General features: G+C 42.7%; 4 protein-coding genes across 11 annotated transcripts; 2 read left to right on the forward strand and 2 right to left on the reverse strand.

The window, feature by feature from the left end:
• The first annotated feature begins 3665 nt into the window (after positions 1-3665).
• Positions 3666-8631, forward strand: LOC140906020 (C-C chemokine receptor type 9-like). Its single transcript, XM_073329516.1, has 3 exons — positions 3666-3728; positions 6360-6420; positions 7127-8631. The coding sequence occupies exons 2-3, from the start codon at positions 6403-6405 to the stop codon at positions 8336-8338; spliced, it is 1230 nt and encodes a 409-aa protein (XP_073185617.1). The 5' UTR covers positions 3666-3728; positions 6360-6402; the 3' UTR covers positions 8339-8631.
• A 5562-nt stretch (positions 8632-14193) lies between these two features.
• On the reverse strand, positions 14194-99049 carry FYCO1 (FYVE and coiled-coil domain autophagy adaptor 1). Of its 7 annotated transcripts, none has more exons than XM_073333169.1 (19): positions 98991-99049; positions 90623-90777; positions 86048-86152; positions 77048-77154; positions 74108-74233; positions 70651-70757; positions 69086-69229; positions 67754-67847; positions 63728-66358; positions 61651-61743; positions 60738-60856; positions 58190-58357; positions 54849-54998; positions 53981-54186; positions 53227-53371; positions 24572-24667; positions 22414-22624; positions 19826-19935; positions 14194-18671 (listed from the first exon to the last, which is right to left on the reverse strand). In XM_073333169.1, exons 3-19 carry the CDS (start codon positions 86103-86105, stop codon positions 18596-18598), a joined length of 4641 nt encoding a protein of 1546 aa, XP_073189270.1. In that variant the 5' UTR covers positions 86106-86152; positions 90623-90777; positions 98991-99049; the 3' UTR covers positions 14194-18595. The 7 variants fall into 7 exon arrangements, with proteins under 7 accessions (XP_073189270.1, XP_073189272.1, XP_073189267.1 ...); XM_073333171.1 differs by having other exon boundaries at positions 53227-53317; positions 86048-86233; XM_073333166.1 differs by having other exon boundaries at positions 86048-86233.
• Positions 39084-45904, forward strand: CXCR6 (C-X-C motif chemokine receptor 6). Of its 2 annotated transcripts, none has more exons than XM_073333174.1 (3): positions 39084-39202; positions 42364-42430; positions 44391-45904. In XM_073333174.1, the coding sequence occupies exon 3, from the start codon at positions 44414-44416 to the stop codon at positions 45443-45445; it is 1032 nt and encodes a 343-aa protein (XP_073189275.1). In that variant the 5' UTR covers positions 39084-39202; positions 42364-42430; positions 44391-44413; the 3' UTR covers positions 45446-45904. The 2 variants fall into 2 exon arrangements, with proteins under 2 accessions (XP_073189275.1, XP_073189276.1); XM_073333175.1 differs by lacking the exon at positions 39084-39202 and adding an exon at positions 39314-39365.
• A 6872-nt stretch (positions 99050-105921) lies between the features above and the next one.
• XCR1 (X-C motif chemokine receptor 1) lies at positions 105922-106965 on the reverse strand. Its single transcript, XM_073329517.1, has one exon. The coding sequence runs from the start codon at positions 106963-106965 to the stop codon at positions 105922-105924; it is 1044 nt and encodes a 347-aa protein (XP_073185618.1).
• Between the last annotated feature and the right edge of the window lie 37214 nt (positions 106966-144179).

Raw genomic sequence — 144179 nt, forward strand, 5'->3', positions numbered from 1 at the left:
ACAGGAGAACCAAGACTGAGCACAACAACAAAGCGGACAAGGTCTCCAAGATATTTAGATATTTAGTGGAAGACATGGCATTTGCCAGCAGACAGGTAAATCTATACTGATACCAGCTTCACTTGTCTTGATGTTCCTGCACCACAGCTCTCATCTCCCTACTACGCACATGGTCATGAAAACATTCTAATGTCCAGTTACTTAGCGAATGTTTTTACTGTGCTTTGAAGATGTAGGATAAAAACCTGTGTGAGCAAGAAGTCAGCTTTTCCCCATGACTAAAGACTCTGAGATAGAAAGTCTGCTCTGTGGGGGTGGGGTGGTAGTGGGGGGAGGGAGGGAGAAGATTTGGTGACAACAACCTCCCCACTTCAGGGGGCCAGCACAGCCTCAGAAGTGGTTGCCACTGACCAGAGAGTTGGTGAGACCAGGGCAGTTGGGGAATACACAGATTCAGTACATCTCCTCAGCTGCCTTTGTGTGTGGGTTTCCTGTGGAGCTGTGGGCAGATTTCAAAGCGGCCCTCCTACCTGATAGAGGGAACTGAAATTGATACTGGATCTGGACTGCAAAGTGTTCTATAAATGTGTCATTATTCTGACAATATCACTCAAAATGCTGGTCCATGACAGAATATTTTTACAAGAAGTATCTTCATGATAAAACAGCAAATCTTCTGCACCTATTGGAAATAGTGAGTGAACCAGGAACCAGAATGTATTGAACATCAAATTATCATAGACTCAACCCTCCCACGCCCATATGCTTCTCTCCATTACACACTACTGTGAGTGGAGTGGAAGACCTCAGAGTTTGTGCAAAAAGTGGTGCATACAAGGGAAGTATAGCCTCTGCATCAATCACATATCAGAGTAGCTGTGAAATACCGGGTTGGGGGCTGTAGAGAGGCAGAGGAAAAGGAGTCTGAAAGCAGCCTGTCTGCACCATGTTCCCCACTTAAAGTCATGGAACACACATGGACAGCTCCCATGTAAGTTAATGCTATTCTAAGCTGTATTTACTTTGCCTACATACTCCATTGCCTGCATCAGAGGTGTTACAGGAGCCAACAGTAACGTGCCAAATGAGCCAGTTATGCTGCCATTTGTATGGAAAAGTCCTGTAGATTTTAATATGTAAGAAACAAACAGGGTTCGATAGAAATTCCTGAAAAAACCTAAAAAAATGTAATAGAGCATGATCTCTCTTTATGGTTTTCTGAACCATCCTACAGAACTGTACAGCAAGGATTTCATTCTCTAACACATTCCTTAGAGCAGTTCCAAACAGCTAGAGAAAAGTTCATTTTCTATGAACTTCTATAGAACTTTACGATAAGGGGGATGGGGGGGTTAAGGCTTGCAGCAGTGCAGAGGGAGCAGCTAAGTGCAACAAACCCCACCTCAGGTCATCAGCAGGGTTTGAATGTGTCACCTTCACCAGTGCACAGACATCTACCACTTTAAAGAAGCAACCCCATTAGCGGGAAGCGGTAGTAGGCTTTTATCTTCACGATGGATTAAACACTAGAGGGGCAACATTGTCAGGAACTCAGGTGGCTCCTTGCACGGTCGCCTAGCAACCCAATGAACTTGGCTGGGCCCAATGAACCCTCACTGAGTGACTGTGCTCCCTGATTGGACAGAAGAGCCAACAGATCTCTATTAAAGTCTGGTAGCAACAGCAGCACAGTGTCTGCTCAGTGCGTTCCATGCCTGCAGCCGTGTAAGACCTGCTTCCTGTACTTCCTGTCGGTCTCTGCTCCTGCCCTACTCCCTGCCTTCCTCAGAACTCCTGATTCCTGGCTCCAAGCACTGGCTAGTCTCTTGACTATGACACCCGATCTGCCCTTTGGTTCTATTCTGGATCCCGACTCCTGTCTCTGACCATTGGCTTGTCTTTTGACCACACCGCAGGTTCTGCGCTCTGATTCTGCTCTGACCACTAGGCAAGACTCCTGTTCTGACCACTATCTTGCAATGCCTGCATCTCGGTGTGTAACAGTTTGAGCAGCCCAGCAAAAGGCAGGAGTGGCCTTCGCCCCATAGCATGGAGCTCCCCTACAGAAGGGCAACAGCAGGAGCCTGATCCACCTTTTTGGACATTGTTGGGGAACTGCGGGCTCAGGTCGCAGAATTCAGTGAGCAGAATGCAGCCCTCCAGGCCCAGTAGAAGACCAGGCATTGTCTTCTGTCCCTGCAATTCTCACATCCACTTTCTGCATGACTAAGCTGCTTCTACTGGACAAAGTTCAACATCTATTATGCCAAGTTTCATAGGTTCCTTAACCAATGTCATCTCCAGTTCATGTTACAGCCACATTTGTACCCCACGGATCAGTCCTGAGTAGGACTAGTACTAATCTGCTCACCACAGAGGCTCTGATGTGGGCATCCCACTCCTGGAAGGGTCCAGGCCTCACTTTGAACACTTGGACTGCTTTGTACAGACAATGGCAGGTGTCTTTGATAGCCCTAATTGAGAACGTACTGCAGAAGCTGCTCTCCATGCTCTCTGGCAGGAGCCCGGTTCTGTCGCCAAATATGCAGTGGGATGTTGATGTCTGGCTGCAGATCCCCACTGGAATGGGGCTGCCCAGGAACACCACTTCAGGCAGGGCCTCAACAACTCTATCAAAGATGAATTAGCACCGGTGGAACCTCCGCTTAGCTGGGAGCCTTAATTGGTCTCTGTATTAGGACTGATGATTAGCTAACAAAGCGAGGCCAAGAAAAATGACACCCACAGGGAAGAATTGTTCTGTCTCCTGGGGCCCCAGTTGTCCTGCCAGATGCTGAACCAATGCAGTCGACCTGCCTAGCCCCACCTCTCTGCCGATGAGAAGAATCGTGGTTGGGCATTGGGGCTGTGTTGGTACTGAGGGGTGGCCCAGGCCCATTGCAGCCAAAGACCAGCCCACCTCCGCGTCAGGAAACGCCTGAGCCAAGCCCCAGTAAGGGGGCGAGGGTTGGGTCTGTGCTCCACTCCTCCCCTCAGCAAATCACACTGCTGCCTATCCACCAGAATTTGGCAACCCCTAGCACACATGTCACGTGGGCTGGAAGAAAGCAGACATTGTAACAGCTTGGACTAGCCTCCCTGCCTGGCCTTTACTCTGTACAGCAGAGCCCCTGTGGAAGGACAAAACAGGTCCTCCCACAGCGGGTGCAGGATGTGCTCCCATGCACTCCAAGCCAGATGAACTGGCCAGTGTAGAGAGGTCAGGACTATGGCTGCAACTCATTTGTTCTCACCCTTCCCTCAGGCTCTGTTATTCTCACCATTGCCTGTGGAGGGGGCAGCCATGGCACTGGGCGTTTCTGGTTTGTCCTGCATTAGCTGCTGTATGAGCAGACAGATGCTAACAGGCAGAAAAACATTCAGGCATCAGGGATCCAACTACTTACCCCAAAGAGCGGGGAGGGGAAAGACTAAGAACAGCCTTTGTGCAGCATGAAGAAAACATCAGGGAGTGGCTTACTGAAACTCCAGGTGAGGAGAGGGGTTGGTTTGCCTCATTTATGCGGCTGCAACCGACTGAAGCCACAGATAAAAAAAGGCAGCCGCAGATTCACCCAACCCAGAGTCCTGGAGCCATACGCCCTCCTAGACCTGCACTGAATGACAAACACTTTCCAGGAGTTGCTAAAGTCCTAGGAGCACACGGTTACCTCTGGTCACCAGTGCAGTGACTGACAGACTGACTGAATAAGGAGCTACAGCCACTGGTAAGTGCCCAGTTCTCTCCCATCCTCTCCCTGGCATGAGGGTTAAGATTTTTCTGATTATTTTCCACATGCTGCTGCAGTGGAGATGAGTCTCTGTCACATACCACCTCTCTTGGCAAGCAGTACATTCAATTTTTAACTCACCCTTTTGTAACGACTTTTTGCTTGAAAATATTTACTGTTAAAAGCAATTGCTGGGGTGCCCAAGGCTGCTGCAGTCAGGCCAGCCAAGCTACCCCTGTGCATCCCAAAAGCATTTACAGTAACATTTTGGAAATCGAAACTAAGAGCTGTCTCAGGGTTTGCTGTAGGAAAATGAGTCAGTATCTTCAACATCTAAAATATCTCTGAACATTTAAAATTAAGCTACGTTAAATAACAATAACTTTCCCCCCACCCCATTTGAGAGCAACGCTGTGGCTAACATGTTACATACACCAAAGGAAGGATTTTTTTGGCACACCTTTTTTCCTCCTCAGTTACGCCAGCATAAATCCAGATAACTCCATCTGCTCTGGTGGAATTATCTGAATTTACAATTAACTGATGAATCTCAGAACTGTAAAATAGCACCCCATTCACATGTACTATTTTTATATGACACTCTCTGGCGTTAATATGTATGCCTTAGCATTTCAGTCTAGTATGACTAATTTATGATTTCTGTGGAGATGGGGACTTTCAATCTGCCTCCTCTTACTACTGTAAAATTCCCATCTTCATTGTGACATTAATATAGTTTTAGGTATTTAATTTCCTTCTTTGTTTTTTTAAAAAGAGGAAATCTGACTCTATGGATGTGAGCCTCAACTAAGCATGGGGTCACAAATTCAACTAAATGCACCACAGCATAGATAGAATCATAAAAAGTAATCTACTGAAGGTATTTCAATGCATAGAACTCCAGGGAGCTACATAATTCTGCATGCCTCTGTTGCTCTATATGATTAAAATTACTACAGCATATATTTTCATTACTTTAAATGTTGTTATTTTTTAATCTATTTTTTCACCTAATCTTGTCAAAGCTCATATCCTGTAGTGATATACATGCAAAGACTCCATTTTGCAAACCTTACTTGGAAGTTACAAATATTCACATAAGTAGCCTCCCAGGATGACAAAAGGTGGCCAGATCAGTTCCAAAGTTAGTACTTTTATAACAAAATTATTTTGAGTTGGGTGAAAAAAAGTATCCAAATAATGCATGAAAGAAGTGTTGTTTTTTGACCCTTGGCTAGTAACAAAAAGGCCTAGAAGATTTTCTTCAAACCTTCACTTTTGGGCTGAGGGCAAGAGTAAAAGATTTTAGACCTAAGGATAACACACACACACTGAATGAGATTGTCATCTCAATAAAAATTAATAGCATAGCTAGTGATAATACAGTGCGGGATTGGATGATAGATTAACACCCACCAGTAATAAGATCAGGAGAGATTTTATGAGTCAGCACAGATGAGAAACAGAGAATTTTTTCTTTAGTTTCATGGGAAACTAGAACTTGAACGTTGGTCACTTCCCCCTGGAAAAAGCACTATTTAATGTAACTTTGTTGTTGTGGTCATCGGTTTTACAAGTTAGTTCCGGCTACACATTGAAACCTGTTTGTAGTGTGACCTATTTTCAAAGATGCGGGAACAAGTGACACTCTGAATGTCCTGAGTGATTTTCACTGAACTCCAGACATTTAGTTGTAGAGATCCAGTGAGTGTATGGTCACCATCTGAGTTGGCTAATAGTATTTAAGGGGAAAACCCTAGGTCTTCTCAGTGTTTGGGATTCACTCATTGACGCATAGCTGCACTGGTGCAATTGTCAACTGTAGACAAGGAAAGCCATGATTTGCACTACCTTAGTTTATTCCTGCTTGAATGTAGGATAGTTAATTGGTGCAAATCACAGGTTTCCTTGAGCCCATTCCTGTCCACCCTTGGATTTTACATGGTTTACATGGTTCCTGGCCATCAATGACTAAAATTGAAACTAATCCCAAGCAGAGATCATGGCCTATAGAAAAAGACATTTCCAAGAAGGAACGAAAAGGGTTAGATAATCAGTCATTACAGAAAATGGAGGTGTTTTTAAACTAGAGGCTGTTAAGGAAGACAGGTGGATTTCCTTGCTAGTTGTGACACTTAATTTGAGACAATTGTTTTTCACTCTCAGGAGCTTTTGGAAAGTTATGTTAGTTTTATTTAACAGTTTTTAAAGAAAAAAGTGTGAACCCAGGGACTGTACAGCTTCTTAAAAATGAAACAGAAGTAATCCTAGCCATTAAAAATGTTTAACCTGAACAGAGCACTTGAAAAACTGCAGCCAGTATGCTGTTAAAAGCAAATGTAAATGACGTAGCATATTTAGAGAGGTTTGTTTTTGGAAAACTTGCGTTATGAAAATGAAGCTGCAAATATAACTGAAAACTGCAGGGTCAAATCCTGCTCATCTTACTCACCCACCGAGACCCCTGGATTTCAAAGGGACAACTCATGTGAGGAAGGAGAGTAGGATCTGGCCTGCAGGCTCATTTGAGAAGGCTTTCTGTGAATATGCCTTGGTTTTACACTCATCTCAGTCCTGTCTCAAGGTCTGTATTTTACATGTCACTTACCCACCTTATTCCCTCTCAAGTTCATAGTGTTGTTTTCAAGACTGAATAAAGATCTGACTGCAGATGGCATTTACGAGCATGGTGAGTATAAATCTACTACTGCCGAATAATCTCTCTCTCTTCCCCCCTTTCAGTTTGTGACCGAGGCTATACCATCATTCCCTAAGGCACTGCAACACATTCCCCTGAACATATTCTAGAACTGTGTTGTCCTCTCCAAGCTAGCAATGAACATCTGTTCAGTCATGGATGCTCCTGTCCTACCAAACAACTTGGCTCACGCAAACTTATAGTATGGTTCAGCCAAAAGATGCTGGACATGAATTTGCCTGCTCAGCTGAGGATATAACTGTACTTTGCTCCCCTGTTGGATCTTCCAGCTGAGGATCTTAAAGCACTTTACCCTGAAACACCTTTGCGAGCTAAGTATTATTGTCTGTAGTTTATAGCTGGGGAGCCAGATCCTCAGCTGATGTAAATGGGCAGCTATGTTAATTTCCTCCCGCTGTGTGGTTCTCGCCTAGGGAATGAAAAGCAGAGAACTTTATTGATTTGCCTAAATTCACACAAGAAGAGCATAGATTGTACCTGTGCACTATCTGCACTCAAATGTATTTGGGTTATTGGGCATTACGCTGATCGACAGTCAACGGAGGGTTTGAAATTTCCAATTTCTGGTGGTGGAAAATTTGCCCAGGTTATTGCAAAAATAATTCAAAATTCCACCTTCATTGTTTCTTATTCAATGATTTTGTCAGCATGTAATTAATCTGATGTTCCCCTGCAGACCACCGAGAACTACTTGGCTAACCTGGATTATTTTACGGGTTCTAGTTCTGTGTTGCCGCAATACAACAACCCATTTAATCACACAGACGTCATTTGTGAAAAAGGTCATGCCCAGCAGTTTGCTCAAACTTTCCTGCCAGCATTTTTCTGGATTGTCTTCTCCATTGGCACCATGGGTAATGCCTTAGTCATCCTCGTCTACTGGAAATACAGACACAGAAAGAGCATCACTGACAGATACCTGCTGCACCTGGCCATTGCTGATCTGCTCCTCCTTCTCACTCTCCCTTTCTGGGCAAAAGCAGCTTCAGATGGCTGGATCTTTAAGAATTTCATGTGTAAAATTGTCAATAGCATGTACAAGATCAACTTCTACAGCTGTATGTTGTTTCTGACATGCATTAGTTTTGACAGGTACATTACAATTGTGCAGGCCATGAAAGCTAAGAACTCTAAGCGAAAAAGGCTTCTGCGCAGTAAACTAGTTTGCTTTGGTGTTTGGCTGACTGCAATAAGCTTATGCATCCCAGAAATAGTATACAGTGAATCTAAGCAAGTTAGTGATACAACTACTTGCAAGATGGTATACCCTACCACAGTTACCCGAACCATCAAAGTTACTATCCTAGCTTTGAAAATCACAGTAGGATTCCTCCTTCCTCTCTTTGTCATGGTTACTTGTTATGCTTTTATAATTCATACCCTTCTTCAAGCGAAAAGATCCCCAAAGCACAAATCATTAAAGATCATCATCATGATTATCATAGCTTTCCTCCTCTCCCAGTTGCCCTACAACAGCATTTTGCTGGTCAAAACCATTGACACCTACACCATGGTCATATATGACTGCAAAACCTCTGACAACATTGACCTTGGATTCCAGATAACTCAGAGCATCGCCTTCCTTCACAGCTGCCTGAACCCCTTCCTCTATGTGTTTGCTGGGGAGAGATTCCGTAAAGTCCTCTTTAAAATTCTGGAGGATGCAATTCACCGCACTGGTAAGAGCCGAGAACAGAGCTCTTTCATATATGATAGCCAAGAAGGGAGCTCAAAATGGTCTGGATTGCTGGGGCCATCAAAAATCAGGAGCTCTCTCATTTTGAGTATGCACCAATATTCCTCACTCACACCCAACTTTTGCCAAGCTACTTTCGAAGTTAATGGGAGTCTGGCTAGAGGAAGAAGTACTGAATTCAGTGCTCTGTAAGTGATCCTTACCCTGTGAAAGAAAAAGAAAGATCCTGCTCAACAAAGTGAATTAGGATCTTCATCAGGGGCTTGATCCAATGATCCTTCAAAGTATTGAGCAGTCTCAACTTCTGCTGAAGTCAGCAGGAGATGAGGGTGCTCCGCACCTTCCCCTGGAGTGCTGAACACCTTCAAAGATCGAGCCCTACACTTCTGGCTGAAAGTGAAACCATTAAAAAGAGCCAGAGAAATAGTATAATGCTATCTGGAAGCAGAACTGTCAAAGGATAGGGGATTTTAAAAACAAATCTTGTTACAACTGTAAATATGCAACCCAGCTGTGGCAATGAACAATCTGAAGCAGCAAGGGATTTAAGGGAATGATCACCTGTGGTCATGGAGCTCAGTTACTGTAGCCATGGACATAGCTAAGACTTGGTGGCTGCTTCACACTGCCCCATTCCGATCCATGCCAACTGACTAAAGCCAGGGGAGGAGTCAGGCCAGTACTGTTTTCAATGGGAGTTGCAGGTGCTCAGTACCTGTCAGGATCAGGCCTTAATTGGTTGATGTTTGTATAATGCTTCATAAATGAAAAATGCTACAGATTGTTACGGTCATGTCACTGACAGCTTTTCAAAGTCCCTTTTCTGTAACAGGTGAAAGTAGGGTTGCCAAGTTTCTACTTGCACAAAACCAAACAACCTTGCCCTGCTCCCTGCCCCGCCCCTTCTCTGAGGCCCTGCCCACCGCTCACTCCATCCCCTTCCCCTCCCTCTGTCGCTTGCTCTCCCCACCCTCACTCACTCATTTTTACCGGGCTGGCTCAGGGGCGGTTGTGAGGGCTCTGTCTGGGAGTACAGACTCTATGGTGGGCTGGGTGGTGAGGAGTTTAGGGTGTAGGATGGGGCTCCGGGCTGCGGCTGTGGGGTTTGGAGGATGGGAGGGGGATCAGGGCTGGGGCATGGTCATGGGAGGGGGTCAGGAGTGCCGGCACCGGGCGGGGCTTACTTTAGATGATTCCTGGAAGCAGCAGCATGTCCCCACTCCGGCTCCTAAATGGAGGCGTGGCCAGGTAGCTCTGCACACAGCCCTATCTGCAGGCGCCACCCCTGCAGCTCCCATTGGCTGCGGTTCCCAGCCAATGGGAGCTGCGGAGCCGGCGCTTGGGATGGGGCAGTGTGTAGAGCCCCCTGGCTGGCCCTATGCCTAGGTGCTTCATGGGGGACGTGCCGCTGCTTCCAGGTGCTGCAGGGAGCCACAGCAGGCCAGGAACCAGCCTTAGCCCTGCTGCACCACTGACTGGACATATAATGGCCTGATCAGCGGTGCTGACTGGAGCCGCCAGGGCCCCTTTTTGACTGGGTGTTCCGGGCAAAAACTGGACACCTGGCAACCTGAGGTGAAAGCTGTTTTTAGTGAGAGTTGCAACATTTCTCAGGATCAGCCCCAGAATCACCTAGGGTAAATTTCTGCACTCAGTGACATCATTTTAAATTCAGAGCAACTCTGGCTCCTTCACTAGAGTTACTCCAGATTTACACCAGTGTGAATGAGAACTGAATTTGACTCCCCTGATGCTTTTTTATTCAATCTCTGATTTGTAAGTGTAACCTCAGTGAAGGCAGATTTAATTTTGTTCTGCTTCCAAAGCTGCTACATTGCTAGAATAGTGGACATATGATGGTTTCTTGCTGGTGGAACTGAGTTGATTTAGATTCTTTTTTGGTAGGTCTTTGATTTTAGGGTGAAACTATGTGCACTGTTTGTACCATAATGCTTTGATGTTAGACACTTGCACTATATATACACATAAATAAACATTGTATCGTACAGCACAATTTTTAGAGGCTCATATTTGTAATTTTCTAGCAATATGGGATTTGCCTTTTACCATCTGGTAAAACTGGACGTAACGAACAAACGGATGCCTGAATGAACCACGGTGAGCATAATAAACTGGTTCAGAAAGTGTATCCAGCCTGAGGCCTGTAAGGCAGAGAGAGGGAAGGAGTGGAACCTAAGGTGCGGGAACAGTTTAGAGAGACTGGAGATGGGCCAGTCACACACGTTATGCAATTATAATGTCCTGCGCATCTATAGCATCTGCTGCTCAGGGGTGTCAAAAGCATCTCACAGGCATGAATGAATTTAGCCTCTCAATATTCCAAGTGCACAGGGAGACTGTGGCAGAGTCAGAAACGGAATCCAGCTCAGGGTCTCCTGTCTCGCTTTTTGGTGCCATAAACACCATCCTTCTGGCTGACAAGATCTGGGCATAAGTGGTGCACAGCTTTGCTGTCTGCTCTCTTCTGCTCCCTAACATGCACTGGACTGTATGTCTCTTGGTGGCCATTTTCATTTCGGTAAGCACTCATGGAAGGAGCTCTTTCAGTGTTATCATGGCTCCAGGACGAGTGCAACAGGCACACAGGGCATTGGAATTAAGGACCATGTTCCCAGCTAGCCTCCATTCTGAGCACAATTTTCACACTGACCCATCGGCACGTACAAAGCCTAAATCGTTGTGCACAAAGAAGGCAGCTAGACACACAATGACCTGACTGGCACATGTGTGGGCAAACGGACATACACAGGCAGTTTTGAGATTGCAAGTTTCAAGAATGCTGAGGAAAACATGGTACAAAAAAGGAAAGATAACTCTTTAAAGTAAATGGTAAGGAAAAGTCCCAAAGAAAGAGCTAAGATAGGGCTTATGCAAAGAAGACTTTGGTGACAAAGCCCCAAATTGCAAGTAGAAGCAACAAAACTGCTGTTTATTGAAATGATGTAGGATTTATTAACCTATTGAGAGTTTGGCCTTACAAGGCGTGGAGCATTCCTAGGACATTCTGAGTGCCCTCAGCTATCACAGGCTACAGTTGATTGTGCTCAGCACCATGCAGGAGTGCTCAGCGCTTTGCAGGATGGCGCTTCAACACAACGCGAAACAGCATGAAAAGAACATGATAGACTGATTACTTTTAGTACACGAGAGAGCAAAGCATGTTATGGAAAATAAATCCTGAGTTCGTGTCTGTTTGAGAGATGCTCGCTGCACTGGGGCATAGAATAAAACCAATGGACACATTTATGAACCCCACAGCTCTTTGTGAGGCTTTGTATATTAAAGTTGTTCTATACAATATAATTATCCTGGTAAAAAAAACCCTAGATAATTAGAGTATTTTAAACGCGCACAAACATTTAGAACAGGTGTTACTTAGAGCCCCTTTGGAGCCTCACTTATCTCAAGGCAGGGACGGAAATGAGCCATAAACATAGCATTGTTTTTCTGCTAATTAAATTCTAGTTAAAGTTTTACTTCCCCTGCAAGCTGCCTTCTTAATCCTTAGCCCTGAACAGTAAATGAGCAAACCTTAGGCACTGACTTGATGTCCAGGACAAATGGCCTTCTCTGACACGAGTTCCAGCTCCAGCCAGCAGCTCCTAGGACTCACCTTGTGAGCACAGTGCTGCTTTCACTGTCTTTTTAGCGCAGCTGTGAGAACCACAGTGAGTTCAGGCTTTGGCTAAAGCAGTGGAATCTTCACGTATGATAGACAGTGCACCCGCTTCTCCAACAGCAAGAAAACCACATTAGCATCTGCCAATCGAAAAATCTACACCAGCAGAGCAAACTATGTAGATAATTACCCATGAGGCACTGATTAATTCTTCACCACTGTTCTTCACATATCCCCCAGTGTGGGGAAAAAGTGAAAGACTGCACTTCAAAATACCCCCACCTGGTTGCATGTCACTTTCAGTATTACTTTTTCATCAGCCCTTTGAAGTCTCTAGTCTCCTTTATAGAAATAATGGCTTCTTTTCTGTGTGGTATCTGGTGAACCATGTGCCTGGGGGTTAATTGACACATGAAGCTTTTGAGTGTTCTGAAACCTAATCTGTATTTTCTCATACAGAAAGGTTGCGACCTGGTCATGCTACTTTGCCTATGAGTCATTTCTTGGATCTCCTTGTATTGTCATCGGAAGGTTTTTAAAGCAACGACAGTCTAATGTGTTATACAGAAATAGAACAATTAGATTGCAGGCTATGGGACCTTGGCATAATTTGGACAGAAAGGCTTAGAAAAACTGCCCCATTTGGAACCTGTCCAGCACATTGTATAATAACTGTGCCGTATCTCCAGGTCTTAGTCAGCCCAAATTCTTAATTGATTTCACTGGGACTTTTGCCTGAATAAAGACTGGTAAGAACTATGAGCTAGTTTTTGCTCTGTTACAGCAAAAGAAAGCTGATGTAACTTTGCTGGATTTGCACTAGTGTAACAGAGCAGGACATAACTCTGAGTAGGCTTTTGTGCACAGAATTTTGAGGAGACAATAGGAAAGAGAGAGAATAATTTAAAAAACCTGTAGGCTCTGAGCTACTTAAAAATTGGTGTTACAGAAAGAAACATTTCCACTGATGGGCCAAATGCAGCACCATTTACAGGGGGCCCAATGAGTTGAGTGCACACGAAGGCAGAATTTGGCCAATATCGTATACGCTTGGTGGTGTAGTTTCAGCTCTCTGCATCATGACTGTTTGCTTCTCCCACGGGCTTCACCCTGCACCCCCATCCTGTGTAGTTTTAGCACGTGCTCAATTCACAAGGTCTTACACAGCACAGACAAAAATTAAACAAATACGTGACCTAATTTGGCACAGACTCACCTGTCACAGCCAGGTTTGCTGGCTCACTCACCTGTTACACCAGTCTGACAAGACTCCTTTGAGGAAGTGGGAAAATCTCTGAGGAGCGCCCCAGTTGTGTTTCATCCCATGTATGATTCTTCAGTGATGCATTGCTATCTGTGGTGATGTTGTTCCTTCTCACGCACTCACCCCCCACCCCCATGTTCCATAGTGATCCCCTCCATTATTTCATTGTGGGATAAAGCCAAAATTTTCAAATGTGGGTGCTTAAAGTTAGGTTCCTACTTCCATATATGGGCACCTACACGTGTGGCCTGATTTTCAAAAGCATCTGTGGAAGCTCCTGGGTGCTCAGCGATTTTGAAAATCAAGTCACTTAATATCAGTGCTTAAACATGCATTTCAGGGTACAGCTACACAGCCACCAGCAGTGAGCCTCTAAGCCTGGGTCGACAGTCTTGGGCTCACCCTACAAATAGCTGTGTAGCAGCACTTTGAAGTTGTGGCCTTCAGAATCGAGCTTCAGACCAAACTGCCATGTTTACATAGCTATTATTAGCAGGGTGGCATAAGCCTTGTAAGCCCAAGTCTGTCAACCCGGGCTCGGAGACTCCTTTCCACAGACTTACCCTAAGAGGCTAACTTTAGGCACCCATGTTTCAAAATTTTGGCCAATATCAATTTTCTCTTACTTCTGACCGTCAAACACAAAAGATAAATTAAAAAAATTGGGTTAGAATACTTAAATCAATGGAGAAATACCAGAGAGGAACTTGGCCCAATGGGCCAAATTCTGACCTTGATTACATCTATGTGTTTTCCATTGACTCAGTTTGTCCAGGTGTCGATGAATGCTGATTATGGCCCATGGGGCATTAAGTCTTCTCATTGATCTAGCAAAGAACAGACATTCCCCCCTCCTCCTCCCAATAACAATTTGCTCACTAGAAATTTGACTTCTGGGTCCTTACTGTATATAATCTGAATTCAATGCAACTCATTATGGGTTAAATTCACCTCTGTGCAAAGAACCAGAACAAAGTCTATGCATCATGTAAGCATTTGCAGAGGTGTGAATTTCACCCGATTACTTTATTGGCATGATACAAGGCAAGCCTCAAGATTTCTCTTAATTTTTTTCTTGCTTAAAACCTGATTGTGCAGTATTTCAATTTCTCATTTTCAAGAAAAAACCAAGGATGCTCACTCTAAATGATACAGAATTTTATTTATTCAATTCCTGAGTAAAAATAAAAAGCATCAAGAAATATTCCAGTACAAAGCCGTCTACATCCCCATAAATGTACAGACATTCAAAAAAGCTTTATTCCTCTGTGAAAGTTAAGTTGAACTTGGTGCAAATCCATTGTGCAATTCTTTGGCAGTTATGCCCAAAAGATATTTCTGAAGAAATTATAGTAAATTTAATTGAGCATTATTAAAACTATAGTGCAAGTTCAATTTTAAAACAAAACCAAGTCAAGTCATGTATTGCAGCTTTACAACTTCATCATTTTACAAAGCTGTAAACTCTTTTTATGCAATACATGTCAGTAAGTTTTCATGAACCAATTTTCAGTAACACTTATAGAAGTGTAAAGGAACACTGTCAAGCAATGAAAAAAACAAAAAGACAAAAAACAATTAAATTCTACCCTACGCAGGGTAAACTCTGATGGGAGAGAATCATTAGCCACATCCTCTGACTCCCAGCAAACACACCTGACTGCACATCACTGTTACCGCTACCTAAATATGTGTAAATCCTTGAGCCCAGTAATGGGCATTGTGTTGTTGGGTAACTGGCTTCTGCTGTGCTATAATGTGTACCCTCTGTGTAACAAAAGTACCACTCACTTTTAATTTAATTTCATTACAGATTAAAATGTGTCTTTTGTCTTATTTCCATGGCTGCTGATGGTCAGTTCTTAAAAGACCAATTTCAGCAAAGCACATGAGCGTGTGCTTCAGTTTAAGTTCACGAGCCATCCCAATAACTTGAAAGTTAAGCATGTCCGTAAGTTGAATTGCGGCTTATGACACTTGAATGATGGCTGTTCTTGTAACATCCTTCTGGACTATTTGTTTGCTGTATTGTCCATTCGGGGCTGCTTTGCCTCCATTTATTAATGTTCAAATGGAAAACCAGGTAGGTTAACAGGTTGTCACACAGCACCTTGGCTTGATATGTAGAAACACTCCAGTCTATTGGATTGCATGGATGGATTCCTGTTCAGTTTAAACCACACCATAATCATTAATTAAGAATATTTCATCCAACATTAACAGTATAAATCTCCTGTTTCTAAATACATTATTTGTAAATCCCTCTCATTCGCTTAAAAATAGCCTTTTTTTTTTTGCCTCTGAAACGCTCCAGAGATCAAAGGGGCTACAAAGCCAGCCAACTGGAGCAGCTGGGGATTGCCCAGGTGGCTGTTGTGTAGCTGCCATCCCCTCTTAGCCACATCTCCATTTGATGTGCGGGGTGTGGCCAGAGCACAGGGCATACTCAGCTGCTCCCCAGTCAGCATAACAGCCCACTAGGGTGAAGTTCTGGGATATTGCCTTTTTTCAATTTTTTTCAACTGGAAAACACTTTAAAAAAAAAAAGCAACCCCTCCCCCCCTGCATTTCTGATGTCGTACAACTGCTACATGTCTTACCTCGTTTATGTCTCAGCTTTATTGATAACATAACTCACCAACCTCAGCACAGCTCTGATAATAAACGTGTGCTTTTGATGCTGGATGCTGTTCTTCAGTGTTGCCAGCACTTACAGTTTTTAGTGTTTTTCACTAAGCCCCAGCTGCTGGAGTCATGGGGTTGCAGGAGAATCTCAGTGTTCTTTTTTCAATAAGTAACTTTCTACCCTGATGCTTGCAGAGAAAAGTGTGAAAATGTGATGCAAATGCACCCTAAAGACTCAAAAGCAAAAAAGGTAAAATAAAAAGCCCAACATTTATTATTTAAAAAATCTCACAATCGGCTTATAAATCTCTACATTTTGGGGTGGCGGGGCAAATTCATGTTTTTGAATATTTGAGGTTGCACTACTGTTTTTTGCAGAAGCAAAGCTACTCTGGGTCCTACATGAACAGCGTATTTTTTTTAAAAAAAATCTTTGCAACAGAGTGATAGATTTTTAAAAAAGAGACAGAGAAAAAATAAATCCAGAGGCCACCCTCTCTCAGATTATTCAGAACATATTATAAATCACAGTTTGGCCTAACACTTGACAGTGTCCCTTTAACTTATGTTTGGCATTTTAAGAAAAATATCTTAGTGAAATTAGTATTCTAGCTAAACAGTAGCAAGATGCTTTTAAAATCACACCTAAAAGTTTAAGGAAAATTGCAGTGGACTTCAGTTAAATATCCATTATATTGCATAGTGTATGGTACATAGTATTCCACTTTTAAACATTAAATAAACTCTCATTGCCTAAATAAGAATAAAACATAACCAAAGCACTAAAATAATATGCTGGTAAATAATGAAACTGCCAGTGCATAATTTGTTTATTGCTTATGTGCTACTCACTTTAATCTCAATTCCATGTTGATTAGAATCTTTTTAATTTAATCGTATTTTCAGCAGTATAGAGCTCAGTTGTGAGGATCTCTGACCTCTCTGTTCCTAACAAGAAAAGGACCCTGCATCTTCCCACGACACTTTACAAGTAGTACTAATATAATAAGAAAGACTAACTGGATTGTCAACTAAATGGCATGTCTTGAGAGGAGTCAGGGTCCTGGCAGGTTAACATAGGGCCCAATCCAAAGCCTGTTGAAATCAATTAAAATTAAAATTTATTTCAGTGGGCTTTGGATTGGGGCCATAGCGAGGGCATTTATGGTCTAGAAATACCCTGTATAGACCAATTAAAAAGCGCATCACCCGTAAACAACATCCATCCCCTTTCATTGCCGTTTACAATAGCAATAATGACCTCAGCAATAGGGATTGGCGGCCTTCAGCTGTACCTTGGGCCCTGGATTCCCACTGTTTTCTGTTCCCACCCCCAGGTTTCTTTTCTCTCTTTTAACTCCTCACAGGGCCCCCTACATCAGCTGCTATTCCCATCAGGGAGCTGTCAAATTCCTGGCAGGCTCTGCTGGGCTTCCATCAATTGCTGCATTGAAATCTGTCATGGTCTCACACTCCCAGGCTATTTGGGTGAGGGATATCCAGTCCATTCTGAGATTTGTCTCACTCATGAGGAGATCTGGTTGGAAAATGTCCACCCCCACAAATAAATTCAACTTTCTGTTTATAACCTAAGAACTTTTCAATTGACACACCAAAATCTTTTGTTTTTCCAGTTTTTGTAAAAAAATCAAACAAACTCAAAACCACAAATAACCCCTTAAATTTTAAATCTATGCAGCTTTTTATTTAAAATAAAAAAACCCAATTTTCCACCAAAACCAATTTTGACTGAAAACTTTTAACCAGCCTGGCCCACAAGTGCATAAGATTTTAATAAAGGAGCCACCTTGGGCCCAGCAGAGAAAGGAAGGGCAAAGGAAAGTGACCTGACTGCGTTGGTACCAGGAGAGAGAAGGATAGGAGCATAGGGGAGAAGGACGAGGACCTCAGTAGGTTTGGATATGCATCCAGTTTTGGGTGGACTTATCCAGACTGGATCAAACCTAATGACGCGACCTTCCACTCAGTCTATAGAAAGGAATCATTCTTGTCATTTGTATCCTTCGAGTTTTTATTTTTGTGTGATCGCTGTGGTTTAAAAGAGCCAACTCAGAAAAAAGGAACATGGCCCTTTCCCTTTCTTTAGTGTCACACATTAGAACTGCTGGATTTTTCTGCCAGTTATACACCAGATTGTGACATGGTAAGTTGCTTTGAGAGAAACCTAACTCTGCAAGAGCTCCCATTGATTTCAGTGGGTCTACTTACAGAGAAGGGCGGTCAAGTGTGGAAGAAATAATCCTTCATTTTACAACTGTTGCAGCTTTTTTTTTTCTTTTTTTGTAATGGACATTAAATGTCAGAGTGTTTTTTAAAACCCTGTTAGACATTTTAAACCAAAACTGAATATCTAAAAAGTATTATTTGTTGCTTACAAGTCTGAAAAAAGGTAAGAACAACCCTTTAATGATACCTATCTGTAACGTCTAGCGTATTGCATAGTTGCATTTTTTATAGTTTTTTATCATTTTGAGCTGGTCAGAAAATGTTTTTTCCCCAACTGAAAATTTCAATTTTTTATTTTTATTTTTATCAAAAATTTCCAAGAAAAAAATATAAGCTTTTCAACAAAATAATATTTTCCAGTTTTCAACCAACTAATTTTTCTTTACAAAAATGTCAAAAACTAAATTTTCGTTGAAAAAAATGTTGAAGAATTTTTTTTTGACCAATTCTACCTAACAACATGGCTTTTGAGCAATCTCTACACAGTACTGAACCATTAGTGTTCCTGTGAAGGGTTTCTTTCTTTTGTGTAAACACATTGTAAGTGCTTTGTTTTGTGACTATTGCATAGCTTAAGGAGGTGTAAAAACAATGATATTTTTAGTGCTTACATACATATAAATAATAGTGTTTCTTAAAAATATAATTTAAAAAGGACACCATATATTCAAGGCTATGGAAAATCACTTCCATCGTAGATCACAGGGTGTTCAACAGTGAAGTGATAAAATACTTTTTTTGAGATAAACCTGTACAAAACAAACAGAAGATCATGTTAGTCTAACTCAAGTAAAACTAAGATCATAATAGGTGGTCAAACCCTGCAGTCCCTACTCAGGCAAAACATCTATTGGACTTCAAGAAGTTTTGTGTGAGTTAGGATTGGATGCAGGATTGGATGCAGTAGGAGGATTAACTACAAGAAGACAATCCTGACTCTGAACTGGTTGTAAATAATCATGTAGTAAGTTTCTGTTGTTTACTGTCTCAGAGATCAAGAGCATCAAAGGATGGAACAATGTTACAGAATCACAGGAAACTATCTTTAATAAAATCTGAAACTCAGGCCACTGAACCAATTTTTAACCTCTTTTTTTTTTACTAGCCAGTCTATTAAAGTCTACAAGTAGAAAATAGAATAGAATATCAGGGTTGGAAGGGACCTCAGGAGGTCATCTAGTCCAACCCCCTGCTCAAAGCAGGACCAATCCCCAACTAAATCATCCCAACCACGGCTTTGTCAAGCCTGACCTTAAAAACCTCAAAGGAAGGAGATTCCATCACCTCCCTAGGTAACCCATACCAGTGCTTCACCACCCTCCCAGTGAAAATGTTTTTCCTAATATCCAACCTAAACCTCCCCCACTGCAACTTGAGACCATTACTCCTTGTTCTGTCATCAGCTACCACTGAGAACAGTCTAGATCCATCGTCTTTGGAACCCCCTTTCAGATAGTTGAAAGCAGCTATGAAATCCCCCCTTATTCTTCTCTTCTGCAGACTAAACAATCCCAGTTCCCTCAGCCTCTCCTCATAAGTCATGTGTTCCAGTCCCCTAATCATTTTTGTTGCCCTTTCCAATTTTTCTACATCCTTCTTGTAGTTTCGGGCCCAAAACTGGACACAGTACTCCAGATGAGGCCTCACCAATGTCGAATAGAGGGGAACGATCACATCCCTCGATCTGCTGGCAATGCCCCTACTTATACAGCCCAAAATGCCGTTAGCCTTCTTGGCAACAAGGGCACATTGTTGACTCATATCCAGCTTCTCATCCACTGTAACCCCTAGATCCTTTTCTGCAGAACTGCTGCCTAGCCATTTGGTCCCTAGTTTGTAGCAGTGCATGGGATTCATGATGAAACACTGCTTATTTCAATCTCTACACTCAGACTCTACCTACCTAGAGAAGGTGTTGTCAAATATCAGTATGTAGATACCACAGTTTCTCGCTTTCACCTGCCCTCTGATAGTTTCCTTATGAGAGTTGCAGCGGGTCATAGGAATAAGTACCTGGAATTGAAAAATCAAAACAGAACTTTGTTTCAAAGCTCTACCTTTACTCTAGGTTTAGAAGAGATATTTAGACTTATACCTTCCTGGGGGCAACAAGAGGGCCTCCTTGTGTGTATGTATTTCTCTTGGTTTGCATTATCTATTCTTGCGAGTGAATGTCAGGTCATATTTAAACTGTCTCCCTGTGACAACCTTCTTCTGACATCTACATGTGGAGTAGATCTACAATGCACACCAGTGATGGTGGTGGTGTGTAAGGAACGTGTAGCTACACACTGTGGTGAAAAGCAGGCTGTGTCCATGCTGAAGTGTACATACAGCCGTGAAAGGATCTGGCAGCTGGGGAGGCAGCGGGACATTTCACTGCTAAAAATAGCCATGTAGACAGGGGAGGGTAGAGAGCCGGGTAGGGTATACACCCTAACGTTCTGTCATGTCCGTACTCTACTCACCTAAGTAGTTCATCAAAATCTATACTACTATTTATACCTGGGCTAGGGGGCATGCAGTGTATACATACCCTTGGTTATAAGCTTTCATTGAATATTTAATATGTATAAAAACACTTCAAAGATACATAAGTGCTACTCATTAATATTTCTATAATTAAAAACAAAACTTATAAAAAGAACAGTCAAGCCACATAAACAGCTGTGGCCTGATTCTTCTCTCCCATACAACAGGTTTACACCAGTATAGTCCCTTGACTTCCACACTCCCAATCTGCACTGGTCAGAGAGGAGAAACAGGCCCATGACATCTGTGGAAAGGGGTGAGACATTTGTTCCCACGAACAAAGCCACAGCTATGCCTGATCTGACCTGAACTGACCTCCCTCTACTCAGTTCAAAGCTCTCATGTGTGGACTTGTGAAACCAACACTGCGGGGGGGAGGGGGTACTAAATTAGTTCCAATGGTGAATAGTTTAATTTGGCCTTTTAAATTACTGCACGTTTAATGCAGCACCAACTGAATGTTTTATTCGTATTTTATCCAAAAAATGCCCATTGTTTTTGCTCAGTGAAACATACTGCATTAAAAAAACAAAGCCACAAATCCCCCATCAAAATATATTTGAAATGGAAGGTTTTCCTAAGAAAAGTTTGCGTTTCTGAGTCTTTTGCTGGCAGTTGCCATGCTATTGAAAAGGGAGAACATTTCTGTAGGTGATACTATGGGAAGCCTAATATCTCAAACTGTACTGTCGTGCTTCAATCAATCATCAGGAGAACTTTAACTTTCCAAGCAGGAAACTGCTGAGATATTCCATTTATCCCTCTCACCGTGTAATGGAAAATGGACTTGTACCGATAACTGATTTGAAAAAATTCTGGTAACTTGGTGAGAGAGCATTTCACGTACAAGCAAAATGGATTGTTTCAACCTGTAGATTTCTTACTTCACAGTTGGTGGGATTAACATCCGGTAACAAGCTTTATGGGCCCATTCAGAAACGCACTTAAGGACACGTTTAACTTCAGTGGACCTTCGATGACATTAAGCATGTGCTTCAGTATTAAGCTGAACGGGGCCTACATTTTTTCCACTGCTGACGTATCCTTATCCCCAGCTATGTATTAAACAAGAAGAATGATCCAAATAAACTTAAGAGAAAAACAAGCTTCACTGGCTGGCTCAGAGAACGGTAATACACTGCTGCTGCAGTGCTGTATGTAAAGACATGGTCTTAATCAGTGTTAGCTGGTCATGGGAAACCTTAGGTCTCCCCAGTAACAAGGGTTAAAACTACAACTGCTTTGTTTTCACTACAATTTTAACACAGCTTAGTTAACATAAGTTAGCTTAACAAGGGTTAACACTTTTTTCCTATAAAAGACACACGCAGTGTGAATCAGGAATGTAGTGTGGGGCTTTCTGCACTGATCCTGCAAAAGGTTGAGCACTTTGGGTCGTATCCAGCAAAGCACTGAAGCACGCGCTTAATTTTAAATCTGTGAGTAGCCCCATTGACTACTTCATCTTTCAACGGATGGCCTGTGTTTAAGAGCCCTGCCGGATTGAGCCTTATGCTATTTACAAATAATATTTATCTTTTGCATTAGATGTAAGGAAAAAAACTAAACACTACACAGATTTTGCAGGTTGGAGCTGAAGGAGCTGATTGTTTAGCTTAGTGACAGTGATTTAACTTTAAATACAAACACCAGAAGCTAAAGTGCCAGTCAGTGCAATGTCACCCTATTTCCCCAGGCAACGTTAAATAATTAAAGGTGTACTTCTTCCCACCGGAACAGTGCAATGGACTTTGGACAAGGAACATGTCTCCTGACGAGACATTTTGACAGTTTCATATTTGTTACTACAGCGATGCAACTTCCAGTGACATTTGTTGAGGCCATGGTAAGTAAGCTTGCTGGTTCCTCCAGACAAACTCATTCACCTCATGTGGTGAAATGCAATTCCTGAGGTAGCTCAGTGAGGAAAAAAATCCCATCCTGAAATAACTGCCTTACTTTGCACTGATCCAGTGTTGCTTCTTCTGACTCTTGGTAGACAACGCTGAATGCTATGCTCTTTGGGTCTGATGAAAACACCCAGCTGATTGTAAGGCCAGTCTCTGTCACAGTGATAGGGATGGTGCTGTAGGTGCTGGACTTAACGAACAGCTCCCTGTTGTCTTCCCCAAAATTTAAAATCTCTTCAACTGTAAGGGGTAATTTTATCCTGAAAGACAAACATAACCATTGGAGAGGATCAAGTTAGATTGTGAAGACATCTGAACAGTGGACGCAGATATTTTATTTTCCTTTGCCAGACCTACTTCCTGCAGACTCCGCAGTGACTTTGGGGGAATGTCTAGAAGATGCAGCTATGGATGAAAGCAAGGACCAGATTATCACAGTCTAGTGCTTTCTATTGCTGCTGGCATTCAGCGACTTCACTCATTCATTTATTTCAGTGTAGTTAAAAAGAAGTAATATTGAGTGTGATACAGATACTTAACTTCAGTGTCACTTAACACTGTCGTTTCTCTTGATCAGTGAGTATATGACTTCATGTTTGTAATGGAGATGTCATGAAAAAGACTGCTGCCCTCTGCTGTCTCCTTTATATGTAAGCCAACGTCACTTACCATACTAACATCACTCATACTGAGAAATGGATGTTTAGGGAGATTTACAGAGCAAGTGAACATGAGCAGCTGTTCTACTAAATGTCACAGTGTGCTCTGTCCTGGGGCTTTTGGGATAATTAACCCTGACGCTCACATTGTCAGTGGACAAGCAAACTACATAAGTATCAACTTTTGGAACCTAAGATTAAAACTGAATTCTCTTTAGGACCTTGGGAAGTTCAGCCCTTTAACATTTTGTCAGACTGCCTCTCTATAGTGATATATTTCACATCTATGTAATTAGATCCTCAGCTCATGGTCTTCAATGAAGCTTCACCAATTAACTGGCTGAGGAGGATCAAGTCCCCAGTATCTCCATTGGAGTTGGTCTGATATATCATTATTTAGAATCAAGAGAAATCATCTAAGCAAAGAACTAACTGTGATCTCTGGTATTATGATACACTGTAATAAATTCATTGTCCGCCATCAAAAATCAGCACTTGCCAGCAGCTATCACACAATTCCCATAGTTATTTCCAACTCTAAGTATGGGGATCACTGTGGTATCTCAGCCATCCGTTGGCAAATGCTGAGTTTTAATGATAACTGCTGTTCCTAGGCCAATGAGAAATGTTTAGCTTTATTCATGTTAGTTCTTACCTAAGGTGAAACAACTACAGTACTAAACTCAGACGACCCTCAATTTTAAGTAGCTGGTAACATTTCTTACCCCCACCCCTCAATCTGTTGTTTGGGTGTGTATTTTGTTACAGCTGCTATTGCTTGGGCTCTCAGAAAGACCACAACAAAATCCCAGCACAGACCAAATCACCTTATTGTAGTCAAAGTATAAACCTTTCTCACAGCTGAGCCAAATTTTCAAAAAGGGGCATCTACGGGTGGGGATAAGAACGATGGGTTTTGTGCATATCAATTTTAATAGCTGCTGTGCAAGTGACACACTCTATCGCCCCTGCATGTAAATGTTAGCACTCGAGTTGTGTGTGTGCAGGGGGTTGTGGGCACACAAGTGCTGGCTGGGTTGGGGCTTTTTTGAAGATTTACTCCTATTGTGGCATATACATACCCACCAGGACAGAAGCCATGGACAGCAGTAGCTATGCCAGAATCATTTTGGGTAGAGGTAGCTGATGGGAAATAAGCTCCTCCCGCAAAGGCCCACCAAACACGGACGATTAATTGAGCATTGAGCAATATCTTCCTCCAGGTATTGAAGTGCTAAAAGCCTCTCTCCAATTTCTGTTTACAGGGTCTCAGTCCCCCCTGAACTCTAGCAATAGTGGGAGGGAAGATTTTTCTGGCCCAATCGGATGGGCAGGCAGGAGGGCAAGCTGATTCTCTCCTTATCACCCTCATACCCACTATTTAACCAAGGTATATCCCCATGATGCTGTTCTTAGGGCCAAGTCCTGCCCTCACATGCATACGGTCTGCTCCCACTGAGGTCAGTGAGAGTCGACCAAGATGATATCCAAGATGCCGATTTGGCAGTTTTTCTTTAAACCGGGCGGTAATGAAGCTGTTCTGCTTACATCAGTTCTCCTGACTTCAGCAAACATATCTCAGAGTCTTGGGCCACTTGCAATTCTTCTGAGTCATCCAAGGTCGAAGAATTATACGTGCTGTTTCTGTGGCAAGACGGAAAAAACCTGTTATTAAAATATTCTCTGAAACAGCACAACACGGAGACAAGTAATTACCGTAGTACTCCTTCCACCCTTGCCTCCTGCAGTAGGCTCTTTTCATTTACTGTGGGCCAAAATTGATTATCTTTACTACTTTAACACAGCACCATCTAGAGGCCTTGATCAAGACTGCAGCCCCAGTGTACATACATCAGTAAAGGATAGTTCCTGCCCCAAAGACTAAATAGAGAAGATAGCAATGATTCCTTTCTCCTACCCTTTGCCTAGCTCCATTTTTAAGGATGGGAAACAGAGGCACTGACAGATTGAAGTGACTTGCCAGGAAGTCTGGACAGGCCAGGAATCAAGCTCAAACCTTGTCCCAAAACTATCCCTTACTTCCAAGGCCTGCTTCCCCACAGTAAGAGTGAGAAAATCCACAGTGAGGGGTAAAGTGATGAACTATATTGAATAGGCAAGATTCTTCTCTCACTTATGATAATATGAACCAAAATATGATCTTACTGAAATCAATCAAGTTTCAGTTGGGTGACAGTAGAATCCAGTCCATTGTCTGCATACCCCTAAACAAAACTGAGCACAACAACAAAGCGGACAAGGTCTCCAAGATACTTAGATATTTAGTGGAAGACACAGCATTTATCAGTATAGACATTAGGGTGACCAGGTGTCCAGTTTTTGCCCAGAACACCTGGTTGAAAAGGACCCTGCTGACTCCGGTCAGCACTGCTAACCTGGCTGTTAAAAGTTCAGTCGGCGGTGCTGCGGGTCTCAGGCAGGCTAGTCTCTACCTGTCCTGGCACTGCACTGTGCCCCAGAAGCGGGCAGCAGGTCCGGCTGCTGGGGGCGGAGGGGGGGATGTGGGGCTCTGTGAGCTGCTCCTGCCCCAAGCACCAGCTCCACACTCCCATTGGCTGGTTCCTGGCCAATGGGAGCTGGGGGGGCGGTGCCTGTGGGCGAGAGCACTGTGCAGAACCTCCTGTCCCCGCCCCCCCCCCAGCCTAGAACCTGGACCGAGGCTTGGATTCTACTGTCACCCAACTGCAAGGGCTGGTACAAGAAGCAGGTCTTACACAGCTGCAGGCATGGAATGCACTGAGCAAACACTGTGCTGCTGTTGCTACCAGGCTTAAATAGGGATCTGGTGGCTCTTCTGTCCAATCAGGGAGCACAGTCACTCACTGAGAGTTCATTGGGCCCAGCCAAGCTCATTGGGTTGCTAGGCGACCATGCAAGGAGCCGAGTTCCTGACAGTGTTGCCCCTCTACGGCACCGCCCCCAGGACCTGGACCCCTTGCTCTAACCAGTGCCTGTCCCTGCTCCTGCCCTAGTCCCTGCTTCCTCAGAACTCCTGATTCCTGGATCTGATCACTGCCTTGTCCCCTGTCCACACCTCTGGTTCTGCTTTCTGATTCTGCTCCAATAACTAGGCCAGACTCCTGTTCCGACCACTAGGTCATACCATCTGCACCCCAGTGTGTTACAAACAACATGAATTATACAAGCAAGTTACATAAACTCAAAATGTCTTGTCAGGTGTAGAATTATGATTCATGTTTTCCTGTAGTTCTTTGGCCTACTGCTGCCCCCTCCAAAGCTGTGCCTAAGTAAATTAGAGAAGGAAAAGATCTATTAGGCTGGCTAGTCCAGCTCTCAGCCAATGTAACACTTCTCCCTCCAGTATATTCTATAGTACTTTGCCCAGTCGAGTTTTAATGAGATCAAGGAATGCGGCTTCCACCACCTCCTTGTGGGCTATTTTCCATTATACTCAGCCTAGAGTTTTCCTTTGCTCAGTCTCCTCCCGTGACTTCTAGTTTTGCAGCATAGACATCCTTAAACAATTTGCCACAGCAAAAATCATTCTTCTGTCTTTGCTATAAGTGGCTAAGACTCTGCTGTCAGCATTTGTGCCATGATATTAAAGTTCCCTAATTAATCCATTAATCCCACACTCTTTACTGGCTCCTTGGACTATACATTAAACGACGGGGGCAACATGTGAAGGCATGTTCCATCCCCTGACCAAACACACACTTTTTACTATTCCGTTGAGGTCCTTGCTATTTGTGGCTACTGGCCTTGTACATTGTCTCACTTGGCCCTCTCCTCAACTTGCTTTGCAATTTAACTGGTAAGTGCAACTAATTCTGCCCACCCATTGAGCATCAATTAAGTGCCAGGTACACTATGCCATGTTTACTCATTTTCTGACAGCTTACACCTGACTTGACGCCTTTTCCACTATATTTGTCACAGCACAAGTTGACTCATTGGCCATCTTCTCACCTCAGTTACGTGATGCTACTCCTTGCTTACAGACAGCCCCCCAACCTGAAGCAAATACTCACCAGCAACCACACACCACACAACAAAAACACTAACCCAGGAACCTATCCTTGGTAGAAAGCCTGTCCACATATCTATTCAAGGGACACCATTGGACCTAATTACATCAGCCACACCATCAGAGGCTCATTCACCTGCACATCTATCAATGTGATATATGCCATCATGTGCCAGCAGTGCCCCTCTGCCATGTACATTGGCCAAACCGGACAATCTCTATGCAAAAGAATAAATGGACACAAATCAGACATCAAGAATTATAACATTCAAAAAAAGTCGGAGAACACTTCAACCTCCCTGGTCATTCAATTACAGACCTAAAAGTCACGATTCTTCAACAAAAAAACCTTCAAAAACAGACTCCAACAAGAAACTGCAGAACTGGAATTAATTTGCAAACTGGACACCATTAAATTAGGCTTGGATAAAGACTGGGAGTGGATGGGTCATTACACAAAGTAAAAACTATTTCCCCATGCTAATTTTTCCCCTACTGTTACTTATACCTTCTTGTCAACTGTTTGAAATGAGCCATCCTGATTATCACTACAAATGTTTTTTTTCCTCCTGCTGATAATAGCCCACCTTAATTGATTAGTTTCGGTGATATGGCAACACCCGTTTTTTCATGTTCTCTACATGTATGTGTGTATATCTATCTATCTTCCTACTGTATTTTGCATCTGATGAAGTGGGCTTTAGCCCATGAAAACTTATGCCCAAATACATTTGCTAGTCTCTAAGGTGCCACAAGTATTCCTCGTTCTTTTTACTCCACTGAAGTCAATGGTCCAAATTCATCCCTGGTATCACTCCATTGAGAACACCAGAGTTACACCAGTGAAGACTGTGGCCTATAGAGGTCAGTGGTGTTCCATTAATTTACAGAATATAATTCTGTATATTTATCTAGCCTCACTAGGTGGCAGTCCATCACTCATTGAGCAAGGTTGTTCCTACAGTTTGCATCATGTACATAACTCTTTCTCGGCCACATAAGAGTGTTCAGATTGTTTTGCTTTTCTTTCTTTTAAAAGTAGAATGGATCAAATGGCATGACTGAATAAAGAATAAAGAACTAAAGAATGGAAAATATTTTTCACAACCCTCCCCCCCCCCCCCCAAAATTAAACTAGAAATATTATGATAGCATTTTGAGTGAGGATTAGTGCCCCAGTTGAACAAAATAGGAAACAACTGAGCTTTTGCTAATTTCAGAAGTCAACCTTGAATAAAACTTGCTTGTTTAACTTTCCCACCATCATTTTCCATTTTCACAAGCTTCTGAGCTTCCATCTGGAAGAAGAAATTATGAAATACTGCCAGTCAAACTCCTCACAGAATTTCTTGTTTAATTTCTTGTCCAAAGAGAATTTACCTTACATGATTATTATTAGTTAGACCCTACTTGAATTGTGGTATGATCTTCAAATAATTGTGGCTGAGTTGTGAACAAGACATGGAAAATCACGGAAAAGTAATAATGCACCTTTATTCATAGTGGTAATTTGGAAAAGCCAGAGTAGACCTATTTGTTTAAGAAAAATTTGCTGGCAAGGGCGGCAGAGCCATCCCAAAAGTGGGGAGGGGCAGGGCCCCCTGCCCCTTCCGTGGCCCCTCCCTTGCCTCTTCTCTTCCCCTTGAGGTCCCACCCCCGGCCAAGCCAGAAGCCGGAGCCAGGCCGGGAAGCCGCAGACCCTCCACCTGCCTGGGGAGTGGCAGGGCCATGCCTCCTCCCCACCCCATTCTGGTATCCCTGGCTGGAATGATATAAACACTCAAGTATTACGTAAATTTTTTTTTGATAACCAGACATTTTGCTGCAACTATATTACATTCATTAAAAAAAAAAAACCTGACTGGTACAATATCAAATTCAGAAGACGAAAAGTCTTAACACAACTGCTGTAGAAATCGAGTCCAGTCACTTTAGCTTTTTACATTTTATACGTTTTGATTGTTAGTGCAGTACTAATTGCATACTCAAAATATATACAAAATTGTGGACTGTGCAAAGTAAGCTAATTAAAATTAAAATTTCAGTGGAAGCCTAATATTGCAGGAGCCACAATTTCTGCAATATCACAAATGAAGTAGGGCCTCAATTATTAGTTATTATTTATATGCGGCAGTGCCTAGGAGCTCAAGACTTGGACCAGGACACCATTGTGCTAGGTGCTGTACAGACACAGAACAAAAAAATGGTTCCTTCCCCAAAGAGTTTACAATCAAAGTATAAGACAAGAGACAACAACTGGATACAGACAAATGGGGAAGCACAAAGAAACAAAGATACAATACTAGTCAGAATGATCTGCAGTAGTGTCAGCATATAATCTGCGTAAACATTGCCAAGTTTTTTGTACCTTGCACCATGGCAAAGGAAAGTTTTAAGGAGGGATTTGAAGGCGGAACAAAGCCTGTTCAAGCTCCGTTTCCAGCCAAATACTGTGTACTGGAGGTTCAGCAGTGAAGAGTTTCAAATAAGCAAATTTTGAGTTCTAGTCTGAACTCAGACTCTGAACCATGATTTGACGGTGCAGGGTTAAATCCTGCCTAGGCCAGAAGTCAGTTTGTTCCCATGAATAAAGCCTCTGAGACAGAACGTCTGCTGTGGGAGGGCAGATTGTGATGATGATAAACTTCCCACTTCAGGGGGACAGCACAGCCTAAAAAGCATTTGTCACTGGCCAGAGAATGTTTGAGGCCAGGACAGTTGGGGAATACACAGGTACAGTACATCTCCTCAACAGCTGTTGTGCGTGGGTTTCCTGTGGAGATGCTGGCAGATTTCAAAGCTGTCCTCTAACCCTGAACCCTTGATAGAGGGCAGAGAGTAGCAACACGGTCTGAAGTCAGTTCCAGCACATGGGGCTAGCCTGGCACAGGGAGGTGAAACTTATACGGGATCTGGCCCATGAAGTGTTCTATAAATGCAAAGCATGTTTCATTATTCTGATGATGGGCTGCAATGGAAAGTGAATTTTGTGGGGTAAAAGACAGTGGTACAAAATGTAGGCTCCTAAGACAAGTGGCCTTGATGATGGTTCAGGACATTTGTTTATTACAATCGTTGTCTATGCAGTGAGCAATGAGGACAACGAGGACCCTTGTGGTTGATTGGGTCCATTAGAGAATGATTAGAGCTGTCAGCTTCTAGCAGCATTAAAACTTTCACCCAGAGGTCATGAATCATTGCAGAGTCAAGAACTTGCAGGAGGGAGCAGCTGCCAGTGCACAACTGTCGCTCAACACTGCCGACGAGGACAGTGGCTTAAAGCCACAATTCTTCATTAAGCTGTTAGTTCATTCATTGAACAAAGAGTACAATTCCTAGCGTGAAGCTATTAATGACTGCAAGACTAAACACCCTTTGAATTGATCAATGCTATTGTAACAATTCATTTAATATTAATTTTTTTCTTACTGGGACAGCTTCATGGACACATATCTTATTTTCAGTGGAGATCCTGAAGTTCAGCAGCCATTCAGTCACACTTCAGTACCATACAGACAAACCGTACAGAGGGCCGTTAATATAACATAGCAGGTAACATCGAGCAGTCAGCAATTCCCAAGCTTTTTATGCTGAGATGCTGCTTAGAGTAGAAGATCAAAGGTGATTTATGGAAATGTGGTTCATGAGTCAAAGGAGGAAACAGATTAGAATCATGATTTAGATAGAGAGTTACTGAAACTATGCAGAGTGGTGAATTTCCCTTTGTTCTTGATAGAACAGTAGATGTTCTGATATTGTTAACAGTGTGTTTTCCACTTGTAAAAGGATTTATCACAAGTCACACAGGAATGGGCTCCCTGAGGAATCCCAGAGGCATGGTGCCCACACATGAAATAGGGCCAATAGCAGTATGGGGAAATATTTCCTCCAAGGGGAAGGACACCCCCACACACGTGATCTGAGGGAGAGTTAGATAGCAAGCAGGTTTCAGACATGGTTTGAATTGGGTTAATTGGCCTACTCATGTAGCTAAATTGATAAATTAGCTTGAACGATCTTTCCGCGGATGTCCCATTAAGCAGTTATTGTTTAAAAATTTTTGTTTTCTGCTTTGTTTGCTGTACCTTCAAATATATACACCATTTGTTTTATCTAATCCTAACTAGATCTGACTGTTACACTTGGTATTAATGAAAAGAGTATTTGAGCTTCAAAATGCAACTATTTGTACCAGAAATCTAACTCCAAGATTTATGTGTATTCATCAATCTATTGTTGCCTCTTTTTGTCTGAGTGTTAGTCAATATTTGGGGCCTTGTTTCCATTAGGAGGAGAAATCGATGAAACAACTTGTGAAGAAGGTGAGAGACACTTGTATTTTTTAAAGAATATTATGTGACTCTGTTTGATGGTTAGGGTGTTGCTTGCCAAAGGTTAATGAGGGGTTCAAACAGTCTTAAGTGGTTTTTCCCTATTTGCAGAATCAAAGTCAAGTGGCCATTAGATAGCCTGATCACTGGTACTCAACTGACAGTACAGCGGTCAAAGCCTTTGAAGTCTGGTCTCTAGAAGAACATAGCAATCTCTCAGTTTGGAAGAGGGGAAGAAAATCTTAAAGAACTTGAGAACTGTTAAAAGAGCATCCCCAGAAGCAGAGAAAGAGGGGCAGGGTCTGCACATAAGCAGATAGAAACCTGAAGCAAGAGGGGTATGTGGGATAAGTGGGAGCTACCTACCTCGAGGGAAATGCTAAGCTTTGGGGAAGAAGAAGTTACTCACCTAGTGCAGTAATGATGGTTCTTTCAGATATCTGTCCCGACGGGTGCTCCACTGTAAGTATCCTTATAGGTGCTCCACTGTAGATGTGTGTGCGCCTCCATGCTGTCACTCAGAGAATTTCAATAGTAGTCTGTCCCACCTACACATGCACTGCTCCCCTCCAGCCACTAGCCCAGCCGCTGTGCGCAGGCATTCCCTCCTCGGTTCCTTCTCTACAGCAGAGTCAGTAGGGGAACTCTGAAACAGAGGGCAGGTGGGTGGGTTGTGGAGCATCCATAGGGACACACATCTTGAAGGACCATCATTACTGCACAGGGTGAGTAACTTCTTCTTCGAGTAGTGTCCCTGTGAGTGCTTCACTGCAGGTGACTCCCGAGCAGCACCCACTGCTGGAGGCTGGGACTTCAGAGTCGAGTCTGATATAGATGACAGTACTGAGGCCGTGAATTGGGCATCCAAAGCCGAATCCCCCAGTATGGCATAGTGATCTGCAAAGTCATGTGCAGATGCCCACATAGCTTAAAAAAGGCAATTGACAAGGAAACTGACCTTGTGGAGTGCATGTGTCTTGAGGATGGGGTGTTACCCCCCCAATTACTAGCAGAGTTTAATACAGCCAGAGACCCACTGGGAGAGTCACTGAGCTGATCGCTGCACCCTTCCATCTATCCACAATGGAGAGGAAGAGTCTTGGAGATTTTCTAAAGAACTCTGTCCTGTCCAAATAAAAGGCTCTTCTCACATCTAGCGTACGGAGGATGACCTTTCTACTACGCAATAGTACTTCTTTACCTCCTCAGAACAAGATGCTGCTATGTGCTGGAACCCACGAAGGAGCCAGGCTTTGAGATGCAGAACCTAGAGACTTGGGTGGAGGCGTGACCCTCATTCTGTTACAAGAGGTATGACATGATTGGCAGGGCCATCAGTGGCCATAAAGCCATCTGTGACTGGGTACAACGTCTGTCTGGGCCAGGTGGGGGCAATCAGAATGGTGCTTGCTTTTTCTCTTTAGCAGGACCTTTAGAGGGAACAGGGAATGGAGTAAAGAAAGCCCCTGTCCCAAGGAAGGAGGAGAATGTCTCACTTGGAATGACATATGATCCTTGCTCTGGAGCAGCACTGCAGATGTTTCTTTTTCTGGTAAGAAGCAAATAAGTCTATTACCAGCGTCCTCCATTGCCGGAATATGCCATGTAGAGTCGTTGGCTCTATTTCCCATTCGTGGTCGAATGGGAACTTGTGGCTAAGACTGTCGGCCATGGTGTTGTGTACTCCTGGTAAGTAGGCCGCTGATATTAGGATGTTGTGGGAGATGCACCAGTTCCATAATTTCCTTGCTTCTTTGCACAGGGAATGAGACCTAGCGCCTCCCTGCCAGTTTATATAGTACATGCAGGCCATGTTGTCCATCATGACCTTCCTATGTGTGTCCTTGATCAGCAGGAGGAAGTGAGCGCACGCATTTCATACAGCTCTGCACTCAAGCAGGTTGATGTGCAGGCACGTCTCTGGTTGGGACCATTTTTCCCTGCACTGTGCGACCATTGAGATGAGCTCCCCACCCATGAGGGATGCATCGGTGGTCAGGAGAAGGGATGGGGAAGACTAAGCAAATGGGATCCCTGTGCAAACATTCACTGGGCCTTCCACCAGTCTAAGGATTGTTTGACTCTAGAGGGCACTGATAGGAGCTTCCTTATATTATCTGTTTGGTCTGTACACTGAACCAAACCATGCTTGGAGGCATCTCATGCATAACCTTCCATAAGCAATGACCGAAGTGCTCATGGCCATGTGCCCCAGAAGTTGAAGGCAATGACTGGCCAAGATCTGAGGGCTGCATTGTATGGTCTCTATCAACAATTAGAGACTGAGAAATCTGTAATGTGGCAGGAGTGCCCTCGCCTGAAATGAACTCTAGCCTTTGATCCGGTGTTGAGGTTGACTTTTGTTCACTGACCTGTAGATTCAGACTCAAAAACAGGTGATGTATGGCTTGAGTGTCTGTTGGGCCTCCATGAAGGATCATGCCCTGAGAAGGCAATCATCCAGGTAAGGAAAAATCATGATATCTTGAGAGTGTAAGTGGGCCGCCACTACCAAAAGGACTTTAGAGAATACCCTGGGGGCCAATGAGACACCAAAAGGGAGTATTCTTTACTGGTAGTGGTCCTGGCCCAATGTGAATCTGAGGTAACACCTGTGCCTCGGGATAATGGAGATGTGAAAGCATCTTGCAGGTTGAGGGCCGAGAATCAACCTTCTTTTTCTAAAGTCGGGATGATGGTTGATAGGGTGACCAACCTTAATTTCTGTGTTTTCACATATCTGTTGAGCTTTCTGAGGTCCAGTATGGGTCTCCAGCCTCCCTTTTTCTTTGGTATCAGGAAGTAACAAGAGTAAAAGCCTTTGCCCCTGAAATGTATGGGCACAGGCTCTGTAGCTCTTAAGAGGTGAACCATCTCCTCAGTGTAACGTAGTAGACTTTCGTGAGAAGGGTTCCTGAAGAGGGATGGGGAAGGGTGTTTGGGAGGTGGAAGGGAGGAGAAGTGGATGGCATATCAACTCCGGATGATTTCCAGCACCCACTTGTTGGAGGTTATCTGTTTCCAGGTACTGCGGAATGGAGTAAGGAAGTCTCCGAAAGGAGGAGTGGGCTTTTCCAGAATATGCTGACGAGAAGAGTGTTCTACTGGTGCCTCAACCAACCCATTAAAACTATCGCTTCAAAGTTGAGAGTTGAGACAAAGACTGTTGTGGCTCCGATTGTTTATGCTTAGAGAATTTATATTTCTCTACGTCTCGTACGATCTCTGCAATGGGTACTGAGATGTGTACTGTGATGACCGGGGCTTGAACTGTGGCTGAGGGCTATATTTCCTCTTGTAGGCTGGTGTGTATATCCCCAGGGACCGAAGAGTCACCCAAGAATCGTTTAACGTGTGAAGAGGCGCGTCTGTCTTCTTGGTGAACAACTTCATTCCCTCAAAAGGAGAGGTCCTCTACTATAGTTTGGACCTCCTTAGGGAAGCTGGACAAATGGAGCCAAGAGGCCCTCCTATAACCACAGCCATGGAAACTGGGTGTGCTGCCATATCCAGTGTGCATCGGAGAGATTTTTTTGCCACCAGCCGGCCTGCATTAATAATGGCCATGAACTGGTCCTTGTAAGCATCTGGGAGTTGGTCAATAAAGGAATTAACTTTGCATAGTTCTGATAGTCACACTTGGCCAACAAGGCCTGGTAATTTGCTACCTGAAACTGAAGGGTGGCTGAAGAATAGGATTTCCTGCCAAACAGGTCCAAGCACTTCCCATTGCGGTCATAGGGCATGGATTTAAGTTGGTACTGGCAACCCCTAGAATTAACCGAATCCATGATGATGGAATTTGGAGACAGTGGGAAAACAAAAATTCTGTGCCCTTTACTGGCACACAGTCCACCCGTTTGCATGTTGGTGGGATGGACGCAGGGGTCTGCCATATGACCCTAGCAGGGTCTAGAAGCACCTTGTTAACTGGGAGAGCCAATTTGGTAGAGGTGAAAAAGTGGAGAATACCCACCAGTTTACAATGGGGTTCAGTTACTTCATGTAGCTGCACTTGCTGGGCTTCAGCCACTCTTTGGGCTAGGTCCTGGAATGATTTAAAGTCATCCACCAAGGATGGCGGGGGTGGGGGGCAATCACCGCCTCGACAGGTGATGAGCTGGAGGAACATCTCCCTTTTCTGCTTCTGTTTCTGTTCCTTCCCCCAATAGCTCAGGAGGGTCCGACACCTTTGAAGGTGCTAGTGAAGGAGGGTGCCTCCTTGCCTGCCGATATACCTCGCTAGGGCTGTAAGGCTTGTTGCCTCTGGGTTTTCCAGGGGTCCCAGTATGGCCACTGTGGGTAGGGTGCTGGCAGCTGGAACTATGGCTGCCCAAACCATAGAGGTTGAGGGCTGGGCTGGTATGCTTGGTGCCCATGGTGAGATTGTGACCTGTACGGTGGGTGGAACGAGCAGTGAGAACCCAAGTCCTCTCGCTTACTGAGTCTGAAGAGGAGAGAGGCGGTGCATGGCATGGGGATGCCATTGTGTCCACTATTCCCGGTGAGCTTGGTACTGGAGCCCCAGTAATGAGAAGGGGCAAGTCCGATGCATCACAGACTGAGAGGTCTGATGTGCACCTCTAGTCTGTCGGTGCAGGTGGTACCAGCACCGGTGCCAATGGCTGTCAGTGCTGAGAGGTCCATTGGTGCCAGGTGCACTGAGGTCAGTGCTGGTGCCAACGACCTAGTCAATGTAGCCTTCCCTGGGGTGGAACATCTATGTCTCACGCCCCCAGTGTACCAGAACTCCTTGCACGTGAGCATCGGGTCTTTGGGCAGTTGACTGGCTTTGTCGCCTTGATAGCATGCGTGCACTGGGTACTGACTCTAGGCAGCTTTGGCACCATCAGTACCAAAGATACTGGAGAGCCAGAGATTGTGTCCAGCTCAATCTGGGCTCACTAGAGGGACTCACAGACTTTTCTTAGAGGTCTTTAGTGAGTGGCTCATCTCTTTGGGATCACCTGCTTTCAACTTGGAAGGTTGCAGTGACAATTCTCACTGGGACTCCAGGGGTTGCAGGGCTGACTCCATGAGCAGGAGTTTTAGCCTTAACTCTCTGTCCTTCCTGGACTTTGGTATTAGCTGCTGGCATCAATCACACTTTTGTGGATTGTGCTTCTCCCTGAGGCAGCGAATACTGTGAATGTCCATCTCTTACTGGGATGGAATCTTTGCAGCTAAGACAGTTTTTGAAGCCTGGGGAGCCAGACATACCCTTGTCTAGGTGGGGTCCCTGCACCAGGTTTGCAGGAAGCAAACCTTTTCTAATTTTTTCTTTTTCTCCTTCCTTTTTTTTGGGGGGGGGGGCACGGCTAGCTTAAAACAAATAAGTAATAAAAGAAAAGAGGCTTCAAGAGAAGCAAAAATCGACAAAACTAAAGGAGTTAATGATCTGTGATTGGCCAGCTCTTAGCTCCATCTCTAGCCTAGGGTGGTTGACAAGGAACTAAGGGGGGAATGCCCACATGCACTGGCTGGTCTCATGGCTGGAGAGGAGCCATGCAGGTGCAGGCGGGATGGATTGTTATTGAAATTCTCTGGCTGACAGTATGGGGACACACACACCCTTACAGCACCCGTAACAATGCTTACAGTGAAGCACCTATAGGGACACTGTGACGAAGTGGGAATGTTCTTAATGTTTTCTCCGAATACTGTGTGGGTGCTTCAGTTTTCCCCGATGCCCTTCTTAAGTATCTAGGTGGTGGGATAAGGGTGTGTGATCGTTGCAGAGCCCTAGAGGGCCAGTGTGATGGTGTCTTCACAGAGAATGGCCGACACCCTGTCTTCTGGCAACTGATGGCCTGGGCCCCTTCTCTGCAAAGGTGCGAAGAGAACAAAGAGATCAGGTGACCTCCTGGCTCGGGAAAGAGACAAAGGCCAGAGGAGGGGCTGGAGAGTTTCAGTTCGGAGCTGGCTGGGGAAAGAGAGGGAGGCCCAGACCAGGGGTCTGGCCTCCCTGGCCCCAAGATGGACCTGACTTAGGGGTCCCGTTTCTGTACCTACAAGCTCTGTTTTAGACTGTGTTCCTGTTGTCTAATAAACCTTCTGTTTTACTGGCTGGCTGAGAGTCACATCTGACTGCGGAATTGGGGTGCAGGGCCCACCGGCTTCCCCAGGAATCCCGCCTGTGTGGCCTCGCTGTGAGAAGCGCACGGTGTGAGAAGGGGATGCCGAATGCTCCAACGTCGGACCCAGGAAGGTCAAAGCTGTGTAAGCTTCTTGCCCTGGAGACAGTCTGCTCACAGAGAGGAGGCTCCCCCAGAGTCCTGACTGGCTTCGTGTGGAGTAGTTCCAGAGCATCGCCTGGTGACTCCGTGACCGACACTACTCAAAGAAGAAGACAATATGCATGTAGGCTTTTGCTGTTTTAACCCCTTTTCTCTGGTTGCTATGTTCCTATGGATAAATAAATAACACTTTGTTTTGAGGAAACTGCTCTGAGTCACACTATATTTTCATACTGATCTCATCTCCTGAAGGGAGGTCTCAAACAGGTACCAAACCCAGCTAATCCTGCTAAGGAAACATAACAGGCCAACGAGGCTGCTGAGAGTGGGTTGAATCATGGGATTCCACCCTGAAAGAAGTGCAGTTGCTGGGACTATCACTTGAAATTGCACCCAGGGGTGGAGGGGGAGGTCAAAGGTATGGCTCACACTGAACTGTGAGGCAAGTCAGGTAGACTCGTGGTGTAACCTTTTGTTTATTTATTAAAAATGTACACGAAGTCCTGCTTCCCTGAACACAGCAGAAACAAACAGCAGCAGGCAGTTTTCTTGCTCAAAAATCCCTGGTGTGCTACTCCAGTGAGCAATGTGCCCCAAGAGGCTCCATTGATCTGCTTCCTCTCAGAGTCCTTCTCCTACCTGCTTCTCTCAGCCTTCTCAAAGGAAGACTGCAAACTCAAACTTCTAGTTCCTGTCTTTACAATTAGGGAAACTCCTTAGCCCACATGGCTTATTGCTGTCCTGCCGTGTGCCTTGGGCAGCTCTTCCATTGTTTTCAGCTGTCTTTATTACATAAAGGAGGCTTAACGGGTTCCTTCCAGTGGCCCTGAAAGAGGGCTTGGCGTACCCATTGACTAACAAGGTCTGTGACTGTTTCAGGATCAGACTCACTTGCTGTCATTAGCAACTTCCTGCATAAGTTGATAGCCTTATCTATAGGCTGTAGCCTTATCTATAGTGCCCATTAGAAATGGTCAAAACATGGGATGAAATTATCACCTTCCCCAGCTGAATTTTGATGAAAAATAGGAACACATTTTTTAAACTAGTTGTAGCGTACATCAACATGGTATCTCAATGTTCCAACTAAAGAACAAGAACACTCCCATGCGATCTGCATGTCCAATCAAAACTAACCAACACACATGAAATTTGGAATATTGCGTACTCATGATTAACTGCCATGAACTATGTACAGATGGTGGAAACTGGTAACTGGTAGAAATGGAAGAAACTGTCCTGCAAATGATTTAAAAAAAAAAATCAATATGTAAGAATCCCTGATCTTTAGTGGAACTTGCATTTGTGGCCTGGAGGTCAGATATTTTCAGCAAGTCTTTTTAGGTGTACTGAATAGTCTCCTTTAGGCCATATCATGTACCTTAGAAAGATAGACTTAGAGACAAAGATGTAATTTCAACAAGAGTATCATAAACTACTATTTTTGGTGTAAAAAACAAAAAACAAAACACAAAAAACCCCAGAACATCAACAGGAAACATCATAGGCGGATAAAACGATAAATATATAGAGTCACTGCCGTCTTCAGACTTCCTTTGAAACGTAAGCGTCAACACTCTCCACCACCATACACCGTCTTCCAGTAAGTGACTATTTTCTCTTACTTCAGATTGGAAGAGGAACATATATGGAGGGTAGAACAAAATATAGACCATCTTACATCTCTTAAAAATCCACTGGTCTGAAAGATTCTATTACTTCTGGAGGCATCCCCTATCTCTAAAATGGGAATTCTATCAGAACAGGTAGGTTCTTTCAAACCTGTGTAAAATATTTCAACTTTGTTATCCCTTTAAATATATTCTAATGTTGTTTTTTTAAACAACACTTTGAATTAAACAAATATTTTGGATACAGATGTTTGATGGAGGAGTTTTTAGTAACATCTTTCTAAACAATCTATCTTTTTCAGCTAGGGCTTGCTTAGAAACAAAAGAAGGATGTAAAATAATTTCACCTTCATCTGATCATAATGACCAGACTAATAGCTCAGATCTCAAAAGCCCCTGGTAGTAAAGACTATGCTCGAGACACAGATTTTAAAGCCACAGAAATCACAGGGTACTAGAAAAAGCACTGTTGAGTCATTTTGGTCTTTATAATGGGGGCAAATAATCATGTTTACTAGAAATATGTATTTAAATCTATCACATAACAGGTGGTGGGGTTTTTTGTTTTTGTTTTGTTGGGGGTTTTTTCATGCTGAATGATGCACAATTTAGTCTCACTCTCCTGGGAAACCTGTAGTGATCAGCACATCCCAGGAAGTGGATGAGAATGACCAACCAGACTGTGTGGCCAAGGCACCCAGAAAATATGCTGATTCAGTGATTCACCCCTCAGTTTAAAGCTGCCCTGCCCTGGAATCACAGGAATGGGGTCAGACGACAGGGGGTATATACTTTAAGGATACAGCTAATCCATCACTGGTATCAGTGGATGAAAATTACACCCCTATATGCCAAAGGGTCAACTGAGTGCAGAGTATTCCTGACCAGAAAATCACTGAGCATTTTCTGTTTCAGGGTAAGAACTATTTAAATAGCTGGATGGTGTTATTGTTCCCAGATCCCTGTTAGGGAGGAACTGAGCAACTGGCCAGGTGTATTATTTGTTCCCTTCACCCCACTTCTTTTGCTGAGGCAGGATAGCGGACTAGAAAAATAGAAGTTAGAGATCAAAAAGACCTATCAGACTTCCTCATTCATGGATCTTCACGGGGTCCCAGATGGTGGTGAGAAGTGGAGGTAATGGAGATGACTTACCCTGTTTTCTTGATAGGAGAGGTGAGATCCATGCACAGAAGGTCTATTCAATGCACAGAAGAGAGTGATGTGATCTGGCCCTGTATTTTTTTCTCCCTTTTCCAGTTCATTAATATGTACCAGATACCTCCATTGCTCCTTGAAGACTACATGACCATTCATCACTACTTAAAGTTTACAGTATTTCATTCATTTTCAATCCATATCGTTTGTTTTTATCCAAGCCAATTTGAATTCAAGTTTTAAGTAAGTTTCCAGTCTTTTAAAATCCAAATATATCACATCTGCTTCATGCAGTACTTTTGTAAATCTGTCCCAAAAAACAATCACATTCATTTATAAACCTACAGTGCTCCTGGACAGTTCCATTTTCCTCAAGATGTTCAATAACTCCCCACTGCCCCCTTAATATGTCTTTCATTATCTCACCAAGAACAGATGTTATACTTGCCAGGATGGTTACTGCCAGGATCACAATTCTTTCTTTTTTTTGGAAAATTGGTACAGGTGGATCAATGGTCTGATCAGAGGTAGCAATTCCAATGTTTGAGACTACGTGCATTGTGGATAACAGCTTACTTGAGTAAAAAGTACTATTTCAAAAAATATGCAACATAAGACCTATTGATTAAAATATCAAATATATTAGTGAAAATATATCAAGAATAAATCATAACTTTCTTTTCAATAATTAAGTAACTTATCCTTTTTCCTTTTACAAGTTGCCACCACATGGGAAAAGAAAGAACTACTGACTTGTCTGAATTTTAGTTGGTTGAATGGGCCAGATCCTCAGTTGGTATTAAACATGATAGCTTGGCTGACTTCAGAGGAGCTACGCCACTTTATACCAGTTGAGGATCTGGCCCAGTATTTTTCATTTCAATAACAGCTAGTCTTCATGGTTTATATATATTTCCATCACTTTTTCAATAGCATAGGTTGGAAATATTTTGAAATATTTCAGGAATTGTTCCTTTCTGTAGTGATGATGAAGTATTAACTTTTAAAACACCCACCTTTAATAATTTCATATTACATCACCAGCAGGTGGGAAAAACATTAGTTAAGATTAAGAAGTGCGTTTCTTTTTTTCACCTCCCTTTTCAGTAGCTCATAAGTTCCTCGTAAAAAGTGATTTGGGCCTGAAATTTTCCATGCTTGATCTCAGCCCTAAGGTGAATGTTTGGTTTTGTCAGATCAGGATATTCTCATGCATGTGGCTCTTGTTTGTGGTTGCCTTAAGTGGGGGTTCTCTCTGGGTAAAAACAAGCAGAAAGAAAAGAGTCTTTTTTAAAAAAAAAGAGAACAAGAACCAGAAGGGTGAAAAAAAACCAAAACCCAACTTTTGGGTCTTCTTTCGACATTACAAAAGTCAAAATCACCAAATTTTAAAAAAATTATTTAAAGGTCATCGTTGATGACCTCAGTTAATCCTTTCTTATCTGATTGATGATGCAAGAATAATTTGAGCCAAGTTCTGCCAAGTGTATATGAGAAATTATGCCCTAATTCATATTTTTATTACATTATTAAAACCAGATTTGAAACACACTCATATATGTGTGTGTGTTTCAAAATTTGGTGTAACTCTTCTTCCTCTGAAATCACTAGTAGAACTCCCACTGACTTAGAGGGTAGCACGACTGGGCCAGTGCTGAGCCCTTTGAACTATCCTATCCAAAGAACACAAAGTCATCAGAAATTTTAAAAGTACAGCTTAGTTGCAGAAAAGAGGTTTTAGACATTAAATATTTGTGGGCTATAAAGAGGATCAACGTACTATCTTATGGCACATATAGGAAGATATTATTTAACTTAAAAATAATGCTTCTGAGCCTTCAAAAGCAGAGACAGTTCAGTTGAAAAATACCTTTCAAATGAGACACTTTCCTTAGCTACATTAGGGCACTGTAATATTGTTATGTTGTCACATTATACACTGAATATGTATAAATTATTTTGCTTCAACTCACAGGAAAAAAACCTCTCTTCCCTGAGAGGGTATTGAAACATCAACTGGAACATCAGCTGTGCCTGGAACAGTATGTAAAATAAAGCTTATCAGTTTGTTTCAATATATGTTGCCATGGTTTTTGTTGGCCATGATTTTATTTTGCTGATTATCGTCCCCCTCCCCCTATCCCAGTATATCTGGATATGTAACAACTCTTTTATGAGGGGGATTATTATTAAGTTTAAAAAAATATAATTTGAAAGGATAACAGAAACCATTGTATAAAAAGCCAATAACTCTTCAAGAAGTCACACAAGGATTCCCCACACTTCTCTGATGGCTGAAGGCCTTTATGACTTTGCTTTCTGGCCTCAACACACAGCCAAGACTTATGAGTAGCACCAGTTAACCATATTCTTTGTATGTTATTATTTAAATAATAGATGCCTTTGAACCAATCCACGAGATCAAATCATTCAGGGTTGAATTCTGCTAATCTTATGTTAATTTATATTTAGAAATACTTTGCTGCATGAGTATTCTCACTGAAATCTGCCATTTGAGTTTCAAGAGGGACATCTGACAATAGCTTTACAATTGACTTGAAAAAGTTTTAGTCATCCACTCAGGAAGAAGAAACAATGTCAAGTGACCAATCGCATGGCAGGAATAATTGACCTGAACTGTTTACAAACACCATAGGCTGCAAATTGTTTGGTCAAAACTTTCTAGGTGCACTGGTGAATAATGAATACATTTGCAGAAAATCAATCACAAATGTTTCATGAACAGAGAAGAGAGCTAAATTCACACTGAATATTACTCTCAGTGAGGGCCAGATTCTTCTATTCTTAATCATGTAGAGTAGGATCTCACTTCGTAAATAGTTCTACTGTTCGTGGTGTGTGATGGGTCACCAAAACTAGATGCTATTGTTTCTGCTTTCTAAATGGACGCCTAAAACTTTTCATCAGGGAAAAAACAAATGGCGAATAACGCATTTCTGGGGTGAAAAAATATTCATGTTAAAACCTCTTAAGCTGTCAGAATTTGCACACATCTGAATATTCACAAATTAATAATGTGATCCCATGAAAAATAGCAGCAGAGTTTATTTGGGAATCTGTTGGTGTTTATTTGTTGTTATTATTTGTGTCTTGGTTGTGGCCACAGCATGCCATGTCCACACACATAGCAAGATAGGCCGCCTGCCTTGTAGAGCTCACAATCTAACCAGCTCTGGAAGAAGTGATAACTAGAGCCCTGTGCAGATACAATAGTGTATCCACATCTGACCCACCATCCGCAAAAATCATCTGCGGATATCGGCATCTGCGGATAGAGATACTCGCGGATATAAAGCAAATATCCATGGATTTGCAGGTCTCTAGTGATACCTATAGCATGGACTAAGTGTGACTGGGATTTGATGGACAAGTGGCCATTTATGTGAAAACAGTGGATATGGTTGAAAACTTTACATTAAAATCAGGATAAGGAAGAGATGTCCCGCATCAAAGCTCAAATGGTAGATGAGAGGGGTTTTCTTTTCCTGAATTCAAGAAGGTACAGTCCATTGTCACAATCAGTGTTGGAGAGGAAGGGGGATCTGAGTGACACTTTCTGACAGGGGTTGACATTCTTGTGCTGAGGTATGTCATCATCAAACTCATTAGGACTCAAACCCTAATTTTAGAGAAGGGCCTACACCAAAGGCCTGATCCAAACGAATATGAAATTTGAGGCATTTGAAATATTAAACCTCTCAGTCCCAGTCAGTGTAAATCTGTGCTAAAAATGCTGTATCTGCTTTCAGGACATACAGGTTCAATAGCTGCTCTGTCTGGAGCAAACAGTGTTCAGATTACACCATACCACAAAGATAATGTGGTTTCTATCAGACAAATAAATATATGTTTATTTTCACCACATCAGTGACCTCTTCGCTTTTAGATAACAGCTTAGTAACATTTGTGCTTGTCCGTTGGATATGTTATAATAATTGTTTTACTTGTTGAGAAAATAATTTCAGATGTGTGTGATTACAGGTAGCCTTTAAAAAGAAGACTACATGGAGCTTCCAGATTGTTATTACCCAGACCTTAACCTTACGTGCAACGATTACAATGAGAATGAACATTTTATCAGGGCCAGCAAAATCTTTCTGCCCTGTATGTATGCATTTGCTTTTGCCTTCGGGCTGATAGGAAATTTTTTAGTCCTTATCATATACATTTTCTGTGAGAAACTGAAGACATTGACAGATGTATTTTTAGTGAGTTTGGCTACAGCAGACTTGCTTTTCCTTTCCACCTTGCCATTCTGGGCATATTCTGCTGCTCGCGAGTGGATTTTTGGCTCCTTGATGTGTAAAATTATACGGGGCCTGTACACTTTGAATCTGTACACTTCAATGTTAACGCTCACTTGTATAACTATTGACAGATTTATTGCTATTGCCCAAGCCACGAAAGCCCACATGTGTCAAGCCAAAAGAATGGTTTGGGGGAAAGTGATCTGCATTTTAGTTTGGGTGATTTCACTAGCATTTGCAACGCCACAATTTAAATACAGTACACAATCAAACTATGATAAGTCAGTCTGTCATGCAGTGTATCCTTCAGATCTCACAGAATTGGTTTTTAAAGTACTTCAAATGACCCTTGGATTCTTTATCCCCATGCTAACCATGATTATCTGCTACTCAATAATTATCAAAACTTTACTTCATGCCAGGAGTTTCCAAAAACACAAATCCTTAAAAATAATATTTTCTATAGTAGTGATGTTCATTCTTACTCAGTTACCCTACAATTTGTTGATACTCATACGCAATATATATGTGGAATTCAACCTGGACTACAATTTCGACTCTGCGGTGGTTATAACAGAAGCAATTGCTTATCTCCATGGCTGTCTCAACCCTGTTCTATATTTCTTTATTGGGGTGAAGTTCAGGAAGAACTTCCAGAAAATCATCAAGAACATCAGATGTGTTAAGCGCCAAGGTATCGTGAAGCAATGGCAAACCACTGAAGATGAGGGCTCAAAAACTTGTACTGCCTCACCCAATGTAGAAGCAACAAGCATGTATCCATTATAAAAAACTGCATAGAGGGTCTCAGCTTTGTTAATTTTTTAAAAATGTACTCACATTATGACAGGGCTTATGTAACAGCCACATGAGACTGATATAGTAGAAGCAGGCTCCGTGTAAGCTTCTCAACACATCCAATGCATCTCAGTCCTGACATTGTAGCACTCCTGTTATTCCTGAGCAAAGACTGGTAACTGGGTGAAACTCTGCACTAGTTTTATGATAGGTATACATAAAGGTTTGAGGATGAGATCATCCAACTCTTTCATGTGTGATCTAAGGCTGGGTTTGAACTTAGGGTTGCAGCGATAGAAAGCTAGTGTATCAGCCCTCTGGGCAAGTTAACCTCCCAGGAGGGATGTTTGTAAGCAGAAAAGACATTTAAGAGCTTTGTTTTAAAGATGCTAAGTGAATAGTTGTAGTTTGTTGTGACTTTTAGCCTGACTTTTTATATTAAAATTTAATTTGTTTAAATGCTCAATCTTCCCATTGTGGTTTCCTGTGATTCTTTTTTTGTTTTTGTCTGTTTTCCCTTTCCTTCCTCCCTCTGAGTCCCTGTTTGCCTTCAAAAGCAGAGTGAGATTTCTGTGATCACCGCAGAATATTAATCTGTCTTCAAACAAATATCAAGTCTCTCTAACAAAAAAACCCAAAGCATAAAACACCTGATTCTGTCACACACAACAGTACATATCATGCCATAACAGTGCCGGTGTAGCCAGTTTGGCTGGTCCCACTTCCTACATAGAAATATTGGACTCCACAGACTGGATCAGACCCCTCAGCAACAGGGTTCCAGAGGACAGCCCAATAAACCCTATAGTAGGCAGATGTGGGATAATCTGTCCCCACGAAGGTCTCCTAATATACACCCTGAAACATGAGTCCTTCCAGTACTCTTTTAGCATTAACTGTTGTAACTCTAGACAGTCTCGCGATTCATATAAACATCCGGTCCTTCCTCCTAACTGTCTGTGCATCCCAGAATGCACTTCCCTACTATGCTACTGATGCCCACCTTTGTGCATGTACCTAAGGTGCTCTGTTCCCTGTGAGACAGCTGCTCAGATTTTCCCAGAATGCAGTGAGAAAACAGTGATACAAACTAAGCTAGGGAGCGTGGTGGGTGCAGATATATAGTTGTGTTTTGAATAAAGCAGCTGTGTGGGCACAAGTCAGTTATGGCTGTTGTAATCAGGTGAGGAAAAATTGTCATGAATTCGTTAAAAAGAAGTTATAATGGTAGGGTAGACATGACCTTCCAATGATCTCTGTCTTAACCACAAATGCCAGTGTCAAGAAGGTGTCAACAAACAAATAGGTTTCTATGTTTCATAGTCTGTTTCTCAGCTGCTTTTACAGGATGTTTGTTATTTACTTCTTCAGCCCTACCAACAACTTTTCTATAAAGAAAAGAAAATGTTTAAAGTAGAAAAATAAAACCATGAATAAAGATGCACAACAAATTGTTAAATTATAACATATGCCTGGAGTGCTTAAAAAAATATAATCCCTGACTAACTTTTACTTGGCTACACACTCCCTAAACAGAACAATCAACAGCTTATCTTATTATTAACACCCTATAATGTTTTCTGAGACAAAACAATACCTAAAGATACAGGGCCTTACTCTGTTCCCACTTATCCCAGCTTTACATTGATTTAATTCCTGATTTACACTAAGAACAAAATCAGGCCTTTCAAAAGCATGACTACAGTTCTGTCAGCAATGAAGTCTGCCGTCCTTTCAAATTGAATTACAAACAGACATTTGCTGAAGGTAATATTGGTGGGGAAAAAACAAAAATGCCTACATGGCTTTGATTACACTATGAAAATTCATAAGCAATTTTTTGCAGTGGTGTAGTTTCCCAGATGCTACTAATGACATGAGATGATGACAAAACGTTTTTAACCACTACATCACCTAACCCTACCTGATCCTATCACTGCAGTACTCTACCTATTCCATATACATGATACCTACCATATACGAAAGGGTTAATCAAAATTAACACAAGATGTGTACCCAGTTGACTCAGATATACTGCTGAACTCCAGCCCAGCCTTCACTGTAGACACACTCTACAAATTGCCACATATCAAAAATTTAAAAAGTTAGAAAAGAAAACAAAGAAAAACAAATAAATAAAAATAAAACACAAATGAACAAAACCTCAGCTGGCTAGGTGCAGACAGAATATTAAACTTATGATGATTTCTCACTTAAGATTTCAATGGAGTTACTACTCCAGATTCACAATGAGAGCAGAATGAGACACCAAGAGAGTGGTCCTCATTCCTAATTACAACTAAGGAGTTGAATCCTGTTTGCATCAGGTTGTGATGGCACAACAGGTGGTTTATCCTTTGAAAAAGTTCTGGAAATCATTACCAAGCACCATTCGTATTAGGTGCTGAACGTGACCAGAATCAACAGGCACAGTGAGAAAGGAGGACTCTCAGTATTATGAAATGACACTGACAATCATTTTAAGGAGAGAGCTGCAGAGGCAGGATCAATGTGACTATGAGGGAGAGTGGAAAACAAATAGATAGAAGGCAGATAGGCAGAGAAAATAAAGAGGGGCAGACGAAAACAAGTAAGCCACATTTCTTGCTCTATACTGCTGCAAGAGGCAACAGGTTAGATTCGCCTCTCTGGGCACAGCTTGCATGTCCAGCACCGAGCAGGACAGTTACACTGGGGTGGGGGAGGTAGGAGGGGAAAGATTCACACCTAGAGTAAGGCTGTGGTAGTATCACCACCTCCCGCCGCCCTAGGGTGCTCTGCTGGAGTAAGGCAGCTTTAAAATCTAGCCTGATTTGTACACAGTGTTGTTGGCAGAGGCTGCCTAGGAAAAATGCTGAATCAGCATCTCTCACAGCCAGCCTGGTTCAGCCTTTGGCTGGGTCAGCTCCCCCTCCCCCCGCCTTCTGCACTGGCTAGTTCCAGGTCACTGGCAGAACAGAGGTGACGGATGGTGTGAATTGTTTCCAGCAGAAACCAAGGGCATGATTCTGGCCCAATATCGTATGTATTTGGATGTGACTATTGGACCAAAAACCCAAACATAAAGACAAATAAAAACACAGTCCTGGAGCCTTAACATTCTGCCTGTCCTTGTGGGGATTTCCTTTGCTGCAGGATGAATTCTAGTGATACTTACCACATAATTCATCATCATCATCATGATAATAACGTATTTGTTTTGCAGTGGCACCTAAAGACCCCATTCAGAGATCAAGACCCTACAGATCATTAAAAGACAGGCCCTGCCCAAGAATGATTACAATCTAAGGGCCTGATCCTGCAACTAGATGCATGTGAGTGGACCCCTGCCCTCTGCAGAACTCCCCTGACTTTGCAAGGGTCTGTCTGCAGTTAGGATTGAGGCCTGAATAGCTGTCTTTCACATGACAAGGCAGATTTTCAGTTATCCATTCATTGTACAGGAGAAAGCTGTCACTCAAGTACAGACATCTTGCATAATAGCAAAGGAAATACATAAAGTTACCGGTTGAGCAAATTATTTCTCATCTATATGCTTTGGTATTTCCAGTGTGAAAATTCATTTCTAAAGCTACTTGCAACGCTGCCCAACTCTATTAGGTCCCACACAGCACTACAGAAGAGGCATATAACCCATCAGGCCAGTAAAATATTGAGGATCTGATTTTCCACTGTTACACTGGTTTTATATCAGTATGATTCCCCAGAGGAAAGTGAAGTTACACCGGTGTAACACTGTGTAATGAAATGGAGAATCAGGCTTATTTGTCTTTCTATTTTAAACTAAATACCTTAGAAGTGAATCCAGCCCTGAGATGGATTGGTGCTAACTCCATTGATTTCAATGGAGTTTCACTAGGGATGAATTTGGCCTTTGTTTTCTGTGGGTCAAATAGTGTGTTCATCTTTTAGGACCCTGCAAACACTTAGGGTTTGCCTACACTAGGGTTTTTAATCTCAAGATAATTGATTGCCAATAAAGTCTAGGGAGCTAACACATTGGTAAAGGCCAGTGAGGACCATCCACAAAGAAATGCTTGTACCAGGACATAAGATTTTGTGGTCCACTTTAGGCTGAGCTCAGTTCTGGATCAAATATTTGAGGAGTATCCACACCTGCTTTTAGAAGCTACCTTCGTTAACTGGCAATTAACTCAAGCTAAAATATTCTAGCGCAGACACACCCCTACATGAATACTTAACTTTATACATGTGAGTAGTCCCCCTGAATGCAGTTGGGGCAGGGCCTAAGATTATAAACTGTGCTGAGCAAGAACTGTCTTTATTCTTTGTACTGTACAACACAGTGTGAAACAAATAACAAATGTTGCTGTTAAACAAATAATAAATAAAAAATAATGGGGATTGTTCACCTTTATGCATTTGAGGAACAGAGTTTTTAAATAATGATAAAATAATATATAGATGATATCAGAACTAATTATTTTAGGGGATTGCAACAGAATCTCAGCATAATGAGACAGTGTTTGAAATATATATACCTTTCCAAGACACTGTATGGGACAGTATTTCACTACCTACAGTTTCAATCCATTTTGAAATGTCACTAATGTTTGACCTTCTTGTCACTGTTCTTTTTTATGGTTACCCCAGTGATATAAAATTTGTTCGTGGTTAAAAATGAAAATCTTTGGTATATTATTTCTGCTCTTTCCTATCTGATAGTCTGCTGATAAACAGCTTGGGCCAGATTCCCAGCTGGTATAAATCAACACAGCTCTATTAAAGTCAATGAAGTGGTACAGATTTACACCAGCTAAAGATTTGGCCTCTCCTGCCTCAAAAACCCCGTATTTATTTGCTCTGTGGGTTTATGTTTGCTGAGCTGTGCTGCAAAAGCCTGACTGTGACACCTACATTTCTGCACGCATCTCACTCACCACAGAGGTAGCTCTGAAATCTCTAGGGCTGTAAAAGGCAGTGCTGCTTGTTCATGGTCTAATATTTTTTCCCGAGCATAAAACCACAGAATAATTAAAAAATTCACATATGACCCACAGGTGGCAAAATGCATTATGTCTGACTAACATTGAGTACCCGTCACTGCAGGCAATACATAGGTAGGGCTGATCAGCAGATCTTATATATATAATTAGAGCTAGTCCTGGGTACCTACAGAACCCACAGACAAGAAGGACCTCCAGTTTGTAGGAGAACCTCAAATTTCGCATGGGACCATGTGGCCTATAAACACCTCAGTGTGCTGATCTGTGCTAAAAGCAGGTTGAAGTTCCGCATGTTTTCTGCTGGTTTACACCGGAAGAAGGCCCATCAGCCAGGCTCTCTCTCAATATCCACATGAAGAAAGGGGACAAAGGGGAGATCTCTGTCTTCCTCTCTATCCCAGTTATACGTAGGAGGGGAGATCTACCATCCTTGTCTGTTGACCTCATAAGGGGTGACTAAGCAGAGGTAAGGGGCTAGAGTAAACAGAGAGAAGAGAGACTGAAATAGTCCTGAGCCCAAAGGCCCTTTAAGATCATGATACTAAAGAATCCAGGGCAATGCATATGAAATGGTTCTGACTAGCCTATGGAAAGCGATAAAGTAGAAGACTATTTTTCAGTTTTCTTCTCTATAGACTGTGAACAATGGGGATAGAACAACAACACTGCTACAGGGTAATGCAGAATTCTAATGATACATCCAGATGCCTTCAATAATGGTCTTACAGTTTTGGTGGCTTCCTCAGCAAGAGACTGACAGCAAGATGACCAGAGAGCCCTGTCCTAACCTCACAGCTCACATGCTCTCTCTCAATGTTGTGTTCCCAAGGGCTCACATTTTGCATCGTTCACCTCCCTTGGCCAACAGGAGTGACAGCTCCTGGGTTCCTAATTCAAGATGCCTTACAATCCTATTTTGCTGAATCATGATGAAGGTCATCATATGACTTTGGGAAAACTTGCATCACCTCACTTTTCCCATCTGTAAAATGATGACAATGCCAATGCACAGGTGAGTTGCAAGGCTTAATTCATGCATATCTGTAAATCTTCAGGGTCCTTTGAGACATTGAGACATTGCAGGCACATAGATGCTATGATGGTAGGTAATTAAATAGCATAGTATATTAGCAAAATAACATAGTATATTAGCTGAGAAGCAAAAGCCAGAATTGAAACATATTTTGTTCCAGATAAGTAAGCATCTATAGTCTACCTTAGACACAAGTAACAAGGAAGTGTGGTTTATACAGGAACTAGTCACACAACGGGGGGCAAAACAATCTAGCTCTGTTTTTTGAACCACAGACTTGTTACTTTGGGGCTGCTTTTAACCTGGCATTGAGAACATTTGTCACTACAATTTTTCTTCCTTGGTACTAAGGAACAACATGTGGGTAAAGGGTTACAGTAACTTACTTTTGTTTTTCTTTTGAAAGATATAAAAATAAAAATTAGACTTCAAAATTTTGTCAGGAAGAAATATTAGTGAACAGACAGCCTGTATCATTGTATACATTTATTTTGGGGGTAAAATATATTTTACTTTGGATATTGTTCTTAATATTCAAATGATTGAAACACAATGCAAAATGAAACTTTTAATTAATACAGAAATAGGCATAAAATATATTAATGCAACATTAAGCTTGCAAATTAAAACAGAGAATCTATCAATTCCTCCCTACTGCTCATTTATGCGGGAGTAGATGGAACAAGTGACTGAAATCTATACTATGAAAAAAGGTGTGGTGGATTTAGCTATATAACTGTTGTTCCTTTGTTTTCTGGGTATTGAATCTTTATAACTCTACAGACTCTGCTGTCTGCAGAGACTGGCAGCCACTTTATGTTCAGTTCAATAAAGCTTGTCATAAGAGAAACACTGGACTTTGCTTTGGGTTTTCCCCTGTATTGTTTTCTTAATCTAAAATGAAGTTCAATATGACTGGGGGCTTGTCTACACTACCAAGTTTTGTTGAGAAAACGGATGTCGACACCCAAAAGTCGGCAAAACAAAAATCACCAAAGCATGTTCACACTTGCTCCCTCTGTCGACAAATCACGTCCACATTGGGGACACCATCATTGACAGGGTGAGCAATGCACCGTGGGTATGTATCCCATAGTGCAGTGTTGTGAGAAGGAAGAGCTGATCGCTGAGCATCTTGCGATTCTCTCCAAGTTCTCCCACAGCCCCCTCAGCTGCCGAGAGCAGCATCATGAGTAGCCCTGTGAGCTCTCCATGTTGAGGAATGGCAAGGCAGCACAGCAGTCTGTCCCCCTCCTGCTGCAGTAGCAGTCTGCCTGCTGCTGTGTTCCTAGTGCAGGGCAGAACAGGAGCATGCCAATGATTTGCTCTTGGTTTGTTTGTTCCCCAAACGGAGCAGCACACAGATACTTCCCGGAGCTTTGAAAGGGGAGGGGCGCATGCCTGCAGGGCAGCAGAGAGCACAACACTGAGCAGAGCAATCAGGGCAGGCATTGTGGGATACTGGCGGAAGCCAGTTATGTCTACAAAACAATCAGCGGTGTCTTCACTGGCTCTTTGTTGACAATAGAAGTGGGAGAAAAGACAAAAGTCTCTAACGGGGTGGAAGTTTTCTGTCGCCAAAACTGGGCGTTTTTTGTGACAAAGTCCCATTGTAGTAGCGTGTATGCTCTTGCTGTTTTGTCGCCAAAAGGCAGTTTTTGGCGACAAAACTTGCCAGTGTAGACAAGCCCTGACAGTGTCTGTTTTCTCTTTATGGAGAGGAAAAATGTAACACAGAGCTCCAGTTTTAAATTAAACAGTGTTTTACTCACAGATCTGTGTCACTCTGGTCCAGAGACTCTACTTCAGCTTGACTTTCATTATGGATAGAATCAGATTCCTGCACTTGGCACAGTTCCTCATCTGTGATTATATCAAACACTACATCATCTGGTGGTTTGGAGGTTTCATTCGTAACTGTGCCATAAAAGTACATCAAAAGAAACGCAGTCATAACATAACAGGCAGCAACAGTGGTTTTGTTTTTTAAACAGAGCTTATGTACGTGGGCCATTATTCTGCCTACACAGTAGTTTTCGCATACAGCAAGTGCTAGAGCAGGGGTTCTCAAACTGGGGGTCGGGACCCCCCAGGGGGTTGTGAGGTTATTACATGGGGGGTTGCGAGCGGTCAGCCTCCACCCCAAACCCCGCTTTGTCTCCAGCATTTATAATGGGGTTAAATATATTAAAAAGTTTTTTTAATTTATTAGGGGGGTCGCACTCAGAGGCTTGCTATGTGAAAGGGGTCACCAGCACAAAAGTTTGAGAACCACTGTGCTAGAGGGACTCTCCAGGGTGACTCACTTGCATTAAAATATAAATGGGTATTTGTATCAACCTATCAATATTAACATATACTAACAAGCTCCACAATTACTCTGGGACAAGTTCCGCCTTGACTTACACCCCATTAACATCACTGGGGTTGCACAGAGTGTAAATCGAGCAGGATTTAACCACATAAGCCCTGGCAAGAAGCCCAATAATCTCATTTATCTCACATTTGCACATGAAAAGGACTAACCTGTAACTTCCAGGGTCGGAGACACTGGTGAATTTAGCAGAGCTGCTGGTTCTTCTTGGCTGGCACGGGATCCAGAGTCATCCGTATAATCCACAGTCACCCTAGGTTTATTGAAGCAAGCTCTACAGCACCGCTCCTTCTTGCCGCTGTGTTTGGTCATCAAGTAGTTGTTACAGCAGTAATAGCAGAAAATTCGACCACACAGTCTAGAAATTAAAAAGAACAAATGCAAAGGTATGAGAAAGTTTCACAAATATTAGTGGAAATCATTCTTCATCTGAAAAATCATACTGGAAGTGGTTATTAGCTATTAACTAATCACCACCCGGTATTCCCTACTTTAAAATATCATTGATTATATGACTAATTGCACATCATGAATAAAGTGTGAACAGTCACATGCCACCCTACTGCCTGAAATTTGTTCATCCAAACTTTGTGAATATATCTGGAGAAATCACGAACATGTAACTATTAATTCATGAACAGAAAAGGGTCAAAATTAGAAGCAAATAATTCAATCAACTGTCAGATGTTTTTGAACAGGCCATATCAAAATCAAATCTTGCTATTCAGAATAATTGTTTCTCAACATATCTTTTAGTAGTAAATGTTATGTGTGTACAGAACCTAATTCAATGGGGCATCAACCCTGATTGCGTCAGTACTGTAATAAAATAATAATAGTACCATCGTACTGGACAATTTTTAAAGCATGTATACCAAGTGCAGACAGCGTATAATATACATATTATAACAACGAATGCCTGGGAACAGTGTAAAATGTTAAAACACTGGATATTTTCCATGGTACCTATGATATTTATTTCCATGTTTTTAATAACGTGTCAGAGGTCAAGAAACTGACCTGCAGTGGTGTCGGCGCATCATCCAAGTAAACTCTCGCTGACAGCCCAGGCAATGATTTACTTCTGTGTCACCGAGCCATCTTTGCTCCTCACAGAGCTTCTGCTGAAATTCCAGAGCATCTGATTTCTGCCAGAGGGCATCCTTATCCCTATGGAGACATGTGTAAAGAAGAGCAATCCATTTTAGAAACATCACTGTTTGTTTTTAACTCATCTCAACTCTGCCCCCGGAAGAAAACTCTCTAACGTAAAGTGCTGTTATTTAACTCTGAAGTTCACAAATCTGAAATAGCCCACTCCCTGCACTTTTAACACAGTTACACCGGGATTGACAAATGTATATACACCACCATCAGGTGTGATTGGCCTTTGTAGATAGAACCTCAGAATCAAAGAATTGCCATACTGGATCAGTACTATGGCCCCAGTTCAGGAAAGCATCCCTAGTTAGGAAAGCACTTAAGTGTGCACTTAATTTGAAGTTGGAACCAATGAGCAATGCCTAAAAGGATTCAGTTGAAGGCACAATATTCTTCTTACTGCAGCGAGTTCTATCAAAGATATCCCAGGAGCACATTTGGATCAGATTGTAGCTGTAAGTCATGGTTTGCTCTGCAGGAGAGTGAGGAGAGCTGCATTACAGCTGACCCACCCAGAATTCCACCTGGGGATCAGGTTGCGGGGGGTGGGGTGGGGTGCATGTTACTGAAAGTGTTCTGTCATCCTTTGAAAGGATGTGGTGGAGACTCCCTCTTGCACTAGTACACCTTCAAAGGTCAGGGTACAAGAGGGTGGAATTTAGGCTTTCTGAAGTGGAAGTGCATCAACAGCAAAAACAGGTTTGCAGCACTTGAGGTAAACTGTCAAGTGAGACCTTAAACCACAAAGGCTAACAACACAGAGCTAACCATCTCACGACACCATCACTACCTGACATTGTAGCTCAACTTTTTGCAGCTAGGCATAGGAGCAGAATCTTACACCCTAGTTACAAGAGAGGTTGCACTGTGTATTTGACAAAGGGAAGGACTAGGAGTTAGGAGTTATAGTCTCAGCTCTGGCACGAACTTGCTCTGAGGTCTTGGTCATGTGATTTAATCTCTGTTTCTCAGTTTACCAATCTGTAAAATAAATATGGCAATATTTAAGTACCTCACAGGATGTATGAGGATTGATTAGTTAATGGTTAGACACTCTTTGAAAATGTTAAGTGATATCAAGGGCTAAGTATGTGAGCCAAACTTTGCTCTCGATTACATCTTCTTCCGGCTCCTCAGCATATAAGTTACACCAAGTTAAACTCTCTTACACACCTGTAAATAACTGTAACAAGATCGAAGGGATTCTAAATTAGCATAAGGGAGTCTTCATTTATGCATCACTTGTGAATCTGACCTCTGGAAAGAATCAAGAAGTCAGAAAGGAATGCTACCTATCTTGACCCTACTGTATTGTTAGTCACCAACACCATCAGATGTAGGAAAGGTAATAAAGAAAGGACTTCATTTTTTTCAGTGACTTCACAGGTTTGTCTTCTTGCACTTTAAAAATAGATGTCTACTGAGATCATAACTCCTTGGAAAGGCCAAGAAAACAGACATTAATAAGAAAACCCACATTCTCTTGTCTGACTGAACAATACCAAAAGCTTCTATGCATACTGATCAGAAGAATGTGCTAATGCCCTGGCTGTGTACTATGAGCTGATCAACTTTTGAAAGTTTTGACAATATTTTGAAGAGAAATATCTGTTATAGGTTTCTCTGATTAAAAGGAGGCAAGAACTCCAGTATTAGCTCCTACTCCTTAACCAGATTCAGATAGATAGAGTGGCTCAGGAAAGGAATGACACAGTTAAAGGAACTTCTTTGTAGAAGGATCATCTGATGAACAGTTAATGTCTAAAGCTGCACTGGGTTTTCACTCTTCACCTAGTAAAGGTGGAGAGGTTTCTGCAGCACGCACAAGCTTTTGCGTGAAGACAAGAATACACAGACCAGAAGTGAGAAACCACAATTGGTTGCTATTTATCAAATTGTTTGTGTTTTGTAATGGCAACATAATTCAACACCATTAACCGAACTGCACGTCTGCAAGTTATGTCTGCAACACTCGGCTTGCTGAAAGACAAAACCCTCCATTTTTTTAACATAAGTCACAGTCTGTGTTGGTCTTGTTCACTCCAGAATAGTTATGATAGACATTGACAGCCTACAGGAGTCTTCCTTCAAGAGGAAGGACGACCCGTTGTCAGGGCCAGCTCCAGGCACCAGCTTTCCAAACAGGTGCTTGGGGCGGCATTCCGAATGGGGCGGCAGTCCGTGTCCAGTGGTGGCAATGCAGCGGCAGCTCAGCCACTCTTCCGGGTGCAGCAGCAAATTTGGCGGCAACTGCTTGGGGCGGGAAAATTGGTAGAGCCGCCCCTGTCCGTAGTTAAGACACAGGACTGGGACTCAGGAGAGTTGGGTTCAGTTTACAGCTCTGCACCAGACCACATGTGTGACCTTGGGCAAATCACTTGGGGCCAGATTTTCAAAGCTGCTAAGCTTTCTTTTCGTAGTTAAATAAGGGCTAGATTTCCAAAAGGGATGCATCCAGCAGCTCCCATTGTGACACCTGTCAGCACTCATTAACCGCAATGAATCTGCACCAATTTAAACCAGCTGAGCGTTTGCCTGTTGAGTTTGCTATTCAGAGGCTGATCACACTGGGCTCAATCGTGGGCCAGACTATGGGCCAGGACAGGAAATTAAGGGGTGGGGGGAGATGACTCCTTGCTTCCCTGCGTGGGACACCCACATTATGGATGAGAATGTAGGTGGGACAGCAGTTGCTGCTGAGACATTACTCCAGCAGCCATGAGACTGAATGGGGCATGGGTGAGCAATGGGTGGAGCCTTACACATATTTTTCACCCTCCATTTCCCCACAATGCACCGGTCAGCATCGTTCTCTGAATAACACTTTGGTCCCAGCCCAGCCCCTTATCCAGGGCAGCCTTCAAGGTGCTCTCTATAAGTGATGGATACTGGAGATAAATATTTGCTAGGAAAAAATATTGAAACATTTTTGGCAGGGGAGGGGGGAAGAACATATGCCATATATAGAATGACATGCACTTTGCAAAGCAGATACAAGCGGAGAAAGAGCTAGATCACATTTTGTCTATTTTACTTTTCATAATGTGCCCTAACCACTGAACCTCACTGCTAATGTTGTCTCACAGAATTTGGCCATTACATTTATTTTCTGTTCAGGAATAAAAAATTAATCCCTCCACACAGCACCATTTAAAATCCTCTATAATAGAACCTACACATTAGTTTTTTTTAATACCAACCTGAGAAGTTCTATCAAACGTTCTTCAAGGAATTGCTTTGTTCTAGTTAGATCGTCTAGCTCGGCCAACAACTTCTGATCATTGCTGTCTCTGTCTGCTGTCGCCTTTTTTAGTTTGTCACCATACTCTTTGACTTGCTCATTCGCTTTGTCAACTTCCTTTTGGGTCCTGTTTAAATGCAAATTAATTGTTCTTAAAGAAGTCCCTTCTGCCATTTATCTTGATGAAATCTGTAGTTTTAGTGAAGTCTCTCTCAGTGTGAACATAATATTGTATATAACAACGAGCTTTAGTCTTTTGACACTTTTGAAGCTGTGCATAGATACATTACCTGTGGGCACCTTTGGCAATCAGTAACTTCTGGGGATGAGGGTCCTATTTCCTGCTCCCTTTTCATAATTGTGTTTGTGATGGCTGCCCTCTTGGCTGCACACCAGGGATTGAACCAGGTAGCATGAACGCTACAGCTTAAGCCAAGAGCCAAGGCTCTCTGGGTAGGTCTGTAAAGACCCATATCCCCTGCAGACTGGCCACAAAGGACAATCCACAGCACAAACACATCAGTGGTTTACATGTTCACAAAAGGTCTACTAAGTATTAGATTAATTTGCAGTACCACAAAACAAAAAACATTTACAAAGGAGCTAAAAACCCTTTTACCACTGAGTACAAGAAATATTGACAAGCTCTGCTAATATGACTTCACCTGAGTCTCATCCAGACAAATTTCCCTCAGATTTCAAATGGACAGAGTGAAAGACTTAGAGGTTTGATCTGATTTCTGGTGTATTAATTTCAGTTAATAGAGCAACTTAAAACTAGAGAATTACTCAGAGTCTCAATGGTAAACTTCACAGTCTACAGTCTACTTAACTTAATCAATAGACTTCCAGTTGGCACAAAGGATGAACTCACCGGATCAGACACAGTTTTGAAATCAGTGGACACTGATTTACACACGGAGCTACTTCAGTTGACACCAGATGAGCACCTGGCCTGCAGTGTTGACAAAGTGGATCACCAAGGACATCCCCCCCCCGCCAAAAGGGCATAGTCTTTGGGCTAAAGCTAAACACAAAAAATAAACTGGTGCACACTTAGTTGTAAGAAACTAGAGTGGATACAAACAGAAATCTGAAAAAGGAATTAAGGGCCCTGATTCTGAAGTCCTCATTCAGGCCCATATCCCAACTCTCTTTTACATGGGAGCAAAATAAGCATTAGCTCCTTACTTCCAGGTAACACTTCTGTGCAAGGTCAGGCCCAGTCAGATCTGCTCCATGACCAGAGCTCATAAAGTTGCTGAGGGGCAGATTCTCCATGTAAATGAGGTCTCTGAGGGCACATCTACAGAGCAAGCAGAAACCCACTGCAGCATGTCTCAGAGGCCAGGTCTACAGACTCTGGCTTGTGGGGCTCATACTACAGCGCTCAAAATAGCCATGTAGACATTTTGGCTTGGGCTGGAGCTTGGGCTCTGAAACCCACCCTGCTCCCCAGGCTTCAGAGCTCAAGCTCCAATCCAACCCCAAACATCTACATGGCTATTTCTAGTGCCGTAAAGCGAGCCCAAGTCTGCAGATCCTGGCTCTGAGACTTGCTGTTTCTATTGCAACACTGATTGATACCAGCTGAGCATATGGCCCAATATCTGTACTTTTGTTGGGGTGTGAAGCATCCTGGGCAGTTCGGTAGTTTCCTACCTGTAGTTTCCATAGAGAGACCTGCCCTGATGGACACTGCGCTCTCTCCAGCTGACAGTTCCATTACGTAACTGACTATCCTCTGGACTCATTTAGCTGATTGATAACCAGGGGGACCTGCCCTCCCAGAGCTGCAGTCACAGAACCCAATGAGACAGAGTCACAGACTCCTGCCTCAAGGCACGGGGCAGAGTTTGGTGGCCATGTAGTTGTTATGCAGCCATCCCTGAAAGGATTCCCCTCATTCTTGATCCAAGCAGAGATCCGCAGCCCTGGAGTCAGGCCAGGCTAGCTTGGTCTTGCCAGCTCTGTGCTGCAAAATCATTTAGTGCTAGTATTTGTCACCAAGTCCTTACTCAGGCAAAATGCCCACTGAGCTCCATAGGAGACCTGCCTGAGCAAGAGCTGCCGAGTGTGTTCCCTTCAACAGCAATTCTTACTTTACTCTTGAGACACCACAGAGGGGCAAAAATAAAACACACCCTCCATGTAAAATGCAGTGCAAATGTTCCAGTCCTCTTTTAAACAGCAGTCAACATTTCTGTGCTTTGAATGCTGCATCTAACCCATGATACAAAGCCTAGCGCCACGTAGACTAGTTTCACAAAGGAAACAAGAAATGTGATGACTATAGAACATCAGCTACGTGAACAAAGGGAAGCTGTATTCTGTGTAACGTCCACATTTTTCATCTGAAAGGCCAGTCAAAGCTTCCTACTCAGTATGTATGTATTCTCTCCTCTGCCTCAGATAATGTACACAACAATAAGGTGTACACACTATGGTGACTTATCTTCTGCTTGCCTTCTTACAAACAGTACAAGTGAAATACCCAAAGTGCTAACCTCTCCAAGTGTTTTTTCAGCGACATCACCTCCTCCTCCTTTTTTAACCTGGTGGATTCATATTCAGTCAATTGCTCTCTTGCACGCTCCAGTTTGCTAGACAGATCCGTGTTTACAGCCTAGACAATAATAAAATATTTCTATTTAACATACAAAACCATCACTGTATCAACTGTAACTTAGTTACTATGTCACCCAAACAATGCTTTGATAGGGGAGTTTAAGAAGTCCAACCATTAATTAAAACATTATTATTGAATAATCAGACACTAATTAGTTATGTACTGGGGATTGATTACTTATGTCACATTGAATAAGGGATCAATTGTAAAGTAAGACAGCATTAAACCATGCCAGTAATTCTTATTAGCCACAGCAGAAGAGCTTTAAATGGCTTTTGTCTCATTATCAAAGAATAAAGTTCCAAACACAATGATGAAAGAATAAACCACATCAGTATTTAAAACTATTTCAGTCTGAAATAAGTGCTTCAATAGGCAAACAAAAAGTTTAAAAGAAACTAACTTATCATGAGGGGGAAAATGTCAAGTTTATGGCTTCTTCATTAAAACAAAGTTAAATATGAAAGGAAGTGAAAAAGCACCCTTTAAATGTAAACTTTAGAGGTACCATTTTCAGACTTGGGTACACCTCTATATCTGTATTTAGGCACCTAAGTAAAAGTCGGCTGGTTCAGGGGGTAAGAACCTTGGTGTTTAACTGCTATTTGTGCCTTGAAAATCTCCTCCTAGTTTGAGAATTTTGGCCTGCATGTCTATTATTTGTTCAAGTGCATTCTCAGGCTCCCAGACAGCCGCCAGACAAGTCCCCTGCCTTGTAAATTCTAACACAAGTGACTATTGGTGCAAATACTTTAGCACATTTCCTTATTGTAATCAGATGAAGCACCTACGTGAAGCTCTGCAATCTCTTCCTCTGCAGCACACAGTTGTCGTTTCTGTTCCTCAAGCTTCTTTTTTACTTTCTCGCATTCTTCACTGACAGCCTAGTGGAGTCAATAAAGCCCTTGTTAGTGTTCACATAAAAGTCATCACCCAGTTTTAAAAAGTTTCCTGCTGATGCAGCATGGACAATGAAAATGTACTGGGCCAAATTAATCCATTAATTATAGTGGAGTTACAACAGGGATAAATTTGGCCTTCAGTGTGGCTGATGGCAGACCAATTCAAATGGGTATCCCAGGAAACTGGGGCCTAATTCATGGGAAAAGTCCCCCACTGTGGTAGTCAGATGATGTTTTTCTGGCAATTATTATGTGCCATAACAAAAATGGCCCAACTTGCTAAACATGTAAATGTTGTGGTGAAAGTACAAAGGGAGCACAAGTCATGCTGGGAATTAGTGCCTGACACTACTTTAAAACTCATTGACTAGATGCTCTGCGGGCAAAGAAAGTAGAAAGTAAGGGCACACAACTTTTCGACGTCAGAAGAATCTCAGCATATACGGAAGTGTGTACGTCTGATCAACTGGTAGCCTTTGCCTCACAGCTGCAGTAACAGACACACAGTTCATAGATTCATAGACACTAAGGTCAGAAGGGACCATTATGATAATCTAGTCTGACCTCCTGCACAACGCAGGCCACAGAATCTCACCCACCCACTCCTGCAAAAATACTCTCACCTATGTCTGAGCTATTGAAGTCCTCAAATTGTGGTTTAAAGACTTCAAGGAGCAGAGAATCCTCCAGCAAGTGACCCGTGCCCCACGCTACAGAGGAAGGTGAAAAATCCCCAGGGCCTCTTCTAATCTGCCCGGGAGGAAAATTCCTTCCCGACCCCAAATATGGTGATCAGCTGAACCCTGAGCATATGGGCAAGAGTCAGCAGCCAGATACCCAGGAAAGAATTTTCTGTAGTAACTCAGATCTTTATCAGTTCTTTATCCTTCAGAAATTTCTCTCCACATGATCCAGAGTTGAATCGGGGTGGCTCGTGACTGCTTCTTGAAACTAGATATTTATCTCGGTGGCTGTATCTTGAACAGTAAAAATACCACTCAGGCTGGGATTTCTAACTTTGCTCTCACTGAAATCAACATTGATTGCAAAAGGAGCGGAGCCAGACCCACACTCAGACTTCTGAGCATCCCACCATCGGCCTCTAGCCCGTATGTTCAAACAGATAAACTTCCAGGTGTGAACTCAGTGTAACCTGTGCTGCGCTATATGTCAGAGTCTGCAGACTGCCTGAAACAGTGCCTCTAACAGAGGGGTGAGTTGCCCTTATTCATATCAATAGAAGTTGACACTAAAGCCTAATGACAATGTAAATGTTACAAATATTAACTATTTCACTGCTGATCATTCATACAAGGATAGAGAAGGAAGGGTTCATGTGATCAGAGCTGCACAATCTACTGTGAGCATCTTATTTAGGTTCCACGAGTGGGCGGATGTTGGGTTGTAACTGGATTTTAGGAGAGCACCAGTACGGGTGTTACTGTTATCAGGGAATCGATGGGAACTGAGGGCACTCAGCCGTATGCAGGAGGTATGCAGCACCTTAAAGTATTGGGCCCATTGTATTACAGGTACTTTTAAATAATGGCAAATCATAAGCTGAAATATTCATATTTATTTGATGAATAATATTCATGAAAGTCGAGCAGCCATTGGGTCTGAAAACCCACCATTCTGCGGAGAAAAGAAGTTCACACATCCATAGCCTTGTTCTGCTGACCCAGTGTAAAGAGGATATAACTGGTTCATTGTTAGACATCAAGGGGAGTCAAGATTGCTTAGCACATTTCAGAGCAAGGCTCAGTGGGTGTTGGGGACTGAGCCCCCCTAAATTCATAGGTGCATAGATTAAAGCCAGAAAGTAGTGTTGCGATTATCCGACCTGCATAACACAGGCCATTTCACCCCGCTATTCCTGCAGAGGAGGGAATGATTCCTCCTTACCATGTCAGTGAGCACTGTGAAGCATGTAAAATAGAAAGTAGAATATATTATATTAATTTACCTTGAATTTTGTCTGATAATTTATAATCTCTGTGCTCATTTGAAATTTTATTGCAGACAGCTCTTCTTTGCTGGTCTCTTGGAAGCTTTGGGCCTGTTTCTCTGCCACCTCCAGCTGCGTTTGCAGGCTGGGAACAGCTGCAGCACATACTTGAGACTCCTTTAGTTTCTCTGTCAGGCCTTGGTTCTCCTGCCTGAGCATGGAGATGTCAAGTTGCAGCCCCTCCTGCTCCTTTGCTGCTTGCTCACCCAATTCCCTCAGCTTCTCAGTGACCTGCGCCAGCTTCTCTTCTGCATCCCCCTTCTCAGACGTCAAGGTACAAATCTGAATACCAAGTTCAGCCATATCAGTGTTGGTTCTGTGGAGCAGGTCATTGGTTTCTACATTTTCCATTTTAACAGTCTCCAAATACTGCTTAACCTTGGACAGCTCTTCCCTGAGACTCAGCACGTTTTTCTCCAGCTCGGCCTTTCGATGGGCTTCCCTTTCCCGCTCTTTTTTCAGCGTTTCCTCTCTTTCTTTACACTGTACCAGCTCTTGCACATGGTTTCTGTTGAGTGACTCACTCTGCTCTTTCAGCTGCTGGACCAGTGTCTTTTGTTCCCCCAGAACCGCCTCTGTTGCATCCAGCTTGCCTTGCATCCTCTCTCTCTCATCAGCTGTCTGCTGAAGCTTGGCTCGAAGGTCAATCACTTCTGCCTGCAACCTGGACACTTCACTCTGGTTGATGTGCAGCTGCTTTTCAGACACGGCTAGCCTGGAAGCCAACTCTTGTGACTCTTTCTCCTGACATGCTGCCTGCTCCAGCTGGGCCTTCTCCACTGAATCCTTCTCTCCAGTAAGGGATTCAATCAATTTTATTTGATGAAGGCATGTTTTTTCCATACTTAGCTTTTCCACCTCAAGAGACTCCGCTTTTTTTCGGTACATCTCAATCTCTGCCTGTAGCTGCTTGCATTGGCTCTCTATGCCTTGCAGTGTCACATCTTTCTCTGTAACCTGTGACCTAAGAGACTCTTCACACTCCTTCAAGGAAAACAGAATCTTTTCCATCTGTAAACCATGCTGTTTGGCACTCTTGTGCTCTGTTTGTAATACAGCTAAAGACTCCTTGATGGCATCTTCTCTTTGCCTCAGTTCCTGGTATTCAGAATACAGAGACTGTAGTCTCTCTTCCAGGATTTGATTTTCCCTTGTGACATTCTGCAAGTCTTCGTGCAACTGTTTGTTCTGCTCCCGGAGCTTTTTCTCTTTTTCATCCACCGACACCATGGCATCGTCAATCTGACTCTGGAGCTGTTTCTCCGATGCCCTCAGCCTGGCCATCTCAGCTTCCAAAGAGGCTTTAGATACCTCCAAGTTTTTCTGCTTCTCTTTCATCTTCTCCTTGGTTTGGTGCAGATTTGCATTCTCGGATTTCAGTTTCTTGCTTTCTTCACCAATTTCGTTCAGTGCCACGCTTTGCTGTCCTGCGAGCTCCTCCATGTCCTTTACCTTCTGGAGGAGATGACCATTGCTTGAGAGGAGCTTTTGGTTTTGCTCCTCTAGGCTGTGCACATTCTGACTCAGCTTTGATAAATGATCCTTCAGCAGCTCAAGTTGCTCTGCCAAGGTTCTGGCTTCCTGCTTCAGCACACCTTCTCTGCAGCTGCTCTCTTCCTGAAGGTTCTCTTTTGCTCTTCTGGTCTCTTCAAGATTTTTTTCTAGCGATCCCACATGAGCCAGTGAGCCCTTCAGCTGGATCTGGAGTTCAGCCACCTCCTTTCCTTTCACAGTCAGTGCATCCTGAACTGTATCCATTTCTTTTGCCATCATTTCCAGGCTCATGAGCAGTTTTTCATTCTCTTTTTTGGAGTCCGTGGTGAGGCAACTAAATTTGGATTCCAGTTCTTTCTGTGCACTCTCTTTCAGCTGCAGTTCCTCTCTCGCTGTCTTTACCTGAGACAGAAGTTCGTTATTTAGTTTCTGGATGTCAGCCTTTTCCTTTTCTGCCTGGTGAAGTTTCTCCAGCAATTCTTGGATCTTTAGGGTAGACTCATACTGGGTGGAGGTTTGTTGTCCTTTTTCATCCAAGATGGCATCGACTTTTGCAATGAGCTCTAGATTCTTCTGCTCTGTTGAATTTATCTTGGTCTGGAGCTCACTGATGCAGAGATCCTTCATGCTGACCGAAGCCCTGGTGGTTTCCAGCTCCTGATTCAAGAGCTGCAGTTCTGAGGCATAGTCCTTCTTACTTGACTCCATTTGCTCAAGCCTTGTGTGGTATTCCTTTTGCTGCTCGGCTGCATTCACTTCTAATGCCTGCACGCATTTTTGTAGGTCATGAACAGTGCTCTGAGTGGAGTGGGAAACCTCACACTGTTTCTGTAACTCCGCTATCATCTTTGTCAGCCTGGAGTTCTCCTCGCTGAAGTTGCTGCTCTTTTCCTTTTCCACTTGCACTTGTTCTTTCTGAAGGCTGACGGCTCCCTGCAGCTCCTGGTTTTCCTTCTCTAGCTGATTAATCCGGTCCTGCAGCACCCTCTGTCTCAGCTCTCCCTGGTCAAGTTCCACACGCATCTCTTCAAAGCCCTCCAGGTGTTCAGCATTTAGTGAGTTATTTGCATCAGGGCTACCTGGAAACTCTTGTGTCTAAGAGGGCAGGAAGGGAAGAATAGAAAAGTTAAATTGGAAACAGTGTATTTTTATACATGAAAGATTATGAATGTTCCAGGACTCAGTGATAGCTTAACTGTTTTTGTTGATTAATACCTGGTGGTGGTGGTGGTGGTGGTGGTAACAATAAAATGAATATTTAAGGGATGCTGTCAAATAAAAATCATTATTAAAAAAATCCTAATCCATGCTACTCTTAGTCCCCTTGATTATTAATTACTTTTATTAATTTATAAGCATTTCTATAGGGCTCAACACTCCAGCATCTGAAGTCTTAGAACAAAAATAAAGTTCTATTAATTATTTATTTACTCTTTGTATGTTATGCACCTTAGCCAGTGATGTTACACCAGTTTGTATTGTGGTGTTCTCAGCAATGCATTTAAGCACATGCTTACATCCCATTGACTTTAATATATAGTTGAAGTGCTTTGCTGTGTTGGGGGTCTTGGATAATTTCACTTTCTGGTTCCCAGATGCTAGCACAGTGCTGTTGTGGTTGGAAGCACAAAACTGTGAAGGGAAACTTAAAAGAAAGAAGGCTATTTTCATTGATAATAATGAAAACCTTTCTATTCATGAGATTTTGTAAGCTTTGGTGTTTTTTTTTTTGTTGGTTTGTTTTTTAAAAGAAGACTTAAACATTAGGTTTAATCAAATTGTTAAAAGAGTCCTCTTAGGTTTTTCTCCCAGATGATGGGAGACCCTGGGCACACTCAGTGGCTTAAACACAGGCCCCAGTTTCTTAGTCCTTGCAAAGAGGGGACCCCACCCTTTGCAGGCCTTCTTAAATCTCTTCTGATGGAGGACATAAAAGGAAAATTAAATGTATCAGCACCCCAAGAATAACTTCTTCCTTGATCCAACTGAAAGGGAAAAAGGCAAACTTGCTTCAGTGCTGTCTGTGTAGCAGTTTTCGTGGAGACCCGCTGCCTGGCCTATTGAATCAGGCTCACTCTGTCAGACCTATACTGGAAGTTCAGTGCACTCCCCACAGGATCGTGGGTGGAGATCTCCTGGATAGAAGCTCCCCTTGTGGTGTCAGGAGTCGCTCCAGCAATTTCCTGCTCAGAGGGATCTCTCCTGCCAGTGGCCTGCAGTTTCCTCCTTTCTAAAGGCTTCCTTCCTACCACCCTTGACTGACAGGAACAGAGGGGTGGGTACACAGGGCCTCTCTGGCACCTTCCTCATCAGTGTGTGGTCTGTCCATCCCATCACACAGCTATGGGACAATTCTCCTTTATATTTATTGTTGGTTTTTTGTAGTTTCCCACTAAAGTCACAAGGTGTTATACAGCTCCCAGGCCTAAAGATCTTTGGTGTTAAGGAAATGTGGCCTACATTGCATGCACTTCTTTGTCATTCAATTACCTGCAAATAGTTGCTCACTAAACTACTTATGCTTGAACTGCGACTTGGAGGTTTCCACAAATATGCTGAAGAGCCATGTGAGGACAATGTCCTCCTGTAGACCGAAAGAAAAAACAAAAAAGAAATCTTTTAATAATGGCTAAGCGTGCGCACACACATAATTGTCTGCTCTGACTTTATGGATTCTTTTAGTTATAATCACTGGATATGGCAATGTACTACTGGCTAGCATGCATGGGGCCTGATCCAACATTCATTGAAATCAATGGGAAGACTCCTACAGACCTCAGTGGAACTGGATCAACCCCTACATGCAGGATTACCCTCTTTCAAGCAGAAGCAGGCCTGCTGAAACAGGTATGCGTCATGAGTTCTCTTATTGCTCAAATGAAAGAGATTCATGCTTAGTTCAGCGGGTATGACACAGCTTTTGGAGAAGAGGGACCCAAGTTAACTTCTCATCATCACTGTGAAAATGTGAGCAGACCCTCGGGGGTCTGAGCTGATGCCCACTGAAGTCAGTGGAAGGACTCTCAGACTTGAATGAGCATCAGATTGGCCCCTGGAGTTCAGCCTAGTAATGACCATGAAGTCCAGGTTGGCTGCAGAGATGTTACAAGGTGAAGGCTTATGCCTTCTTTTTACGCTTAAATAGAAAAGTTGCAAAAGTTTTTGCAAGTCACCAGAGGTGAAAGTAAGCTGGTATGCCCCGGTACGGTGTACCAGCAAGAGCCGATGCGCCGTACCGGGACCGGCTTTCCCAGATGGCAATTTAAAGCCCTGGGGTAGCGATGGCGGGGCTCCGGAGGGGATTTAAAGGGGGCTGGGGCGGTAGCAGCGGCTGGTGCCCTGGGGCCCTTTAAATCCCCGACAGAGCCTGGCCGCTGCTACCCCAGGGCTCGGGCAGCAGGGCTCAGGCGGGGATTTAAAGGGCTTGGGGCTCCAGCAGCCGCTACCACAGCGGAGCTCCAGGCCCTTTAAGCTCTGCCAGAGCCCAGAGCCTCGGGGTAGCGGTGGCAGCCCAGAGCCCCCAGGGCTTCTCAGTGATTTAAAGGGCCCTGGGTTCCTCTGCGGTAGCGGCAGCTAGAGCCCTGGGCCCTTTAAATTGCCCCCCGAGCCCTGGGGCTCCCAGCCGCCTCGGCAGCTGGTAGCTAGGGGGTGATTTAAAGGGCCCAGGGATTTAAGGCCCTACCTCTTCTGGTTGAGGCCACGCCCCCTGCTCAGGACTCTGGCGTACCGGTAAGTCCTTTAACTTACTTTCACCCCTGCAAGTCACAGAATGTGTGTTATGGCTCTAACTGTATCGAAAACAGTAAAGTTTTACTACATTACCTGGCAAATGTTGGCCAAGCAGCATCTAAGTCATGCCCTCTTGATGCCAAGTCAAACTGAACCTCAGTTAACTCATAGAGTTGACCCACAATGTCAGAACTCATTTTAGACTTCAGAAATGGACTTCTTGCATAGTACCAGTCACTAAAAGAAGAACCAAATGGCATGGAGTAATAAATAAAAGGGGAGCGCCTGCAACATTCTCAAGAAAATGAAACATTACTTGTTACTTCCCAGAAAAGTTACCAAGATCCACTGCAAATGCAATCAACATCAATCAGATTCCCTGCCCCCCACACAACCTCTTTGTTGGGAGTGAGGGCAGCTCCTGGTGGCAGTAGGAGCTAATGAAGCTTATGGATTCCTCCTATGGAGAAACCCTGCATAAAACATTTTTACTCTGGGCTTTGGCAGGCAACTGGAGAGAGTGATGGATTTGCCATATAATGGATAATCACATGGTACTCTGCAAACTGACATTTGTGTTTTGAATGTGAGTAAATTGAATGTTCATGACAACAAGTGATTGGTAGCAGCAATCAGAATTAGATACATTGAAAAGGAAGATAAAAACTGAAAGCTTGTCCGTGAAAGCTCTACGAATATCCATCCTGACTTGCTAAACTCTTGCTATTCCAGTCTTTGGTTTTTCTTGACCAGAAAGACTACAACATGTTACATTGTACCTCACTGTGTGATACTTAGTGATGTACAGAATTATCATTTGGGGCTCTGTCCACTACCTCCAAATTCATTTCCAGATATGATTTTAGCTACATCTGAACCCAGATGTCCAGCACTTGTAAAGATTAAAAAAATGTAAGGTGTGTAAGTACCATGCACAAAACACCATATAGTTTTTAAATGTTCCAGGCACAAAGCACTCTGCTTTATAATGAACTAGAGGTTCAAAAATGCCTTTGTAGGGTCCCCCAATTATAGATGCTAAACTCTAATGTTTATCATTACTTTGCTCTGGCCAAGAAGTATGGAAAAGCAGAAAACTTGGACAGAAAAACAAGTCCTAGTGCAGGTGGTTGTATTTTAAATTTCAATGACTTTCTGCCTTTTATAAAGGTGCCATATTTACAGCCCTGAAGGCTACAATACTCTACCTTCTGAAATTATAAGAAGGGACAGCAATAAAGCAAGCTTCCCCACACTACCCTGCTATTTTGCCTTGCTCCTATAAAAGATGAAAGGATAGTTTAGTTTCAATGCCCATTTGCTCCTTGACCCCTCTACTGAGAGTACTAACAAAGGTGCAGACTAGGACCAGTTGTAATGGCAGTTTGCAATATTGACTCTGGTCTAAGAGGAACTGGTCTTGGACCAGTAACACATTTCATATAGGCCACTGAACAAATGTCAATATTTACTGACCTAAGATGGGTGTGAAACAGTGACCTAGATTACACTGGCTTTATACCCTATTATCAGTCCTCTGAGCCAACCACATGGAAGGTTTTCCATTTATTTCATGCGGCGCTGAATCAGTCCCATGTTTCACTGTTTGTTCGTCTCCAGATATCTCTCATGCATCACTACAGTACCTTTGCATTTACCTTGTTACTTTGGTATGCATAAAACATTGTTGCAAGGTGTCTGCCAGCCTTTGGTGTACTAAGGAGTAACGTATAAATGCTCTTCCTTTACCAAGAGATGTTCTCAGCTGGGAAAAACAAGCCACAGGAAGATAACTTTAAGCACCAATTATAAACATCTATAAATGGCACACTGACAAGCAAGCTATTAAGGTTTCTATGAACATATGCCGAAAACATGTATAGCAATTGGGCTCCAGGAAACAATATTAGCGGTGACCCTGAGAGACACCCTCCCTAAATATCTTAATAGCAGAGTTCGCTCCCCTGACTTCTGCGGTTTCATTTCAAGAACACAATCTGACAAACGTATTACCTGAAACAGCTGACTGTTTTTTTTTTAAATCATAAACCGCAAATAAACAAAATTATTTTAAACAATCATTCCACCTACAAATTTCTGTGGCTCCATAGAAAGTGAAACAGGAAATTTCTGTCACAGTCAAACCATAACAACTACATGAAGCTGTGTTTATTATGAAATTAAAGAACATAAAACATATTTTTGAAAGCTGAAACTTAAGGACGTCTGTAATGCTCTGTATCTCGTGGGAACACCATACACCCTCATGTTCATCTTTATAAAATGATTGTGTGGCATCCAATGCGAAGTTTATCATGTTGGGTGTCTTCGGAAGGCTCATGATGCACTGAGCATCATTGTTATAGTGATGTTATAGTAATTGTTACAGTAATGTTATAGTAAGGTTATAGGTTATAATTTCATGTATATAGTTATGAGGCTGAAAATGTATCCTCATGGTTTAAAATAAGTCCAGGCAAAAACTCTCCAAGAGCAGAGAGGCAGTTCACACCTCATCAGGGCAGGTATGGGACAAACCCAGCCCAGCCTCACAGGAACAAAGGACTTTGGCCTAGGCAGCAACAAAAGAATCTGTTGGACTCTTGAGGGAGTCACCCCACTTCCTTTGGTCAGTTTGGAATTGCGATAAGGTAATGCTCATCTGACTCTGAAGGGGAGGGAGGGGGGCAAAGCCAAGAGGGTAGAAAGGACATGATAAAAGGGAGAGACATTAGCCATGCTCTCTCTCTTCCACCTACATCTACAGACACCACCACCAAGTGACTGAAGCGCTGATCAAAGGGGAGAGCCTGGCTGAAGAGCAATCAACCAGCCTGCGGTGAGAAGCATCTAAGTTTGTAAGGACACTGAAAGTGTTAAGATCAGCTTAGAATGCATTTTGCTTTTATTTCATTTGACCAAATTTGACTTGTTATGCTTTGACTTATAATCACTTAAAATCTACCTTTACAGTTAATAAATCTGTTTGTTTATTCTACCTGAAGAAGTGCATTTGGTTTGCAGTGTGTCAGAGACTCCTCTTGGGATAACAAGCCTGGCACATATAAATTTCTTTGTTAAACTGACGAACTCATATAAGCTTACAGTGTCCAGCGGGCATAACTGGACACAGCAAGACAGAGGTTCCTAGGGTTTTGTCTGGGACTGGAGATATTAGCTAGTGCCATTCAGTTGCAAGTAGCTGGGAGCACCTTATATGCCAGAGGCTGTGCGTGAACAGCCCAGGAGTGGGGGTTCTCACAGCAGAGCAGGGTAAGGCTGGCTCCCAGAGTCAAGGATTGGAGTGACCTAGCAGATCACTGGTCCAGATAACACCAGAGGGGATCATCACAACGTCTTACATAGTTTTTAAAAAAAGACAGAAATCTTAAGGCAAACAAGGAAGATTTTGGTATCTGGTGGATAGAGAGGAGACAGAATTTATAACTAGTTATGTTTCTGCTGTCAAACCAAAATTCAAGTACAAGTACCATAGGAATGGAAAAAATAATACATCAGATGAGCTCATTGGAGGAAGCTCTTGCCTGGCTGTACAAATGGAGGTGGAAGGTTTCTGGTGTCTCTGCCCCTCCAACCATGTACAGCCAAACAAGATGCAGCGGATCTGGCGTTTATCTAGCTGTACAATATAAATGCACTGGAATTTTCATTGAAAGAACCAACGGGAAGAAGATGGATTTGGAGCTGAAAGAGGGGTTGGGGAAATGTTTCATACCCCAAAGCTATGAGAGAAAGCTGGGTGGGGAGAGGGGGTTCCCCTGAAACCAAATGGAAGCCTGAAGGAAGGGTATGAGGAGAAAGAAGTGGGATGGGGAACATAGGGGCTAGCTACGCTAGGGGCAGCCATGCTAGCCTCATGGCTGGCTCTCTGATCATGCAGAGAAGTTGCATGATGACAGCAGTCAAGGCTGCTGTTAGGAAGTTCTGACAGAATAGATGAAAACTTCTTTATCAACAAGTGCAGCCTGGGAATAAAATACCCTAGGAGTCATCAAAACCAGGTATCAGGACAACGGTCAGCATAACCAACAACAGTGCTCCACTTACCCATGGGGAAAGTCCTTATGCAAGTGATTTAAATTTACTCTAATGACTCAAAGGATCAATATTAAAAACTTCTTGCAGTGCTTATCTCATTGACTAATAGATTTAGAGATAAAGGTTTGCTACTCTGTTGATATTGGATTTAGGTTTTATTACTGTGTTACTTACTAACATGTACTTTGCTTAGCCCAATACAAACCATTTCTCTTTGAGTCCTTTCATGTCAACTCACCTCAAGCGATAACAATAATCTTAATTCTCAACAGTCACATGGTATTTTATATCTCCAACGCACCGTGCAAGAATTAAGTGAGTAGAGACATAAGACCAAATTCTCTAATCAGTGACTCCCATTCAACCCTATTGATCTACAGGAAGGTGACAAGAATGGTAAAACTTTACTACTCTTTCCACTTGCATTCAATCAAATCCTTCCCTCAGGGAACCTGTGCACATGAGGGCAGGAACTGCCCCCTTGATTTCATTTCTGCTGTATCCCCATTGTTAAATCGTAGGCATTAACCCTAAACAAAGACCTTGCCCACCATTCATCAAATGTTTTCTTTTTTCTTTTTTATAGTGTAACTGAAAACACATAGGAACATAAGAATGGCCCTACTGGGTCAAATCAAAGGTCCATCTAGCCCAGTATCCTGTCTTCCAACAGTGGCCAGTGCCAGGTGCCCCAGAGGGAATGAACAGAACAGGTAATCATCACATGATCCATCCCCTGTTGCTCATTCCCAGCTTCTGGCAAACAAAGGCTAGGGTCACCATTCCTGCTCAATGTAATTTAAAATAATTCAGGACTCAACTGAGGTCAATGGGACTACACCTGCAAGGAAGAGTACACCAGCATGCATAAGGATTGTGCCCTAAGAAATGTGATGAACAATAGGCGTCACTTATCTTTTGGTTTTACATTCTGCAAAGACAGAAAAAAAGTCCCATTCCTTCTCCTACTTTTCTTTTGAGCTCTGTAGCTCTCCCAATAGACATGCAGAAACATGAACTGCCTATTGTGATGATTAATCAGTCTGCTTTACTTACCTCTGAAATAGACTTAACAAAGCGGATGCCATCATTAGCTCCTTTGACTTTAGCCAGACAGTCGCAGAAGTAATCCCAGTAGTCTTTTCTGTTCCCCAGCAGTGTGGTCTTTTCTCTCTGGTCAAACTTCAAAAGGAAGAAACACTTAGAAAAATTTAAGACACTGAAACACAGAGTTATTCTATGTTTCTCTCCCACTGATATTCACATTCACAGCTATTAATTTTAATTAACAGGAGATGTGTGTGCACATCAAAAAAAGGGAATAGACATCATTCTAGATCAATACAATTTGATGAATTTAAATGCTGCTCTACAGTCCAAAAGACAAATTCAAATTAGGGCTGTCAAACCACTAAAAAATTAATCACGAGATACAAAAATAACTGATTAATTGCAGTTATAATCCCACTGTTAAACAATAATAGAATACCATTTATTTAAATATTTTTGGATATTCTCTACATTTTCAAATATACTGATTTAAATTACAACACAGAATACAAAGTGTACCGTTCTCTAGAACAGTGCTCAAAGCATGGAGGGGCAAATGAATGTTTAGCATATCTGGCACATAAATACCTTGCAATGCTGGCTATAAAAATGCCATGTGAATGCCTGTTCTCACTTTCAGGTGAGATTGTAAATAAGAAGCAGGCAGCAGTACCTCCTGTAAAGGTCTACAAACTTTTTTGTCTTAGCAATTGGCTGAAGAAGAAGTAGGACTGAGTGGACTTGTAGGCTCTAAAGGTTTTCATTGTTTTGTTTTTGAGTGCAGTTATGTAACAAAAAAAAATCTACATTTGTAAGTCGCACTTTCATGATAAGGAGATTGCATACAGTACTTGTATGAAGTGAATTGAAAAATACTATTTCTTTTGTTTCTTTTTTACAGTGCAAATATTTGCAATAAAAATAATAATATAAAGTTAGCACTATACACTTTGTATTCTGTGCCATAATTGAAATCAATATATTTGAAAATGTAGAAAAACATCAAAAAATAAGTATAATAAATTTCTATTGGTATTCTATTATTAACAGTGCGATTAAAACTGCAATTAATCGCAATTAATTTTTTTAATCGAGTTAATTTGTTTTGAGTTAATCGCTTGAGTTAACTGCAATTGACAGCCCTAATTTAAATAATCAGCTAAATTAAAGAATAGCCATTCAAATCTATTCAGAACTCATAAACTGATCACTGGGATTTACAGCATTTCCAATATTAATACAGTGCACAAATGTAGGTCAATACATTGAAGATAAGGTACTGAAAAATAGGTACATAAATCCATACAGCTTACAATGAACTCAACATAGATCACAAAATGCTTAACAAAAAGTGGATACGCAGTATTATCCCCATTTTACAGGCCAATTGAGGAACAGACTGGTTCAGTGACTTTTCCGAAGACAGAGTGAGCCATTTACAGAATCATGAAATGAATCCAGATCTCATGGAGTGGAGAACTGTGAGCCAATGACTCATAAAATGACTAAGCAGACTGGAGTATAGTGGTAGCTGTGTCGAGCCCAGGATATTAGAGAGACAAGGTGGGTGAGGTAATCTCTTTTATTGGACCAACTTCTGTTGGTGAGAGAGACAAGCTTTCAAGCCACACAGAGCTCTTCAGCATGTCCCTCTCTCCAACAGAAATTGGTCCAATAAGGAATATTACCTCACCCACCTTGTCTCTCTAACCAGACTGAAGACATTCACAGCAAAGTAACTTTTCCTTTTTACTTGGTTTTTGATCAAGGATTAAAAAAACAGACATTTCAACTGAAAAAACCCTACTCTTTGTATTATATTTTCGATGTTATAAAACTATTTTTCATAGCAAAGTCATGTTTTTGCTTGCAAAAACCTATATATTATACAGGTAATTATATTTATGAAATAATTATTTTTTCCCTTAAAATATGTCATCATTCTTACTACCAAAGAGCTTCTGTGATAATGTAAAATGGCATGTTTCAAAGTCAAGTTATAAAAGCTCCCCATACAATGCAAAATTCCTTGTGTTCTCAAAAGCAACCTACTAGTTATGATACATTGCTTTTGCACATAAGCATATTTACTTTCTATTGTAATAGGTGCAATAAGTATTGATGCACGGGAACCCAACAACTAAAAGGAAAGAGGTCTGTACTGTACTTAGTTAGAATACATTCTGATTTTTTAATTAATAACTAGATTCATTACTGAACCTTAAAGGTAAGAGAACAATACAGATGAAGGAAAGTCCAGTTCTCCCATATTATTAGGGCTCTATTAAATTTGTGGCCATGAAAAACACGTCACAGACCGGGAAATCTGGTCTTTTGTGTACTTTTTACCCTGTACTATACAGATTTCACAGGGGAGACCAGCATTTCTCAAACTGGAGGTCCCGACCCAAAAGGGGACCACGGGGTAGGAGGTGACGGGGGTGCAAGGTTATTATAGGGAGGTTGCAGTATTGACACCATTACTTCTGCGCTGCCTTTAGAGCTGGGTGGCCAGAGAGCGGTGGCTGAGCCGGGCTCCGGGCACCGGGCTCTGAAGGCAGCGCCTCGCCCGCAGCAGCGCAGAAGTAAGGGTGGCAATACCATCCCATGCCATCCTTACTTCTGTGCTACTGTTGACGGTGGCTCTGCCTTCAGAGCTGGGCTCCCGGACAGCAGCTGACGCTCTCCAGCCAGCCAGCTCTAAAGGCAGCGCCGCCACCAGCAGTAGTGCAGAAGTAAGGGTGGCAACACCACAACCCCCTACAATAATCTAATGACCCCCACAACCCCTTTTGGGTCAGGACCCCTACAGTTACCACACCAGGAAATTTTAGATTTAAATATCTGAAATAATGAAATTTATGATTTTTTAAATCCTATGACCATGACTTTAACCAAAATGGATGGTGACTTTGGTGAGGCCCGACATATGATTGTGTCACTTACCTGTAAAAGGTACTCAAGCTTGTAGGAAAACTTTTGCAAGTTGATGCTGTCATCGGTGATTGGTTCCCCTCCTTCTCTAAATTCTTTGCTTAACTCTGTCACAGCATCTTTAAAACAAGACACCAGAATAGGTGACTAAAGATAAATGATGTTTGGGGTTGAATACACAAACATTTTGAAATAAATAAATGGGGTGTCTCTCTTTACATTGTGTGTATGTATTCACTTTTTCAGTCAGAGTGTTTTAGGGGATGTCTAAACTGAAGTCGACCTATGTTAGGTCAATTTACAACGTGCGATGGCTGATGTCCACACTACCCACCTTCGATCGGGGATGTGTGTCCTCACCGACTGAAGAGGGGCAGCATGGGGGGCTGAGAGCCAGAGCTCTCAGCTCTGCACAGCTCCCCGCTAGGAGCCCACCTGCTCCCCTGGGCTTCACGCCTCCCCGCCAGGAACAAGAGGTAGCCACCCGGGCTTCTCACCTCCCTGCTCTCCGCCAGGAGCAAGGGGCTGCTTCTCAGCTCCCTGAGCAGGGATCTGGGACGGGGGGCAGCCAGGCTCTAGCTGGAGCCCACTGCCGCCCCAGGCTTTCTTGTCAATTTGGAGCCAACAGCTGATGTAAGTAACACAGTGTCTACAGAGACATTGCGTAGCCATAACTATACTAACATAAGCCCTATGCCTCTCATGGAGGTAGAGATATTATGTCGGTGTAGTAGGGCACTAAGGCTATGTCTACGCTACTGCGGTAAGTCAACCTACTCTACACAATTCCCACTGCGTGAATAACCTTAGGTCGAGTTACCGCGGGGTCTACACTGTTGGGGGTAGACGGCAGAAACTCTCCCGTCGACTTACCTCACTCTTCTCATCAGAGGTAGAGTACAGGGGTCGACTGGACAGCGATCACCTGTCGATTTGGCAGATCTTCACTAGACCTGCTAAATCGACTGCTGGTGGATCGATCTCAGAATGTCAATCCTGGCTGTAGCGTAGATGTAGCCTTACATCGGCGGGAGCAAGGCTGTTGTGTGTACACTGACATAATTAGGTCGAGGTAAGCTGCCTTACGTCAACCTAACTCTGTTAAGTAGACCAAGCCTTAATGACAGTGCAGGATCTTGCTGATAGACTCATAGTCCCAGGGTGTGCAAAACAAAAATCTACAGTTTACGTTGTGTCCATTTGTTATATTGTTTTATTTGTTTCTACCCTGCTGGAAATAACTAGACTGTAAACCCTTCTCCCTAGAAACTCATAGCACTGGAGCAAACCAACTGTGAAATCTTGAAGAGCCCCACCAGTATTTCCCCCCTGTTGCTTTTATTAGAGAAAAGAGAAAAAATATTGTTTCAGTTTGTATATACATCTCCCTGCACGGGGGCAATGGGAATTCTGATTCAACAGGATGGAGAGTGTAAGCTGCTGAAGTGGATCAGCAGATTCACTAACATAAGAACTGTCCTTCACTCAGGATATTTACCTCCTCAACGTTTTATTCTGGAAGTTTCAGAGTGTGCTGGCTACAATACACAAATGAAAATAAATAGGCTAATCCTGTAATAATTAGGCATGGAATTCTGCTGTCTCCAAGTGGACTCTGCCATCGCAAAGGGCTATCCTCTGAGTAGCACCATAAATTGCTGATTTTACAGGTTTCTGTAAAATTCCTTCTCAGTGCCTAATTGGGCTTTAGGTCTCAAGCTCTAGTAATGAAGGAGAGCAAAACAAATACATAATTTGTCGGTGTGGGGGCCAAACCAAATGAATAATAAAAAAATTCAGTTTGTTTTGAACCAAAACTGATATTTTTGAGATTTTCTTCACCAAAAGTAAAATGAAGGGAAAAAAAGTTTTAGATAACAATTCCCTGAAATGAAAAATTAGAATGAAACAAAGTTTTTTTTGTTTGGTTTCATTTAGTTTTTGGGGTGTTTTTGGATCCAAAATTAAATTTATTCCATTTTTTGTTTTGGGCAGTTTTTATCCTTTTTTATTGTTTTTTAGATTTTTTAAAAAAATAAAGATAGCTAAATATCAAAACGTAATGTTTCAAAATGAAAAGTTAAAATGTTTCTTTTCAAAATGGATTTTCTTTTGGGGAAAAAATATTCCATTTTTTTCTGCTGAAACTATTTGCCAAATTCATAGTTTGTGAATAGTTTCAGTGCCTGGGGAAAAAAATAATTTTTTGGTAAATTTGCTATTCGCTGAATTTTTTTTTTTGCCCAGCTTTATTTATTACTGCATGAAATCTACAGAGGGAACAAAATCCCTTCTTATTGGAACTCAAGTGGGGTCTCTATACTGTGTCAGAGAGAGTCAGAGTCCCAGCTCATGGCTTTGCCTTGTCTTTCATATAAGGCATGAACCCAAAGCCTTGACCATTTGTGGTCATTAAGGATCCCTCACACTTTTCTCAAGTGGAAAAGTCTTAATCATAGAAATGTAGGGCTGGAAGGGACCCCGAGAAGTCAACAAGTCCAACCCTCTGCACTGAAACAGGACCATGTAAATCTAGACTATCCCCGACAGGTGTTTGTCCAACCTCTTCTTAAAAACCTCCAGTGAAGGGGATTCCACGACCTCCCTTGGAAGCCTGTTCCAGAGCTTAACTCCCTTTATAGTTAGAAAGATTTTCCTAATATCTAATGTAAATCTCCCTTGCTGCAGATTAAGCCCATGGCTTCTTGTCCTACCTTCAGTGGACATAGAGAACAATTAATTGATCACCATCCTTATTATAACAGCCTTTAACGTATTTAAAGACTGGTATTACGCCCCCCTCAAGCTTCTTTTCTCAAGACTAAACATGCCCAGTTTTTTAATCTTTCCTCATGTGGCAGGTTTTCTAAACCTTTTATCATTTTTTGTTGCTCTCCTCTGGACTCTCTCCAATTTGTCCACCTCTTTTCTAAAGTGTGGCACCCAGAGTTGGACACTCCAGTACTCCAGCTGAGCTCTCATTAGTGCCAAGTAGAACAGGACAATTATTTCCTGTATCTTACATATAACATGCCTGTTAATACACCCCAGAATGATATTAGTCATTTTTGCAGCTGCATCACATTGTCATTTCTTATTCAATTTGTGATCCCCTATAACCTCCAGATCCCTTTCAGCAGAACTACCATTGAACGAGTTATTCCTCATTTTGTAGTTGTGTATTTGATTTTTCCTTCTTAAGTGAAGTACTTTGTACTTATCTTCATTGAATTTCATCATGTTGAATTCAGAACTTCAAAATTTGTCAAGGTCGTTTTGAATACTAACCATGTCCTCCAAAGTGCTTGCAATCCCTCCAGATTTGGTGCTCATCTGCAGATTATATAAGCATACCCTCCACTCCATTAACCAAGTCATTAATGAAAATATTAATTACTACTGGACCCAGGACTGACTCCTACAGGACGCCACGAGATACGTCCTCCCAGTTTGACAGTGAGCCATAGATAACTACTCTTTGAGTATGGTCTTTCAATCAGTTGTGTACCCACCATATAGTAATTTCCTCTAGACCACATTTCCCTAGTTTGTTTATGAGAATGACATGTGGGACTGTGTCAAAAGCCTTACTAAAATCAAGATCATTGAATCATAGAATCATAGAATATCAGGGTTGGAAGGGACCCCAGAAGGTCATCTAGTCCAACCCCTTGCTCGAAGCAGGACCAATTCCCAGTTAAATCATCCCAGCCAGGGCTTTGTCAAGCCTGACCTTAAAAACCTCTAAGGAAGGAGATTCTACCACCTCCCTAGGTAACGCATTCCAGTGTTTCACCACCCTCTTAGTGAAAAAGTTTTTCCTAATATCCAATCTAAACCTCCCCCACTGCAACTTGAGACCATTACTCCTCGTTCTGTCATCTGCTACCATTGAGAACAGTCTAGAGCCATCCTCTTTGGAACCCCCTTTCAGGTAGTTGAAAGCAACTATCAAATCCCCCCTCATTCTTCTCTTCTGCAGGCTAAACAATCCCAGCTCCCTCAGCCTCTCCTCATAAGTCATGTGTTCCAGTCCCCTAATCATTTTTGTTGCCCTTCGCTGGACTCTCTCCAATTTATCCACATCCTTCTTGAAGTGTGGGGCCCAAAACTGGACACAGTACTCCAGATGAGGCCTCACCAATGTCGAATAGAGGGGAACGATCACGTCCCTCGATCTGCTCGCTATGCCCCTACTTATACATCCCAAAATGCCATTGGCCTTCTTGGCAACAAGGGCACAGTGCTGACTCATATCCAGCTTTTCGTCCACTGTCACCCCTAGGTCCTTTTCCGCAGAACTGCTGCCTAGCCATTCGGTCCCTAGTCTGTAGCTGTGCATTGGGTTCTTCCGTCCTAAGTGCAGGACCCTGCACTTATCCTTATTGAACCTCATCAGATTTCTTTTGGCCCAATCCTCCAATTTGTCTAGGTCTTTCTGTATCCTATCCCTCCCCTCCAGCATATCTACAACTCCTCCCAGTTTAGTATCATCTGCAAATTTACTGAGAGTGCAATCCACACCATCCTCCAGATCATTTATGAAGATATTGAACAAAACCGGCCCCAGGACCGACCCGTGGGGTACTCCACTTGATACCAGCTGCCAACTAGATATGGATATATGACATCTACTGCTTCCTCCCTGTCCACTAAGCCAGTAACCCTGGCAAAGAAGGAAATTAGGTTGATTTGGAATGCTGGCTATTCCTTATAACCCTATTATCATCCAAGTGCTTACAAATTGATTGTTTAACAATTTGTTCCAGTATTTTTCCGGGTATTGAAGTTAGACTGACTGATCTATAATTCCCCGGGTCCTCTTTGTTAATGATAGATACTATGGTTGCCATTTTCCAGTCTTCTAGGAACTTACCAGTCCTCCAGGATTTCTTGAAGATAATGGTTAACAGTTCCAACATTGCTTCAGCAAGTTTCTTAAGTACCCTAGGATGAATGTCATCAGGCCCTGCCAACTTGAATACATTTAACTTATTTAAATATTCTTTAACCTGTTGTCATAAATATAAAGGGAAGTATAAACACCTTTAAAATCCCTCCTGGCCAGAGGAAAAACCCTTTCATCTGTAAAGGGTTAAGAAGCTAGGATAACCTCGCTGGCACCTGACCAAAATGACCAATGAGGAGACAAGATACTTTCAAAAGCTGGGGGAGGGAGAAACAAAGCCTCTCTCTCTCTCTCTCTGTCTGTGTGATGCTTTTGCTGGGGACAGAACAGGAATGGAGTCTTAGAACTTAGTAAGTAATCTAGCTAGATACGCGTTATATTCTGATTTCTTTAAATGGCTGAGAAAATAAGCTGTGCTGAATGGAATGGATATTCCTGTTTTTGTGTCTTTTTGTAACTTAAGGTTTTGCCTAGAGGGATTCTCTATGTTTTAGATCTAATTACCCTGTAAGGTATTTACCATCCTGATTTTACAGAGGTGATTCTTTTACTTTTTCTTCTATTAAAATTCTTCTTTTAAGAAACTGAATGCTTTTTCATTGTTCTTAAGATCCAAGGGTTTGGGTCTGTGTTCACCTATGCAAATTGGTGAGGATTTTTATCAAACCTTCCCCAGGAAAGGGGGTGTAAGATTTGGGAGAATTATGGGGGGGGAAAGACATTTCCAAATGGACTCGTTCCCAGTAACAGGTGTTAGACGTTTGGTGGTGGCAGCGAAAGTCCAAGGGCAAAAGGAAAAATAATTTGTACCTTGGGGAAGGTTTAACCTAAGATGGTAAAAATAAGCATAAGGGGGTTTTCATGCAGGTCCCCACATCTGTACCCTAGAGTTCAGAGTGGGGAAGGAACCTTGATACCTGTTCTTCCCCTATTTTGGCTTGCGTTCCTTATCCCTTGTTAGTATTAATTGTATGTAGTATCTGGTCACCATTACCCTTTCTACTGGAGTCTGAAGGAAAATTAAGGCCTTAAACATTTCAGCTTTCTTGATGTCATCAGTTAGTGGCTCTCCTTCCACACTAAGTGGAGGATCTACACTTGCTTTTGTCTTTCTCTTGCTCCCAATGTATTTATAGAATCTTATTGCCTTTTCTGTCCCTTGCTAGGTGTAAATCATTTTGCGCCTTAGTCTTTCTGATTTTGTTGCTACACATGAGTGCTATTCTTTTGTACTCCTCCTTAGCAATTGGTTCATGTTTCCACTTTTTGTAGGATTCCATTTTGATTTTCAGGTCATTAAAGAGCTCCTGGTGGAGCCATATTGGCCTCTTACCATTCTTCCTATCTTTCCTTCTGTCATAAATATAAAGGGAAAAATAACCACCTTTCTGTATACAGTGCTATAAAATCCCTCCTGGCCAGAGGCAACATCCTGTTACCTGTAAAGGGTTAAGAAGCTCAGCTAACCTGGCTGGCACCTGACCCAAAGGACCAATAAGGGAACAAGATACTTTCAAATCTTGGGGAGGGGGAAGGGGGAAGGCTTTTGTTTACGTGTTTGTTTTCTCTTGGGACTGAGAGAGGCCAGACAGAAATCCATCTTCTCCAACCCCTCCTAATCCAAGTCTCCAATATTGCAACCAATATACGTAAATCAGGCAAGGTGGATTAGTTTATCTTTTGTTTTATGTGAATTTTCCCTGTGTTAAGAGGGAGGTTTATTCACGTTTTCTGTAACTTTAAGGTTTTGCCCAGAGGGGGATCCTCTGTGTTTTGAATCTGAATACCCTGTGAAGTATTTTCCATCCTGATTTTACAGAGGTGATTCTTTTATCTTTTCTTTAATTAAAATTCTTCTTTTAAGAACCTGATTGATTTTTCCATTGTTCTTAAGATCCAAGGGTTTGGGTCTGTGTTCACCTGTACAAATTGGTGAGGATTCTTATCAAGTCTTCCCCAGGAAAGGGGGTGTAGGACTTGGGCGGATATTTTGGGGAAAGACGTCTCCAAGTGGTCTCTTTCCATGTTCTTTGTTTAAAACGCTTGGTGGTGGCAGCATACTGTTCAAGGACAAGGCAAAGTTTGTACCTTGGGGAAGTTTTTAACCTAAGCTGGTAAAAATAAGCTTAGGGGGTCTTACATGCAAGTCCCCACATCTGTACCCTAGAGTTCAGAGTGGGGAAGGAACCCTGACACCTTCGCATCAGGATAGTTTTCAGTTGTCTCTTGAATATTGTCTCTCTGAGAAATTACAAGGTCATTTGAACTTCTTTTTCCCTTAGTTTTCTTCCCATAGGACCTCACCTATCAGTTCTCGCAGTTTGTTAAAATCTGCTTTTTTGAACTCCATTGTCTTTATTCTGCTGCTCTCATGCCTTCTTTTCCTAAGAATCATGAAATCTATCATTTCATGATCACTTTCACCCAAATTGCCTTCCACCTTCAGATTCGTTACCAATTCCTCCCAGTAGGTCAGAATCAATTTAAAATGGCTGTTCCCCGGGTTACTTCCTCCACTTTCTGGAACAAAAAAGTTGTCTCCAATACATTTCAAGAACTCTATCGTCCAGACTGCGTAATGCCATCTTCCCTACCTAAATCGCCTCCTGTAATTTATTAAATCTGTTAAAAGACTTTGCCTTTCCCCGCTCACCAATTTATATTTTTAATCTGAAAAATAAAGGGGGAGGGGAAAAGGATTATTTGGAGAAGGAAGCAATGACAGGTGTAAGGAATGGCTCTAATATATCATGTCCTATTCCCCCTGAGTTGTCAAAAACAACAGTGGTTGAAGATGCTCATTTTAATGATATAAATAAATAAAACAAAGATTAAATTTCTCCTCCGTTGCAGCTGCTGCCCATTTGAACAGTCACACACAGACAAAAAGAAATACAGTTCTTTGCCCTTACATCGCACTTTCTGTTTTAGGAGCCAATCTGCTAGATCAGGGGTTCTCAAACTGTGGGTCAGGACCCCAAAGTGGATAGCAACCCCATTTTAATGGAGTTGCCAAGGCAGGTATTAGACTTGCTGGGGCCTGGGGCCAAAGCTGTGCCCGCCCCCATCCAGGGCGATGGAGCTCTGGCTTCGGCTTTGGCCTTCCCTGCCAGGGCAGCAGGGCTCGGATTTTGGCCCCCCCAGCACAGGGCAGTGGGGCTCAGGTGGGCTCTGGTCCCCTCTTCTGGGGTCACGTAGTAATTTTTGTTGTCAAAAGGGGGTCGCGGTGCAATGAAGTTTGAGAACCCCTGTGTTAGATGAACATTAACGAATTAAGGCTTGACAACATCTGCGAGGTACACAAATGTCCTCATTTTTTCAGATGAGGAAACCGAGGTGCAGGAATACTGACCACTGATTTAAGGTGCTTCAGTTTTTGAAAGCCAAACTTTGGCTTGTTGTGGGTCCTTGGTACTTATGAAAAATAGGCCTAGAGGTGGGCATCCAAAACCACTGATGAGTTTTGAACATTTTGGCCTATGTGCCTTCCTCAAGGCTATACAGGAAATCTGTGGCAAAACTAGAAAAAGAACAATAGTCTCCTAACTAATCTGTGCCTAACCGTAAGACCATCCTTCCTGGATCTTCTTCCTCATGCCCTATTTGATTACCAAGGATAAATCCTCACTCATCCTCCTTCCTGTTCTTCCCCTCTCATGGAGGCCTCTCATCACTGTTTGAAGCACAGTACTGTGAACCAGGTATTTGTCTTAGTGAACAATGAATGACCCATCGTGTGCATTAAAAAAAAAAAAACAGTAAAAAGAAATTAGAGCTGATCGTCCTCACTTTGACACTGCACTTATTTACAGCCGTTTGGCTCTGTTGACTTCAGTGGTGTTACTCCTGACTTGTGAGTGAGAGAAGATCCTAACCAGAGAGAATTTTTTCTTCTTTGTAAAACAGACATAATTTAAGATCCTACCAAAAAAGGCTTAGTAAACTTTATGTAACATTTGAAACCAGAGTCACATCTATACAGAACAGTCCAATTTCCTGTTACAATGCCATACACAGATATCAGACAAACACTTCCCCTGTTCAATTAAAACATGAGGAATGCAGGCCAGCCTACAGATTTAATCTGCCAACAGGCACCATACCTTGCAAATCTCTGATAATCCTCTGTAGCTGGCTTTCTCCACTAGTTGCTGCCATCATGAAAACCAAAGGAGATGCAAGCCCACGCTGTTAAACTCTTCACCCAGCTAGACAAAAAAAAGCAGAGTTCACATCCTTGATGACCATTCAGTTGGAGGAGATTAGTTTCCTTTGTGGCATCTGCAATTCTAAAGAAGAAAATCTATTTATATATAATCTGGTACAAACAGCACATGTGCACACGCGTACACACACACACACACACACACTAACACATACACTGACTTAACTGTGGTGCTTTGGATTTTTAAATCACATTTAATAATGTTTCCATAGTGAGGTTTTTTCCTAATAACCCCGTTGTACTATTTTCTTTTTAATTTAACCTTCCCTGTCTCCCCTTTTCAAATTTAGCAAAATCAATTTTGACAAATTTTCATTCCCCCATTGGAGCTATGACACAAGCTAGTTTCACTGTCTAGTCCAAGCTAGGATTCTATATAGTTAATCCTTTGATCCTGAGTGAAGTTCTGATAACGCGAGAGCGTTCCAACAGGAGCTCTATGCAGTACCTTTTCTATATGGAACACAGAACAGTGTTACAAGCACATTTCCTTCACTCCAGAAAGCAGCAACCTTACTAGCCAGAGTACCAAGAACGAACCTTAGCGTCCTAGAATGAGTATGGTCTAATTGTCTCCTCTGGGATCGGCGGATATTCCCATTCTGATTTGGTCAATTCACTGTTTTACTTGAGTCATAAACCTCCAGATTATTTTCAAAACAGCCTGGTCTCCTCCCTCTTCTTAATACTCACAGTTTCCAGTACCACATTATTTTAAGGTATGTTACAGCACCCCTAGCTAGTACACTACTGTAGTTAGGGCCTATGGGGGGTTCCTATTCAGTTTTCAGCTCCAGTCACAACGGCAAGTTAATTCATAATAAATAATAATAATAGACAACCTTTGAGTAGCACTTCTCATTCACAGATTTCAAAATATTTTATAAAGATGGATAAACATTCAGAGCCAAATTCTCAAGTGCTCGATGCTCAGAATTGGGGGCAAATTTTCAAAAGAGCTCATCTCCCACTGAGGCACCTAATAAGGGGCAGATTTTCAAAAGCTCTGGGCACCCAGCAGCTCCTGTTGTGACACTTCTGGCCAGATTTTGAAAAGAGCTCAACACTCAAAATGCTGAGTCTGTTGAAAATCTGGCCCCACTTGTATATGTTTTAATACAAATATAACTGTTGGGTTATTTTATGTAACTGCGATAATCACAGTCTTTTCAAGCACTGGTGTGAGAAGATTAAATAGCTGCACACATCTCTTCCATTCTTTATATAACTATACAGACATACTCCAGTGGGTTTTGGGGAGAGACCAGATGAGTCATAGAGGTGACACTTTAAAACTTATGTGCCCACGTGCTGCTTTGCTGTGTACCTGTCACAACCAATCCTTGGCCTTTTTGACACAAAGTAAAAGTAATTAAAATAAACCTTAGCAAAGAGAGTGACAGACAAATAAATAAAAGGCTAAAATTGTTCTCTCAAGTGCACGACTCTTAATACCCAAATTTAGTCAATGTGCTGTTTTCCACTGCCATGCTTTGATGTCTATTGGTCGTGTTATTAGGCTGGGCTAGATCTCCCTGTCCTACGGAGCACACTTGTTTCTCTGAAGTCCCCAGCATTCACTTGCTGCTATATAAAAATTCAATAATAAATAATAATAATAATAATAATATTCAGAATACACATATACCTTTGCTATTTAAAAGCAGCCCTTGTTCTGAAGGCAACACACTGGATACAATGCCAACAATCAAAAAACAGAGTGAACTCTTCAGCGTGTGTGAATTGGAACAGTTGCACTGATGGAGCTATACCAATTGACACCTGTTGAGATTCTGGAACACCAGGTCTAATTCTGATGTCACACTGGTCATAAGCAGGAGTATCTCCATTGAATTCACTGGAGTAACACCAGCAAAAATCAATGCAAGATCGACCAGAACCAACTCCCCTGCTTTCTTTTGATACTGTATCTTTAGCCTCATGGTGTAATGATTCCTACCTTAATTCTGCTTAGGGGTTGCATACAATAACATCTCCATGTTTCTTGGTCACTGGTTGAGTTTGGTTATGGTCAACAAGATGATAAAGCATCCTGCATTAGAGAAGTTATCCCATATAATATAACAAACACAGCACCCTCCCCACTTCACCAGGCCACTTTACAGTTATGGTGCTGGGGCAGAAGGTGCTGCTGTGGGTGGTAAGTGCCCCCCTGGCAGGTTAGTATAGGGCACCCATTGAATTGGGAGGTTACATCCAGCCTTGGCACTGAGCACCCTTCTCGATTTCCCAGAGCAGCCACTGAATAAAAAGGGATGATCCTAGGAAAACCTGGACAGGTGGCGACCCTAGTCCCCACTCCTGCTGCTATGCAGGGACCAGGCAAAATCACAATCTCTGAGCTCGGGAAGCACAAAGGCCACATGAGACCATCATCTATAGCAGCACAAACCTCTGCAAAAAAGGTGCAGAGTGGAGGGTTTACATTATGACCGAGCACCCTCTACTGTGCAACAGCCCGGCAGGGGACAGCATACACTGAAATCTGTAATAGCGTAGCACCGTGGTGGCACTCAGTTGCGCTGAGTGGAGCTCCGGGAGGCATTGTACCTGTCATACTCCTGGCTCACCACCTCTCAGAGTCTGATCTGTGCAGAGAGGCCTCTGCAGGATTGGAGGAAGATGTTGTGGAGATATGTCTGGGTTCTGGGTCTCTGCTGCTCACAGACGCAGTGGGGATGATTCAACCCTGGCAGCTTTTGCAAGGAAAGACTGTACTTAAATTGCTTCTGCCTCGTTCCGCAATCTATAACATGGGGATAAATAGCACTTCTCTACCACAATGGGATGTTCTGAGAATATATACACTAAAGACTGTGAAGCACCCAGTGGGCCATCAAAGCATCTATGAGAGATTTAAAGGTCAGAAGGACCTTTATGATCGTCTAGACTGGTCTTCTGCATTACACAGGCTATAGTATTTCATCCAGAGTCTCACATCTTATTGTTTAGGATACAACCCACCCCACCTCTGTCTTGTTGCAAAAGTGTAAAATTATATGAAATGGGATCGGTGAAATATTAATAGATCATAACTTAATTATACAGCACACCCACACAACCTGCTTTGGTCACTTCAGCATTTATGCAAAACTCTGAGCTAGCTCCTCTCTAATGACACTGACGTTAATAGAAATCAATGGAACGACACCCATTTATACCAGCTGAAAAACTGGCACGTGATTTTCAAAGAGGGAGGTAAAGAAACTCATTGCTCTCTCCATACACTCACGTGGCATTGTCCAATGAGTCTGGGAGGAGGCCACATTTCTTGTCATCCCTTTTGAAATACGAGTGTGTGGGTGATTAAATCTGCTTTGTAGAGCAGAAGAGCTGTGAGATTAAATGGGGAAACAGATGGGCATCAGCCCAGACTCATCCACTGGAGAGAAGAAAGATTTACCCAAAGGAGAATTAAACAAAATAACAAAGAAAAGCAATGATTATAGGTCACTTAGAGTTTAACTGCACAGTAGCTATGGAAATTCACAGTATATTTTTTATGGGAAAACCACGCTCTGAAGACAGCTCCTTTATTCTCCTTCTCCCCAAATACCTCCCGCAAAAGATCAATGACATGATAGATAGTTAGCTACATAAATTATACAGGAGGGAGCGCTTTCATTACATAATACTGTTAAACCCCTTGGACAAAATTCATTGCTCGGGTATCCACTGAGGTGTCTTAGGCTAACGTTATTACATAGTCTATGCCTTGGGCATAGAGCAGCACAGGCGCCGGGGTACCTCGCCACACATTCCTTGCCAATATAATATGACCTTTAAGTATTCAACACCTGGTTACGATAGCACCCTGTATGAAAACCATGGGTAAGTGAAGATACGCTAGGGCCCAATCCTACAACCCTTACTGCTGTAGTCCCATTGATTTTAAAGGTCCTGCCCCCTTGAAGAAAGTGAGCAAGGTTTGTCCCATAATAGAAGACAGTGACCGCTAACTGCAAAGCGCACTTTTGGAGGGTGACACAAGAAATCTAGCGACTGTTGCATAAATACACTAACAGCAGGCATGCATGAGTGAGCTACTAGAAATGCAGAAGAGTCACTGACCAGAAACCTCACTGCAATACTAAAGAATTAAAAAACTTTTGACATTCTATAACCTTCAGAAAGACTTTAACTTTTAAAAAAAAGTATTAAATATTTACACTGACACTACAAGAAGCATACAGTTCCAATGTATATTTCTGATATCCTGCCTCAGTTTGTATAGTATCATGACTGGTACGTTACTGGCTCATTTAGCTGCTATACTCACAAAAACTAATGACTGCTGTTTGCTGTGATTAAGAATTTGAGTAATATATAGAGAGTAACATAACCCCTTTCACAGAAACATTTAAAAGGCCATTGTGCTTTATCATCACATCTTCTTGAACAAAGTTATAAACCTATGTGAGAAAATACCTACCCTCAATAGGACACATTCCGAATGAGAGGCAGCCTTAAGTCTGAATGTCAATGAAGAATTCCCAGAGCCTTAAAGTGTGGTTCCACTCTGAGAAGTGAAATATACCTTCTTACTGAACAAATCTTCTCCCGCTGTATTTCAGTCACTTGTATCTGCTAATCACAGTTATAAAAATAAGTTTTCAGTACTTTTCATGCTGGTTTAATATTTCATAGGCAAACCTGCTATGAGAGGGTGAGCTGAAGACCATTCTGGATTTTGCATACATCCTCCCCCTCCTGCCCTCTTATTCTAGGGCTCAGGTAGTATCACTGTCATAAATATAAAGGGAAGGGAAACCACCTTTCTGTATACAGTGCTATAAAATCCGTTGGCCAGAGGCAAAATCCTTTCACCTGTAAAGGGTTAAGAAGCTAAGGTAACCTCCTGGCACCTGACCCAAAATGGCCAATGAGGGGACAAGATTCTTTCAAATCTGGAGGGGGGGGAACAAAGGGTTTGGGCTGTCTGTGCAATGCTTTTGCCGGGAACAGATCACGAATGCAAGCCTTACAACTCCTGTAAAGTTAGTAAGTAATCTAGCTAGAAAATGTGTTAGATTTTCTTTTGTTTAATGGCCTGTAAAATAAGCTGCTCTGGAGGGAATGTATATTACTATTTTTGTGTCTTTTTGCAATTTAAGGTTTTGCCTAGAGGGATTCTCTATGTTTTGAATCTGATTACCCTGTAAGGTATTTACCATCCTGATTTTACAGAGGTGATTCTTTTACCTTTTCTTTAATTAAAATTCTTCTTTTAAGAACCTGATTGATTTTTCCATTGTTTTTAAGATCCAAGGGTTTGGGTCTGCTTTCACCTGTACCAATTGGTGAGGATATTATTATCAAGCCTTCCTCAGGAAAGAGGGTGTAGGGCTTGGGGGGATATTTTGGGGAAAGATGTCTCCCAGTGGTCTCTTTCCCTGTTCTTTGTTTAGAACGCTTGGTGGTGGCACCATACTGTTCAAGGACAAGGCAAAGTTCTTAAGATCCAAGGGTTTGGGTCTGCGTTCACCTGTACCAATTGGTGAGGATATTATCATCAAGCCTTCCTCAGGAAAGAGGGTGTAGGGCTTGGGGGGATATTTTGGGGAAAGAGTCTCCAAGTGGTCTCTTTCCCTGTTCTTTGTTTAGAACGCTTGGTGGTGTTCAAGGACAAGGCAAAGTTTGTACCTTGGGGAAGTTTTAACCTAAGCTGGTAAGAATACGCTTAGGGGGTCTTTCATGCTGGTCCCCACATCTGTACCCTAGAGTTTGGAGTGGGGAGGGAAACTTGGCAATCACTTATTTTATTTAAAAAGAAAAAAAAAAGATTTTGTAGAAAAATTGAACACATAAAAATCATGGCAAGCGAAATACCATAGCACAGGGGTGGCCAATCTGTGACCCTGGAGCCACTCACGGCTCTTCAGAAGTTAATATGCAGCTCCTTGTATAGGCACTGACTCCGGGGCTGGAGCTACAGGCGCCAACTTTCCAGTGTGCCAAGGGGTGCTCACTGCTCAACCCCCTGCTCTGCCCCAGGCCCCGCCCCCACTTCACCCCTTCCCGCCCCCTCCCGTGAGCCTGCTATGCCCTCGCTCCTCCCCCTCCCCCTCCCCTGCACGCCACGAAACAGCTGATTGGGAGGGAGCGGGAGGCACTGATCGGCGGGGCTGCCGATGGGCGAGAGGCGCTGGGAACAGGGGTGGGGGAGCTGCTGACATATTACTGTGGCTCTTTGGCAATGTACATTGGTAAATTCTGGCTCCTTCTCAGGCTCAGGTTGCCCACCCCTGCCAAAGGATATCAACACATGGTAACCAGATGAAGTATGCAAAAGTATAATTGTTATATAAAATCTTGGTAGAGGAATAGTAAGGTAATACCTTAGAACACTTTACATCTATTCTATTGGCCAGGATCTTGCATTCTAGGGAGAGCAGACACTTTGCAGAATAAGAAAACCACACAATTACATGATATAGTATAAACAATGAGGAGTCCTTGTGGCACCTTAGAGACTAACACATGTATTTAGGCATAAGCTTTCGTGGGTTAAAACCCACTTCATCAGATGCTTGGAGTGGAAAACACAGTAGAAGGTATATATACAGAGTACATGAAAAGATGGGAGTTGCCAGACCATGGTGGGGGGGGGTCAGTGCTAATGAGACAATTAACAGTAGAATACCAAGAGAGGAAAAATTACTTTTGTAGTGGTAATGAGGACGGCCCATTTTAAACAGTTGACAAGAAGGTGTGAGTAACAGTAGGAGGAAATTAGTTTTTGTAATGTCCCATCCACTCCCAGTCTTTATTCAGGCCTAATTTGATGGTGTCCAGTTCGCAAATTAATTCTGCAGTTTCTCGTTGGAGTCTGTTTGTGAATTTTTGCTGTTGAAGAATTGCCACTTTTAAGTCCGTTACTGAGTGACCAGAGAGATTGGCCAAACCGGACAGTCTCTACCCAAAAGAATAAATGGACATAAACCTGACATCAGGAATTATAACTAATTAAAAAACCAGTAGGAGAACACTTCAGTCTCCCTGATACCACACGAATGGATCTACTCCAGCATGAGTGCTGTGTCTCAGCAAGATCAATGAGATTTTGCATAATATCTAACCATGCATCCATCCACAGTATACATTTTTCCATTTTAAATGCTCCAATATAAAAATGTATGTAAACTACCTAACGTGCCTGCACAGAAGACTGGGGTTTTTTTTCCCACGTAAGTTGAGGATTTTTTGTTTTTAAACAAAAGGTAAAGTACAACTGATTCAACAAGAATTAGGTGGGATGTAGTCTGTTATAAGACAATTTTTTAACATTCAGTGGGGGAGTGAAGTGGCAGGAAGGGCATGTGAAGCATAGAAAAAAAAATGAACCCATTTTTACTCAGCAACACTGGAACAAACAGGCCGGACACTCAAACGAAGATGCAGGTTAAAAGCTCTCCCATCAAAAAACAAACAGAACAGAGTTGATGCACTAGAAGGATGCTGCCATGATTTGGGGGTGCAGTGTTTTGCCCGTAATGCTCTTCGCACCAACAATGCTGAGGTGTAATGACCATTTCACGCAAACGGGGAGGCAAAGATGGACATGTGCTTATCTCACAAGGAGAGCACTGTTTCATAGGAGATATCACTATGAGAGAGATTGCACACTTGAGGAAGTAGTCAGTTAAAAGAGAAGAGGGCTCTTTTGCTGAAAGAAAATACAGTGATATCACTCTTAGCATACTTATCTGACCTTGTCTCTTCTGAGATGCCACCCCTGTTACTCTCCCAATGATGTAACCTCAACACCTTATTCATCCACTTCTCTAACCACCGTCTCTACACCTTTTTCTGCACCACCCCCTTTGCATAGAAGCCTTCCAGAGCTGCTGCTGCGCAAGGCCCTTTCCTTCTCCTCATTCCTCCTTCAGACCCACCTCTACCTGCATGTCAAGTCAAAGACATTTACCTACAAAAAATTGAATGATTTTCTCTTTATACTTCCATGTGCGCAAACCTTTGCTGAGTAACTATGTAATCTCATTGCTGGAAAACCTGCTCTTCCTCCCTTTTCTTCCGGCATGTGTTCTGATACCTCCTTCATCGAGTCATGTCTGAAATCAGCTTGCAAGCTCCCAAAGGAGGTGCGATTCCCTGCACAAGTGGAAGTGCACATGCTAGCTCTGCTCGAGCTAGCACCTAAAAATAGCAGTGTAGCCACAGCAACACAGACGGAGGCTCAGGCTAGTCACCTGAGTATATATCCAGAGGGTCAAGCAGACAGCCAGAGCCACTGCCCATACCACTGCAGCCACATAACTATTTTTAGCACACTAGCTTGAGCAGAGCTAGCATGTGTCTATCTACCCGTGCTGGGAATCACACATCCCAGCTGCTGTGTAGATATACCCCAATGCAGGAACCACGTCCCTGGAGCTATTCTAGTGATGGAGGCAATAAAGATAACTAACTAGAAAGATAAAGTATACAGCCTACATTTTTAAAGTGCCTAGTGATTTGGGGTGCCCAACCTGAAACAACCTGGGGGAGGGATAGCTCAGCGGTTTGAGCATTGGCCTGCTAAACCCAGGTTTGTGAGTTCAATCCTTGAAGGGGCCATTTAGGGATCTGGGGCAAAAATTGGGGATTGGTCCTTCTTTGAGCAGGGGGTTGGACTAGATGACCTCCTGAGGTCCCTTCCAACCCTGGTATTTTATGATTAAAGGGGACTGATTTCTAGAGGGCAGGTCCTCATCACCTACTGAAAAATCAGGCCCCTTTTAAGTGTGTAAAGTAGGGCTTCAAAAAAATGGAGACACCCAAAATCATTAGTCACTTTTGAGATTTTGGGCCTATTCTCTTGTGTGAGGAACCTCACGTACTTTTGGATATTTTAATACAACATAAGTGCTAATAAATATTAATAACCATTGCCTCTATTTAGGAGAACTGTCCTTATTATGTTTTTTACCCAAATATATCCTCTGTCCACATGCTGTCCACCGAAAATCTCTTGTGATCCAGTGAATTTCAGTGGTACTAAAAGGGGGTGGGCGTATCCCTATTTACAGTTTTCAAATATTGGCAGATGAGTTCTTAGAAATGTCAGCATGCAGCTTTATATCACCTATACCACCAGGATTATGGCAGCGGGCAGGACATTATGGGCCCTCGCCCTTACTCTATACAAAACTCCCAATGGAATCAGTACCAAACGATAGTGAAAATATCACAGATTTGGACCCTGCATGTGGAAACCACTGCAGAGTATGAGTGGGGCAGGTAGAAGGCAATTGAATTAAATCAAGAACGGACAGATATGCAGAGAAAACCAGAACTGTTCCCACTGAGTGAACCATGCCATCGCAAGAGCTAGGGGATGAGCACCCCTCATGTTCTTCTTTCACCTCTCCACAGCTCCATCGGTTTGAGGTGATGCCTCAGGAAGTACTGACTGAGTTCTACTACAGTACCCTGTTTTACTGTAGCGGGCCTGTTTTGGCCCTCCATTTTGTTTGTTTGGGTTGCAAAATTAAGAACTTTAAAAAGCAATTTGGCTATGGGATCTCTACAAGCACGATCCTTTTTGAACAGACAGACACATACATAATAGAAGCCTGTATTAAGCCAGCCTGATCCTGTTGTTCAATGTGATACTGATCCAGTTTGTCAGCTGTCAAAAGGGAAGTTGCTTTTGGTAAACTAAGCAGGCTCGGTTGCTGCCGCTGCAGCATGGCATTGCATATCCCTTGCACTTTGCAGCAATAAGTGACGTTACCATGGTGCTTATACACTGCGGTGACTGGCATTCTATAAGTACCTTAGATTAGACAGATGGCAACCACAGCATATAGCAATGGCTGAAAAGATTAAATCAAAGACTATAAGACGCAAGATAAGATTGTGGGTGCAGCAAAAGCTTGCAAACACTGTTCCAGCTGAACAAATCATATTAGAGACCCTCATTTAGCAACCAAATTTTAGATTTCAGAGTAGCAGCCGTGTTAGTCTGTATCCACAAAAAGAACAGGAGTACTTGTGGCACCTTAGAGATTAACAAATTTATTAGAGCATAAGCTTTTGTGGGCTACATCCCACTTCAAACACCCCCCCCCCCGCCCTGTCCTGAGTTTTGCTATTCCTTTTTTTGTTATATTTTGAAAAAAATGTGGTGATTTAAATTATTCATCTGCAGGTTTTGCAGCCTAAAACAGCTGAGTTAGTGCACGAGACCCTAAAAATAAAAATTGACTACTAACAAAAGTGGAACTGCGAGAACTAGTCTATTTTCATTGTCCAAGAAAGGAGAAATGTAAAAAGTAAATAATAGTGAAAATTACACTGGATTTGAAAAATTCTCTCCATTTTAATCAACTAAGGAGTATTAGTTGATAAAGGCTAGGAGGGTCATAAAATTTTACCCAACAATGTCCCCTTAAAAAGATACTGTCAGCTTAAAAAATCTAATAAAAAAAATTACTCAAGTTACAAGTAGTTTTAGGTACTACCTTGCCCTGGAGTTTTACCATCACATTTGCTTGCATTTTTAATAGACTCCTCTCCTGAGTTGCTGTGGTAGGCCCTGATCCTGAATATACTTCTGTATGCAAGTAAGACTTTACACTATGGGCCAGATTCCCATTTACATTAAGGCCTCTTTATACACCTCTCAGGCAATGTAGATGTATTACACCCACTTTAAGGCCACTTTACACTGTCAGAATGGTTTATAAAGGGGCTTCTGTATAAATAAGATTCAGGTTTCATGGCTAACTGACTGGAGGAAAATATGCATTTGACAGCACTGAGTCTATGGTTGATTTCACAAAGTAAACCAACTGAAACATTTGAAATATATTTTTTCTCTAATCTTTTTTCAGTCATAGGAATCTTATTTAACAACAGTAAATAATTTTTTTTCATAACAGAACTATGATTTTTTTTAAGTGAAGGTGCCCCTTTAAGGATCTCTGGAAAACTGCAAGAAGGACATCTGGTACACAGTAATACATTTGTGTAATTAAACATTGTTCTTAAATCTGTTAAACTATAAATGCCCCCTTCAAGAGAGTTTATCTTCTCTGCTGCATATTCCATTTATGTACATGCAGAACTAAAAAACACACCTACAGTACAATTCACCAGGACCTGTGATGTTATATGGACAACATAAATTCAATTTTTGTGCACTGAAAGTTAATCACAATCTGTGGTGGTGAACTGATGGGTGGGATCAGAGTTGAAGAACTCAAGTATCCACTCTTTGTGCTCCTGAATAAGAAACATAGGGCCTGATATTCCAGATTTATACCAGTTTGAAAGGAGTAACTCGAAGACAGTCAATGGAGTTACAAGCCTGTTAAAACAGTGTGAGAGGAGAAAAGTGCAATGGATTCACCAGCCCTTTCTCCTTTTCTTATATGCAGCATTACTCCACCACATGCCGGCTGGCCAGAACAGAGTCTCTCTAGTCAAGAAGAATGCAAAGTGCATGCCAATAAAAACAGATCATAATTTCATAAACAAAAGTGATAGCTTTATACCTGTCTAACAGGTATGTGCAACAGGGTAAACAATAGTGGGAGTGCTGCACCTAAATCCTCAGACATTCTGGAGCGAGACCAGGCTGGCTTTGTGCAGACAAAATCCTCACTGTCAGCAGTAGATTTGCCTACACAAGGACTTCTGTGAATATTTAGGTCAGCATTTCATAAGTCGGGGGGGGGGGAGGGGAGGATTCGTGTGCACATTTTCTACAAAATGTCCAAACAACATTGCTCCTCCAGAAAATTTGCAGAACTCTCCTCTAATGAGAAGATTATGAACAATCAAAGACAAGTTTACACTTTGGAGAAACACAGAACTTTTTCACAATTCTATTCGGGAGAAAGAGAGACATTGTTATTATTTCTGATGTCTATAGCATTTCACAGGCATGTAAAAACACTTCCCTGCCGTAAAGATCTTCCAATCCAAATATCGGTTACAATACTGGACTACTACAGAGAACGCCTCACACCGGGACGGAAAGAGAGCAAGACACCTCCGTGTGAACAAGGGGACCGAGAGGGAGACAGAAGCGGCAGCAAAGGAGAGTTGGTAGTGACAGAAGAATGATGACGGGAGGAAGGCAGGGGAAAGAAAGCTTGAGAGCTTTGACGTAGCATCCCGCATATTGCATGCTAATGGCCTGGGTGGCGTTTATTCTGCTTCCTGAAAAGATTTAAACCCGGCATGAAAAACGACTGTCAGCTGCTCCCCCAGCTGTTTGTTGTTGGCTGGCTACGGAGGGAGGAATCTACCTGTTACACCACACGCTGGAAACTTGCTGGGAAACAGTCTCACACCCTTGCCAACTTGTGAGAGTCACAAGTGGGGAGGAGCGGGGAGGGAGAAGAGAGAGAGAGAGCAGGGCGCTGAAGGGAGCAGTGAAACCGACAGGGCCGGGAGAGAGTGTTTGGGAAGTTGCAGAGCGGGCGGCAGAGGGGCAAAGTTTTGCGGAATTGAAGGCATGCCCTTCACACACAGGGGCTCCGGCATGTGCACTCCAGGGGGTGGGGAGGGGTGTCTGCCTACACAAGGCAACAGCAACACACACACGCACAGCACGTCGGAAAGAGCCCCCCAGCAGCCAAGTGACCAAGTCAAAACAGAATGCAGTGACTGCTCCTGTCCCACAGAACGTAACCTGCAGAACTGAGCCTGCCTGGCCCTGCCAGCCCCTCTCCTGCCAGGCCCTGCCTCGCGCCCCCCAGCCAGGCCACTACCCGCGTGCGGGGGGGGGCACTCTGTTTACACAGGGGAAAATAAGTATAGTCCACAGAGGGGAGAAAGTACATTACCTCCGCCTGGGCAGCCATTACATTGGAATACACTGAGGAGGTTTCACTACAACTCCCATGATTCCTCTGGCCTACATCTCCCATGAGTCCCTTGTCCCTCTTTAACCCTTTAATTGCACGGAGTAACAACAATGGTAATTTTCACTCCATGCATCTGAAGCAGGGGGGTTTTTTTTACCCACAGACGCTTATGCCCAAATACATCTGTTGGTCTTTAAGGTGCCACCGGACTCCTTGTTGTGTTTTGTTTTTTAACAATAGTGATAATCCCTACCTCTTATCTGATACAGTACTTTTTATCTGCAGCTCTGGAAGCACTTTGTAAATGGGGTGAACACCATTCCTTCCCCCCCATTTTACAGATGTGGAATCTCAGGCACAAAGAGGTGAAGTGACTTCTCCCACAGCAGGTCTGTGGCAAAGTTGGGATTAGCTCCAAGGACTCCCAACACCACAATCTGTGCTCTGTTGGCTGGATCACAGGGCCTCTGAGAGTCAAGAATTGTCTTCTTTCCAGCCAGCTGTTATGGGCTCCATGTCTCTGTCCCTTCTCATTCCTGTTAAATGTCATATCATTATTAATTATTATCAGTAGTATTACCATGGTGCCTAGAAACCGTGGTCATGGACCAGGGCCCCTTTATGTTTAGCATGGTACAAACACAACAAGAAGATGGTCTCTGCCACAAAGTTCATAGCTGCAGTGCCTGCAGAGAGAGGATGAGAAAATGCTACTGATGTAATATATAAAACAAGGTGAGCAAAAATGACAGTCATGATAGACATGATCGAATAGTCCCTTCTGGCCTTAAAAAAAAAAAAAAAAAATCTATCAAGGGACACTCTATAAAAGTCAAAATCAAAAAGTGAAATGAACTAGTTTGACATTTCTTATGCGTTAATAGTTTAATAAGTCTTGAGTATTAGACTTCTTCCCCATGCTGGATTGAAGATTATTTTTATCCCAAGAAAATGGTATTGAGTAAATGCATACCTTTTTTTCCCATTCCAGAGGACAGAACAGACTCTGAAAGGCCTTTAACTTGCCTTGTTGCTTAATGGAGGCAGCTGAGTTCGCTTACCACAGAGAAGTAAAAGGTATTTTTGTAATACAGGCTTTTTACACAGTGGCATACATCACTGAATGTTAAGTGAAATGCGTTGAAGTAAATTGCCTCACACATTAAGAAAGTGCATATATTTGCTTAGAAAAATAAGATTTTTGATTATGGTTTCCTCACCAAATGACTCATGTGTGACTGAAATATCTGATTGAATTGATATTCAATCAGATATGTAAAGAAGCAGCAGCTTTATACTGAAACTTACACTTAGCAAGTGCCTGGAAAGGTTGAAAGGGGGCTTTCAAATAGCAATTATTAGTTTTTCTTTGTATCACTGGAGCTCATAGAGATCCCAGCTGAGATCATTGCCCCATTGTGCTTTGAACTGTAGGTAGAAATTTAAAAATCCACTTTTTAATGGGTTTTTCATAATTTCTCTTACAGTATCAATAACCAAAAATGTCACTTCCTAAATCAGGTGCCACTCCCATTGAAGTTAAAGGAAGTTTGGTCAGAGTAGGACTGAAAAGTTTTGGCCTTGACTTTGCTAATTACCAAAGGTTTCAGAGTAACAGCCGTGTTAGTCTGTATTCGCAAAAAGAAAAGGAGTACTTGTGGCACCTTGGAGACTAACCAATTTATTAGAGCATAAGCTTTCGTGAGCTACAGCTCACTTCATCTGATGAAGTGAGCTGTAGCTCACGAAAGCTTATGCTCTAATAAATTGGTTAGTCTCTAAGGTGCCACAAGTACTGATGAAGTGAGCTGTAGCTCACGAAAGCTTATGCTCTAATAAATTGGTTAGTCTCTAAGGTGCCACAAGTACTCCTTTTCTTTTTGCTAATTACCAAAGTTATTTGCATTTGTTCTGTATCAATGACATTCAGCTCTGTGTAGAGGGGTAGCACAAGTTCTATATATTACTTAAGTCCCACGTAAGCCCTATTTTGAAGGTTTAAGGGGAGGGAAGTGATGCATAGGTCTTGTGCTGCACAGGAGTGAATTTCATCCTCTGAACTCAACAACTCCTCTAATTTGGTCCGACAACAAAGGCAATACTGATGCTGAATTTGTTACTTCAGAATCATTGTCAGAATAGAGGGTGAATAGAGCTGGTCGAAAAATTACTGTTGAAACTTTTTTGGTGGAAAATGGCACTTGGACGACGTAGACATTTCTGCAGAAAAATATATCAACCCTCTGGTTTTAAAACAGAAAATTTTTAAATTAAAAAAAATTTTTTTTATGAAAACACCTAGCTAGCAAAGGCATAGGGAAAGTTTCCAATGGCCCCAGCATGGGAGTGAGAGCATTTTTAAAGGGGCATTTTTCCTCTGTAGATTTATATGGCATTTGCCTTAAGAACTGCTTTCTCCTATTTTCACAAAGAACCAATGAAGATCCTTTTTACCCTTATGCTACTCTCCAGATTACTTGAGTATCAGTGGCAGAACTCTCAGGTATCACTACATCCATGTTCCTCCTATTTTCATATGTAGCTATTCTTTATATGTAATACAAAATCCCCTCTAGTACTTCATATGGGCTGTTCTCACTTTAACTGAGAGCTAATCTATATTAGAGATACAAGGAGTGTGTGGTAATTAAATCTTTTATTGGACCAACTTGTGCTGCTGAGAGACAAGCTTTTGAGCTTATACAAAGCTCTTCCCCTTATCTATATAGTATTCTAGGGTCTGTTTCTCATGTGTATTATGTTTACAGCATACACACAGAGGAGATGGAGTATTTTATGTTTATATCTTTCTGAAATGTTGCAACGCAACACTATTTCTTAAAATTCAGAACCCTAACACACAAGAACCCCAAAACAGAGAAAGACAAAAGCAGGCTGCTCCCAAAAGCACAGAGCCACAACTCAACCCACCTTGCTCTAGGCTGGCTGGCTGCAAACTGATTACTCAAGGCCTGGGATAGCATGTTTGCCTGCAGTGCCCCTAGCCTGCAAGCATGAGGAAACTCCTGACACACTTAAAGTGATATCTTATAATTTTAACACTGTTTTCAATACACCACAGTACGCTCTTCTGTTTTGCCTCTTGCACGTGCTGTGATCCTTCAGGCGGCACCTATCAGAATATATTCATTTTCAGATATTTTGAACCTAATTCAGCAACGGTCAATGGGAGTTCTGAGACCACTTAACACCAGGCTCTATTTCTTCAACAGTCGATATGTAAGAAAAATTTCTTATGAGGCAACGAAAGTACTTATTTTTAAATAAGTGGAAGAGAGGAAAAATTCAAGGTTGGGGGTGGGGTGTGATGTGCATGGTTATTCCTGATTTTAACAATTTTGGTTTTGATTTCAAACAGCTGAGCACTGTATTATGGAGTCCCAGTTTTCCGATCTTGCAAAAATTTTGCAAAACATCCCCCTCCTGAATCAGGATGAAAAGTCAAAATCTCAAGAATTTTCATTTACTGAAAATTTGGGAAAAAAAGTGCATCAGGTCAGTTGAAATGTTTCATTTTGATCATTTTAAAAACCTTGTTTCAATTTCAACTTTTTTTTTTTTACATTTTTAAAAACCAAAAATATGGCTGCAAAACCAAAAAAAACCCCTGAACTTTTCATTTAGTAAATGACAGAACCAAACCTTTCAAAATTCTTTTCTCCAAAGCTTTTTCAAAATGGGAAATTAGTCAACACCAACCTTTCCTTTCCCACAGATGATTTTGGTTTTAACAAACCAATATTTTCTGGCAAAGCTTCATTGAAAAATTCCTGATCAGTTCTACTTATAATGTTACTTTTCAGGCAAAGATACCGTGCCAGATACAGAACAAGGCCTCCAACTGTGGAACCCTGCTGCAGCCAAAGTTCTACACATGAAGCAACTTCTGGATCATGTCCCTGTAAGGTAACTCAACAGCATACTAGACATCATCACAAAAGACAGATATATAAAAACACAGGATATGAAACAATCTAAGGTTTCTTGCACAGCATCCACACTCATCATCCCTAAATGCTTCTGTTTTATTTGGTGCCTGGATTGTCCACATTTCAAGTTTGAAAACTGACCCCTGAATATATACAATGGGCCTAATCTTGCTCCCACTGAAGTCAGTAGCAACACTGCCACTGATGGCAAATAGAGAATGAGCGGGCCTCAAACCTCAGCACTGTACTATATTTTGCAAAATGAAGATTAAGAGCATTAGGAAGCTACACTATGTACAGTGGTTTATAGTCCACATTCTTGTTTTGGATAATAAATGTATGTATAGAAAGACAGTGTAGCCTAGTAGATGAAATACTGGACTGGGATTCAGGAGAGCTGGGTTCTAATCCTGGGTCTGTCATTAATCCATGGGTGACCTTGGGCAAATCACTACTCCTCGCCGTACCTTGATTCCCCCCCCCCGCATCTGTAAAATGGGGGTAATGATATTAACCTTCCCCGTAAAGCACTTTGAGATCTGTGGGTGTAAACACTGTTATATAAAAGAGCTAGATATTTTATATTACAGTAGTGCTTAAGAACCCAGTTACAGATCAGGGCCCCAGTGCGGTAGGCACTGTACAGACAAGTAAAGAAGACAGTTCCTTCCCAAGAGAGCTCACAATCACATGACAAATTGCAAATACTTCAGGTACAGTTTTAATAGGAATTAATCGAAAACAGAAAATACCAAATGTTACATGTTATTCTGCATTAGTAAAATTCAATTTTCTTTACATACTCCATTTTCAGAAATACAGATATCCTAACCAAAACACAAAGTTAAAAATCAAACTAATTTAACTAAACTGTTTAAAGTTAAAAACAAAAAACAAAAAACCAAACCAAAAAACAAATTCACATGGTTAATCTTATCCCTTTATTATATTGCCTGGCCTCATACAGAATATGAAATAAAACCAAAACAAGAATTATAGAGGGTGCCTCATAGCACCTGTCATAGTTAAGTTTTCAGTATCCTTTGAATGATGCAGACAAGGGCCTTAATTTTCTCTTGTTTACTCAGGTGTAGCTTTGTTGAAGTCAATGGAATTATTCCTGAATCAGATCCATTTTCCTTTGGGTGGTCTTCATCTGCATAGCTGAAGGCATTTTTGCCCTGATTTTAAGTCTATTGAAGTCAGTGGAAAGAATCTTCTTAATTTCAGTGGTCTTTTGAGGAGTCTCTTTGGCTGGAATCCTTCACCCCAAGCCAAGATACCTCAGCTAAAGACAATGAAAAGGCTTATCCCAAAAGTGTTAGCTGTACTGAAAGGGTAAACTCACTCATGTTTAATGGGATGGATGGATTTCCCCAGAGTAACCTGATTGAGAATTTAGTTCTGGTAGCTGAATTCAGGCTCAGACTAAAAAGGTACAGTGAAACTTCTCTTAAAACCACCCCAAAAACACCACTTGCGCCTACTAAAGGTCAACTTTAACTACAGATCAGACTAAATTGTAGTGAGGACCACATAGGAATGCTGTAAAGTGGTTGCTTAGGAAAGGGGGTTACCAAATGGAATCAAGAACTAATTCAGGGTCCATTGCAAAGAGCTACATAAATGCAATGTTATGTTTGAGATTCTACACCAAGGTTAAGAAATTGCAAGCACTGGTTTCCAGAGCATCTGTAATGCAGTTATGTTACGAGTAGGCAACAGATGCAACACACATGGCTTGGAGGAAAAATACAGGTTGAAAATGTGGCAGAGTGTCAGTTCTCATGAAAATCTTTAGTTAATACTTCTTGACTTATGTGTTCAACATCTCAATAAATCCCATTGCAATAATATATAGTTTTGTATTGAAAATACATAATAGAAATAAGCCAATGGAACTAACAACAATTTTAAAATATATTGCATTTAAAATGGATTGTTGCAGGAAGTCAGACTAAATGATCATGATGGTGCCTCCTGGCCTTAAAGTCGAGGAGTCTCACACCTTAAGAGCTAGATTGTCAAAGCTGTGTGCATGCAAGGGTTTGCACATGCCTAAATGCTGCATGTAAATACCAAAAAGCTCACACACCAATCAGCTATTTGCACAAATGGGTAATTGCATCTTCGTCTAGCCGAGCTAGGCATCTACCTGAGTTGCACAGGCACATCTCATATTTGTATGCATAAGCTGGTATACTCAAAGATATGTGCATGCCTAATTTTGACTGGGCCTGCTTTTCAGAGATTCAAACACTTCTGTACATAGATGAAGTATTTTAAATACCAGCTGGAACTGCAAAACAAGCATTTACATTAAGACCCACTGTTATAGCTTTCTAAAGAAAAAACATTTATTTTACAAATAAAGTAAACAATATCTATTGAGATATCACTATCAAAACAAGAAATGAAGCAGGCTCATTCTTCACTCTGTGCTGTGACTTTACAAGAATTAAGAAAGTATTAACACACTCATTAACTTAATTCCTTCTACCACGCATCAACCACCAAAACTTCCTACTGAGGATCAGAAAATGGGTTTGTGTTAATCTTATAATATTAATAGCTTTGTACACAGCAGCAGTGAGAAGTTTACCTTGAAAACATCAGGTATTCTGAGTTATGTAGCTACTGTCAAACTAATAAGACCTGGCTTAATCCCAGATAGAGACATTGGGTGAGTTCTGCTCTCATTTACTCTGCTTCAATGCTACTGGATATGATGGAATTGCAGGAATGTAAGTGAGAGCAGAATTTGGCCCCTTATCTAGAAAAGCCTAGAGGTGATGTTACCCCCTCCCCATGGAAATACATTTTCTATTAGTTTTCCACATCTCAAATATTCCAAAGAATAAATATGTGAGTCTTTCAAATGAATGTCTCTAAAAATCAACTATTGTTAATGGCTTTAAAATCTAAATATTTCACTCATGCTTAGCACTGCAGAGCAGCCTTCAGTAAATGGAATTATCTTCATAGTGGAATTTGCCATGAGAATAAATCCTGGGGCTGGAGATTTTCCCATTGTTGAATGGGCAGAGGTAATTGCACAGGTGCATCAAATGTCTTCTGAATTTGACCCCAACAAATACATAGAGCACAGGGTTAAGGCAGCAGTGGGAAAAGGCAATTTTGCGGCTGATGTAGAAGGCATATGCAATGTTCTTTTGGATCTCACAGTTCAGAAAGATGTAATGAGCTGGCAAAGTTTGCAGGAAACAGAGTATATTATAAGGTGCCCAACTCAGGAAAAAAGCTGCCACAATGGTAAAGATGAGTCTCACAGTTCTGTGCTTCCTGTGAGATCTTGTTCTGAGCAGAATTTGTAGTATCTTGACGTAACAAAATACAATAACAACAAAGGAAAAGAGAAAGAAGACATTTCGCTGATAAATGTCTACCCTTTTCCAATGTAAGTCAGTGTAATCACAGGTCCTGAAATCATCCAGATCAATTTGCACTTGGGTGAAAATCATCTCAGGAACCACAACTAACATGCTAGCACCCCAAATGGCCAAGCTCACCTGAATGCCACACTGGCGTGTCTGAGTACTCAAGGCTGACAAGGGGTTCACCACTGCCAAGTACCGGAGAATAGTCATTATGGTCAAAAAAATAATACCACTGTAGTAGCTGATGGAGAAAACGGTATTCACAGCCTTGCAGAGGAAATCACCAAAAATCCATCCATGCAAATGATACACGATCCAGAAGGGCAGCACGCAAGAGAAGACCAGGTCAGAGATGCAAAGGTTCATGATGAAGATGTTTGTTAAAGACGCAAGGTTTTCATACTTCATTAGGATCCATAACACCAAACTATTTCCTAGCAGGCTAAGAACAAAAGCCAGCGAGTACAGAATGGTGGTGAGATGGGCACCAAATGTGTGGAGGTCATCCATTTCACACACATTACTAGAGTTGTTAAAATAACTGAAGTTCCCATACTCTTCATAGTCGTCTGAAGACGAGTTTAAGTAATAGTCAGATTCACCCATTTGGATGTGTAAACCCAAATGGCACTGTCACAGCAACTGGTAGAAACCCCCACAAAGAACCAGACTTTTTATGATATTTTCTGTGACCAGTAGGGTCTTCTCTTATCTAAGCCTTTAAGTTTCTGTGCATGCCACAAATGGAGTAGTGAAATTTCTTCCGTTTTACTGTGGGGGCGTGATTTAAATTTTACATCTTTACCCTGAGGAGCTGGAATATGGTCACAAATGGAATTTTGCATTAATAGAACATTAGGCACAGACTTCAATTTTTGCATTTCTTAATTAGTTTAAATTCAAAAAGTCTCAAAAGCAAGTTAATCAGTTTGCACATTATAGCTGCCAACAACTGAATATTTTACCTGGGATAATTCCAGCTAGAGTTGTGTGCACACTGATGTATCTATATTTAAGGACAGTTATCAAGACTTCAGAACCCATCCAGTTTTTACACTGTTCTGAAAAGATATTTACCCAACACGTGATCCTGTTTCACGATTCAATTCTGCAGAAAACTTATAAAACCAGGCAAACTTCCAATGCCAGTATAGAAATAGATAAAAAATACAAATAGATTAACATTAGTAATGAGAGGATTTTTCAAATTAGTATTCTAAAAGAGAACAAACTGTAGCAACTGCAAACACTTTCGCATAATATTGGGTTGGAAGTGAACACGTCGAAGACAAAGTGGATGCAGAATGAGCATTGTGCAGAAGGAATCATCACTGTAAACGGGAAAGAAGTCGAGGAGGTTGAAAAATATATTTACCTGGGTCAGCAGCTGAACAGAGACAACTCATTCAAAGGGGAATGCTGTAGGAGGCGAAAGGCAGGGTGGGCAAGTTTCAACAAAATAAAGATGTCTCTAACGGATGATGAACTGCCCATGAAGAAAAGGAAAGCACTGTTTAACTCCACTGTTCTGCCAGCAATGATATACAGAGCAGAAAGCTGGTCAACAACGAAAGCAGAGGAAGAAAAATTTGCTGTCACCCAGAGAGCAATGGAAAGGCAAATGTGTAAGATATCGCTCTGTGATCACATACCGAATGAGGAGATCAGAAGGCGTACATAGGTGAATGATGTAGTGCAGGTGATGTACGACGCAAAGCGGAGCTGGGCGGGTCATGTAGTCTGCAGGCAAGACAATAGGTGGACAACCTGCATCAGTGACTGGATCCCCAGAGACCACAAGCGACCACGGGGCAGACCAAAAACGCGCTGGGCCGATCCCATGACAAAACTCTTTGGCTAGAAATGGAAAGAACGTGCTCACAACAAAACAGAATGGTGTAGCGTCAACTTGTGTTTGTGGAGGGACAGACTAGGACAAGCCAGACAAAGGTGATTCTAAAATATATAAAGGTGTTGATCCAGCTCCCATTGAAGTTAACAGAAATTTAGTCACTGATTTCAATAGGAGCAGAAGCAGACTCATGATGTTTCTTTATTTCCCTCTTCTCTACCTTCCTTTCCTGAACTTTTCATAGAATATCAGGATTGGAAGGGACCTCAGGAGGTCATCTAGTCCAACCCCCTGCTCAAAGCAGGGCCGATCCCCAACTAAATCATCCCAGCCAGGGCTTTGTCAAGCCTGACCTTAAAAACTTCTAAGGAAGGAGATTCCACCACCTCCCTAGGTAACGCATTCCAGTGTTTCACCACCCTCCTAGTGAAAATGTTTTTCCTAATATCCAATCTAAACCTCCCCCACTGCAACTTGAGACCATTACTCCTTGTTCTGTCATCTGCTACCACTGAGAACCATCTTTTCCCCATTGAGTCTTTCCTTGTGTTGTTCCCTTTGACTCACCATCTGCCACTTTTACAATAATGCAAATCTGAAGGAAAAAATCTCCTGGATCATTTATGGGCTTTTCTTATTTACACAAGTAGTTCTATTTGTTGCAGGAGTGCTCTATGGCTGTGTATATGTAAATAGTTACGAGACAAAGTGCTAGTGGATGGTGCTCAAGAACATGGAGCATGTACAACCAGTAAAACTTGTGTACTGCCAATGACTTCCTCTGTGCTGATGTTTAAAAGAAGCTCTTATGACCATTGACTTCAGAAGGCAACCTGTAGGAATTGGCCCAGAGTTTATTGCTTTAAGACCAACTTCTCAAAAGTGGCCTCTGATTTTGTATGCTTCAGTTCTGGTGAACCCAACTTAGGATACCTACGGCCTGATTCTTCCAGAAGTGTTAAATACCCAGAGCTTTAGTTGAGTCAACGGGAACAGCAGGTGACTGGCATTTCTGAATATCAAGTCTATGACTTTTCAAGTGGGGCATCCAAAAATTGAGACATCTGTTATAAATGACCACTTTTATTCCTGCTTGCCTCTGTGAGTGATGCCACCATTTGTTTTTCTGCTACACTGATTTATAGGAAGGGCAAGGTGATTTTTCTTTTTAAATGGTTATGAAACTGGGATCTTTTACTGGTATCATTCAAATGAAATGGAAGTCAATAAATACATGAAAGATGAATGTTTGAAACTTACAACTCCTGATTTTGATTAAGACCTAAAATTAAAGGGCAAAATTCTGCCCCGATGCACACCTCAGACACTGACCTATTTGCTGGTGTTGGGAGGTCACAGTTCTGAGAGGAATTTGTACCAGTAACTCTCAGGGTATGCCCTAAACAATAATACCAGCAGTCATTGGCATATTCCCTGTTGGCAGCATTGGTCTCACCACTCAGGGGGCCCATGGCTCAGTGACCCCCTGTAAGAACCTGCAGGACTAGAAGTGGGAATCCTAGGGGGTGTTAGACCACTGACCCCTCCACATCACCCCAGGAAGGTTATGCTAGAATCCTGCCAGAGGACCTTGTGAAGCTGGGACCAGCAGGAAGTACCACGCAGCAGGACTTGAGTGGCAGCTCCTCACAGCCCACTGATTGGCTGGCACTAGTACTTAGTTGTATGAGCAACAATTCAGTCTGCTTTGCTTCAGACCCTGAGCATGAGAGATCCCAGACTCCAACTTCTGACCCTGCAGCCCTGCCCAAACCTGACTCTTGATTTACCCTCTGGCCTGTCTGAGGCTCGGACTTCCCACTACCTGGCCCTGCCTGCCTGCCGATGCCTGACTCCTGGTTTGCCCTCTGGCCTGTCTCAGACTCTGATCTTCTGGTACCCGAATTGGCCCGACTCCCACTCAGACCACTAGGTCTGATTGACCACCCAAGACCTGGTCGTGACACCCACTGGGCTATGGTAGTCACTCACTCAAACTTGATGAGATGGGCCTCTGGACCTAGACAGGGTGGAGCTGGAACTGTTGCTTGAAGTAGCCACCTAGTCCATGGTGATGTGCCCCTGAAATAATAGCTTCTGGAACTGCTCTTGCTGCTGTTGTGCTGTTATCTGGGCCTGCTGAAACTGCTGTTGGCCTGCTTTCTGGGCATACTGCTGACATACTAGCCATTTCAGGAGGGCCTGAAACCCAAATTGACACAAGGTTGGCAATAGCCTCTAGCCGTTCTCCTGCTATGCTGTTTTACAAGCAATAAACTAAAATATACAAACCCAAAAAGTATCAGCTCTCCAGAGTAGCTCCTAAGCTTCCTCAGAACTCCCTACCTTGGATTCTGGTTAGCAGTTCTGGAGGAGCAAACTACTTCACCCTCATTAGGATATCAACAAGGCTTCTCGGCTCCCTCTAAGAGAGGCCCAAAAACTTGTGCACCCCTGGCATACACAGAAATAGGAATTGGAAAATAAACTAGGTGATGACTGGGATGGGCCTGGGGACTTCAGAGAGAAGACAGACACAATATCATTGTAAAAACATTTAAATAAAGCCTTACAGCAGATCATAAGCCTGTGACCAAATAATTCACAAGAAATAGTGCTTGATGAAAACTAACTTGTTTCCTGCTCTATCCTCACAAACATCAAGCAAGCAGCACTGAAAACCCAAGACATCACAAACCAGCTTCTCACTTTCCTTCTGAAAGGCAATCTTTGGTTAGAGGCACAGGTACTTGCTACTTAATAAAATGGTAGTTAGGCACCTAGGCACTTCTGAAAATCCCACAAGGTGCCTATTGCATCCTTAGGTACCTAAATACCTTCAAGGGTCAGATTTTCAGTCCTCCTTGCTTTACATTCAATGCGAGACTCCCAGGATCAAACCCCAAGTCTTCCTTCACTTTGCTCTTTCTTCGTAAGAACACACTACTGTGCCTGGGGTATCAATTAAAATGCATATGGGGCAGGCAAACGCTGGGGGTAATTAACATGCATTTGGCCCTGATGTTTCAGTCACCAGATAAATGCAGCTAACACCACTATTAGCAGTGAAATTACTCAGGATTTTACTTACCCATATAACCAAACCGAATTTGGATCCAAAGGTAGAAATTTCCCTAATTTTTGCCATTAGGGCACGTATGAAGAGAACAAAATACATTGTTCTAGTTAGAATAATTCCTACCATGGTTGCACATTTAGGAATATTGTTTTAATTGTACACAGGTGGTAACATTAGCTTCAGCTGTTAATTAAAAAAAAACTTCTGCTTTTTCCTATATTTGCTGTTCTCAGTGGTTATATTGTTATGCTCTGAACTTCTTTTTTCCTTCAAGATACCTTCTGGTTATGTCACAAATGAGGAAATAGGACTTTCACTAATATATGAAGATGTTTTAAAATAAACCCTGCATTTTCTTCTAGCGGTTTCATTCATAATGTCAAAACTACACGAACTATGTGTTAAAGATGTTGATTAATTTACATGTAAAGATTTGCAGTACAATGCACAATGATATGTAATAATAATGTGGTTGTATAAAAGGCACCATCCACTTACAAGACACAATTATAGGCATTTTTAGATTTTAAACAGCCTTTAGACTGCCTGCTGTGTGGGTTTTTTGTGTTTGTTTGTTTTAAAGCCTTCAGGAGCAAATGAGCAGCTGCTGTAAACTCATTTAAGCCAGTGGAGTTACAAGTATATGCAGGGACACGTATTAGTTTGGCAACTCAATCCTAAATAATGATTGTGAAAGTGAACACTTATGTGAGGATACTTGTACTCAGTAGGGCTGGCTGAAATGTTTCTGTCAAAACCCAAACTTTGTTTTTGATTACATTAAAGTTTTCACAGAAAGCGTCTGCTTTCCTTTTAAACTTTTCATTTAGGGAGTCAGAGGGAGGAGACAGGACTTTTCAGTTTTTTTGACCAAAAACCAGAAAGGAGTTTTGGTCAAAAAGTCAAAATTTTCAGCAAAGAACCCACTTTCCACCCATATCTAGTGCTCAGAAAAGAGGCTCAAAATCCCACCCAGTCTAATAGTATTATACATAGGAGAGGCAGTCTACTATTTAAGGCAGAGGGATGAGCATCAGGACTCCTGGGTTCTGTTCTCATCTCTACCAGTGACAGCATGTATGAAACAACTTTTGTGTAAATCACTCTTCTGTGCCTCATGTTCTCCATCTGTAATACCTCAGAGATTCTGGGAGGCTTAGTCTACAATAGCACTTATGTTGGCAACATTTGTGTCACTCAGAGGCGTGAAAAAACCCACCCCTGAGCGACATAAGTTTTGCCAGCATAAGTGCTTGTGTGCATGGTGCTATGGTCGTGGGAGATGCTTTCTTGCCAACATAGCTACCACCACTTGTTGGGCTGGTTTTATTATGGTGATGGGAGAGCTCTCTCCCATTGGCATAACGTGGCTACATGAACCATTGTACAGCTGTGCTGCTGTAAGTTTGAAAGTGTAGACATTCATTTGTAAAGCATTTTTGAGATCCCCTGACATAAAGGTGTTAAGTGCTTTTGTTTTGTGGCTTGTCCTCCTTTCCCCATTCTCTACTTGGCCCCCTCTCTTGCCTGCAGACATATATGCGCTGCTTTATGTTGGAGTTTTGTTTTGTAGTAAAAATAAGTGACCAAATAAGTTATTAGTAATGAAAGGAAAAGTTGCTTGGATGTACACATGAAATAACACAATAGACTTTTTCTTTATCTAGTACAAGAGATGCATACAATGTACAGTCTAGTGGTAGCTGTTTCATACCTTTCATTTGATTGTTTATCTTCATCACCCTGTAACTGCTCTTGCAGTTTGATAAATGTTTTAATCTCTTCTCATCCATGTCACCTGACCATAGACAGATGGTCTAGACTGGAGGCAATATGCCCTGTAAATAATCTACACATAAAACTACACTCATTTAAAAGTGGGTTTTTGGGTTTTTTTTTCCAATTATTTGGTTACACCAGTGCAAGTTCCGATGTAGACAAGGCCTAAGAAAATTCATATTCAGATCTCCACGACTTAGGCCAAGTCTGCACACAGATTTTGTGCCAGTACCGCTATATTGGGTAGGGTGTTATTTTTTTTTTAAACCCGAAAGAATTATACCAGTACAACCCACTGGTGTGAACACAGTTATATTGGTATAAAGATTCCTTACAGATGTATAGCTGCTTATACATCAAGGGGGCGGTGCTTCTTTCACTATACAGGAATAGCTAAAATGGTACAGCTTTTTACTTCAGACAAGCCCTTAGCATCAGCCACTTATTCAGCGGAGAGGGCTGTGCATAGGGGAGACTTCAAATGCAATGCTTAGAATTATTTTCATGAGAGTAATTTTACCTAGCTAAAAGAACTAAGAATAATTCTAATTGTGCACATGCAGTTTTGCATGCCTTAGCCTTCAGGTGCATGCTTAACTAACATCTTCTGGAAAAAAGACAAAAAAACAAAACTCCTCCAGAAATAAAGTTGTGACCTAATTCTCTTCTTAACTACACTACTGTAAATCAGGAGTCACAACCTTGAGGTCAGTGGAGTTATTTGGGTGGTAAAGCTGGTATGAGGTCAACCTGAGTACTTAAATGTGTGCTCCAGTCTTTATTTTGAGATTATGCATTAGAAACTTAGCCTCTAAGCAGAAACATACATATGTATTAGATAGTATTATCTCAGGTTAGGAAGAGAATAAATATAAAACTTCATGTAATTAAATGACACGGAATCTGGTGTCTTTGTGCAAACCAAACCAAGGCACTTTGACCTAGCAATCTACCCTTGTCTCTGGGGTACAGAGACATGGGCCAATGCCAGACACAGGGGAAGGAGCTGTAGAAGGTGTCCAGAAGACCGAGAACAGCCCCAAGGCTGATGCTGCTCCCAGGACCATCCACATTATAAACAGCTCTATGTCATACTGAGACAGGACCCATAACTTCCTGCCAAGAACAATGGGCACTCCCGCTTGAAATGGCAACTGAGGAGGAGATGACTGATAGCAGGGACATGGACTCTGCCAGACTGACTAACAGACCCACAGCCTCTGCCAGACAGATCTACAGACCCTGCCAGACAGACCGAGCTGGACCCACAAAGCCAATTCATCACTAAGGAAGGGGACTCAGATAGGTGTCACTTAGTAGGACTGGCACATTAATGCAGGTCATTTTGTTTGTTTACCCTAGGGCCCCTGAAACATCACCCACTTCTCAAAATGGCAGTCGACTGCTTCCAGGGACTAGCCCCTTTATTTTAAAAAGCATCAAGCGGCAGTACCCCAAAAAGCCAGAAACCAGCTAAGAAGCATTCCTAAATACATAGTTCTGTGAAACAGAAGCTAAACTCTTGCACGGATTCCAGCCCACATTCCCAATACGTTCTTCTACAGCACTTGTGTTGTGAATGATTTCATGCAGCTTTCTGAGACCCAAAAAGCAAGAATGCATTACTTGCAAACTGGGGTTAGAGTCAGGAAAGAAGCAGCCGTATGTGGTAAACTCATGATTCGGCTCGCATCCCTAATGGTCGGATGCAGGAACCCTTGGCTGCTCGTGGAGAAGGCATTAGCACGCACAGCTCTGCACTCTTGTGGTACTGTTTCACAGGCCTTTTCCAGCAAATAGCATTTAATCTTTGCCCAAACGTTTCTAGGCAGAGCTGCCTTGTTTTTCCCACCACAGTAGGGCACCTTCCCATGCCACTTTGTACGAACTGATTGGTGGATCATACCTGTGAAGCATCTGGTAGTGTAGGGCTCTGGTTGACCACCCACCCTCTCCAGCAGCACCCTGCTGTGGCCCTTGAGACACTCATAAAGGGATATATCCTCAAGGATCATGGCTGCCTAGAATTTAGCAATCTCTACTATACCACCCTGAAAGTTACCCCCGCCCTCCACTCCCAACCCCCACCCTTATGGCTAAAGGGGTTAAGCATACAGCATGGTGAATATATGCTGTACCAGGAAACAATGGTCACTGTAAGCCTTTAAAACAAAGAAAGGACCAAGATGGGAAAACAGAATTATAGCAGTTATTCCCTACACAAACACCTAACAATGACTCAGTCTATCCTTGACCTTGGTTGGGGTATCCTGGAGGCACATCCCTTCTACACAGGCTGACTAACTCAGCATGATAAGGAGGAAACTGGCAAGGGAAGACGTGTTTTCTAAACTGGTCCAGACCATTCAGCCCAGAGCCCACAAGACTCAGGAATGGCAGGAATCAGGGCCATCCCTAACAGGGTGCAGGGCCTTGGACAAATCAGCCTGTAAGGGGCCCCTGGGGCAGAAGGGCAATGGATGAGGTCAGCCTGGCACTGGCGTGTTCCAGCGGCGCTAGGATGCTGGCAGCTGGTGCAGTGGCAGGCGAGCAAGAAAAAGAAACAACACGCACTTCCTGCCAGTGAGTGCAGAACTGATCCCCGCTGCTGGTGTCAGCCCCTCCTCCCCCGCGCCGGCCTGGCCCCTCAAACCCCTAACCCCATCCCCTGGGCTGGCCTAGCCCCCCAGGCAACCCTACCCTCACCGTCCTGAGCCAGCCTAGTGTCCCCTGCACAACACATGTGCACCGAAGCATGGGGCCCAGAGCAGTCACCCCAATTAGCCAGACCAAAGGGACAGCTCTGGCAGGGGTGTATGCACGGAGGAGAGAAAGAGTAGAAAATTAGGTTGACTTAACTGTTTTAGACAGAGGTGTGAAAATTCCAACCCTCCCCACCCCCGAGCAGCATACTTAAGCCAACTTAAGTCCCTGTGTAGACAGCGCTAAGTTGACTGAAGAATTCTTCAAATCGATCCAGCCTCTCAGGGAGGTGGATTACCTATGCTGATAGGAGAATCCCTCCTGTTGGCAGAGATAGTGTCTACACTGAAGCACTACAGTGCCTGCCTAACTTCGTCCTGCTACCCAGCCAGTAGCATTTCCCCTTGGCCTGTCAGATGATATACAATACATAGCATGCAACCACGGAATATCTCCATCACTGAGATCGAGCTTGTCATCAGAAATCTCCACCCACCCTTCAGTCTTCCAAATGCACGCTCCACAACCATCCTGCATCTGCTCAGGCAATAGTTAAATCTTTCCTCACTTCTGTCCAGGTGCCAGGAATATGGCTTCATTAGCAGAGAAAGCAAAGGGCAGACTGGGTCCCTGGGGAAGGGGGGGGGGGGGGATCACAACCGGCATTGCAACCCTATTTGCAACCCCATTAATGTCAATAGGGCACCTCAGGAAAATGTCCTTACTTTCAACTTACCAAAAAGTCCTGTATTCCTACAGATACAAGCATCATGGAATTTCCCCGGCTGGCCAACAATAGTGTCAGTAAGTTATCCACTGAATACATGCATGGAGAACCAAGGAGAAGTACCCCTTTCTTTTTACATATTCAGAAACAAGGCAGGAGGAATGAACAGCCAGAATCAAGATGTGTCCCCCATTTATCACCCCATCACAATTAGGAGCCCTTGTCACCAAATCCATCTGTTATTTCCTGGACGTTGCCCAGCATGACAAGCCTGTGCAGGAGAATATGCTTATTTGTCTTGCACACCTGCATGATGACCACCGCCCACGTAGATTTACCAACCCCAAATTGTTTGATGTAAATGGGAGTTAGGCACCTAGTGGATTTTTTTTTTTTTTTTTTTAAAAAGGGCCTAGGTCCTTATCTGCATCTTCAGGTGTCTAAATACCTTTGGAAGTGTAACAACTTCTCCATGCCTCAATCCCTGCCCCGCTCCCACCCCCCATGTGTAAAATAAGGTTAACACTTACCTACTTCAGAGACATACCTGCAGACTTTAATATCTGTCAAGTGTTCTGCTTTGTTGTTGTTGTTGTTGGATGGCTATTGAAGTGAAAAACTCAAAGTTTAGAGGCAAACAAAGGTTTAGTCTCCGCTCAGAAGAGCATCTGAAAAGCACATCAATTTAATAAAAACATCATGATTAAAAAAAAAGCTATAACTAGTCTGAAGTTCAGTCAGTACCAAGAGACTGAGGTAATATGTTTTATTGGACCAACTTCCGTCATGAGAGAGACAAGCTTTCAAGCTACACAGAGCTCTTCTTGAGATCTAGGAAACATACTCAGAGTTGTCACAGCTAAATACAAGGTGGTGCTGATTGTTTCATTTCACCCACATTGAGGCATATGGTGCAACTGTTTAGTCTTAACATCTTATGCTAAACAATCATTGCACTCTCAAATGAACTTACATAGAAAAATTATAAGAAACACACCATATGCCTCATGGGTGAGCACTTTTCAAAAAAAATGATCACTCTGTATCTGACTTCTCAGTCCTCGTCCTCAAAGGAAATTTGCACAACATCTTCAAGAGATGAGCCTGGGAAGCTTAAATCCATAACTTTGCTAGACGCTAAAGGTCATGGCCTGAATAAAGATACTGGATTTATGGCGCATTACAACGATCTATCACCCACTAACCCTCCTTTGTCCTATGACTACAGAGTTGTTAACTGCCCACTTAACCTTGAATGGTCTCTTGTAACATGTTAATTCCTTAGACTAAACAATCTGTTCCACCTTGTGTTTAGCTGTGACCCTCTAAGAACCTTTCGCAGACCCAAAGAAGAGCTCTGTATAAGTTAGAAAGCTTGTCTCTCTCACCAACAGAAGTTGGTCCAATTAAAGACATTACCTCACCCTCCTTGTCTGTCTGGGACCAACATATAAATACAATAGAATAATATTCTGGGACCAACATAGCTACAACACTGCAAGTAGTCAGTACAAAGCCTCTTAAAGGAATTGGGTAAAGATAAAAACCACTAGTGAAGATGTGAAAGCATACAGAGGACAATACAGTTTCAAATCTGCAAGGTGTCATCTGCATTGCTGATCTGAAACAGCTCTTTATATGAAAAAGATTTTGTACATAATAGCAGAATCTGAGTGTAGGTAACATTTTCAGAAAAGGCCATCATTCAAGAGCCAGAGTCACACAAGAAGTTAGTTGGACTTCAGCTCCCTCTAATCAACATTTCACAGGTTTAAGAACCTCAGGTGCTCTTGAATCTTACCCTGCCTCTTAAAGCAAAATCTGCTGTTGAATGGGGTTCATTTGTGAACACATCACCCATAGGTCACCAGTTTAATGTAGGAGCTTAGTTGTGTTCCGTTGCTTTGCCAACACTATAGCTTTTTACCCACTTGTGTTGGGCAAGTAACTGATTTTTCAGATCACTGGCAGTGCCAAAAAAAACAAACAAACGTTGTTTCATGTCACCAACATTTTTCAAAATTTCTGGTAAATGATAAAAAATTAAATGTAGGGCATGTCTACAAGGAGACGAACTGCGTGGTAAGCCAGGGTGTGAATGGACAGCACATTTGCCTGTTGCGCAGCAGCTGGCCACGTGGCTAGGCTAGTGCGCTGTTCGTTCACAACCTGGCTTGCCATGCACTAAGTCTCCAAGTAGACCAGCCCTTCGAATCAAATGAAACATTTGGGGAAAAAGAGCTAGATTCACAAGGCACCATCGGTGTCATTCCCAAAACAAAGCAAAACAGCTTCTACAGGAGAGATTCACAGACACCCCCCAACCAGAATAGCCAATAACCTGGTGGTGAGAGCACTCACCAGGGATGTGGGTGACCTTGGCTCAAGTCCCTGCTCCTAGGTCTCCCATATGCCAGGTGAGTACTGTAACCATTGGGCTGTAGGCCATAAGGGGGCATCCCCATCACCTCTTGTGAATGGCTGTAGGCACCTAAGTTGCTTTGTGAATGTAGACTGAAGAATTCAAATGTTTTGTTTCAAAGATGTCAAAGTGAACCATTTTGACATCTCCAACCTTTCTCTCCCCACCAAAACAGTTTGCTGAAATCATCACAAAATGTTTTGCTTGGCCTAAAAATGCAAGTTCATGTAAACAAAATTTTGCCCAGCTCTACCATTAGCCCTGTAGCAATTCAGCTGCAGGGAGGTAGAAGTGGAAATGGTGGCCTAGATCCTGCTTCTGCAGCATACATGTGTGCTTAACCAGGCACTGTGAGTAGTCCCATGAAAATCAAAGAGGAGAGGGTCACACACTTCCAGTGTGTAGAGTTAATCACATTGTCATAGGTCACCCCCAACTGGAGTGGCTCTGCCAGCAGGTTGCAGCAAGACTGGTGTGCCTGCCTTGATTTCCCCTTCACCAGAGTCCCCAGTAAAAGTCCAAACAGTCTCTGAATATAAATATAGCCCTCACAGAGATAATGTATTACAATAAGTCCCACGCAACCAACTCCCACAAGCATAGTCCCAACACTACATCACCATAGTCCAGCTCTCCAGGGCCACCCCAGTGACCCTCACCGCATCTTTCTCCAAGCCTTCAGCCCTTTCTGGCCCCCCAGCTTCAGCTCTCCGTCTCTGAGAGCAAGCAGGCGTCTCCCTCTACTTCATTCAGCCTTCAGCCCTCTCTTGCCATAGCTTGCTGGCTCAGGAAGGTCAGCAGGCCAGCCCCTCCACTGCCTTCCTGGTAATTCCTCCTCTCTATGCTCCTTACAGCCTTCATTAGATACCTCCAGAGAAGAGACAGCTGGAGGAGATATGTCTACACTGCAGTTAAACACCCACATCTGGCTCATGACAGCTGACTCAGACTTCCAGGGCTCAGGCACAAGGGCTGTTTAATTGTGGTGTAGATATTCTGGCTCAGGCTGGAGCCTGAGTTCAGGGACCCTCCCACATTGCTGGGTGCTGAAGTCCAGACTCCAGCCCAAGCCTGGGCATCTACACCACAATTAAATGCCCTTTAGCCCAAGCTCTGTAAGCCCAAGGGTTTTTAATTACAATCTAGACATACCCTGGGAGCTCTGACTCAAGAAGTCCCTCTGTCACCAGACAAGCAGAGAAAGCCCCATGTCTGCTGCCCCTTGTCTAAATCACCCAAGCTCCCTCTCATCAGGACTCTCTCACCTCTAGGCACAGGTGCCCTTCTTTAAAGCAATTTGGAGACCGCTAACGAGGCACAGGTGCACTAGCCCTACTTCCTCTTAAAAGGCCAGTATCACCCTGTGACACATTCTTAGGTCTTTGGAGGGTAAGGATCTTAGAATGAATGTAACTTTGCAGTCCTAGCTACTGTCTTGTCAGCACAATGTTACTATAGCAACCATTCAGTACGACAGGTTTGTTAGCAAAGATATTGAAAGGGCAAAATTGGGGATAAGATGACATTTGTTGTAATGAGGAAGAAGATTTGGTATGGTGTTTTTTTCCAACCCCTGGCTTCTCTTTTCTGAAGGTGAAAAACACTTCAGGGTGTTTTGGTCCTGTTTCATAACAGCTTCCCCTTTCTGGACTTAAAAAATGAATCCAGAATTTAGAGTTTTGTTTTTCTGTGAGTATATTATTTATTGTTCTCCTCCACACACCTTTACTTCAGGGTACAAAAAGCAGCATGGAACTAGTGACATCTGTAAAGCATTCCCATGTCACACTTGATCTGCCATCACACAGCTCATCTTGCCTAGGCTCCTTCTCTGGAATCAACAGAATGAGCCTGCATTCTACAAACCTATCCTGAAGAGTGGTGAAGGACCTTCCCGCACCGAAGAAGCCATTTGGGGCACAGCCATTGTTGCATTTTGCTTCTAAATTGCAGTGTCATCATGGATCCATTGATAGATCATGTTGTGTTGGGCAGTAAACTGCATATGGTAATGTACCTGTTTACCTGATGCTGACTAATGCTGTAGCCAGCTTTTAAGGCTGGTAGAGGATACTGCACATTTTGATGAGATCATGATAGGTGGTACTGTTCCATTTTTAAGGTGTTGATGGCTATCCTCAGATGAGTCTTTGCGCCAAAGACAATCATGGACCTCATTAAAGTCAAGGAGTGTGGCAAGCACTCTTTCAGACTCCATGGAAGGAGCAATTGAGACTCTTTTTGTAACTGACTATGTCTACACTGCAGCTGGAAGCAAGACTCCCAACCTGGAGGAGAGATTTGTGTTAGCAGGGCTTTGAATCATAGGGACTGCAAGGGTCATGTAGTCTAACCTCTGAAACTATATTTTCATTAATACAGCTCCAAAGGGAGTACCTGAATTTGAACCAGGGACCACTTGAACTGTAGTCAAATGTGCTACCACTGAGCTATGCTCCATGCACCTGCTAGCCCCTGGGTGTGAGCTCAGGTGGCTAACCCGAGCTGCTGCCAGTGCTGCAATGTCCACACAGTTATTTTTAGAATGCTAGCATAAGTCTGTCTAACCCAGGCTGGGAGGCTTGTTCCCAGCTGCAGTGTAGACATTCCCCCAGAAGGCTATAAGGCACGTGGCAGCTCAGAGCTAAGCTGTGTGGGCTGAGGGTAAAGGCAGGTGCTAGGGTAGTAGCTGTGCAGCACACCTGCATTAGTGGCAAAAAGTTGCAAGGAGAGGTGGTGAGTGTGACCCTGAGAAGAAGCAAAAGGACAGAGTTTCTTGAGCGCATATCCCCACGTCTGCGTCACCAGTGAGCTTTCTGAGCAAGGAAACTGCCTGTTTGTTTCTACTGGGTTCAGGGAAACAGGACTAGGTACATTCTTATAAATAAACAAGAATGTGACTCATTGATTTTTTCATAATGGAAAAAACCCTGCAAGGCCCTGAGTGGTAGCTGACTGATTAGGCCAAAGGGGCAGCAGTAATATGTCTCCTTAATTGCCCATCGTTTTCAAAGATGCTGTGCTATTAAACCATAAAAGAAACAATTTTAGTTATCGACTTATTTTTTTGGCAACGTGAACTGAACAAATCAACTTCTGCAGGTTTTCTGTGCTTTAAAAGTAACACAAAGGCCTATAAACTATTGTGCCAATGTACTTTCAGAAAAAATGAAATATAGGTACCTTGCAAAATATTGCAAAATATTTAATACCTTACAAAATATTGCAAGATAGGACTCTTTCTCAGAGGGCTCACCAAATACTTTACACATTCAAAAAAATCACTACCTCTAGAAGTTATACAAACCTTCCATTAAATAAGTCAATTTGTAAGGTAAACTCATTCTTGTGTACTTTCACACATTCTTAAAGCCATTAAATAAGAATGTTCCAGACACAATTTTTTTTTACCTTTAGAGAAAGGTAATTCAGAACTCTCCCCCATTTTAAGTTTAATGAAATTCAGGCTTATCAGTAAAGCTTATTATACAACCACAAGATACCTGTTAAGCATCAGAAGTTTTTGGTCTTGAGAAGATCATCAAGAAGAAGATGCTGTTGGTAGTGCATTTCAACAGAACTCCATGAACACCCATGGATTTAAGCAATGAGAAACCATGTGATGGTTCCTCTAGAGGAACCAAGGAGACAATATGGCAAAAGTGCTAGCGTGAACCAGCTGCCAGGGTTTTTACCACAGCGTCCCATAGACTTTCTCTGAGCTGGTTTAGATGATATGGTGGTAGAGACACCTGAGCCCGGGCTACACTAGGATTGCCACAGTTTCTACTTCATGTGTTATTTTGCAAGAGGGGTAGACTACTTGAAAATTATGAGCTGATGCAGCCAGTGAGTCAAGGGCAACAAAACCCAGTAGCATGTCGGAAGTTACACATTGGAGTAGTGTCTCCAGATTACTGCCCAGGTGGTGGTCTTTGGGGAGGAAGGGGAGGCAGTGGCAGGAAAAAATCAGAAATAAAGCTCTTCCTGAAGACAGAGAACAAATGCTGCAAGGGGCAGTTATGAACTGCATCACTGAAAATAGCATATTTTGATCATTTACGTTTTCCCAACCAATAACAGTGCGGCTCCTACATAGCCATCTGTGTGGGTTTATATCAGTTTCTCTCCTCTTTTTTCAAATAAGTGGCACTCAGTGTAATTATGCCTAATTAGAATTTGGCCCTCTCCCCTTATTAACAAGTGCTGATGCTCTGTCCTGGGAAACTAGGAAGGCTGTAACCTCAAAATGGAGGAAGCACAAAGAGGTGAAATCCACCAGCTTAGCTGTGCCATGTCTTCAAAAAATAAAAGGCTGAATGTAGACCTAGTGGGAGGAAGGAAAAGATGTAGGAAAATAGTAAAAATGTATTTAAAATGTTTCTTTCTAATCCCTGTGTCATTTTAGTTTCCCTTTGCATTTTCTCTGTTTACAGTATCTCAAAAGAGTGAGAGCCAGGACTGTACACTTTCCTTACATTGTAGCTACTTAACATTGTATTCTGTAATACTTTATGGACAGTAGCTTCAGTTATTCTCACACCTATTTGATAGCACTGCAACTCCATTGGCTTCCCTGGAGTTATTCCTGATTTACATTATTTGTACTATACTAATGCCTAAGGCCCCTACCAAGATCAGAGAGCCATTGCACTGAGTGCCATACAAATACTTAAACGAAGGCCACTGCCCTGAAGAGCTTGCAATCAAAGTAGACAAGGCAAAGGAAACATTATCCCCATTTTACAGACGGGGAACCGAAGCAGAAAGATTAAGTGATTTGCCCAAGGCCACAGAGAACTCTATGGGTCTTGAATTGAATGGAGACCTCCCAAGTCACAGTCCAGTGCCTTAACATGAGCTCAGCCTTCCTGGTGCCAGGATGGTATCACAGAGGCCAGTGTGTGGCAACTGTTGACTTTTAAGGTGGGCCTCTGCAAATCATAGTCCCCATTTATGCTGTGCCATGTTGTGCACACAGGGCTTTAGAGGTGCTGCTCTAGAGATCTTACTGTCTGTCATCTTTCATTTAATTTTTGGGACCACCAAGAGGATCCACATAGTCAACAATTAACAATAAATATAGCAGAAGAGATCATGCTAGCAAACCAAATTAAAAAAAAAATACAAACAAAAAGACTGTCCAGTCTGGTAGACACCCGCAAACCAATGCCCTACTCCATCCAGAGGCCAAGATTCCCAATGGCTTTCAGACTATATAAAGTATTGCCTTCCTTCTCCAGCTGTTGAAAGTAATTTTGGATTTGAAGAGGAGGCAGAGAAGCAGAACAGGAATCAGAATGACCTGATTTTAGGGTCCAACAAGTGGATGGAACCCTTCTGTCATAAATATAAAGGGAAGGGTAAACCCCTTTGAAATCCCTCCTGGCCAGGGGAAAGCTCCTCTCACCTGTAAAGGGTTAAGAAGCTAAAGGTAACCTTGCTGGCACCTGACCAAAATGACCAATGAGGAGACAAGATACTTTCAAAAGCTGGGAGGAGGGAGAGAAACAAAGGGTCTGTGTCTGTCTATATGCTGGTCTTTACCGGGGATAGACCAGGAATGGAGTCTTAGAACTTTTAGTAAGTAATCTAGCTAGGTATGTGTTAGATTATGATTTCTTTAAATGGCTGAGAAAAGAATTGTGCTGAATAGAATAACTATTTCTGTCTGTGTATCTTTTTTGTAACTTAAGGTTTTGCCTAGAGGGGTTCTCTATGTTTTTGAATCTAATTACCCTGTAAGATATCTACCATCCTGATTTTACAGGGGGGATTTCTTTATTTCCGTTTACTTCTATTTTTTATTAAAAGTCTTCTTGTAAAAAACTGAATGCTTTTTCATTGTTCTCAGATCCAAGGGTTTGGGTCTGTGGTCACCTATGCAAATTGGTGAGGCTTTTTATCCAACATTCCCCAGGAAAGGGGGGGTGCAAGTGTTGGGAGGATTGTTCATTGTTCTTAAGATCCAAGCGTCTGGGTCTGTAGTCACCTAGGCAAATTGGTGAGGCTTTTTACCAAACCTTGTCCAGGAAGTGGGGTGCAAGGTTTTGGGAAGTATTTTGGGGGGAAGGACGCGTCCAAACAGCTCTTCCCCAGTAACCAGTATTAGTTTGGTGGTGGTAGCGGCCAGTCCAAGGACAACGGGTGGAATATTTTGTACCTTGGGGAAGTTTTGACCTAAGCTGGTAAAGATAAGCTTAGGAGGTTTTTCATGCAGGTCCCCACATCTGTACCCTAGAGTTCAGAGTGGGGGAGGAACCTTGACACCTTCAAAACTAGTTGCTTTATAACCAGAGGATGTTTCAAATGAGACTCTGGAAATACAGTTATACACTAATGCATGAAGATTCTACATTTTAAATTGAAGGCAGAATTGAAGAGTTTGATTTGCCTTGGACATTTCCAGAACTAAGTACTTCTTTTTCAACTGCCTATAAGTTAAGTTGAGGGGTTAAAACCAAATCAGTGCTGTTAAACATCAATACTATTCAAGGCCTTGTTTGCATTAGTAACTTGGCTAGTAATTTATATCAGAACATTCTACCATTTCTGTAGAACAAGAACACTTACTCTCTTTGTTGTACAGCCTCAACCACCACTTCCTCAACAATCAGAAGTTCCTGATAAAATGATGTGATTGGTAACCACAGTCTCCTATAACAGATCATAAGATATTTTCATTCATAGTTCAACAAGATTTTGGAACCATGATTTCAGAATGTCAGATTTCTCTAGGCCTTTATCCAGCAATAAGGCCTGTACAGGTCTGTGACTTTATATAGCTCCAATGATTTCACTTGGGCTCCATCCAAGCATACAGGCCCACAAATGCAGACCTCATGATAGAATTGTTGCTTTACTCACCAAGTAGGCGCGCAATGCTCTGTGGACAGTGGTTCAGTAAAGCCCTTACAGCAGACTCTTCAAAGAGGAAGTCCTTCCCAATGAAGCCAAAATAGTTTGCAAAAACAACTGTAATTATACAACAAGCTTTAGATCCATGTAAAAAACCCCTGCAGATTAAATTAATTTTCTGGCAACTAGCAAATCCATAAAAAAACCCAGCCAGCCTGTTCAAATACCGGCCAGGTGGTAACTCTAGGTCCATGATGTTATGGGGGCTCAACTAGCAGAGGCTGCTCTACTGTTGTAGTTACACCACAGTCTACCTATAGCCAGCCAGGGCTCAGAGGATCAGAAAGTGGTCCCCTGCCAGGCTTCAGGGTAAGCACTCCCTCCCTGGCATGGGTAAGATCACAGCTGCTGCTGAGGCACTGAGTGGCTTGGGGCTACGCCGAGTGGCACTGCCAGGCTTTGGTCACAAGCACAGCAATCTGCACGGCTACATGTTGGTGCCCACCCCCATTGGCCCTGCTACCCAGGCAGCCCCAGGCCCCTGTCCCGGCTGCCACCTTGGACTCGCACTGGGGCTGCTGCTTCAATAGCGAGTAGCTCATCCAGAAAGGGGGTGGACTGGCAGGTGCAGAGGTTGCTGGGAGCCAGGTAGGGGGTGTGGGCTGGGATGAGTTGAGGGAGCAAAGTGTGGGGGGGCCTGATGGGAGTGCCCAGGTCCTGTTGTGGTTGAGCTAAGTGGCTCCAGGGAAAGGGTTGAGAGGGTCCCCAGCCCCAGGGGGTGGAGGAAGAGGAGGCCGGGGAAGGATGCAGGGGGTAGGGAGGGTTGATGGGGAGTGGGTCCCTGGACCTGGTGGAGGGAGCCAGGGGAGGCTTGCAGGAGGCAGATGTGGAGAGGTCCCAGATCAGAATTAATCTCTTTTTACTCTGTTAGAAAGTGTTTCTCCTAACTAGACTAGATTCACTGGTGCACTCTAGCTCCAATGCAACATTGTCTGTATATTTGTGACAACATTTGTTTGTATTTGGTGCCCAACCACATGACTGGTGAATCCAAAGCAAATCCTGTTTGTGCTCAAATTGCAAGTTTTTCCATGGGCAAAATTGTGGGTTCAGATATAAAGATTTGGGGCTTGATTCCCCATTGCATTACTTTCTTTTTACAGCAGTCTAACCCCATTCATTGAATTCCAATAGAATTGCATCAACTTGAAACTGGATTCAGACAATGGTGACTCAAGCACTTTGGTTTTCTGACTAAATACATGTATGTGTTGGATATGCCTTGCTACTTAGTTTATGGATTGACATATAAATGCTGGGTCATTTATATTTGTTTGTATTGCTAGAAATTTATGTACTGTTTAAAAATGTCTAAACAACTGAGTGGAGCTGCTATGTGCAAGAAACTCAAAGGAGACTAACAAGCCAATTGCAAAGCTGCCGAAAACTGATGGTTTTCTTGATGCTATCACAACAGAGGATATGCCCAAAACATCTTCAGCTACCAGAGACAAAGTCATGGGAAAATTTGGCAGTGACTGTGCTGAAATGTTTTTAATCCCGAGTTCAGAAACTAAGTTCAAATCAGAAACATTTCATTGTAAAACCCAGCCCTTGTCAACCTAAGGGACCATACCCATGTGACTCCAAGACAGACATTTTTCAGCATCTTATTATGAAACTGTGAATGAAGCAAGTAATAAGGTTACCCAGACTAGTCCTGGGGGAATTCTGCACCACTGTACATGTGCAAAATTTGTGTCCCCCGCAGATTTCTTTGCTTCCCCACAGAAATAGGACTTTCTGATGTGGAAGCAAAGGGAAGCCACAAGAGTGACTCTGTCCAGCAGTATCTTTCGGGCGCCCAAGGCAGCTGGCAGAAAGGTAAATCACAGTGGGGCAGGAGGTGGGACTGGGGAAGACCCGGCTGGTGGCTCCTACCCTTGCGCTGGGCTCAGCTGTTAGTCCCAGCTTGGCTGGGGAGGACAGGATTTCCTCTTCCCCTATGTGGCATCCAGGGTTGGATCAGACCCATCCCCAGATTTCTGCCCCAGCTGCAGGAAGCTCTGAAAACCCCTCCCCCACTTCTTGCACTCATCACTCCTCAGCTGCAGGGGGAGGGATCCCTGTACAGGGAGCTGCTCCCCATCTGCCCAACTCCCGTGCATCCAGACCCCCTCATACCCAAATCTTCCAGCCAAGCCTCACCCCCCACACTCAGAACCCCCCCTCCATGAGCCCCACTCCCCCTGCACCTGAACTATCTCAACAAGCCACCCGCACCCAGATTCCCACCCCACTGAGCCCCAACCAGCTGTACATGGATCCCCACCCCACTGAGCTCCACTCCCCCAGCATCTGGAACCCCCACACCCAGATCCCCCTGCTGAGCTCTATCCCCATCCCCCACACCACTGAGTCCCAACCACATTCACCTGGACCCCCTGCAGAGTCCTATTACTGTTGCACCCAGAACCCCACAAGCCCCTGTGCACCCAAATCCCCCCTGCACCTGGATCCCCCACTAAGCCACCCACACCCAGATTGCCCCACACAGAACCCTCTCAACCCACACCTGGATCTCCCCACACTAAGCCCCTCCACATTTGGATCCTGCCTTCCTAAGCCTGCCTGCCCACACCTGGTACAGAGGGACAGGGCCCTGGGGTGTTTCTGGGGAAGACCCTGTCCTTGTGCTGTGTCAGGGATGGGTGCAACCTCATCGCTGAATCTGTGTCCCGGGGGGTGGGGGGGTGGAAAGCTGCACAGTAATCTCCCACCTTCGTGCAGCCAGTGGCCTGTGCTCCCCAGTGCCATGCTGGAGCCTCCACATTTGACAAATAAAATTTGCAAAATTTTAAAATATCTGGTGCAAATTTTTTTAATTTTTTGGCACAGAATACCCTCAGAAGTATTTGAATGGAAAATGAACAAGCAAGAAGAGTTGGCACATCAAAAACAACTGATCTGTTTTGATGACCAAAAGTCTAGAAACCAAAGATTTTAGTTAAATATTCTATAAATGTGTATATAGAACTTTTCTGTGTGAAGATTGCATACTAATGGATAAAATGGCTAACACAAGATGCAGACTATGTTCTGATTTTTCAAGGCAGCAAAGGTAAGGAAAATTTTAGATGTTTGAATCAGAAAGGGGGCCCCTAACTTATTCTTGCAGCAGGGCTCTCAGTGGCCTTGCTACACCCCTGGTGGGAGGGGGCTGAATCTTTGGTGAGTCATGGAATAAGGGCACAGGAGAAAACGGAGCGAGTCACAGGTCAGAGGATGGGTGGAGCATATCAGTTGGATGCACTGAAAGGGTGCATGAGACAGGAGAGCATGGAAGGGGAGGAGGTTGGGATCATAGAGGGGACATGGAAAGGCTCAGAGGACAGAGAAGTGGGCAGGGCTGGCGATAGGAGGGCATGGAAGGGAGATGCAGAGGACTGGGGCAGGTATTGAAGTCAATGGGACTACTCATGGGCATAGGTATTTGCAGGATGATGGCCTAAGTTAGACTTATCACAGCAAGGGTAGGGGAGAGGGAGAGAAATGGGAAGTAAGGGTTACAGAGACACTGCAGTGTAACTAAATACATATGTAACAGGCTTGCTCTCCTCCTGCTGCTGAAATCCAAGGTGTAGGTGGGTGTGGTTGGAGAGAGAGGCTGTGGGAAATGGCAGTTGAAGCCCAGTGTTCTTGTGACAGGTGGTGCCCGTTCTAGGTGCTGCATGATGAGGGCTCTGGCAGCACTAAAGTGTGTTGGGTTTTTATATAACGTGTCCTCATGTCATTCCTTCAGCTACCCCTGATGTTATATCACTGTAATACCAGCTTACTGCAGAAGCCACACCACCATCGAAAGACACGAATAGACTGATCTAATTGAGTGCTTTTGCAGCCCCAGTTCTTGGAGATAACCCACAAACTCCTCTGTCAGTCCTCTAAAACAGTAGTTCTCAACCTGTGGTCTGCAGACCCCTAGGGGTCTGCAGACATTGTCTAAGGGGTCCGTGAAAGACTTAGACTGAAAACTGAATTAATAGAATTCATATACTACATATACAGACAATATATTTCCAAAGGAGTCCACAAATGAAAAAAGACTGAGAACGACTGTCCCCTCAGCTACCTGTCCACGGCCCAACACTGGCGCTTTAGTTAAGCAAAGCCAAGACCTTCCATGTAAGTCAGCCAGCAGAGTGAGCCTGGGTAGTTTGCACACCATGTAACAGCAGCAGGTGGCATACACACTTGCAATGATCTTGGAGTTCGTTAAACAACAAACTAGTGAATGAGAAAGGAATAACATTTTTAGTAATGTCACCCTTCTGCAGGGGCAATTGGCAACAACAAAGGCTGGGTTCAATATCTAGGGGTTCCTCTTAACCACACAAAACAGAACTGGCTCAAGTCCCCAGCCAGTAATCTGGAAAGTAGTACTTCCCCTCTCACAAGCATGATTCTGTGTATAAAATTCCTTTTAATACAAGGAAAAGGGAACCAAGGATTAATTTGTGGAAAACACCACAATCACATTCAAAAGCACTCAACCTTAAGCAAAACCTGACCCCACAGTGCGTTGGGCAGTGTCCTTTGCCTCACTTTCCCACCTTGTGATGGGACAGTCCAACAACTGAAAGTACCTTTAATACATCAGCCCCATCTCCCTCCACTGCATCACAGTTGGCTCTCCTTGGTTAGTGAAGACCCACAGTTCAGAGGATTGTTCACAGGGGTTCACCTCCCACCCCAGAAATGGGGGGGGGGTGTTGAGAAATGCCTCTGGGGTTACTGTGGGCCTCCCTGACTGGCTGTTTGTTGCTGCATCTACTGCTTTTCTCTGCTGCTGCAGTTGGACACTTAGTGCTAATTCTGTGATGACACCTTCTGACATTCCACCACTTAACCCAGCTCTTAGGGATTTCATTGCATAGCAGGGAGCCTCACTGCCCGTACAGCCTCTACATTAGCTTTCCTTTCACCACTAGCCTTCTGCCAGGTCTAAGGCATGGCCCCTAGACCTGCTTATTAGCATTCATTTCTGGTAATCACTAATCAGAAACAATGCCTGTCAGCTGAGTCTAATTATCTCTGTTTGGAGAAAAGATTAAACAGCATCTAGAACTCTTTAGGCAGTCACTACACCACCAGGTAGAAACATCTACCCCCACCCGCTTTTCTTTCACTGAGATTTGGAATTCCTACCCCTGCTTAGCGAGTGCAGCTCAGTTGAGGGTGACCCCCTTCATTCAGGCAGGCAAGTACAGTTCTGCTGCCCTTTACTCATATAATAAAGATAACAACATTTCATTAATTTGGCATTCAATGCTAAAGTGATTTGTAAAACACTACCAGCCAAAAGTGATCATTTGGCAAAGCAGCTCCATCCTGTCGCATACCTAGGCAGAGTAGGCATGTCTATGCAAACATGGTCTCTTCCTGAAGTCTTTTCCCCCAGCTCATCAATAGATGTCAGGAGAGAGCTCATTCAGACCCTGCTTACACTAACAAACTAGAGAGCATCTTTGGTGAATTCCTGTGCATAGCTAACCTTTGCTCTCTACCCACCTGCTTCTAGGCCATGTCCATATCCCTATATTCATAATATTGTCAGAATTCATAATACTGTCCCTTATGAAGGAGCCTTTCTAAATTATAAACTTTCACAAACATATCTCTACATCTTCCCTCCTAAAAATATCAATTAGTTCTTATATACATCTATAAACAGCTACCAGATATCTAATAACACATATATCAGATTCTCAACCCAAATAGTACATTTCCATAAACTACAATCCATATACCTAGAGATACAATCAAATACCCCTTGTCCAGGCATGTTAGCAGGTCATAGAGTCATAGAATCATAGGATTAGAAGGGACCACAAGCGTTATCTAGTCTAACCCCCCTGCCAAGATGCCGGATTTGTTGTGTCTAAACCACCCAAGAGTAGACAGATGGCTATCCAGCCTCCTTTTTAGAGCCTCCACTGAAGGAGCTTTCACAACCTCCCTAGGGAGTCTGTTCCATTGTCCTACTGTTCTTACAGTTAGGAAGTTTTTCCTGAGATTTAATCTAAATCTGCTATGCTGTAGTTTGAACCCATTGCCCCTTGTCCTACACTCTGTGGCAAGAGAAAACAATTTTTCTTTTTTACAGCAGCCTTTCAAGTATTTGAAGATTGCTATCATGTCCTCCCTTAACTTCCACTTTTCCAAACTAAACGTACCCAATTTCTTCACCCTTTTCTCATATGGTTTGCATTCCATCCCTTTGATCATCTTTGTCGCTCACCTCTGGATCCTTTCCAGTTTCTCTACATCCTTTCTACACGCTGGTAACCAAAACTGGACACAGTGCTCCAGCTGAGGCCTAACCAGCGCTGAGTACAGTGATACTATCACCTCCCATGACTTACCTGCTATGCCTCTGTTAATGCAACCTAAAATTGAATTTGCCTTTTTTTGCAACAGCATTGAATTGCCTTGAATTGCAACCTCATGTTGAGGTTGTGATCCACCACAACTCCCAGATCCTTCTCAGCAGTGCTGATGCCAAGCCAGTTATTCCCCCATTCTGTACTTGTGCATTTTTTCTTCCCTAAGTGTAGCACCTTATGCTTGTCTTTGTTGAATTTCATTTTGTTGTCAAAAGCTGAGTTCTCCAATTTATCAAGATCCCTCTGAATTTTAGCTCTATCTTCCAAAGTGTTGGAAACCGCCGCACCTCCCTCCCCCACCCCAGCTTTGTGTCATTAGCAAATGTGATCAGTATGCTCTCTCTTTCAACATCCAGGTCATTAATAAAGATGTTGAACAGAACTGGAGCCAGAACAGATCCGTGTGGAACCCCACTTGAGACCTCCCTCCAATTTGACATCATTCCATTAATAGTTACTCTTTGTTTGTTTGCATCCGATGAAGTGGGTTTTAGCCCACGAAAGCTTATGCCCTAATAAATTTGTTAGTCTCTAAGGTGCCACAAGGACTCCTCGTTGTTTTTGCTGATACAGACTAACACAGCTACCACTCTGAAAGCTGTGTTTGTGGTTGTTTAACGAATCACATATCCACTTAACGGTAGTTCCACCAAGCCTGCATTTCTCCAGCTTAATTAATCAGAATGTCATGTGGGACTTATGTTTGGTCAGCAACTGCTTATTTCTTCAGGCCACACTTTAATTATCATTTCTTTAACGATCCCCAATGATTTGTCTTTCTCCATTTCCCTTCTTATTTGTTGCAGTTTTTTGTTAGTGACGGGAATCGACTTTACAATCAGATTTGCATAGGTTTGCGTATCTATTTGTGAGGTCTTCTCTGGTTTTGTAGAGGAAGTCACTGCTCTAGAAAGTACATCCACACTAAACATGAATTTACTAGCCACATAGGTCACAACCAAATCATACTTCTGCAGCTTTATCACCATTCTTTGAACCCTGATGATACAGTCATTTAGTGGTTTGCCAAATAATGCTATTGGAGCTTGTAGTCTGTTTCAACATCCACTGTCTGGCCATAAAGATATTGGCTGAATCTGTCACAGGAAAACAATATTTTTAAAAGCTCCTTCTCAGTTTGTGCATATCTGGTTTTTGCATCAGTCAGTGATTTGGATGCCTGTCATAAAAATAAAGGGAAGGGTAACCACCTTTCTGTATACAGTGCTATAAAATCCCTCCTGGCCAGAGGCAAAACCCTTTCACCTGTAAAGGGTTAAGAAGCTAAGATAACCACACTGGCACCTGACCAAAATGATCAATGAGGAGACAAGATACTTTCAAAGCTGGAGGGGGCGGGGGAACAAAGGGTCTATCTGTCTGTGTGATGCTTTTGCTGGGAACAGATCAGGAATGCAGCCTTACAACTGTTAGTTAGTAAGTAATCTAGCTAGAAATGTGTTAGATTTCCTTTTGTTTAAGGGCTGGTAAAATAAGCTGTGCTGAATGGAATGTAGATTCCTGTTTTTCCGTCTTTTTGTAACTTAAGGTTTTGCCTAGAGGGATTCTCTATGTTTTGAATCTGATTACCCTTGTAAGGTATTTACCATCCTGATTTTACAGAGGTGATTCTTTTACCTTTTCTTAAATTAAAATTCTTCTTTTAAGAACCTGATTGATTTTTTCCATTGTTCTTAAGATCCAAGGGTTTGGGACTGTGTTCACCTGTACAAATTGGTGAGGATTTTTATCAAGCCTTCCCCAGGAAAGGGGGTGTAGGGCTTGGGGGGATATTTTGGGGGAAGACGTCTCCAAGTGGGCTCTTTCCCTGTTCTTTGTTTAACACGCTTGGTGGTGGCAGCATATGGTTCAAGGACAAGGCAAAGTTTGTACCTTGGGGAAGTTTTTAACCTAAGCTGGTAAAAATAAGCTTAGGGGGTCTTTCATGTAGGTCCCCACATCTGTACCCTAGAGTTCGGAGTGGGAAAGGAAACTTGACAATGCCTATGCCACCGATTGCAAAAATCACCTATTTCTGTAAAATCACTCTACCGACCCCGGACTGTGAAGCATCTGCTGAAACGTTAATAGGCCTGCCTGCTGCATAGAACTTCAGCATTGGCTCTTGCATCAGCTGTTGTTTCAAACCTTCTCATGATTCCTTCCATTCTGCATCCTAGTACCATTCATTTTTATTTTCTAGGAGTTTCCTGAAAGCCACTGCTTTAATTTCAAGTTTGCAGCTCGAGTTGCATCTAAGACTTCCCAAAGTCAAAATCATGCTCCTTTTCAATTGAGCCCCAGATGATGATGTCCTCTATTGAGGTGTCAACCCCATTAATATGTTCATAAATCGTATGCATGGCACTTCAGATGCCCAAGCCACATCAAAAGGTAGGTGTAAGAATTTGTATCTTCCAAATGAGGTATTAAATGTGCGTAGTTGAATATTCTTCAGTTAATTTTAGCTGCCAAAATCCTGATTTATTGAACTATGGTGCATCCAATTTATTGAACTATGGTGCATTCGCAGATTGAGCCATACTCTCTTCTCTGGTTGCCAGTTTGAAATGTTCTATTTTGTAGCTTTGTTGAGGTCTCTTGTTTCTTAGCATATGTGAAGCTGGCTGTTATTTTTCTCCACAGTGACTAGGGAGCTTACCCATTCTGTTGGTTCCTCATTTTTGTGTAATACTTGCGTTGCTTCCATCCTTGCAAGCTCAGCCTTGAGTTTATCATGAAGTGCAAATGACACCTTCCTACGTGGAGGCACTAGCTTATTTATGTGTTCACCCTGCAAGAAACCCGACCCTAGAAACAGATCATGATATTCCTGAATGAGTGCCTCATAGCCAGGCCCAGTATGATCTTGTAGTGAGAGCACCTGTCAAGGTTCCTTCCCCACTCTGAACTCTAGGGTACAGATGTGGGGACCTGCATGAAAGACCCCCTAAGCTTATTCTTACCAGCTTAGGTTAAAAACTTCCCCAAGGTGCAAACTTTGCCTTGTTCTTGAACCGTATGCTGCCACCACCAAGCGTGTTAAACAAAGAACAGGGAAAGAGACCACTTGGAGACGTCTTCCCCCAAAATATCCCCCCAAGCCCTTCACCCCCTTTCCTGGGGAAGGCTTGATAAAAATCCTCACCAATTTGTACAGGTGAACACAGACCCAAACCCTTGGATCTTAAGAACAATGGAAAAATCAATCAGGATCTTAAAAGAAGAATTTTAATTTAAGAAAAGGTAAAAGAATCACCTCTGTAAAATCAGGATGGTAAATACCTTACAGGGTAATCAGATTCAAAACATAGAGAATCCCTCTAGGCAAAATCTTAAGTTACAAAAAGACAGAAAAACAGGAATCTGCATTCCATTCAGCACAGCTTATTTTACCAGCCCTTAAACAAAAGGAAATCTAATGCATTTCTAGCTAGATTACTTACTAACTAACAGTTGTAAGGCTGCATTCCTGATCTGTTCCCGGCAAAAGACAGACAGACCCTTTGTTCCCCCGCCCCCTCCAGCTTTGAAAGTATCTTGTCTCCTCATTGATCATTTTGGTCAGGTGCCAGTGTGGTTATCTTAGCTTCTTTACCCTTTACAGGTGAAATGGTTCTGCCTCTGGCCAGGAGGGATTTTATAGCACTGTATACAGGAAGGTGGTTACCCTTCTCTTTATTTTTATGACAGCACCCATTTTACCAGATCGAGTTTTTCACAGGTGGCCAAACCTAAAATTGGTGTCACCTCCTTTGGTCCTACAATGAACAGGAGCCTGTCGATGGTGTTTTTATATCTGATACTAGCAATGCAACTCCCATTCACTGGTATATTTGTTCCAGAATAACCAGTTACTTTTATGTTTTGGTCTCCGTTTTGGCCTTATTTACAGTCTGTCATAATCTTGTTCAGATAGAATATTAACCTGTGTCCAGTTTGAGTAGAATTATTGTTTCATTCACTTTCATTGGCAATATCCAGTCCCTCTCATCAGCTTGCTTTATTCCAGCATCTCTACATAAAACTCCTCAACCAGGTTGTCTTCATCTGCATGCACTTGACTTTTCCACATTTGGGAGCAGCAGTATTTTGCAAAATTATTATTTTTTTGATGTTTATGACAGAGCTTCCCAAAGGCAAAACACTGTTTGGGGCCATGCTGCAATCCACACTTTCCATCTGTGCCCAGGCCCTCCCAGCAGTTGATTTGATAGCAGGTGATTCCATGTTTTGAACTGACCTTTGTACTTAGTATGTGGATAACCCCTTCTGGTGAATTCAGCTCTTTGGCTTGTGCTTTCTGAGTTTCTGCTGTCCTGTGTATCTGGAGAGCTTTTTCTAAAGTTAAATCGGCTTCACAGAGCAGTCTGTCACCTAAAGACAATGGATTAATGCCACAAATGATTCTATCTCTGCCCAGAGACTCTGTCAACTCATCAAAGTCACAGGTCTCACTGAATAGTCTTGATTCTGTGACATATTGCTCTATGGTGTCATCAGATTTTTACATGCAAAACATTTGTCTCTCTCAGAGGTCTCATTCTTTTCTGGCATGCAGTGTTCCTCAGATTTGATCAGTATTTTACTTATCTTCATGCTTTCACCTTTTTCACATTTAAAGTTGTTATAAATGTCCAATGTTTCGTCCCGCACAAGAAGCAAAAACATTGATGATTTCACTTTATCATTTTTCTTTTCTTCCCGTATCACCATTAAATATAATTCAAATCTAGGTTCAGATTTTTTCCAGTTCTCTGCAACATTGCCTGACAATTGCAGACTGGATGGGGGTTGTAACACAGTCATTTCTTTCCAAAGCTTTCTTCCTTTCTTAAGCGTGTCAGACTACTATCGTGCTCATAAAATAAGTATAAAAACCTTTTTTCATCTTTGTTTGCTGCTGCATGTGGTCCCCTTTGCCCTGTTTTCAGTTGCAAGCATGGGAGTTAACCTCAAAATGAATGCAGTCTCTTTCTCATTTGGCACTTCTGGTACCATGTAACGACTTTGGGGTTCATTAATCAACACACGAGTGAATGAGAAAGGAATAAAACTTTTATTAACAAACTAGAGAGTGTGCGTGGTGAACTGTTCTACACAGCTATCCTTTGTTCTCAATCGCCCTGCCTCCAGGGCAGGTCTCAAAATTCCTACGTTCAGTCCCTTATGAGTGAGCCTCTGTAAATTATAATCTTTCACAAACATACCTTGACAGTTCTTGAACTGGAATAACTATTATTGCTATTACTAATGCTCTGCCAAAGAGCTTCCCACAAGTGACACCTAGAGTAGCTGCTCCTTTTCATGGGGAGGGACACACTTGATAGAACACTAGCTCCTAAACATAAATATGCTGGAATGAATATTGAGTTCACCCAGAATATTGAGCAACAAAGCCACAGGCCCTGATTGTCAGAGCTGCTGACAACTTCACAACTCCAACAGAAGTTAGCAGGAGCTGGGTGTGCCAGGCCCCTCTGAAAATGAGGTCCACAGAATCATAGACTATCAGGGTTGGAAGGGACCTGAGGAGGTCATCTAGTCCAACCCCCTGCTCAAAGCAGGACCAATCCCCAACTAAATCATCCTAGCCAGGGCTTTGTCAAGCCTGACCTTAAAAATATCTAAGGAAGGAGATTCCACCACCTCCCTAGGTAACACATTCCAGTGTTTCACCACCCTCCTAGTGAAAACATTTTTCCTAATATCCAAGCAAAACCTCCCCCACTGCAACTTGAGACCATTACTCCTTGTTCTGTCATCAGCTACCACTGAGAACAGTCTGGGTCCATCCTCTTTGGAACCCCCTTTCAGGTAGTCGAAAGCAGCTATCAAATCCCCCCTCATTCTTCTCTTCCGCAGACTAAACAATCCCAGTTCACTCAGCCTCTCCTCATAAGTCATGTGTTCCAGTCCCCTAATCATTTTTGTTGCCCTCAGCTGGCCTCTTTCCAATTTTTCCACATCCTTCTTGTAGTGTGGGGCTCAAAACTGGACACAGTACTTCAGATGAGGCCTCACCAGTGACGAATAGAGGGGAACGATCACGTCCCTCGATCTGCTCGCTATGCCCCTACCTATACATTCCAAAATGCCATTGGCCTTCTTGGCAACAAGGGCACACTGCTGACTCATATCCAGCTTCTCGTCCACTGTAACCCCTAGGTCCTTTTCTCCAGAACTGTTGCCGAGCCATTTCGTCCCTAGTCTGTAGCAGTGCTCCTCGCAGGGTCCTGCCGCCGCCGGATTCCCCTCCCACTCCCAGCCCAGCATGAAGGTCGCCAGCACCGCCACCGCCTCCCCCGGGCCCAGCTGTGCCCTGAAGTGGGTGTGGCTGGGCGGGCGCGCGGGCGAGGCCATGCGCTGCCTGTCGGAGAAGAGCGTGTTGCTGTTGCAGGCCGCCGGCGGCTCCCCGTGGGGGCTGCTGCTGGTGGAGCAGGCAGAGCAGGCAGCGACCGCGGCCTCGCTGGTCTACGACATGCTTCTTATGGCTTCGTTCACGGTTTCATAATAAGATGCTGAAAAGCATCTCTTTGTCTTAGAATCACATGGGAATGGTCCCTCAGGTTGACAAGGGCTGGGTTTTACTATAAAATGTTTCTGTTCTGAACTTAGTTTCTGAATTTTGACTAGTCAGTGTGATTTTTCTCTCAAACACTTAGTCTGAACTTCACGGAAAGCGGTCATTAAGATATCATGGGGTTGCTCCAGAGGTATGAATATTGTTTAGGGCTGCTGATTAATCGCAGTTAACTCAAGTGATTAACTAAAAAAAATTAATCACCATATTAGTCACACTGTTAAACAATAGAATACCAATTGAAATTTATTAAATATTTTTGGATGTTTTTCTACATTTTCAAATATGTTGATTGAAATTACAACACAGAATACAAAATGTTCAGTGCTCACTTTATATTATTTTTGATTATCATTTTTACAGAGCAAATATTTGTAAACAAAAGAAATCTTATTTTTCAATTCACTTCATACAAGTACCATAATGCAGTCTCTTTATCATGAAACTGCAACTTACAAATATAGATTTTGTTTTGTTACATAACTGCACTCAAAAACAAAACGAAGTAAAACTTTAGAGACCACAAGTCCACTCCGTCCTACTTCTTATTCAGCCAATTGCTCTGACAAACAAGTTTGTTTATGTTTACGGGATATAATGCTGCCTGCTTCTTATTTACAATGTCACCTGAAAGTGAGAACAGATGTTCACATGGAACTTTCGTAGCAGGCATTGCAAGGTATTTACATGCCAGATATGCTAAATATTTGTATGCCCCTTCATGCTTCGGCCACCACTCCAGAGAATATGCGTCCTTGCTGATGACGCTCATTTAAAAAAAAATAATGCATTAAATTTGTGACTGAACTCCTTTGGAGAGTATATCTCCTGCTCTGTTTTACCTGCATTCTGCCATGTATTTCATATTATAGCTGTCTCAGATGATGACCCACCACATGTTCATTTTAAGAACACTTTCACTGCAGATTTGACAAAACACAGAGAAGGTGCCAATGGGAAATTTTAAAAGATAGCTACAGCACTGGACCCAAGGTTTAAAAATCTGAAGTGCCTTCCAAAATCTGAGAGGGACAAGGTGTGGAGCATGCTTCCAGAAGTCTTAAAAGAGCAACATTCCAATATGGAAACTACAGAAAAATAAAATCGACCTTTTGCTGGTGGCATCTCACTCAGATGATGAAAGGGAACATGCGTCGGTCTACACTGCTTTGGATCGTTATCGAGCAGAACCCATCATCAGCATGGATGCATGTCCTCTGACATGGTGGTTGAAGAGGAAGGGACATATGAATCTTTAGCACATCTGGCACGTAAATATCTTGCAACGCTGGCTACAATAGTGCCATGCAAACATCTGTTCTCATTTTCAGGTGACATTGTGAACAAGAAGCAGGCAGCTTTATCTCCTGCAAATGTAAACAAACTTGTTTGTCTAGTGATTGGCTGAACAAGAAAGAGTACTGAATGGACTTGTAGGTTCTAAATTTTACATTGTTTTATTTTTGAATGCAGTTATTTTTTGTACATAATTCTACATTTGTTCATTCAACGTTCATGATAAAGAGACTGAATTGAAAAATACTATTTCTTTTGTTTTTTACAGCACAAATATTTGTGATAAAAATAAATATAAAGTGATCACTGTACACTTTGTGTTTGGTGTTGTAATTGAGATCAATACATTTTAAAATGTAGAAAACATCCAAAATATTTAAATAAATGGTATTCTATTATTGCTTAACAGTGCAATTAACAGCGATTAATTTTTTTAATCGCTTGACAGCCCTAATAGTTTTATTCTAAACAGTCTGCTCCTGGACAGCTATCAAGTTCAAATATCTTGGGGCTACTGGGATTAAAAACTTTAACACAGTCACTGCCAAAATTTTCCATGACTTTGTCTCTAGTAGCTGAAGATGTTTTGGGTACATCTGCTGTAGCAATAGTGTTAAGAAAACCTATCCAGAGCTGACAGCCTGAACCCCAGCCACCCAGGGCTGTCAGCCCAAGCCTCACCACTTCAGCCCTAGGCAGCTGGTGGTTTGGTTAATATGGACAGCCAGATAATGGAGGCACAGATAAACAGAGTACTACTGTATATCAGTAAAACATTGTGTTCAACTGATACCTATATATACACTATTGCTAAGGAATTCAGTTTTCATTTTAATTGTGAAAAAACACAGATTTTTATCGTTTTTTTATCTGAGAATTTTGGGGTTTTTTATCCTGGAAAACTAGGATCTCTGGTCAATATTATGCTGCATATATGAGCCTCTCACAATGGTACAGCGGAAAGAGAACGCTCATCCTCATAGTCCAAAAGCACAGGCCCCTGTGTAACACTGGCAAATCATAATTAATTCTTAGCTCTGAGCAGGCTAGGGCCTAAGACCCACATTGAACAACTCTCATTCAGCTCCGAGGGCAACATACACACATATTACACACAAGCCATGTTAATACAACATTAAGGTTGCAAAGTCCAGCACTCAAAGTTTAAGAAATACCAGAATTAAGATTGTTTGTGCAACTTTAATTCACCCCCTTTGTGAATATGCATTACTATACAATCTTTAATTCAGTGCTCCAGTCCTAAATTAAAAGGGAATCCACTCCAGCATTCGCAGTACCTCCGAAGCTATCCCCCACATGGCAGTATTGGAAATACTTCAGTGATAGCACTTTTTGCCCCACCTCCCCCAAAAAAGTGCCAGATCGGTTTTCTGGCGTGTTCAGGCCTGACTCAAGCCCTGCTTTAGTGACATGGTCACATACTATTTTTATTCCTGAGGCCCTGTGCCTCATTCGGTGCCCAGGATGGATGATGCTTACTTAATGAGCAGCTATGCAATATCATGTTTTCGCCTCGTTGTTCAGTGTCTGGCCCCATTGCAAACTATTTAAACCCTGCTCTGAAGACAGAATTATTAATTGCCTCCTGGGCTTTTCTATGGTGTTCATCATGGTCATATCTAAACATTTATTAATTTCTTTTCACAAAACCCTTGTGAGGTAAGGGGATGGCATTAGCCCCAGTTTACGGATGTAGAGCCCAGGCACACAGAGGTTAAGATAAAAAGTACCCACTTATTGTGGATGCCCCATGTGTGAGACTGAGGACCCGATTTTTTCCCCCAGAGTACTTTAGTACATTCTAAACTAAGCTACCACTGACTTCAGTTCCAGTGACTGTTCAGTACTTCTGCAAATTGGACCTCAGAGATTCAAGCTGGGCAGAACTCACAATTAGTGGCCATCTGTGAAATTTTTGTTAAAGTGGCTTGTTTACCAGAAGCTGGGAATGGGCGACAGGGGATGGATCACTTGATGATGATTACCTGTTCTGTCCATTCCCTCTGGGGCACCTGGCACTGGCCACTGTCGGAAAACAGGATAATGGGCTAGATGGACCTTTGGCCTGACCCAGTAGGGCCATTCTTATGTTTTGTTTAGCATCCTATAGCAACTCTATGACAGACACAGGGATAGAAACCAGTTCTCCAGAGCAGCATTCAACAAGCTTAACCATGAGACTCTCCTTTCTCTTCCTGCAGTCCTCTGCTTCATTCACTGCATGCCTTCCCACTTCTGCATCAAATGAGGTGGGGTCCTACAGACAACACCCTCCTTCACTACACAACCCTGATTCATTCCCAGAGCATGCCTACTCTGTGCACTGGACATGGCAGGAGTCCTGTGGAAAAAATAATATGTGATCATGTAATTAAGAATGCATATGCACAGCAGGGCTGAATTTAGGTTGCACAAGCAACCATAACACTGGCATTTCCTAATTTTTGAGCTCTGGATTTTGCAACCTGAACGTTCTTTTATTGCACTATTTTGTACAATATTGTAACCCTTCTGCCGGTCGGAGTTGGCAGCAACAAGGGCCGGGTTCAGTATCTAGGGGTTCCATTTTAATAACACAAGGCAAACCTGGCTCAAACCCCCACCCAGTGACCTGGGACAATTACATACCACCCCCCGGGCGCCTCTGAGAGGTAATACTTCCCCTCTCGCAAGCACAAAGTCTGAGTGTAGCAAAAGCCTTTTAATAAAGGAGGGAAACAATGTGGCATTATGTTGGGGAAACACCGCAACCAGAATTCATAACACAAACCATGAGCAAAAGACCCATCCCCAAAGTAAGTTTGACAGTGTCCTTTTCCCCTCAGGGTCTTAAGTCCAGCAACCCACCAGTCACCCCACCCACAGATTTCTGACCATGGTCAGTGCAGCCCCCAGAGTTCAGAAGTTCCTCCGCAGAGTTTACCTCCCAGCCTGGGTGGAAGTGGGGGGAGATATGTGTGTGTGGGGGGTGAAATCTCACATGCTCCACTGCTCAGGTCAACAGCCAATTGGCACGCCTCTCCATGTGACTGCTGTAGTCTTCACCGCCCGCTGCTCCTCTCTGCCAGCCGCCCTGCTATCCGCTCCACTCTGCCCACCATCCTGCTGGCCATGCCTCTCTGCCAGCTGCTGTGCTATCGGCTCGGTTCACCACGCTATCCGCTTGCCACGCTGCTCTGCTCCTCCAGCTGTCCTGGGAGCCGCTCCCGCCATCCCATAAACTGCTCCACCAGCCACTCCAGCTGTCCTGCAAACTGCTCTGCTCCACCAGCCACTCAGCAATATATCTTCAGACCCCCCTCCCCCCACTGCTTAACACAGCACTCAGTGATTTCAGCTCTTAGTAAGTTTAGCTCTTTAGTGATTTCAGCTTGTAGTAGGAGAGCCTCAGTGTTGGTGCACCATTGGCCCAAAGTGAATTCAGCTCAGCAGCCTATAACTAGACTCCTAATAGAATCAAAATTAGCTCTGATATTCCACAGTAGAGGGAGGGAAAGAGAGGGTGCAATTGGTTTTTCAGGCCCACACTACCAGGTACAAATACCTATCCCCAACCTCTCCCCATTCACTGGGTTTTGGAACTCATGTCCCTTGTCTAGCTACTTAGTTGATGGCAAGTCCCTCTGTCATAAAACAGTTCCACTGTCCTAGATTCACATAATCAGGGTAACACTTTATTCTTCCTGCCCCAATAACAGAGAAACTGGGGATCCCACAGCAGCCAAAGTGACCATTTGGGCTGCTGTGGGCTCATGCTGGGGGTGGGTGTGCCTATGCAAACAAGATTAGCCCCTGAAGTTCTTTTGCACAACTTGCCACAATTCACCACCAGATGTCAGGGTACAGCTCATCCTGACTCTGCTTTAAATTTAAATTTAAAATAAATTTAAAATATTTTTTTTCTTCCAACGCCCCTTTAGATCCTCACAGATTTTAGCTTGTCAAAGCAATACCCCAACTACTTTGTTCTTCTAAAGGAATTTAAAAACAGTCATGGACTGAGGGAAGGCAGCTGTGAAGTTGTAAAGCATTATTTAAGTGCTCGGGTATTAAG

Source organism: Lepidochelys kempii, chromosome 2 (genome assembly GCF_965140265.1).
Source record: "Lepidochelys kempii isolate rLepKem1 chromosome 2, rLepKem1.hap2, whole genome shotgun sequence".
In the NCBI taxonomy this organism is placed as follows: Eukaryota; Metazoa; Chordata; order Testudines; family Cheloniidae; genus Lepidochelys; species Lepidochelys kempii.

What these genes read in the sequence shown, in the direction of transcription:
- CXCR6 (XM_073333174.1), top strand. Translation starts at nt 44,414, where the DNA reads ATGGAGCTTCCAGATTGTTATTACCCAGACCTTAACCTTACGTGCAAC.
- FYCO1 (XM_073333169.1), bottom strand. Translation starts at nt 86,105, where the DNA reads ATGATGGCAGCAACTAGTGGAGAAAGCCAGCTACAGAGGATTATCAGA. An exon ending in GATTATCAGAGATTTGCAAG is followed by an intron (nt 77,155 to 86,047) that starts GTATGGTGCCTG and finishes CTTGTTTTAAAG; the next exon opens with ATGCTGTGACAGAGTTAAGC. An exon ending in TTTGACAACACCTTCTCTAG is followed by an intron (nt 18,672 to 19,825) that starts GTAGGTAGAGTC and finishes TGTTTTGTACAG; the next exon opens with GTTTATCTCAAAAAAAGTAT.
- XCR1 (XM_073329517.1), bottom strand. Translation starts at nt 106,965, where the DNA reads ATGGGTGAATCTGACTATTACTTAAACTCGTCTTCAGACGACTATGAA.